General features: G+C 43.5%; 11 protein-coding genes across 34 annotated transcripts; 6 read left to right on the top strand and 5 right to left on the bottom strand.

Annotated features, from left to right (window-relative positions):
* The first annotated feature begins 1,902 nt into the window (after positions 1-1,902).
* Positions 1,903-16,688, top strand: exoc1 (exocyst complex component 1). Of its 4 annotated transcripts, XM_010872250.3 has the most exons (19): positions 1,903-2,084; positions 3,585-3,710; positions 3,890-4,020; positions 4,946-5,105; positions 5,339-5,356; positions 5,634-5,821; positions 6,598-6,825; positions 6,950-7,192; positions 8,589-8,738; positions 12,274-12,385; positions 13,270-13,314; positions 13,927-14,090; positions 14,248-14,349; positions 14,444-14,526; positions 14,794-15,022; positions 15,107-15,290; positions 15,432-15,631; positions 15,765-15,959; positions 16,140-16,688. In XM_010872250.3, the coding sequence occupies exons 2-19, from the start codon at positions 3,587-3,589 to the stop codon at positions 16,290-16,292; spliced, it is 2,709 nt and encodes a 902-aa protein (XP_010870552.1). In that variant the 5' UTR covers positions 1,903-2,084; positions 3,585-3,586; the 3' UTR covers positions 16,293-16,688. The 4 variants fall into 4 exon arrangements, with proteins under 4 accessions (XP_010870552.1, XP_010870554.1, XP_034149715.1 ...); XM_010872252.4 differs by lacking the exon at positions 13,270-13,314; XM_034293824.1 differs by lacking the exons at positions 1,903-2,084; positions 5,339-5,356 and having other exon boundaries at positions 3,587-3,710; positions 16,140-16,292.
* Positions 16,689-17,140: 452 nt separating this feature from the next.
* Positions 17,141-29,136, top strand: cep135 (centrosomal protein 135). 3 transcript variants are annotated; one of them, XM_010872254.3, is made up of 24 exons: positions 17,141-17,272; positions 18,023-18,146; positions 18,256-18,446; positions 19,483-19,650; positions 20,056-20,197; positions 20,318-20,531; positions 20,688-20,903; positions 21,003-21,068; positions 21,210-21,360; positions 21,462-21,703; positions 21,817-21,972; positions 22,752-22,970; positions 23,110-23,261; positions 23,344-23,459; positions 23,553-23,707; positions 23,804-23,859; positions 24,006-24,174; positions 24,311-24,421; positions 25,485-25,670; positions 25,793-26,002; positions 27,836-28,038; positions 28,142-28,246; positions 28,327-28,482; positions 28,637-29,136. In XM_010872254.3, exons 1-24 carry the CDS (start codon positions 17,248-17,250, stop codon positions 28,656-28,658), a joined length of 3,555 nt encoding a protein of 1,184 aa, XP_010870556.2. In that variant the 5' UTR covers positions 17,141-17,247; the 3' UTR covers positions 28,659-29,136. The 3 variants fall into 3 exon arrangements, with proteins under 3 accessions (XP_010870556.2, XP_010870558.2, XP_010870559.2); XM_010872256.3 differs by having other exon boundaries at positions 17,142-17,272; positions 28,327-28,505; XM_010872257.3 differs by lacking the exon at positions 17,141-17,272 and adding an exon at positions 17,290-17,722.
* A 109-nt stretch (positions 29,137-29,245) lies between these two features.
* chst14 (carbohydrate (N-acetylgalactosamine 4-0) sulfotransferase 14) lies at positions 29,246-32,658 on the bottom strand. Its single transcript, XM_010872258.3, has 2 exons — positions 32,095-32,658; positions 29,246-30,422 (listed from the first exon to the last, which is right to left on the bottom strand). The coding sequence occupies exons 1-2, from the start codon at positions 32,386-32,388 to the stop codon at positions 29,595-29,597; spliced, it is 1,122 nt and encodes a 373-aa protein (XP_010870560.1). The 5' UTR covers positions 32,389-32,658; the 3' UTR covers positions 29,246-29,594.
* Positions 32,659-34,285: 1,627 nt separating this feature from the next.
* cracd (capping protein inhibiting regulator of actin dynamics) lies at positions 34,286-58,555 on the top strand. Of its 5 annotated transcripts, none has more exons than XM_020048905.3 (10): positions 34,286-34,399; positions 39,012-39,144; positions 50,419-50,569; positions 51,122-51,257; positions 51,734-51,889; positions 53,122-53,352; positions 53,465-55,790; positions 55,907-56,100; positions 56,434-56,593; positions 56,786-58,555. In XM_020048905.3, exons 2-10 carry the CDS (start codon positions 39,084-39,086, stop codon positions 56,944-56,946), a joined length of 3,576 nt encoding a protein of 1,191 aa, XP_019904464.3. In that variant the 5' UTR covers positions 34,286-34,399; positions 39,012-39,083; the 3' UTR covers positions 56,947-58,555. The 5 variants fall into 5 exon arrangements, with proteins under 5 accessions (XP_019904464.3, XP_019904466.3, XP_034149712.1 ...); XM_020048907.3 differs by having other exon boundaries at positions 51,125-51,257; XM_034293821.1 differs by lacking the exon at positions 39,012-39,144 and having other exon boundaries at positions 51,125-51,257.
* Positions 58,556-58,592: 37 nt separating this feature from the next.
* Positions 58,593-69,516, bottom strand: aasdh (aminoadipate-semialdehyde dehydrogenase). 5 transcript variants are annotated; one of them, XM_020048910.2, is made up of 13 exons: positions 69,135-69,516; positions 68,747-68,867; positions 68,597-68,635; positions 68,036-68,215; positions 67,710-67,951; positions 67,278-67,557; positions 61,667-61,988; positions 61,015-61,133; positions 60,015-60,894; positions 59,755-59,918; positions 59,537-59,662; positions 59,199-59,330; positions 58,593-59,079 (listed from the first exon to the last, which is right to left on the bottom strand). In XM_020048910.2, the coding sequence occupies exons 1-13, from the start codon at positions 69,365-69,367 to the stop codon at positions 58,660-58,662; spliced, it is 3,258 nt and encodes a 1,085-aa protein (XP_019904469.2). In that variant the 5' UTR covers positions 69,368-69,516; the 3' UTR covers positions 58,593-58,659. The 5 variants fall into 5 exon arrangements, with proteins under 5 accessions (XP_019904469.2, XP_019904468.2, XP_010870563.2 ...); XM_020048909.2 differs by having other exon boundaries at positions 61,015-61,127; positions 68,036-68,228; positions 68,343-68,635; XM_010872261.3 differs by having other exon boundaries at positions 68,036-68,228; positions 68,343-68,635.
* On the top strand, positions 62,026-65,386 carry LOC117594802. The gene is made up of 2 exons (XM_034293826.1): positions 62,026-63,504; positions 63,600-65,386. The coding sequence occupies exons 1-2, from the start codon at positions 62,330-62,332 to the stop codon at positions 63,823-63,825; spliced, it is 1,401 nt and encodes a 466-aa protein (XP_034149717.1). The 5' UTR covers positions 62,026-62,329; the 3' UTR covers positions 63,826-65,386.
* Positions 69,517-69,587: 71 nt separating the features above from the next.
* Positions 69,588-73,763, top strand: si:dkeyp-117h8.4 (uncharacterized protein LOC572032 homolog). 2 transcript variants are annotated; one of them, XM_010872263.3, is made up of 10 exons: positions 69,588-69,766; positions 70,547-70,604; positions 70,778-70,836; positions 71,002-71,026; positions 71,113-71,159; positions 71,316-71,418; positions 71,540-73,128; positions 73,234-73,267; positions 73,357-73,402; positions 73,485-73,763. In XM_010872263.3, exons 1-10 carry the CDS (start codon positions 69,692-69,694, stop codon positions 73,513-73,515), a joined length of 2,067 nt encoding a protein of 688 aa, XP_010870565.2. In that variant the 5' UTR covers positions 69,588-69,691; the 3' UTR covers positions 73,516-73,763. The 2 variants fall into 2 exon arrangements, with proteins under 2 accessions (XP_010870565.2, XP_019904472.2); XM_020048913.2 differs by lacking the exon at positions 73,234-73,267.
* A 93-nt stretch (positions 73,764-73,856) lies between these two features.
* Positions 73,857-83,374, bottom strand: ppat (phosphoribosyl pyrophosphate amidotransferase). Its single transcript, XM_010872271.4, has 11 exons — positions 83,225-83,374; positions 78,742-78,808; positions 78,089-78,295; positions 77,868-77,980; positions 77,561-77,706; positions 76,663-76,735; positions 76,414-76,565; positions 75,694-75,821; positions 75,361-75,582; positions 75,056-75,176; positions 73,857-74,912 (listed from the first exon to the last, which is right to left on the bottom strand). Exons 1-11 carry the CDS (start codon positions 83,353-83,355, stop codon positions 74,746-74,748), a joined length of 1,527 nt encoding a protein of 508 aa, XP_010870573.1. The 5' UTR covers positions 83,356-83,374; the 3' UTR covers positions 73,857-74,745.
* paics (phosphoribosylaminoimidazole carboxylase, phosphoribosylaminoimidazole succinocarboxamide synthetase) lies at positions 78,886-88,948 on the top strand. Of its 7 annotated transcripts, none has more exons than XM_010872264.4 (15): positions 78,886-79,706; positions 80,152-80,649; positions 80,754-80,807; positions 81,342-81,917; positions 82,154-82,225; positions 82,667-82,818; positions 83,998-84,034; positions 84,169-84,372; positions 85,032-85,210; positions 85,617-85,796; positions 85,928-86,041; positions 86,189-86,272; positions 87,090-87,270; positions 88,312-88,470; positions 88,604-88,948. In XM_010872264.4, the coding sequence occupies exons 1-15, from the start codon at positions 79,292-79,294 to the stop codon at positions 88,768-88,770; spliced, it is 3,072 nt and encodes a 1,023-aa protein (XP_010870566.1). In that variant the 5' UTR covers positions 78,886-79,291; the 3' UTR covers positions 88,771-88,948. The 7 variants fall into 7 exon arrangements, with proteins under 7 accessions (XP_010870566.1, XP_034149714.1, XP_010870567.1 ...); XM_034293823.1 differs by having other exon boundaries at positions 78,891-79,706; positions 81,411-81,917; XM_010872265.4 differs by having other exon boundaries at positions 78,897-79,706; positions 84,175-84,372.
* A 6,848-nt stretch (positions 88,949-95,796) lies between these two features.
* On the bottom strand, positions 95,797-102,100 carry LOC105011853 (GTP-binding protein REM 2). Of its 2 annotated transcripts, none has more exons than XM_034293828.1 (6): positions 102,082-102,100; positions 101,580-101,633; positions 100,593-100,908; positions 100,328-100,401; positions 98,691-98,868; positions 95,797-96,503 (listed from the first exon to the last, which is right to left on the bottom strand). In XM_034293828.1, exons 2-6 carry the CDS (start codon positions 101,631-101,633, stop codon positions 96,211-96,213), a joined length of 915 nt encoding a protein of 304 aa, XP_034149719.1. In that variant the 5' UTR covers positions 102,082-102,100; the 3' UTR covers positions 95,797-96,210. The 2 variants fall into 2 exon arrangements, with proteins under 2 accessions (XP_034149719.1, XP_010870574.3); XM_010872272.5 differs by lacking the exon at positions 102,082-102,100 and adding an exon at positions 101,751-101,899.
* Positions 102,101-103,694: 1,594 nt separating this feature from the next.
* Positions 103,695-118,338, bottom strand: nrl (neural retina leucine zipper). Of its 3 annotated transcripts, none has more exons than XM_010872274.3 (6): positions 118,320-118,338; positions 110,078-110,160; positions 107,361-108,216; positions 106,800-107,078; positions 105,598-105,816; positions 103,695-105,508 (listed from the first exon to the last, which is right to left on the bottom strand). In XM_010872274.3, exons 3-6 carry the CDS (start codon positions 108,027-108,029, stop codon positions 105,362-105,364), a joined length of 1,314 nt encoding a protein of 437 aa, XP_010870576.1. In that variant the 5' UTR covers positions 108,030-108,216; positions 110,078-110,160; positions 118,320-118,338; the 3' UTR covers positions 103,695-105,361. The 3 variants fall into 3 exon arrangements, with proteins under 3 accessions (XP_010870576.1, XP_010870577.1, XP_034149718.1); XM_010872275.3 differs by lacking the exon at positions 118,320-118,338 and adding an exon at positions 109,889-109,946 and having other exon boundaries at positions 110,078-110,338; XM_034293827.1 differs by lacking the exon at positions 118,320-118,338 and adding an exon at positions 109,796-109,946 and having other exon boundaries at positions 110,078-110,338.
* Positions 118,339-121,050: the final 2,712 nt, after the last annotated feature.

Genomic DNA, 121,050 nt, shown 5'->3' on the forward strand with positions numbered 1-121,050 from the left:
TACCTGTATAAAAGACACCTTTCCACACACTCAATCAAACAGACTCCAACCTCTCCACAATGGCCAAGACCAGAGAGCGGTGTAAGGACATCAGGGATAAAATTGTAGACCTGCACAAGGCTGGGATGGGCTACAGGACAATAGGCAAGCAGCTTGGTGAGAAGGCAACAACTGTTGGTGCAATTATTAGAAAATGGAAGAAGTTCAAGATGACAGTCAATCTCCCTCAGTCTGGGGCACCATGCAAGATCTCACTTTGTGGGGCATCAATGATCATGAGGAAGGTGAGGGATCAGCCCAGAACTACATGGCAGGACCTGGTCAATGACCTGAAGAGATCTGGGAACACAGTCTCAAAGAAAACCATTAGTAACACACTTTTTAATCATGGATTAAAATCCTGCAGCGCACGCAAGGTCTCCCTGCTCAAGCCAGTGCATGTCCAGGCCCGTCTGAAGTTTGCTAATGACCATCTGGATGATCCAGAGGAGGAATGGGAGAAGGTCATGTGGTCTGATGAGACAAAAATAGAGCTTTTTGGTCTAAACTCCACTTGCCGTGTTTGGAGGAAGAAGAAGGATGAGTACAACCCCAAGAACACCATCCCAACCGTGAAGCATGGAGGTGGAAACATCATTCTTTGGGGATGCTTTTCTGCAAAGGGGACAGGATGACTGCACCGTATTGAGGGAAGGATGGATGGGGCCATGTATTGCGAGATCTTGGCCAACAACCTCCTTCCCTCAGTAAGAGCATTAAAGATGGGTTGTGGCTGGGTCTTCCAGCATGACAACGACCCGAAACACACAGCCAAGGCAACTAAGGAGTGGCTCCGTAAGAAGCATCTCAAGGTCCTGGAGTGGCCTAGCCAGTCTCCAGACCTGAACCCAATAGAAAATCTTTGGAAGGAGCTGAAAGTCCATATTGCCCAGCGACAGCCCCGAAATCTGTGCAAACCTGGTCAAGAACTACAGGAAACGTATGATCTCTGTAAACAAAGGTTTCTGTTCCAAATATTAAGTTCTGCTTTCCTGATGTATCAAATACTTGCAATAAAATTCAAATGAATTACTTAGAAATCATACAATGTGATTTTCTGGATTTTTGTTTTAGATTCCGTCAGTCACAGTTGAAGAGTACCTATGATAAAAATGACAGACTTCTGCATGTTTTGTAAGTGGGAAAACCTGCAAAATCAGGAAGTGTATCAAATACTTGTTCTCCCTACAGTACATATATACAAATATTGCAAATATATATATGCTATATTTGTATTTTATAAATGTCATGACATGATAGTAAGAGGCCATGGAGGCTTGAATGTAGAGGGAGAGAGGGAGGGAAAAAAATCTGTTTTTCCTGAGTGACATTGGGGCTAATGATGTTGATTGAAGGATTTGTTCAATGTCCTATCGAAATACCCCAATTCATGTTAACTTCAAAAGATAAACATAGTTTTTAAAAAAAAAAGCTGGTTTTGTCCTAGTCTGCCTCTGAATAGATACATCAGGAAGTGGGGATGGTAGGCCAAAACGGGGCACTCTCATGGTCTAAATATCAAATCCCAATGCTCCAGGGCAGTATAGTGGACATATAGTGCCTTTTGTAAACTGGTGTCTTTCAAATGGAAAAAGGTCCAATCCGACCCTCATATCATCATGGCCACCCTAAATTTATTACAGTAAGTGTAAATCTCATTTAGATTAGGTTTGCCACAGACTGACTCCTCACTTTCATGTACCAGTAAACCAGGCCTAGATGTTGGCCTATGTAACACATAAAATACCGACCAGTCACGGTCGGTCTGGTAGTCCGACCCTGGACTACTAGTCCTGGACAACAAGTATGTAGACGCGTATACACTTGATATGTTTTTTCATGGGAGGAAAAGACCATGTTAGAAACAGCGAGTCACATGATTGGTCCAGCCCATCCCGGATACCGGAAACAGCAGGGCAGGGCCCAGAGAAATTATCGCTTTTTTTATAGCGATTGATAACAGGATCACTTTTAAATGGAAATAAAGCCATTATCGTAATACCATCCCTATTGCATTATATTCTCGAATCCGAATTCAATTTGAGGTAAGTGTGTTATTTTTAAGACACTAGCTTGGGACTTTGCAAGCTAGCCAGCCTAGCAGTTAGCCTAGGAGAATGGCATCTGTATATCTAGCATACACTATATATACATATATATATTTATAGACCGTTGTGTTTAGGAAAAGTGCTAGCCTCACTTTGCAGAATTACATAGCTTGATAACTTGTCGCTTAGTAAACACCAGTCTTAATTACAGGAATCTAAACTACATAAGCAAGTTAGCCTAGCATCTCGCTCACGAAAACCTTACTGCCAGTACTCCGTAGTGCAGTGGTTCCCAACTACGGTCCTCAAGTACCCCCAACAGTACACATATTCATTGTAGCCCCAGCCAAGAACAGCTGAACTTGTCAACTAATTATCAGGCTTTCGTTGAGTTGAATTGGGTGTGCTTGTCCAGGGCTACAACAAAAATGTGTGCTGTTGGGGGTACTCGAGGACCGGAGTTGGGAACCACTGCCGTAGAGTTCCCAATGATTAGATCCATCCTGTTGGACGAGAAGCAATTACAATCCCGAGGCTGTTTTTTAAACATCTTCACTGTGTTTACTTGCAAAACGTTTCGAAATATAATGTCCGCTATCTTTCATCTCAGATAATATGATGTGCATTCGGAAAGTACTGTCCCCTTCACTTTTGTAAAAATGTGTACTTTGCAGACATGTTCTAAAAAGGATTACATTTATTTGTAATGGAAAAGTGATATTTCCGTATTTTTATTTAATTTGCAAAAATAAAAAATAAAATTTTACTTTGTCATTATGGGTTATTGTGTGGAGATTGATAATCAAGTTAATCCATTTTAGAATAAGGCTGTAACATAACAAAATGTGGAACAAGTGTACTGTACAGGTCTGAATACTTTCCGAATGCACTGTAGTCCTTCAAATAAAAATTATAGCAGAGTTGCACCATTCAATACCCTGTTGGTGCCTCCAAATAAGGAATTACATTTAATGGTAACATTCCTTTTTGTCATTGAATTGGTATTATTCAATGTTATCTTCTAATATCTTTTATTGTGAAAGTAATATAAAAGTTTCTGAAAGTAATCGGATTACATAATGTACTGATAAAGTCCAATCATGCTGTTGTCTGAATTGAATTAGAATGTAGAGGATTTCGAAAAATTAAGTAACCCGTGATGTAACATTCCGGTTTGAATAATCCAAATATTACATTAATGATTACAATTTTGGATAGGTAACTAGTAACATTAACAGATAACTTTTATTTAGAAAGTAACCAATTCAAACATAGTCACAAGATAACTAAGGCAGAAAGCATGTTTGTCATTAAAAATAAGATACATAAAACATTTGTACTTGTAAATTATACAAAAGTTGTACTTGTAAATTATAGTTCTAGGCTGTGCCTCAATAAGAGGAATACAATCGTATTTCCTTTAGAAACAAAGGAATTATGTGTTTAGTAGCTTTAACATCAAGGTTATGGTTACATGAAATCTCTCTGTATTTACAGTTATGACAGCCATCAAGCATGCCCTTCAGAGGGACATCTTTACCCCAAACGATGAACGTCTTCTCAGCATTGTCAATGTCTGCAAGGCAGGGAAGAAGAAGAAGAATTGCTTCCTGTGTGCCACAGGTGGGGCATAGTTTCACCAGTGACATAGTGTACACCTTTAGAACATGAAAACTCTCAGAGATTGACCATTAGAATCTCTGGAAAGAAATGTACATTAAAGGCTGTAGCTAGTTATGGATCCACAGATCTCTGTCACTCCCTAGTTAGACCCTAATAAACATTTGATTATTCTACCTCAGTTACAACGGAGAGGCCGGTGCAGGTGAGAGTGGTTAAGGTGAAGAAGTCTGACAAAGGGGATTTCTACAAACGGCAGATGGCCTGGGAACTGAGGGATCTGGCTGAAGTAGATGCAAAAGATGCCAGCAAGGTCAGTGAAAGCGGTTGCCTGACAATTAGAAAATTAGAGATTTTCTAAACATGGCTTCATCTCCAGTTCATGTCTTCAGGCTGCACCATGCCCATCAGTTTCTATGAGAAATCAGAACTGTGTTTACAGTGTAGAAATCATCAGAGGGTCTCAAATCCAGACTCATTGCAGGAAGGAAACATTTGTTCATTTGATGTTTCGTCGGAGCAATGAGTTTGCATAGCCAGGCAAGATGTAACCAGACACAGCCCTCTTTTACTTGATTGAATGTACATCCTGTGACTCACCCACAGACAGACATTTTAAATTCATTTTCACATCAGTTATGTTGATGTCTACTAATTGGATCATTACTCTAAAGTTAACAATATATACTTTTTAAAACATTGCTTTTACAGAAAATGTTATGCTTGATTTGACAGAAAAGTGGTGAAAGATAGGAGAGTTCTTGCTAAAAGATTTGTAGGCTAGATTTGAATCCAGTACATGTGCACCAGAGACAGCTGGACCACCATTGACCACGTCCCTGGAAGTTGGATAATCCATATAGTATATCATGATTAACAATGTGTTTAAAACATTACGCCTGTAAGATTCTTGTTTATGACAGTCCTTCTTCCAAAGAACCATTTTATGAACAAATTTCAGGGAAAGTGCCCCAAATTCTTGTCTTACTTAGTTTTGTATAGAATCCGTCTTCGTCACGCAAACCATCCAAACCAACAACTTTAACAATGTATCTGAGTGATTAGGTTTTTATTGTACCAGTGTCTTTTTGCTTTCAATAAACATTTAAAGACAAATCATGGCTCATGATGTCAACAGTCCTTTGGAGGTGTTGCCATTCAGTAGAACCCGGAGTTGTTGAAACAACCCACCACTTTCTCTCACCATTTTCCGTCCACCACTGCCTCTTGTTATTCAGGAGAACCCAGAGTTTGACCTCCATTTTGAGAAGGTGTACCGATGGGTGGCCAGCAGCACGACTGAGAAGAATTCCTTTATCTCTTGCATCTGGAAGCTGAACCAGCGTTACCTCCGGAAGAAGGTGGAGTTTGTGAATGTCAGTTCCCAGCTTCTGGAAGGTAGGCGGGCTCTGTAGTTATGAGTCGAAAGCATGGGTGTCTTCTAGTGACCCTTGCTTTTCCCTGTATGTTGAATCTTTGAGTGTCTTCTTTCTTGCCTGTTCCCAATCGCCTGAACTCAGCTTGAAGTGTTTTCCAAAGACGTCTACGTAACCTGTGATGATTTGGTGTGGCTTTTGGTGGCTTAACACATCTTTATTCTTACTCTTTTCTCTTAAACTGTCACTGGCCAGAGCTTCCTAAAGCGGAAGGTTGGTAGCACTTAACTACTTTTCACATTTCCTCTCCATTGTGATCTTACTGAGTTAAATCAGCATTCGCATAGTGGACTCACATAACTTTGACTATGGCTGTTGTTTGCCTTCTTCGGCTGTTGAGTGCTAATGTGTGAATAATACAAATGTCTGTTTGTATTTGTACAAATTGAGGTGTGATGTGTGTGTTTGAGTTTGTGTCTGGATGTGCATACTATACTGCATGGCAAGTTCCGTTCCCAACTTTCCACCGTCCTCTGCTTCCCTGGTTAAGAGTCAGTCCCCAGTGGTGAGAGCCAGAGTGTTGCTGGGGGCGACGAGGATGCTCTGGATGACTACCAGGAACTGAACGCCCGTGAGGAGCAAGACATTGAGGGCATGATGGAGGTGTGCGACTACGCTATCTCTAATGCAGAGGCCTTCGCTGAGAAACTTTCCAGGGAGCTCCAGGTTCTGGATGGGGTAGGTATACATGTAAAAGGGTCCTACGGGACAGAGTCATTGCCACACAGAGAGAGAGAGAGACGTGCTGGAATAAACTTCACTTGACCTTGTTAGTTTACGCTGTCAGTTTGTCAACACTTTGCTCTACTGTGGGAAATCTGATCGAGCCAACATAATGTTAGCCACCTTCAATGCAACCTTTGAAGAAAAACTAACTATGAAAGACTTGAGACTAGTATTTTTTGGACAGGGTGCCTCATAGCAGGAGGCCACTCGGTTGACAGACCTGAGTAGTCGCATCTGGAGAGACGGTTGGGTGATTGATTGCCTTCTACATGTACACAAAACATCTCTAGCCATCTTTGAGGAAAGCTTTTCTTTATCACATTAATATGTAGTTGTGCTAATAATAAAGGTATGGAAATAATTTCTTATCGTTTGTGAAATGGTAACTTACATCAAACACCGCAATGCAATATGTTCAGTAACCTTGTTTGAAATGGCTAAATAGGTTAATATTAAGACTTTCATGTTTTTGAAAGTCTACCAGAATCTTTAAACATCACCCATTGGCTTCTTCTGTGGTAGGATGTATGTTTTAACAGCTATTTCCCATTTAAAATGTAATGAGAATTTTTTTTTTTTTATGGTAGGCCACTGTTAAGCCTACATTAAGAAATGTCCACAGTATCTTTGCCCATTGTTAAAACTAACCTAAAGCATAGCCATTGCAGGATTGTGATTGGTCGAACAGCATGGTCAAATAACCACCTACCATACTGCCCTCCCCCCAGGCCAACATCCAGTCCATCATGGCATCAGAGAAGCAGGTGAACATCTTGATGCAGCTGCTGGACGAGGCTCTGTCAGAGGTGGACACCATAGAGGGCAAGCTGAGCAGCTACGAGGAGATGCTGCAGAGCGTCAAGGAGCAGATGGACCAGATCTCCCAGAGCAACCGCCTCATCCAGATCAGCAACACCAACAACGGCAAGCTGCTGGACGAGATTCAGTTCCTGGTGGTGAGAACTGGGGTTGATGGGACGGGGATGCCTCCATAGCACGATTATGTCGATGTGTGTGGTTCTTTGACTGGTCATTTCGGCTTAACGGGATTGCAGTTAATGATGAGCGCCTCTTCCGCAGAACTACATGGACCTGTCGAAGGGACACATACGGGCACTTCAGGACGGTGACCTGTCCTCCCCCAAAGGCATCGAGGCCTGCATCAATGCCTCGGAGGCTCTTCTGCAGTGCATGAACGTGGCCCTCAGACCGGGCCACGACAAGCTGATGGCTGTGAAGCAGCAGCAGCACCTGTTTGCGGAGCTCAGAGATACCTTCGCCCGGCGCCTCACCAACCACCTCAACAACGTGTTCGTCCATCAGGTAACTCGCACACCACAGTGACACCCCGCCGATCGGCCAGTTATGTGGGTCTCAAACGGGGTCCGTATTTATGTTTTATTTGTATTTCACCGAGAACAATGGACTGGATGGATCTGTGGAGTGACATTAGAGGGTGCTATACAAAACAATGTATTATGTAACACCGTGATATAGGGATCTACAGAACTTCACCAATAACATTTTCTATGTAAATTCCTTGTAATGTAAGCTTTAATGGGCTGAATGTGTGTCACTGCAGGAAATCAGCTTGAAAAATGTTCTGTTCACGAACCTAAGTTTAATGGTTTCAAACATGTAGTTAAAGTCAAACACCTTTTTATTTCACTCCAGTTTGATTGTGATTGAGGGGGTCCCTGATGCGTTTGCTATTACAAAGGGGCCCCGTGGCCCAAAAGGTTTCAAGAACCACTATGCTAACTTATCGAAATATGGTATCAAGATATATATTCTAATTTATTTTGAAAACAGACACCTGAGTACCATTTAAAACTAGATTTAAGGCATAACCAAATTCTATTTCTCATACAGTATATAAACATTTCCTGTTTTTGCCAGGCAGCTCTTTCTGCCTTCATTCACGTTCCTTGTTAAACATCTGTCTGCCCTGACCCTGTCTCTTTGCTATTTCCTTCCTGTACTGTAATCCTCAAATTTTTCACCGTCTTCACTCTGAACTGCCTCACTCTGAACCGGCTTGATCTGCTCCTTGTTCCTGTCAGTTCAACCACTTCAGTCACTTCAAAATGACCATCCCCCAGTTCTATAGGTCCTCCTGTATGTCACTTCCAGTGAGTAGTTCCATCACAGCAAACCCCTTTGACCCCTCCACTCTAACCTCTGACCTTTCCTACTTATCTACGCACCTGTTTTTATTCTTGCGGAAACGCATTACTGACCGCATGGGTCTTGCCGCTCATGACTACTTTGTTAACCCCCCTGTTTTTCATCTCAACGTCGCTAAAAGCCTTGTGAACGTCTCGGGCCTTCCTTCACCACCTCAGCGGAAGGCCTGACCGGGCTGTCCTTGGGTGGGTCATCCTTCCTGTGTCAGAGCGGTGCTGTGACTCTGCTGTGCTGGGGTGTCATTGCATAATGTCTACACCTGCCTGCTCTACTTGCATGTTTGTCAGCAGCCCATGTAGCAAATGTTTGGATTGAGGATTGAGAAAGGAAATGTTTTGTACAAATGACAGTGTTTCTCAATGAGGTTACCTGAATGTTAGTTTGATCAGGTTAATTTTGTACTGTTGATCCCACCAGTGGTCCACAAACTCCCAGTGGTCCTCATGAATGCAGAGGATTGGGGCAGAGAGGCTTCAAGAAACTTTTAGTTTTTAAATGAGCTGTGTCAACTGCACGTATTCCCTGTATCCAGGGCCATGACCAGAGCTCGACGCTGTCTCAGCACACTGCGGAGCTGACTCTGCCCAAACACAGCCCCCTGCACCGGGACCTGCTGCGATACGCCAAGCTCATGGAGTGGCTGAAGAACACCCAGAGAGAGAAGTACGAGGGCCTGTCCAGGGTGAGTGGCTTCCTCTTCAACATCATCATTACTGGCCTTGCCATGTCGTTATCCTCACAGCTAATATTACATCTCCATCGTTTTCATCACCGCTAGTAGATCTTCATCGTTATCATCACCGCTAGTAGATCTTCATTGTTATCATCAAGACTGCTTGTAGCACATCTCCATCGTCATCATCCTCACCGCTAGTAGTACATCCCCATTGTCATCATCCTCACCGCTAGTAGCACATCTCCATCGTCATCATCCTCACCGCTAGTAGCACATCTCCATCGTCATCATCCTCACCGCTAGTAGTACATCTCCATCGTCATCATCCTCACCGCTAGTAGTACATCTCCATCGTCATTGTCATCACCGCTAGTAGTACATCTCCATCGTCATCACCGCTAGTAGTACATCTCCATTGTCATCACCGCTAGTAGCACATCTCCATCGTCATCATCCTCACCGCTAGTAGTACATCTCCATCGTCATCATCCTCACTGCTAGTAGTACATCTCCATCGTCATCACCGCTAGTAGTACATCTCCATCGTCATCACCGCTAGTAGTACATCTCCATCGTCATCGTCCTCACCGCTAGTAGCACATCTCCATCGTCATCATCCTCACCGCTAGTAGCACATCTCCATCGTCATCATCCTCACCGCTAGTAGTACATCTCCATCGTCATCATCCTCACCGCTAGTAGTACATCTCCATTGTCATCACCGCTAGTAGCACATCTCCATCGTCATCATCCTCACCGCTAGTAGTACATCTCCATCGTCATCATCCTCACCGCTAGTAGTACATCTCCATCGTCATCATCCTCACTGCTAGTAGTACATCTCCATCGTCATCACCGCTAGTAGTACATCTCCATCGTCATCACCGCTAGTAGTACATCTCCATCGTCATCGTCCTCACCGCTAGTAGCACATCTCCATCGTCATCATCCTCACCGCTAGTAGCACATCTCCATCGTCATCATCCTCACCGCTAGTAGTACATCTCCATCGTCATCATCCTCACCGCTAGTAGTACATCTCCATCGTCATCATCCTCACCGCTAGTAGTACATCTCCATCGTCATCATCCTCACCGCTAGTAGTAAATCTCCATCGTCATCGTCATCACCGCTAGTAGTACATCTCCATCGTCATCACCGCTAGTAGTACATCTCCATTGTCATCACCGCTAGTAGTACATCTCCATTGTCATCACCGCTAGTAGTACATCTCCATCGTCATCACCGCTAGTAGTACATCTCCATCGTCATCACCGCTAGTAGTACATCTCCATCGTCATCACCGCTAGTAGTTCTTTGGTCGTCTGGCATGAACCGCATGTTTGAGATCTCCCCAGAGTGGCTCGATGATGGCCACTCGAGAACCTTCACCTTTTTCTGCTGTAACCACCGGAGGGTCAACTTGGCCTTGTGCTTAGGGTCATTGTCATGCTGGAAAGTCCAGTGGCTTCCCATGCGCAGCTTTCATGCGTAAGAATGCAAATTATCTGCCAGTATTTTCTGATGACATGCTGCATTCATCTTGCCATCAACTTTCACAAGATTCCCTGTGCCTTTAGAGCTCACACACACCCAAAACATCAGTGAGCCACCACCATGCTTCACAGTGGGGATAGTATTCTGTTCACTATAGGCCTTGTTGACCCCTCTCCAAACATAGTGCTTATGGTTGTGACCATAAAGCTCTATTTTGGTCTTGTCACTCTAAATTACAGTGTGCCAGAAGCTGTGAGGCGTGTCAAGGTGTAGTCGGGCATATTGTAACCAGGCTTTTTGGTGGCATTGGCGCAGTAAAGGCTTCTTTCTGGCAACTCGACCATTTTTGTTCAAGTATTGTCGTATTGTGCTCCTTGAAACAATCGCACCACCTTTTTCCAGAGCAGGGGTGTATTTCTCCTGAGGTTACCTTTGGGTTTTTCATTGTATCCCAAACAATTCTTCTGGCAGTTTTGGTTGAAATCTTTCTTGGTCACCTGACCTTGGCTTGGTATCAAGAGATCCCTGAATTTTCCACTTCTTAATAAGTGAGTGAACAGTACTCACTGGCATGTGCAAGGCTTTGGATATCTTTTTATATCCTGTTCCATCTTTATAAAGTTCTATTACCTTGTTACACAGGTCTTTTGACAGTTATTTTCTGCTCCCCATGGCTCAGTATCTACCCTGCTCAGTGCATCCACGGGAAAGCTAACAAACTGATATTGAATATTTATACACAGACACTAATTGCAATTAAAAAAGACACAGATGTGGGGCATTGACCTTTAATTGCCATTTTCACCTGTGTGTGTCGCCTTGTGTGTCTGTAATAAAGCCAAACATTCAAGGGTATGTCAACTTTTGATCAGGGCCATTTGGGTGATTTCTGTTATCATTATGATTTAAAAAGGAGCCAAACAACTATGTGACAATAAATGGCTTCATATGAACACAAACCTTAAATGAAATCTTAATTTTTTGCATGATCAGTCATATTTTCAAAATCAATGCCCAAATTTCACAATTTCTGCCAGGGTATGCAAACTTATGACTTATAACAACTGTACATCTCCATCATTATCATCATCACCTGCTAGTAGTACATCTCCATCGTTATCGTCATCACTGCTAGTGGTACATCGTTATCGTCATCACTGCTAGTAGTACATCGTTATCGTCATCACCGCAAGTAGTACATCTCCATCATTATCGTCATCACTGCTAGTAGTACATCTCCATCCTTATCGTCATCACCGCAAGTAGTACATCCCCATCATTATCGTCTTCACCGCTAGTAGTACATCTCCATCGTTATCGTCATCACCGCTAGTAGTACATCTCCATCGTTATCGTCTTCACCGCTAGTAGTACATCTCCATCCTTATCGTCTTCACCGCTAGTAGTACATCTCCATCCTTATCGTCTTCACCGCTAGTAGTACATCTCCATCCTTATCGTCTTCACCGCTAGTAGTACATCTCTGTGGTTATCGTCATAACTGCTAGTAGTACATCTCTGTGGTTATCGTCATCACCGCTAGTAGTACATCGCCGTGGTTATCGTCATCACTGCTAGTAGTATATCGCCGTGGTTATCGTCATCACTGCTAGTAGTACATCTCCGTGGTTATCGTCATCACCGCTAGTAGTACATCTCCATCGTTATCGTCATCACCGCTAGTAGTACATCTCCATCGTTATCGTCATCACCGCTAGTAGTACATCTCCATCGTTATCGTCTTCATCGCTAGTAGTACATCTCCATCGTTATCGTCTTCACCGCTAGTAGTACATCTCCATCCTTATCGTCATAACCGCTAGTAGTACATCTCCGTGGTTATCGTCATCACTGCTAGTAGTACATCTCCATCCTTATCGTCATTACTGCTAGTAGTACATCTCCGTGGTTATCGTCATCACCGCTAGTAGTACATCGCCGTGGTTATCGTCATCACTGCTAGTAGTACATCTCAATCGTTAGCAGCACCAGGATCATATTTCTCAAAAATGTACTCAACTTAATTGGATTTCTCTGTTTTCAGACCTATGTTGATTACATGACCAGGTTATATGAACGTGAAATTAAAGACTTCTTCGAGGTGGCCAAGATCAAAATGGCAGGCACAACGAAAGAGGGGAAGGGCAATAAGTTTGGTGAGACTTCAGAATGTTTTTCATTGGGGAACGTTTGGGATTGTCTGTCTTTTCTCTGTAGCTGTGTGTTTTGTGTTGGTGTTGTACACCTGTTTTTGTTTTTCATTGAGTGTTTGTTGTATGGTTTGTAGTTGGTTGTGTTTGCTTTTGTGTGTGTAGGTATATTTGATTTGGTTTTTGATGTGTGGCTGTGTAATTCTATTCAGTATTTTTGTTTTTTTGTCCCTCTGTACTTTATGTAACATCACCTGCTTCTTCTGCATGGTTCTCTATGCTGGAGTTTAAGTGTTCATTCCAGCAAACATAATGACATGTTCCCAGAGCTACCTCCTCCGCCATAGCTTTTCATTGCCTATGAAAGGCCTGTGTGATGTCATTCCTCAGTGTTGCTAGCTGGTGTTTTGCTCAGTGTTATTTCCCTGTTGGGCCGCTTACTGTATGAAGCCATCTCATGAACCAGTCAGATTCTGGTATTATCTCTTTCACTCTGACTGCGGAGAATGAGGTCATTAAGTACTTTTAGACTACCTAGGGAGAGTAAACATTAAAAATGGAATGAAAGCATCCTTTTATCTGTATCTGTAGTAAACTGAAATATAATACAGGAAATATTTTATATTTCCACACAGTGAAATCATCCTTTCCGTTTAGTGAGATTGTTTTTGGCAGGGGGATATGTCTCTCCTTTCTTAATTCAGGATTTCTGCGTTAGCTTTCCCCCCAAAATTAGCACAACTTTTTTTCCTAAACGTCAACCACCCGCCTCTGTAGAGCATGTCAGTCTGTTACCTTTGACATATAACCTCAAATGGAACTCCCATGCTGCATGTCATGAGCCTAACATGTCTCTGTCTCTGATGCTTGCCTTTCTAACCGGCCACCAGCCACGCTTCCACGGAAAGAGAGTGCTCTCAAACAAGATACGGAAAGTAAGTATCCCAGCCGGTCACGCAGTCCCACCCCCGTAACCTGCCCCTCCACCCTACTTCTTTGTCTGCACAGCCAGGACCCTTTCCCCCGTTGATTAGAGCCCATCTCCCCTAGACTCACATAGCCCTCCACCTAAACTACCCACAACCTATCACCTGTGGAACATTTTTCTGGCTGCTTGTTAAAGAGCACTACCAGATATATTTGTAAGACACTATGAATTATCACACTAATTCCAAACAGAAAAGGGAACATTTGGTTATTATTTCCAGCATGTTTTTCTGATTATTAATGTCCAACAGCCATAATAATCGTATGGCCTTTTTCACCAAGCACGCCTGTCAATGTTTCATATGCTCTCTTTCAGTTGTCTTCAGCTGTTCGTGTTATGTGTAATTACTGGTCAACTAACTACGCGTATTTGTTCGATTTCTTCAGATGCCCCAAATGTATACATGTCTAATAGACCATTTGATCTGCTTTGAAATCGAGTCCATGTGAATGCAGCGTTGGTCTCGGGGGTTTTAGAATTGGTCAGTGGACCAGAGACTTGTACAGTACATCGCCTTTGGTTAGAAAGTGTTTTTAAGACTGTCCGCTCTGGTGCCCAGGCCTGCATGGCAGCTCTGGGAAGCTGACCGGCTCCACCTCCAGTCTGAATAAGCTGGCAGTGCAAGGCTCCAACAGCAGACGCTCCCAGTCCTCCTCTCTGCTGGACATGGGCAATATGTCCGCTTCAGACTTGGATGTGGCTGACAGGACCAAGTTTGATAAGGTGATGCTCTCGTACAGTCCACTGCCACCACACTTACAAAATCTACTGTTTTCTTTATCAGGTGGATACTACACAGTTTTTGTGGATCTCCTTATTTTTTTCTTTTTGAGTTTTTGTGTATCTGTTAATATTGATTGAGGTGTCTCTCTTTTTGTAGATCTTTGAGCAGGTTCTTAGTGAGCTGGAGCCTCTCTGTCTAGCGGAACAAGATTTTATCAGCAAGTTTTTCAAGTTACAGCAGCACCCAACTCTGCTTCAGGTAACTGGCAGGCTTATCTGACTGGTTGAGTGTTAAAACTGGATAATGAATAACTTTGGGGGGATTTAACACTGGTGGGTTCTTAATATTTTAGGGAGAAGTGGAGGAATCCGATGGAGGAGTAATCTCCAGACAGGCTATACCAGGGGAACACAGACACTCCGTAACTTCAAATGAGTAGCTAGCTTCTTATCTCTTCCAGACGTTTCCAATATGTTATGATGTCCATGAGTAGTGCTAGGGCCACTAATCATCAACAGATGTCATGCATTATCCTTATTTTGCTTTCTTTTTTCTCTCAATATTACTCCACTGATGGAGCAAATGACACATGGATTTCACTACAATGTAATAACCCCTTGATAAATTGTGTGTGTAATATAATTTCATTTTGACTGTATTTTCTGTCTTCCTGTTTATTTTCCCCTGACTGGTCGTCCTCAGAAAGGACATGGTGCGGTTGATGATGAACAAGATCTTCCACAGCATCGAGACGGAACTCAACAGCCTCATTGCGCTTGGAGACAAGATTGACAGCTTCCACTCCCTCTACATGCTAGTGAAGATGAGTCATCACGTGTGGACAGCCCAGAACGTGGATCCCGCCTCCTACCTCAGCACCACACTGGGCAACGTGTTGGTCACCGTCAAAAGGAACTTTGACAAGTGCATTGTGAGTGGGGTTCCGTGTAACCAGTCCATTCAGATTTGTTGGTGCATGTTTCGGGTGTGGTTGAACTGGTCTTGTTTCTCCCAGTCCGGTCAGATGAGACAGATGGAAGAGGTGAAGATCTCTAAAAAGAGCAAAGTGGGCATCCTGCCCTTTGTCACTGGATTCGAGGAGTTTGCAGAGCTGGCTGAGACCATCTTCCGGAATGCAGAGCGCAGAGGGGATCTGGACAAGGCATACGTCAAGCTTATAAAAGCTGTCTTTGTGAATGGTGGGTCTGATGCTTTTTCTGAAAAGGTTCAATGTTGTGATTGAAAGGCTTGGGTGCACATTGATCAATGTGGTTGACGGTTGGTATGTGTGATGTTTGGGGTCAGTGCTCTGATTGGGTTGCCGGGGGGGGTCTGTGCAGTGGAGAAAGTGGCCATTGAGAGTCAGAAGACACCCCGGGACGTGGTGATGATGGAGAACTTCCACCACATCTTCTCCACGCTATCCCACCTGAAGATCTCCTGCCTGGAGACAGAGAGGCGAGAGGCAAAGCACAAGTACACGGACCATCTGCAGTCCTATGTGATCAATTCACTGGGACAGCCCCTGGAGAAGCTCAATGTGAGAGAGGGGGTTTACACTTGGCATTGAATTAAATACATGTTTCTGTGTAACACCTTATCTGACGACTACAACATGTTACAATATGTGATTTCCTACAGTTGTCTAAGTACGGTGTCCCTCTGCTTTGTAGCACTTCTTTGAGGGAGTAGAGGCACGTGTGGCCCAGGGCGTACGTGAAGAGGAGGTGAGCTACCAGCTGGCATTCAACAAACAGGAGCTGCGTAAAGTTATCAAGGAGTACCCCGGCAAGGAGGTGAAGAAGGGCCTGGACAACCTGTACAAGAAGGTGGACAAGCACCTGTGTGAGGAGGAGAGTTTGTTACAAGTGAGTGACAGAATTATTTATTCTAATAAATGTATATTGTAATAAGTGGCAGTAAATTGATGATAGTGGACTATTATACTTCAGATCTGTTTTCTCTTTGGATGCTGGCCGTGCATGTTGGTATGGGTGATCGAAGTCCTTTATGCCACTTCTGAATGCATTTCCATATTTCTCCACTAGGTGGTTTGGCACTCCATGCAGGATGAGTTCATCCGTCAGTACAAACACTTTGAAGGCTTGATTGGCCGTTGCTACCCGGGATCAGGAATCACTATGGAGTTTACCATTGGAGACATGCTGGAGTACTTCTCAAGCATTGCTCAGTCGCATTAATCACACGCAAATATGTGTATACTTTAACCTTGATCTCTGTTGCTTTAGTGCCTCACAGAAGAAACACTACTATTTACTGAAATAAATCTGCTGATGCTGTGTGGCCAATAGTACATTTCTGAAATTGATTTAACTAAACTTTTGTCTGCAATACTTGTCTGGAAAGGGATTAACAGTTGTAAATAGTTTGTGCGCGCTCATGCGTACATGCATGCTAATAATTTGCACAGATGTATTATTAGGTCTATAAGGAAATTGTAATTTAAAAAATGCATTTCGAAAGTGTCGAATTTTGTACAATCGCATGTTGTTCTTCTACTGGAATATTTCTGTTCTATGATTGCAAATCAAAAACAGAATGCCATATTGTTGCAAAATAAAACAAGTACATTTTGTTTTAGAAATCTAGTTTGTGTGGTATACAGTATAGGGAATCCTTTTTATTGACTCGGTGTTTCCCTCTTAATTGCAAAACGACCCATCAGTATGCGCGCGTGTAAAACAGTCCCATCTGCAAGAGAGAAAACATGTAATTAATACAAGACAGAGTCTGGTGCTTTTAAGAAGAGAATATGCCCACATTATCCGGCTGTGGGATGAAATAAATTATATAAATATTTTTTAATCCATCTACATTTAGGTAATATTTGTTTGAGTAACGGTTGCTAGGTAATAACTGCAGGGATTTGTTTGATAATGTAGATTATGTCGGAATGCTAGCTTAACCGTCCAGCTTCTCAAAATATCCCATGTCTTTGCTAAATAGTTTGGCTAACAAGTTGATAGTATCAAAGCTGGCATTTTTCTATATCTAGATATTCATGTAACCATAACCACCATTGCTCCTTTCACGGAGGTTGCCTCATTGGTACCTGAATAAGCAAGTTCGCCTAAATGAGAAGTATAATGACGCCCACAACAGAGACGAGCGAAATGCACTTGTTTTAAGTGAGACATGAGAACTGTTGCACATCTGCAAGGTAACAGCTGTAGCGGTTTCTTACTGCTATCTTATGAATTGTCTATTGTTCCCATGGAGAAGTTAAAACGAAGTGGGATGTACTTCGGCGCCATTTTCAAACGACTTTGCCGCGGACAGAAAGCCAGCTAGCTGGTATAGTTTAGCTTGATCAGGATAAGCCGAATTACAGCTGTGCGTTTATGGAAAATCCATACACTGCCACTGATCAAAAAAAGAACACCACTGCAAACGTTTAACATCACACGTGCCCACAGTGTCGTGAAGGAGTCGAACATTATTTTCAACGTTGTTTATTTCAATAACAAACGTAGCTAATGTTAACAGTCACAGCTGACTAGCTAACTGTTAGCTAGGAAGTTAACAAGCTAGATCTGAGCTACTACTGTCTGACTGTAAAAAGGTTACTTGCTAGCTAACTTATCTAGCTAGTTTTCCGGACCGTGGATTCGTAAGTATCACTTTCCCTTTACATTTACTGCCAATTATATATAGTTGGGTACACTGGCGCTGTAGTACAATAGTTTGTCAGTGAAATCTTTAATGTTTGCCCGGTTGCTTCAACTTTTCCTGAATTACAGTAAACTATGCTAATCTTAATGAACCAGCAGCTATCTAAACAAACACGACCTGTGTTGTAGTGCTGACTATAGTCAATAAATAATCAGCTAAAAAGAAAAATAACCACAGATACAGTACGGCTTTACTGTATCTAGCTAGTTACTAATATTTACTTGGTCCTGCTCTATAGACCTCTGTGCAATGAGCACTAATGCAGAAAGGAAGTTTATCAACCTTCGGAAACGTCTGGATCAGTTGGGATATAGACAACCATTAGGAATCGAGACCCTGCCATTGGTGGAGAAGTTGTTCAGGTAAATCCATATTCACGTCAGAGACCATGAGTGAGTTATCGAGTATGTAGAAAAAACAGTAGCTTCCCCTGCTATCCTTACAGTAACTGTTTTTCTGCCTTTATTACAGTGACCTGGTCCACACCACTGAAAGTCTGCGCAATGCCAAGCTCAATGCAGGGAAGACCGAGAAGGAGAGCCGCAATCTGGATGCCTTCCTGGAGCCATACAAGACCGAGAATGCCCGGCTTGTCCGGGAGAACAACGAGCTGCATCTTGGACTTCTCAAACTTAGGGAAGACAAGGACCGAGTCAGCAGAGGTATCAGTCTACACTCATTCAGTCCATTCTTGTGCCATCAAACTTCTGCAGCCATTTCGGAATGCCTGGTGTTCAACCTTCCCAGGTTCTCCCATTTCATACTGCTCCTCCACACCACTGACTTGCCGTTAAACCTTGCACCCACTACAAAATCATGGTGCTTGCTTTTGGAGCAGCAAGGGGAATTGCCTCTACGTACCTTCAGGCAATGGGCAAACCCTTCATCCCTACTTAAGCACTTTGTTCTGCCCCCTCCAGTCTCTTGGCCATCCCAGTCCTATAGGAAAGCACAACTTCGTCCTAGCAGTCCAGTTCTGGAACCAACTCCTTGAAGCTAGGACGGTAGAGCTTCTGACGATTTTCTGAAAACACAATAGTCCTATTAATAGGTTATTTGGTTGTCCCACCTAGCTATCTTATGACAAATAATGCTTAAGTCACCCTGAATAAGTCTGCTTGATGAGTAATCTAATGGTAATGCTAATATTTGTTTAATATGTGATCATAATACAGAATGTCGCCTTTTATTTGAGCGCATTTTCATATCTGCATATTACCGCGAAGAAGTGAAAAAAATGTACCTAGTCCTTTCAACCAATGTCGTTAGTATATGACAAATTTCACTTACCAAAGTAATAAATAAAAAAATGCTGTTCCATATTCCTTCCAAAAATGACTACATCAGTCTTGTGACTACAAGCCTATTGGATGCATTCACAGTTTTATTTTTATTTTGGTCGTTTTGAAATTAAGTGGTGAATAATATATTGTAATTTGTTAGTAAGAAAAAATTATTATTTTGAACACTTCTATGTGCATGTGAATCCTGACATGATAGTTGTGTTAATTGTTAATTTTAATGATGATGAGTGCATGGTAAGAATATGGAACCAAACACTAAACCTTTGTGTACTTTGGAACACTAAGTGAAAAGGTATCCAAATACTTCATAACTACAAGTACTAGATCTATCAAATGGTTAATTGTCTAAACAGTGAATCAGATATGAATTAAAATGCATCCAATACCCTCTCAGAGCTCAAGGCCTACATCAGAAAGCTGGACCATGACACTTCAGACCTGAAATTCCTAAACAACCAGTATGTCCACAAAGTCCGCTCCCTGGAGAAGGAGAGCAAGGCCAAGACTGAGCGTATTCACCAGCTACAGGAGAAGAACATGCAGGCTGTGGTGCAGACACCAGGTAGGACATATAGAGGGGCAGGGTGGCCGGGCCTACTGGTTATGAGCACACGTCGCATTAACGAAAGGTTGCTGGTTCTAATCTCCAAGCTGGCAATTTGAACAACCCTGTCGATCGCTCCCTGAGTTAAACAAGTAACAGTAATTATGTTGATGTTGTTGTCAATCAGAATGTGTTCTAAGCACAGTTAGCTGGAAAATTACAGTAAAAAGACATGCTCTGGGATTAAGCCCATTACCTACCCACAGGTTTTTTTCATCTAGTACTTAAACCAGTTGTGCTCTTTTCTTCCCCTAACATGTGAACATCCAGTCCGTTCACAACCACACGCCAACATGTTTCACGCCTGTTAATTTCAGTTAGCCAGGATAATGTTTTCATTCATGTTCTGTCCTGATTCAACAGGAGGGAAAAAGCACAGCATTCCGTTCAGACGGCAGCGGATGCAGATTGATGAGCTCATCCCTCCGTCTTCGGGCCGTACTCAACCTGTGGCGCAGCCCGATGACCCGTACATTGCAGATCTTCTTCAGGTGGCGGATGACAGGTGGGATGCTCCTAGCAGCAAAATCAATCCACTAAACACATTTACAATATAACAGGTAATAGTGTCGTAGGTGTGCTAAGGGTCTCTTTGGTCTTTGGTTGCAATGAATTGTTACCCTAGAATCCAGGAGCTGCAGCAGGACATAACCAAGCTGAAATTAGACCTCGAACGAGCTCAGTGCAGTATCAAACACCTGAACGCTCAGGTCGAAGAGCGAGACAGAGAGATTGACCGTCTTAGTCGAGCTCTTGATGGAGGACGTCCTCAAGATGTCATCTCCCTTGAAGCTCAGACCATCAGCAATGAGAAATTGATTGCTCACCTTAATCTGCAGGTAAGAACCAAGCTCTCTCCCCTTCATGCAACAGATATCAACCACACACTGAACTGATCTCCATCCCCTACCCTGGATCTGGTCTGTCAGCAACACCGACCAGCACCACACTTGTCGGGCGCCGATCACACATTGACCTCAGGGTCGTGTTCCTAGATAGAGTACCTGCAGCAGACCAATAGGACCCTGGAGCAGAAGGTTCAGGGACTGCAGCAGAGGAAGCAGGATGCCTCCACCGAGGTGGCTGACCTGAGCGCCAAGAATCAGGAGCTGTGTCAGGAGCTCAGCCAGATCGACCACCTGGCCAGGCAGCTGGAGAAGGACAAGGACCTGGTGCTGGAGACTGCCGACCAGGAGCTACAGGAAGCCAAGGTGAGGAGAGCAGGAGAGGAGGTGTTTGAACAGGAAGGGCAGGAATACTGTGAAAAGAGGATTCAGTATGAGGTATGTTATTTTTGTTTTTCTCCTCAGAAAGAAATACAGAGTCAACAAAGAGCCTTAGAGGACTTGGAAGACGTGATCACAAAGTTAAGAAAGGTATGTTATTCATTTATTTTGGCTTACGATGGTTTGTAGCCTACGTTGTCTTGTTTTTAAAACACTTCCTAGACTGCAGGGATTTACTCACTATTTCATAGCTGTAACTCACGGAATATGACTCCTGAATGGGTGTTGTAGGACCAGGCCGAGGGAGAATATGAGAAGGACCGTTTGAGGGACCAGCTGGGGGAGCTCAGGGACCAGAACGAGAAGATTGAGGGACTCATGCACTTCCTGGAGGAAGAGAAAAAGAGGCTTCAAGCCAAACTAGACAAAATGACTGATGCCGGTGAGTAGCAGTGTTTTGCTTACAACTGGAACTAAGTAGCCTGTCTCTGGTTCAGGAAGTCTGGCTTAAGCGCCCACTCACTTCCTTGCTGGTGTTCCTAGATAAAGATATGGTACTGGAGCTGGAGAGCATGAGGTTTAAACACGGTGTGTGCGGGAAGGATCGCTCGCCATCTCGCCTAGACGCGTTTGTCAGGAGCTTGGAGGAAGAGAGGGATTACCACCGACAAGAGGCTGAACGCTACCGCAGGCTCAGAGGACCCGGGGGCATGGACCTCAGCCCCGCCCGCAGAAGCCCAGGCAGGGGCAGGAGCCCCAGAGGGAGAATGGGTTCGCAGGGCAGGGTGAGAGAACCCAACCATCAACTAATACAGAGAATTCATAGGTGTGTTTCCATGTGCTGTATATTAAAAGTTAAAAATGTATGTGTCTGAAGTATTTCCTGCGTGTTTTTTAGGGGGAGAGTTTGGAATTGGAGCTCTCGCGGACAGCGAAGGAGAGAGATGAGCTTCAGGCTGTGCTGCTGGGCTTTGAGAGACACATGGAGGACATCCAGATCAACGTCAAGGCCCTAACTGCTGAGAGAGACCAGCTCAATTTACAGTGCAAACAGGTGAGAGGCCAATCCTGTATATGAGTTATCAAACAAAAGAGACTTCTCCGGCACTGTAACAGACACAAAGTCTGAACTTTCAGTTTTCAGTTAGGTGTTAAATACTCATCCTACACCTCTCGTCTTAATATGTGAATGTCGCTATTGTTGGGTCTATGACAGGATTACATAAGTATGTTTTGAGAAGGTCCGGTCTCACCAAGGTTAGTTTTCGGTACAGACTCATTTGACCCTAAGCTGTCAAATTTCAGAAACCATGTCCAAATTGAAACAAATTTCAATTTGGTGGAGCAAAATTATTGCTGTTTTAAACAAAGGTCCTGCAATTCTTAAAATGTAAGGATTCCAATCTGGTTCCTGGTTGAGCGAGCAGTGTGATAAGAATTAGAATGGCATATGTGTTTTGGTGGAAACTCAACATCTACTGTCCTGTCTGGGAGTTGCTGTGATGAGGTAGGGGTTTATCACATTTGATGTCATGCTATCAAATCACAAGGGCAGAAAAACCAAAGAGACAATAGACCATGCGTTCTGTATTGAAGCCATTCTAGGTCAGGATATGGACCGGCATGTAAAGTTTGGCTGTCCATTGATATGGTGCGTGTGTGCGTGTGTGCGTGTGTGCGTGTGTGCGTGTGTGCGTGTGTGCGTGTGTGCGTGTGTGCGTGTGTGCGTGTGTGCGTGTGTGCGTGTGTGCGTGTGTGCGTGTGTGCGTGTGTGCGTGTGTGCGTGTGTGCGTGTGTGCGTGTGTGCGTGTGTGCGTGTGTGCGTGTGTGCAGGTTCAGGAAGAGCTGAGGCAGGCCCGTATAGACTCAGAGGTGTCCAATGAGGTGCTGAGGCTGAAGGACGACAGGGAACAGGCTCACGCTGAGCTACAGAGGATCAGCTCCGAGAGAGACACTCTCCGAGAGAGACTGAAAGTGGCACAGACCTGTGCTCTGACGGACCGACAGGAAGAGGAGAGAAGGATCCTGAATCTGGAAGACACCATCAAGACTGTAAGACTCATACACTTCTCCATTATTAAAGCGGCAATGATTCTGTTACAGTTGATTTCATCACTTTTTTTTTGTTGATATAAAGCTGTTCTAGGAGTTCAGTGTGATGTAGGTGTGAACAGTGTGATTTGGTCCCCAGTTGGAGAGGGAGCGACTGGACCTGCGGTCCCAGGTGTCATTGCTGAAGGAGGGCAGGGCAGCTGCAGAGGAGGAGCTAAAGGCTCGGTCCACTGCCCTGGTCCAGACTGCAGAGGAGACGGCCCAGCAGAGAGCTGAATCCAGTGCACTACGGTACTGTCTGTGTCTGGTAAAGGAGGACCTCTTTAATTGTGTGTTAGTGACGTTGTTGGCTATATTCTCCCTGTCTGTGCAGGCTGTTACAGGATCAGATGGAACAGTCCCTATTCGACACGCAGCACAGGCTCTCAGCGAAGACCAATGAGCTCCATGCTGCCCACCTGCAGATCGAGAAACTGGAGGAGAAAATAGGTGATGGTTTGTGGATGGAGAGGTTTAGTTAGACCTAATTGTCCAACTCTTGCTTTCGACTCTAATTCATTGGTAACATTCGACAACAACCAGGTGAGTTGAGTCGCCATGGCTCCGCCCACAGGGACGAGCTGGCCACGCTCCAGAAGACGGTCTGCATCCTGGACCGGGAGAAGGACGCTCTCCAGGACGATGTGGACCGGAAGACTGAGAGCATGGCTGTGCTCCAGGACCAGCTGTCCGCCAAGGTAGGGCACTGGACTCCATGCCGGCCTTCACCTCTTAAGACTGCTGCTGAAGGAGTAGACACGGAGTAAACGTTGTTCTGCCCCCTCGTTCTGCAGGAAGAGACCCTGGAGGAGGTCAGACACACTGTCACAGACATGGAGAATTCGTTGGAGTGAGTGTCCCTTTTTTTCCCTTTTCTTTACTCCATGGGTGTCAGAGGGAGTTGCCCATTGGTGAGCTGTTGTTAAGGGCATGGCTGTAAATGTGTGTGTGTGTGTGGAGAGTGATTGGATTTGTGTTTGCCTGCTGTACCTGAAGTCAGCTGAAAGGGTCACTCAGCAGCCGTGAGAGGGAGATAGCCAGTCTACGCAGACAGCTGGATTCTGCCCAGGAGCAGCTGTCCGGATTGGGGAGAGACCGAGAGATCGCCCTGAGAGAGAACAGGCGACTACAGGATGACCTAGCTACAATGACTAGGGAGAACCAGGTATAGAACACGGATGGATCACAAACCCACTGGTTCTGTTTCTGTCCCCCACAATAAACATTTCCAACTTGGGCAAACTGACCCGACGTAAAATTTGAATTGTACCGTGTTCATGGGTGTCATGTGTTGTGTCCAGGCTGTGCATGCTGAGATGGAAGAGGCCCTGCATGAGAAAGATGAGCTGAAGATGAGAGTTCACTCGTATATCTCCGAAGTGGCCAGGATAGAGAATATGATGACTATCAAGGTAAGTCACTGTCGCTACTGTGTCCCACTATAGAGTATTAAAATGGGATGGTGATGTCGCTACTGTGTCCCTTTATAGAGCATTAAAATGGGATGGTGATGTAGCTACTGTGTCCCTCTATAGAGTATTAAAATGGGATGGTGATGTAGCTACTGTGTCCCGCTATAGAGTATTAAAATGGGATGGTGATGTAGCTACTGTGTCCCGCTATAGAGTATTAAAACGGGATGGTGATGTAGCTACTGTGTCCCGCTATAGAGTATTAAAACGGGATGGTGATGTAACTACTGTGTCCCGCTATAGAGTATTAAAACGGGATGGTGATGTAACTACTGTGTCCCACTATAGAGTATTAAAACGGGATGGTTATGTAGCTACTGTGTCCCACTATAGAGTATTAAAACGGGATTGTGATGTAACTACTGTTTCCCACTATAGAGTATTAAAACGGGATGGTGATGTAACTACTGTGTCCCACTATAGAGTATTAAAACGGGATGGTTATGTAGCTACTGTGTCCCACTATAGCTGTGGTACATTGTTGCAAAATGATGGCAAGTGAAGACCATAACGGTGATGAGATTGGACATGGTTTCTGATTCCGAAAGTCAGTCCACAGCCGGGGGAGAGTTGGGTTAATAGGAGCAACCTTTTATTTTTATACTTGGAGAATAATACTGTGATTTTCACTTGACTATGCAGTAGCAGTTACTTTAATTCATACTTGAATACTACGTTTTATATTGAATACTGCTTTTATTTGAAGTAGCCTACTAAAGAAACAGCACTCTGAACCCTTTAGTTCCTGGAAATGTGTAGTTACCATCCTAGAATTGTGTACTCCTTAATGTTTTTAATTGCAATTAAAGGAAAAAATGAATATATTCTGATGAATATGCTGTGAACGAAAACTGTTACAGTCAAAGTCGAAATATACCCGGATATGATTTTTCAGCCATATCGCCCAGCCCTACTAACGATGCTGTAGTTACCTCAGAGGGGAAAAAATGTGGACGCCTTCCAGTATGTTTGAGCTGATAATTGACAATTTGTTGTTCCCCAGGAGCAGGAGAACAGGGAGATGCTGGAACGGTTCCGGATGGCCCACAGTGAGTCTGAGGACCGGGAGCTGAAGCTGCAACATGCTGAAGACCTCAACAACTCCATCCGCCTGGAGCTTCTCTCCTCAGACACTGAGAGACGCCACCTCCGGGAGACTGTCGGACACCAGGAGAGAGAGATCCAGGAGGTCAGTCTGGTGAATGTTGATACCTGACCAAGAGCCCAATAGGGAGAAGTTGAAGTCCTCGTGGGCCTAGCGCTATTAACGTGGATTGACTTGTGTTGCAATCTCCTGTCCCCATCCCCCAGCACATGAGTGCCCTGCAGGCATATGAGGCCCAGGTGTCATCCCTGGCCCGGGCCATGTCCCGTCTGGAGGAGGAGCTGCAGGAGGTCCGGGGGGAGAAGACTGTCCTGTTGTCTGACCTGGCCTCTGTCAGGGAGCTCTGTGTCAAATTGGACTCCAGCAAAGAGCTCAGCACCCGTCAACTCACCTCCAAGAGCATGGAGCTAGAGAGAGTGAGTCAATCCAAATCCTCCTCTCTTCTCTCTTCCTGTTAGTTTTTCTTATGGAGAATTAAACCTCACTGAGGCTACGCTGACGTTATCACTTCAGCATCAAAAGTCCACACATGCTTTGTAGCAGCATCCCTGCCCCTTTTTCAGAAAAAAATTGAAACCTACCATCTCAAAGATTCCCTAAAAGTACTTTTCATACAGTGAGGGAAATCATTTTGATCCCCTGCTGATTTTGTTTGTTTGCCCACTGACAAAGAAACGATCAGTCTATAATTTTAATGGTAGGTTCATTTGAACAGTGAGAGCCTTGCATTTTAATGAGTGAAAAAAGTATTCGACCCCTCTGCAAAACATGACTTAGTACTTGGTGGCAAAACCCTTGTTGGCAATTACAGAGGTCAGATGTTTGTTGTAGTTGGCCACCAGGTTTGCACACATCTCAGGAGGGATTTTGTCCCACTTCTATTTGCAGCTCTTCTCCAAGTCATTAAGGTTTCGAGGCTGACGTTTGGCAACTCCAATCTTCAGCTCCCTCCAAAGATTTTCTATGGGATTAAGGTCTGGAGACTGGCTAGGCCACTCCAGGACCTTAATGTGCTTCTTCTTGAGACACTCCTTTGTTGCCTTGGCCGTGTGTTTTGGGTCAGTGTCATGCTGGAATACCCCTCCACGACCCATTGTCAATGCCCTGGCTGAGGGAAGGAGGTTCTCACCCAAGATTTGACGGTACATGGCCCCGTCCATCGTCCCTTTGATGTGGTGCAGTTGTCCTGTCCCCTTAGCAGAAAAACACCCCCAAAGCATAATGTTTCCACCTCCATGTTTGACAGTGGGGATGGTGTTCTTGGGGTCATAGGCAGAATTTCAGTCCTTCACGGCGTAGTGTGTTACCAATTGTTTTCTTGGTGACTATAGTGCCAGCTGCCTTGATCATTGACAAGATCCTCCCGTGCAGTTCTGGGCTGATTCCTCACCGTTCTTATGATCATTGCAACTCCACGAGGTGAGATCTTGCATGGAGTCCCAGACCTAGGGAGATTGACAGTTCTTTTGTGTTTCTTCCATTTGTGAATAATCGCACCAACTGTTGTCACCTTCTCACCAAGCTGCTTGACGATGGTCAGCTCTTTGGTCTTGGTCATGGAGAGTTTGGAATCTGATTGATTGATTGCTTCTGTGGACAGGTGTCTTTTATACAGTTAACAAGCTGAGATTAAGAGCATTCAATTTAAGTGTGCTCCTAATCTCAGCTCGTTACCTGTATATATTTTTTTTACATGCCCTTTTCAGGATTCTTTTGTTGTTATTCTGTCTCTCACTGTTCAAATAAACCTACCATTAAAATTATAGACTGATCAATTCTTTGTCAGTGGGCAAACATCCAAAATCAGCAGGGGATCAAATATTTTTTTCCATCACTGTAGGATGTGCCACTTGGTGACGAAGGGACACTGTGTTCTCTGCCTCTGTATAGAGCCTAACATTTGTGTGCAACCCAACTCACAAATTCATATATTTTTTGTTTTTCCGAACAGTGAGTCAGTTACTGGCCCAAAGCTTTACTCACCCAGGCTCTGTCACTCCAGAGACCGGTCTTTCAGATTGCATAAACCCTAGCAGCATGTATTTTGGTAATTCCAAAATGATTTGCCCTGTGTTATCCAGACACTGGTGCATTTATGCACTATAAAGCATGTGGAAAACAAAGGGAGCTGCGTGGGAAGGGAATCCTGGATTGGACATTGAGGTTTTGTGATGTAGCAGAACTTTTAGCCCGTTTACAACAATTGCATTACTTTGTGAAACAAAATGCCCTGCGTCATCCTCTCTCAGGTGACAGGGGAGTTGGAAGACCTGCGCTCTGAGGCGGAGCTCCTGAAGAAGCAGCTGGCCAGTGAGAGGCTGACTGTCCGTAACCTAGAGACTCTCCTGTCCTCCAATCGTCAGAAGGAGTTCCACACCCATCTGAACGCCAGCGAGAGGGAGTCGGAGCTGAAAGTCCTGAGGGACCGACTGGCTCTTGCTGACAGCAGAACGTAAGAGCCAGGGGGTCCTGATGGCCCATCTGGCCAGCCACTGTACTTCTCAGACCCAAACCTGACTGATTTAATATAGAAACATTGTGTATATCGTGTGCAGGGCAGGACATACTCGAGAGGTTTCCCAGCTCCGAGGCAAAGTCTCTCAGCTGCAGACAGAGATGGACGTACTGAAGAGACAGCTGACCACAGAGCGCTTTGAACGGTGAGTTGACTCTTTGCACCTGTGCAAAGGCTGTGGCCCCAGCTTCTCTGTTTTACACCCTCGCTGCCTCTCCTCCTCAGGGAACGGGCCGTGCAGGAGATGCGCAAACAAGGTGTTTCGTTCTCTTCCCTCCGAAGCTCCTCCCCCTTGAGCAGATCTCTGAGTCCCCGCCCCCCGTCCCCGGAACACTCCATCCTGCGAACTCCAGAGCGCTCTGCTGACAGGTCATCAGAGAAGTGAGTCACACTCACAATACTACGTACGTACGCACGCACGCACACAGATTTAATCTGACATCCACTCTTGAATCTATAAAACACAGGAAGACTATAGATCCTACTGATGTTTTTTAAAGCCTATAATGAATGTAACTTCTGTTTGCCTTAACAGAAGTGTGAGTTTTAAGGAGTAGAGGCGGAGAGGAACAAGGAAAGACAGGAGAATTGAGCTGAAGTGAGTGAGAAACCTGCAGTTTCCACACCAACTACATACACAACCTGACATTAGTTTTGGGGTTCCAACAAATCTGAATGATTTCTACAGGTGACACAATTTACATCAGAGGTGAAATCATGCCACCCTCTCAACACAGATAATTCCAATGCCAGTAGTTTTTTAAGCATTCAGTTGTCTTTTTCTCCTGATTGTTTTTACAAATTGAGATTGTGGGAGTATCAGTATTATCAAGAAGTATGATAGGATGGTAGTACTGTACAGCTTTTACTTATGACATGCAGAAATGCTAGCATAAGATACTGTGACCAAGAATATGGGCTTGATTAGACCACTGAAAGGAGAATAGTTGATTTGTTCAGCTTTATGTTCTGTGCTTTTTGTCCATGTATAACTTATAGTAACTTATTCAATTAAAATAAAGTTTTTTTACAAAATCAACTCGCAATCATCTGTACTGTTTATCTATAAACACAATAGTCATTCAGATACCCATAGTAAATGCTCACAAAAGCATAGAGGAAAGTGTATTAACAAAAACATATATACAAATGTAATGTGCTTTATTGACAGTTGGGTCAATGTTTGTTTTAAAGCTCAGTTGGAGTGCAAATAGACAGTAACAGTTAGGTAATTTGTAACAGTGTGTGTAGGTGGAATGCATAGACAATATTGGACTTGATTGTCAGTAACTTTACTGCTTATTTGCTGCTTTACTGTTTTAGTGGTCTTTTGCATAGTACTCAAACATAACTCATATTTCCCAATGTTGTAACATCTAATATTAAAAAGTAGCAAATATCAAAATACTGTTTTGTTCCCTGGGGGAAAAAGGCAAAGGTTTAACAAAATACTGTATAAAAATAATTTCCAAGTATAAAATACCTATGATTATTTAATGTCTGCAGTACTCAGTGGTTGTGTTGGGCAGGGGGTAGGTAAACAGAGAAAAGTCTAAGATGTACTTTGGCAGGAGCTCCCTAAGCAGCTTCTGAGGCAGACTGCACAGGTAATAATGCAGCGTCTCCGTGGTGACAGGCTTGTACCACGTCTGTCTCTCAGGGAAGTGGACGTGGGGAGGGGCACCAATACGCTGTAGTACGTAGTCCGAATCACTCTCTAGATGCTCGTAGGAGCCAATGAAGTCATAGGACACAGCACATGGTTGGCACAGATTGTAAATGGGCATCCAGTGCTCATTCATGCGCTCCACGTCCTCATCCAGTAGATAGCGAACAAACTCTGCAAACGTCACATCGTCCCCTGCCACCGCTCTAGCCTTGGTATGACCCTTTCTGTAGCGTCTAATGATCTCCGCACCATACTTCTCCTGATAGGTCTTGATCTCCCCAAACTTGTTCCTGTAAGCGGAGAGCAGGCGTTCCATAGGTTCCCTCACAAACATGAACTTAAAATAGTGTTTCAGCCTGTAGAGGATCTCCTCAGGCTTCAGAGAGGATAGGAAGAGCAGGTCACTCTTGTGGTCCATCTTAATATTGGCGTCCACGTTCGCCAGAGCACCACTCAGGACTTTCAGGACCCTCTTCCAGTTTGAGCAGGCCACCTTGGGGACATAACAGTAGAGGAAGCGGTGCTCATCGTTCACCAGGATGTGCTGCAGTAGGGTTTTCCTCTGCAGGGGGCTCAGGGACCAGACGTCGTGAGGCATGTTCTTCTGACCGCACATGGTCCTGATGGTGCGGTTACGGATCTCCTGGAGAATCTGAATGAGATTTGGGGACATGAAAAAGACATGAAACAGGTATTATGTAGGGATAAGACAATGATAGTAATATAATTGTGAATACAGTGCCTTCGGAAGGTATTCTGACACCTTCAATGTCTCCACATTGTGTTATATACACTGTTATATTTTCTAATTGATCAAGTTTATTTTTTAACATGGGTACTAAACACACAAATTAATCACCAACATGCACGTACAGCCCCGTTTCCAAAAACAGTTGGAGCACTGCCTAAAATGCATATCTGACATATCAAAACTACAACATTTGGTCTTTTCCGTTCCCAAATGCTTACAGAGTATTGTTGAAAGAAGAGGTGATGCAACATAGTGGTAAACATGACCCTGCCCCAACTTTTTTGAAACATGTTGCTGGAATCAAATTCAAAGTAGGCATGTATTTTTCAAGAAACAACATCAGTTTGAACATATATGTTGTCTTTGTAGTATTTTCAATAGAATTTTATATATCATTGCATTCTATTTTTCTTAACATTTTACAGTGTCCCAAATTTGTTGGAAACAGGGTTGTAGATACAACACCACATACGGTCAAAGGGAGAGGATGAGGAAAAATAATTTGTTCTGATGAGAACAAAATAGAACTCATAAGCCTGAATGCCAATGGCTATATCTGATGAAAACAAGGTACCATTCACCACCTCTAATACTATCCCAACTGTGGAACATGGTGGTAGGAGCATCATGCTATGGGGATGCTTCTCAGCAGCAGGGACTGGGAGACTAGTCAGGAGTGAGGAAAGGGTGCTTGGAGCAATATACAGACCTCAGACTGTGGCGAAGATGAATCTTTTAGTGCGACAATGACCCGAAAGCACACAGCTAAGACAATGCTAGAGTGGCTTCAAGATAAGTCTGTGAATGTCCTTAAGTGGCCCAGCCAAAGCCAGGACTTAGAGCCCATTGTACTAAAAATATTTTGGGAGACCTGAAATTCACAGTTTACTGAAGCTCTCCGTCTAATCTGACAGAGTTTGAGAGGATGTGCAAATAATTGGGAAAATTCCACCACATAAAGCTGGTAGAGACAGAAGACACTTCTACAAAATACTAAATAATGGGTCTGAACGGTTACATAAATGAGATTTCTGAATTCATTTCTAATAAATTGGGACAAATGTAAGTGTTTTTGCTTTTTCATTATCGGGTATTGTGTATACATTGATGAGGGGAAAAAATCATCATGAATAACATCTATTATCCAACATAATGTGAAGAAAGAGAAGGTGTCTGAATACTTGATTAGTTCAGGTGTCAACAGAGTATTTCAAATGTTATGTTTCCCTTAAATAGACAAAAACAATATGTAAACAACGTAGCAAATGCATCCCGTCACATTTTCATGGGCAAATACCAGTTAATGTTAAGTTTTAAATGTCTAACTTTCAGTGAGACTATATTGCAAGTTTTTAATAAGATTTTATATTCATACAGTACATTTGTTTAAACGAAATATGCTGTCCTGGCACAGCAAAACCCTTTATTAAGCCTAAGAAATGCCCAGTATTTATTTGGAAATGAAAACGTTTGTAGACCAACTATGTATTTTAAAGAAAAGTTCTAACCTATCATATCCACCAAAATGAAGGAAACATCTTACAGAACGTGTCTTATAAAATATTCAGTTTACCTGAGATTCTGCGTCTGCACCAGGATCGAGATGTCGAGCTTGTCTTAGATAGTCTGACCTCTGGCTGTTACCTCGAGGCGGCGGTGTCTCCATACTATTCAGCATTCCTTTTTCAATCATGAGCAAAAGGCCACCGGATGCGACGATCACAGCGAACGTCAGCACTGATGGCAAGACAGCCGAGCTGCGGCGCAAAGAACCTGAGTTCACTGTTTGTCTGAAGTTTATCACAGACCCGTTCCTTGCCACTCCGGCCTTTTTGAGTCCAGAATCCTGCTTTCGCGGCGCCATCATTGGCCTCAAATATGTCTCTCGGGCTGATTTGTTGTCTTTTGTATCTATGAGAACTTTCAAAACTACCACGTACCCATAACGTCCAACTGCAGTGGGCTCGTAGCGCTACTGCCAACAACTCTACTCCTGTTTCGGCAAAAAATAAAATAAGCGTCATTCTGGGAGAGGATTGTGGGAGTCGTAGTTCTGTAGAATATTAGTTTGTCCACTTTGGAAGGGAGGAATTAACTTAACAAATGTTATACTCATATACACTGGCTATATTACAAATAACCTGTCCGGTAGGCAACTTAATAATTTGGTTGACAACCGTTTGCAATTAAAACAGACCCGACTGCCACGGAGCGTTTGCATTTAACTGTCGCGTTGTGAAAATCAGCTGAGCGTAATTACGTCACACTAGTTTTTCACCAAAACATAGGCTAGTATGTCGAATAAAAATATTGTGGTTGACTGTTTCTTTTGCCTATGCGTGAATTCATAATTTGAATACACCCTGTCCGAAAAGGCCATCATGAGTATAATTTGCTATTTGCCTTAGGCTTATAATTTTGTAAGGCTATGGTCTTTATGGTAACATGAGAATATCGTGAAACTTTAAATTGCAATGGGAGGTCAAAACAATCGTTATGTTGAAATAGTAGTGTTTTAAAGTTAGGTCCAACATTTTGCTAGCATGCGTAGCCTATGCATAGTCAAATAAATGTGGTCAATGCAAATTAACGGCTCTTTTCGATCGGCTGTTTCAGGTGAAAGGAGTCCCTAGATTCGGCTCACTGATAATACTCGGAATGCCTACTACTATCGGAAACCTACCGACTCCTACAGGAAAACCTGACTTCTTTCAGTTTGACTGTAATATGAATGTCTTTCCAGCGAAAAACATTTTAAAGTGTACTTTCATTCTTTTGACTTGTTTTTGGGTTACCTAAGGATATAGGAGCGTTATGCTTTATTCGTTATTATAAACAATGTGATTCAAGTCATTAATTCTGATTGGTTGAACGTCATGGCATATTTAAGCAATAAGGCACGAGGGGTGACCACGGTGCAATGTACGACCAATCGCGGTATGCCTGGACTCTTAGTGGTGGTATATTGACAATAAATCACAAACGCCTGAGATGTCTTATTTCGCTTGTTAAGTGGTAACCAATTCAGAGCAGTAAAAAACAGCGCTTGACTTGGGATAAAATGAGTGCAGGAACTGACAAATCGCACATTAGACTATGTTCATCAAAATGTATAGCCTACGTAAATAAGGCTTGTTCCATTAAAGTAGACTATCCCCTATCATAGCTGTGCTGTACACAGGCATTGCACGATGCGTTGTTTTGTGATATATTTTACATATACGCAGTCATTATTGCCTTAAGTCCATTTCTTAATTCTTGGAATATTTTCAACATATTTTTATTTTTTTTGCCAGAGATGGCTCAAGATGCACATATCACAAAAGACTCAGTCGTGGAGTCTTGCCCACAGACACGAACAATGAAGTGTTAATTATAAGCTAGCCTATGAAAGCAATATCGAATTGTAGGCGAATATTTGGGATCCACAGCACTGTTACTTAAGATTTTCCTATTTTATATTCAGGCAACTTATTGTATGAATGCAATATCGCCCTATGCTAGGTAAACATTTTCGACAAACTGTGTGGCATATATCGGTTTTAAAATCCTTGTGAGCGTTCTTGCACAAGCTGGGTATACCGTATAACACCAAAGGTTTCAGACAAAAACAGTCCCTAATATCCAATGTCCGATACATTTTTATTAGGCTATTATTATCAGTTGTGTACCTCGGGTGCTTTTCGTGCCAGCCTGGGTGAACCACACCCTCGCGCCTCACGTGCGTGCAGCTGTGCAGTATTGAACGTTATGTGCGTGTCGGTCACGAGCACCCGCAGCATCAGCAACACAAAGAGGGTCGAAGAGCTCTGGATTGGAGATAAGGAGCCGCGGGCAACTTCGAGGCCGATTTGCTGGGAAACAAGATCACTTATAAGGTGGTGGAGCTTTGCCTTTATTTTTGGCATATTTATTTAGTCATAATATGTGTCTTTATTTTCAATATGCTGCTGACCTTGTCACAGCCTCTAATTTTCATTGACGCTGGAATGTCGCTTCATTGAATTATATGCGTAACACTAGGCTGTTTTGAATGACTTATTTCGATATGTGTAGATAATTGGCTATTTGGCATTTTCATTATCGTATTAATTGAAAAGATTGCGTCTTGTGGAACATGTTCACCCAACATCTTTCGTTTGTTTTGTACTGTCCCCAATATACAGTAGCCATATTTGTGATAACATATGCAATAAACGACAAATGCATTGTTCTCCATGTCATATTTACGTGCGCATTCCTAGACAACGCAGCCCTCCTGTTAAAATTCTTATTATTTTGACGACACCCCAATCTCCCTCCTCTGGTACATCCTTGTATCTCTTCGTTTGCCATACCTGTCCCGGCCGTATCTTGTGTCATGGACCCGAGAGATGGCCTGCTTTATTTCACTCACTGAGTTCGATCCGTATCCGTAGATATCAGATGCAATGTCTAAAAGCAGAAATGATTGTCTCACTAACATCACAGCTATCAAACATTGTATTTGTGCCATTTCAGGCGTTTTCTCATGTTCTTGCAAGCACAATTGACCACATATAGAGCCCATATATGTTGCCAGAAATTTAGGTTGTGTGCAGCAAGATGTAGCGAATGTCGGCTAGGTGATTTACGATTTGTTACTTTCGAGTATCTCCTTAGCTTATTCATTCCATAGTGAGCATGAATGAAATCCCATTATGTCCCAGACATGGGTTGGGGATGTACCCTATAAAACAACATTTAAAATGGCTTGCCTTGTTTTTTCTTCTAGACTGGCAGCCTTGTTGACATTTGGTCTCTGAGGGGGTTATCTCATGCATCATACCCTAAATGAGTTTTGAGTGTATTCTATGCCTTAAATGAAACGTAGGTGCATTGGTGAGAATACTATACATGTGTAAGTGTAGCTAGATTAGTGGATGCATGGTTGGGTAGCTGACTTAATAAATTAGCACAAATACTGATGGATGCTGCTTTCCTAAGGTAACTCTGAATTAGAGCCATCAAAATGAGTTGCTGCATTTTGTAGCCCCCAAAGCATCACTCTCACTATTTTGAAAGATAACTTGAAGTACTGCATTGGTAGTCTGGGGTAATCGCCTTGCCAGGGTGCAAGGTCATCTGCTTTAGTGTTAGTGGGTTCTCAGATTGCGGTCAAAAAGTTAAAACATCCTTTGTCAAAACGATACAGTACTTGAATGTTGTATGTTGTCTCCATTTGGCCCATGTTTTCTACAGTGACATAGTTGTTATATGTAGAGGAGTATTGTTGATACACTAAGAATATAGATGTGCGGAAACTGCTTGTAATAGGGAGGACATGACACACTGTAATTAATCTCTTGATGCCTTCACAGGTCTGTCCTAGTTGTAATCCAGACCTCTGGGCTCTGAGTGTAATAATATATTTTCACAGATTTGGTTCAAACTAAAATACTGTAAAAGTCATAAAAAGCACCGTATAAGGCATTTCTGGAATGCATTCTGTTTTAACAGCTTTGCCTTCAAATGATTCTTGGTTTTTGTGTACCTTCAGTCCTCCTGGCATCCTCTTCCATAACTGGACCTGAGCCATTTCTATGAAAGATTTGAATGGAATTATTCTTCTATAGTCTGATTTATGAGCCTCTTATCACAGCATCCAATCACACTATTCAAATGCTGCAAAATTTGTGTAGTACCACAGAGTTCATTTCATCAGGACATGGCATTCTTGAATTATATGTTGTCAGGACATGCCATTCCTGAATTATAGTTGGAATTGGACGTGTTTATCATAAGGCGTCATCTGACAGGCCAGTCGTACGGAAATCATTTAAATCCAATCCAAACTGGTTTCCATTAAATGAAAAGCCACATTTATGGTCCCTGAATGAATGAATGCCAGAAGAATTAAGATACAGGAGCAATGGCTGCTACAGATTCATCACTGCCATCTGTAGATGTTAGCCTGTAAAGCTTCCGGCATGTTCAATGTTAAACGATTTAGACTTATTTCCCCCTTCTCCCCCCTGTGTGTGTTTTGTGGGAGTTTCTATTAATAAAGCCAGTCAGAGAGCAGCGAGTCTTTGAAGTGTTGATGTAATGTGGCCAGCCTCCAGGCTGGTAAAGCCTGGCCGTTAGCCTGTCCCTATGAGACTGCAGTGTGATATACTGCCAGTGTCCTACGAGGGGTTTCACAGAGGCTCCTCCAGGCATGTTGGGCTGTAATGTGACACGGGTCCATTATGCTGCAGGAGGGGAACACTATAACTGGGAAATAATGATGGCTGCTAGTCTGCTCGCTAAATATGTACATTTGATCTGATGAGATTACTGTGAATGATCTCAGGTTACTACAAAACATATTAGTCGAATTAAACTCGTATAGCTTTACCCTATAATGACATTTGGTTTTTAGTCCAATAAATCCTGGTCACTCTACGATCATCCAAGGACATCTCTTTAAACCTGATGAGTTTGACCGTCCCCGATATGAAAGATCCTCTACAAATGGTCTTGTGACGGTTGATCATAATTCCACCAGTTTACTGTGAATGAGCCCACAAAGGCTCAGAACTCCTTCTGACTGCAAAGTGGCTCTGACATTATAGAAGTGCTTCGCTAGCCCGCTATAACATTATACCTTCCATTGTAGCTCACTGACTATTATGGGCACATACAGTAACACACATTAACTGGTCATTCACAATGATGGGCTTTGTTTTCATCACTCAGTTGAGAAGATAAATGCCACTCTGTTCTCCTACTGCACTGGCTGATCTGGCTAAGAAACAAAGTGTCACTTTGTTGTTCCTCAGCCCCAAAGTAACGTACTGCAGAACAGCCGCTGTCTCTCCTATCACAAGGCAACCGACCCCCCCCCCCCCCCACACACACACACATTTCCGTGTCTGTCTACACGTCCTGATCCAGAACATTTTCTATGCATACAGACATACTGCAGATGCCATGTGCCCACAATCACAATACATTTGCTTGACAAACATTTGGACATTTGGGAACAAACACTCTCACACGTAAGGACACACACAAACACAGTCAAGCGCTTAGTGCATGCGCTCTGACACCTGACTCCAGGTATTGCCCTAGTTCCACAGTGACAGTAGGCAAGTGGAGCAGCCACACATACGGACCCACTCCACTCACTGACAAATATCCTTGCAAAGAGACACATTGCAGCAAGGTAAGACTGCATTCTTATACACATAGGCTGGCATTATAGCTTTTTGAAGATCCATTCAAGGTCACAGCTGACGCATGTACAGTATACTTTACCACAAAGATGGAAGTTCTTTAAACTGCTAATAATTACATTAAATCATATTTAAATAGAACAATATTTCTGCATTTGTCATTGTTATTACCTTTAGTAATTCTTTATTCTTTAAGTTTATTGCCAGACGGAAACAAGTGGATAATTTGACAAACGGTTTGTGCATATGATGTATGCAAGTCACATGACTGCCATTGAAAGGAAAAGGGGCCAATGTGTTTCTGTTGTCATTTCATGTTACCTCACCAGCGATCAGTGGGGTGACTGTGACTCTGATCATGAGGGTGCTGCTTTGTGTGTCTCACGCTCTGTCCCACCATCCAATCATTTCTGATACTCTTCACATGTAGAATTCAGCGCTTCATCTTATTTTTATTGCCGTCTATTTTTCTCTTGCCTTTCATTAAAAAAAAATCACTTCCACTCCCACTCTTACTAAAGCGGATGTAGTGGATCATTGTTTTGAAAAATGATATTGTTTTAAAGATGATATACATTATAGTATGATTTATGCCTTGGTCACTGACTGCGAGCAGCAGAGTGGGACAGAAAGCACATCTTATTGTGTTGATGACAATGGCTCAAATATGCTTGCGTAGAAATGTGTTGATGATGACAGCTAAAATACACTACCTGTCATACTGCTGTTCACAGGCAGCTACAAAGGAACATAGTATACTGTACAATTCTATATCATCTGTGTAAGCAAAGGCATGGGGACAGTTGACTATTATTTTGAGTGAGGGGCAACAAGAGCCTTTTTGTGCTGATTGATCCTTTGGTGTCCCCTTCTCTAATAATTTGCTGCCATGGGAACATTAGGTTTTAAAATCAAAAGAGAGAGAGAGAGAGAGCGAATGAGAGAGAGAGAGAGAGAGAGAGAGAGGAATGTGGAAACATTAACCATGTTGTGTAATACATTTTGAAGCATTTTCATTCAAAAACAAATTGTCACTCAACCAGTAACCTTGTTCTGTAACCCAGTCAGGACCTGTGACCTGGCTCTGTGAGGCCTGGTTCCTTCTGGTCTCCCACACCCTGCTTCTTCTGGCTTCCACACCCTCCTCATTCATTATCATTTAGACTTAACCCCTCCATCTCCATTTATATCCTATGAATCCATATACCTTTTTAGACCGCCTTAAGCAACCCAAATTGCTCTTGATGACAAATCCAAAAGCTTTTATTTATCTTTCTGTTTGTATTTTTACTTCCCTTTGTTTCTCCCAAAGCCGCGGAGAGAGGAGACTGCAACGCCACTGGTCTGGCTAAAATTGACAGACATTGTGCAGAAGGGCAGATCGATGTTCCCTAAGGTTTTACTGCAGTGGTGTGCAGCCCTGTCAAGTTGCGCCGCTGAAATAGGTAAAGGAGATTTACCCGGCACCACCTTGTCCGTGCGCTTCGACAACAACGCCGTCAAGCCACGACACCTCAGCCGACCCATCTCAACGTCACAGTACCAAGCTATGTCACTGAGCCATGGCAGTTGTGTGTCGCCGCCCCCCACCGTGTGTATGACCATGGGCTGTGCTGTGAATGGCACAGGGCTGTGTCAAGGCGGGGTGATGTCGAGCCATTGGGCGGCTACGCGGCAGCACCGCAATACAGCAGCATGATGCTAGGCTTTGACCACACTGGGGATGCAGCTTTACCCTTGTCAAAGGCATCTCTCTCTCTGCTTCTGCAGAGCACACAGCCGCTCCTCGTGCTTCTTTCATTCCATCCGCAGCTCTCCAGCCTGGCTACCGCAGCACACAGGCACAGGTGTTCACCTGCGCGCATACGCACACACACAAACAAATGACATGTTGTTTGTCAAGGCTTTGGAAACATCAGGTGTAGACCGCTACTACATTGTATTACATGGATATACACTGGCAGCAAACACACTGTTTGAGTACCACACAGATGCGTGCCAGTATGGTCAGTATGGATACCGCTGTTCTTGTCACATAGATCCAATATACTCAGGCACATACTTCGATATCCACACACAATACACACATACTGTAAACACACAAATGAATCATAAACACACTATACGCAACTACTACCCCGTTTCCACAAAAGTTGGGACACTGGGTAAAATGCAAATAAAAGCAGAATGCAAATGTATCCCATGTATTCAACTGAAAATAGTACACAAACAACATACAAAATGTTGAAACTTATAAATGTTATGGTTTTGGGGTGCCCATTTTGAGTTTGATGTCAGCAACATGTGTCAAAAAGGTTGGGACAGGGGCACCTTTACCACTGCGTTGCATTACATTTTCTTTTATTATTACTCTGTAAGCGTTTGGGAATTGAGGTGACCAATTGCTGTAGTTTTGAAAGTTGTAGGTTTTCCCATTCTTGCTTGATATAGGATTGCAGCTGCTCAACAGTTTACGGTCTCCTTTGCTGTATTTGTCATTTCACGATGTGCCAAATGTATTCAATAGGGGACAGGTCTGGACTTCTGGCAGGCCAGTTTAGCACCTGGACTCTTTTACTACAGAGCCATGCTGTTGTGATCCGTGCAGAATGTGGTTTGGCATTGTCTTGCTGAAATAAGCATTGTCTGGATGGCTCCATATATTGCTCCAAAACCTGTATATATTGTTCACCGTTAATGGAGCCTGCACTGAAGTGCAAGTCACCCATGCCATTAGTGCACCCATCCCACACTATAGTTCAGAATATACACCCCCATACCATCATGGATGCTGGCTTTTGCTCAGAGGACACAGTGTCTGATTCCTGTAAATGATCTAACATTTAGATTTGTCAGACCACAGGACATTTTCCCACTTTGCCTTCATCCGACCTGGGCTGGGCCCAGAGAAGGCACGAGTGTTTCTGGAGGTTGTTCATGTATGGTTTCTTCTTTGCATGGTAGTGTTTTAACTTGAATTTGAGGATGCTGTGACGGACTGTGTTCACAGACAACGGCTTTCAGATGTGTTCCTGAGCCCATGCAGTGATGTCCACTACAGAATCGTGTCTGTTTTTAATGCAGTGCCACCTGAGAGCCAGACCATCACAGCCATCCAGTACTGCTTTTTGCCCTTTGTCCCTTGCGTGCAGAGATTACTCCAGATTCTCTGAATCTTTTAATTATATTGTGTACCGTATATAATGAGATCCCCAAACTCTTTGCATTTATAAGTTGTTATACGTTATTCTTGAATTGTGGCACTGTTTGCCGGCGCAGTCTTTCACAGCGTGGTGAACCCCTCCCCATCCTCAATTCTGACTGGCCCATCCTCTCTGGAATGTTCTTTTAATATCCAATCATGTTACTGATCATGTTCCCTTTTTTTTTGCATTTTACACAGTGTCCCAACTTTTTTGGAAACATGGTTGTACTATAAACACACATACTAATCACAAACTCACTAGACACACAAATATTATACACACATGCTATACTTCCAATCATACAGTCCTTATGTCCACACCATCCATAAACTGACAGTCTCCCTTTCAACCAATACCAGACAGTCTCTCACACCCATCAATACCCACACTATACTCCAGAACATTCCTTGTCTTACATATCCACACATGCTTGCTGGCTTCTTGTTCTGCTAACCAGAGCCAGTCAGGACAAAGAGCCATTCTGGTGTGACCCTGTCAGACCCTGTCACCCTCAGGAGATGCATGGAGCACAGAGAGTACAGCACGTGCTGATAACTCCGAAGACAGAAACACTGTCTATCTCCCCAGCACCTCCTAACTCTCGCTGTCTCTCCTCCCATTTCTCTATATCTATGTAAGTCTCTATCCCTCTCTTAGTTCAATTATTTTACAATACTGGGCCTTTGGAAATTAATCAGACTCCTTCCCTGCCTGGAAACGTTGTTGTGTTATAGACTTCATTTATAATTGATTACGTATTTTTTTGCAATCAATCTACACACAATATCCTATAGTGGCAAAGTGAAGTCAAGTATTCATGCCAATTGATTAAAAAAAAAAAGTATTCAAACCCTTTATTCAGTGCTTTATAGAAGCACCTTTGAGAGCGATTTTAGATTAAGTTGTTCCTGAATGTCTCTACCAGCTTTTGCACACCTGGATTTGGGCAGTTTCCCATTGTTTGTATGTCTTGTCAAGCTCTGTCAGGTTGGATGGGGAGCATCTGTGAACTGGATTCTTCAGATCTCAGTACAGATGTTCACTGGTGTTCAAGTACAGACTTTGGCTGGGCCACTCAGGGAGTTTCACAGACTTGTCCCAAAGCCATTGTTGTTTTGGCTGTGTGCTTTTGGATGTTGTCGTGCTGTAAGATACATCTTTGCCCCAGTCTGAGGTCCTGTGCCAGACATAGTGCTTGGCATTCAGGCCTAATTGTTCGATTTTTGTTTCAGACCGGAGAATCTTTTTCATCATGCTCTCGGAGTCCTTCAGTTGGCATGTCATATGCATTTTACACAGGAGTGTTTCTAGCCACTTTACCATAAAGGTCAGGTTAATTGAATGCTTGTCTTTCTGAAAGGTTCTCCCATCTCTTTACAGAAACTCTAAAGCTCTGTTAGAGTGGCCATTGGGTTCTTGGTCACCTCCCTGACCAATTCACGTTTGCCTGCTTACTTAGTTTGGCTGGACCTCTTGCTCTAGGAAGAAACTTGGTGGTTCCAAACATCTTACATTGCACATTGATCTTGAGGGTTATGGAGAGTTCCTTGGACTTCTTGGTTTGGTTTTTGACATGCTCTGTAAAGTTTGAGACCTTATGGAGACAGGTGTGTGCGTTTCTAAATCAAGTACAATTCATTGACTTGGCCACATGGGGACAATAATCAAAGGACACTGGATGAACCTCAGCTCCATTTGGACAGTGATGGAAAAGTCAGAAAAAAAACTGAAAGGGTCTGAATACTTTCCAAAGACACTGTAGGTGCTTAATTGGCATGAATAGATGGTTGGCATTAGTGCCAAAGCAAATATGTTCAAGCAGGAATAATAATACAGTTTACATCAACATAGAAGTCAATTAAATTGACATGGAAAATTATACACAACGAAGTATCAATTAATTAGATGAAATGTATAGGGCTCATGTGACATGGTGGGAGCTATTGTCTCTTATATAATGACAGACCAGGACATCATCGGCTGCAGGGTCTGCTGTCTCTACTTTCTCCAAGCAAAACGCAGAATTTGTTCCCAACAGATGGTTGAAAAACCTTCCATTTTCAAAATGACAGGGCAGGAGATAAATACTTGTGAATCGAATCTAAAGCAGTGGAGTAGAAAAGGTAGTTTATTTTTCATCTCATCTGACCCAGTGTTTACAGAGTCTTTCTTCTCTGAACATCTGTGTTTTTTGGTTTTTGAGTTAGCATCCGGTGGCAATTATCGTCAGTATGTAAAAATGATTTCATCAGTATACTGCCTGGTGCTAATTTTATGTATCTTTTGAGATTTTGTCAACATTGAAGTTTCAGCATTAGCAGTGTATTTTTAATAAACCTTTCTATTAGTTTGAGTTTTGTTATTGAGGATCTTGTGCAGAGCAACTCAACCCTGTTCCTAGAGATCTAACATCCTCTAGGTTTTCTTTCGAACCCCAGTTGTGACTAGACTGATTTAGCTTTTCATCCAGCTAATTGTTAGAATTAGTTGTGCTAAATTAGGGTTAGAGAGAGAACCTACAGGATGCTAGATCTCCAGTAACAGGGTTAAGGAAGCCCTCGCTCTAGTGGTTAAATGGAGCTGGTGCTTTTGGGGCAATTTCTATGAAGGGAGAGTCTCTCGGTTGCTGTGTTTGCATAAGAATGCCTTGTAATGAGGCACCTCTCTCTGCCCTTTCTGTCTTTCTACCTTTCTCAACCACTCTCCACCCTTTTGTCTCTCTCTTTCTTCCCAGTAGTCAGTGTTGTGCATAACGTGCCAGGCGTCCTGACTGAGTGCTTGAGTTTACACACCATGTGCTTCCTCTGAAATGTGCTGCCTCTGAAATCCTTTGGTTCAACAACATGCTGGGTGGAGACTGCCTAACAAGGTGTTAGATGAGATGTGTGTGAGAGATGGAGACACAGAGCTGTGTGTGAGAGAGAGATGGAGCCACAGAGCTGTGTGTGTGTGAGGTGGAAATTTTGAGGTGATTGTCTGGCAGTCCAAACACACAAGCTAAAAAAAAATAAAACATCTTTCATTTTTCTCAGTTAGAAGTGGTGGTGACTGTGGTTTTTGTGGGTGCACCATGCAGCTTTGTTCTGAAGATTTTATTTGACTTGTGCTTACATACAGAACCTTCAAGCAAGAACAGGTCTTGAGGAACAAAGGGCTTCCCTGCTGGGTTGAAAAGGTGTTCACAGCTGTAGAGACAAGGAGATGGAGAGAGGAGAGAAAATCCTGGGATTGGTTCAGTTATGATTATATTGATTAGAAAAGTTCACCATGTGTAATTCCAAAGATGTTTGGGTCGTGTTTAACATTTTTTTCAATTGCAAAAAAATTCTGAGCTTTGCAAGTAGTGATGTTTGGATGCAAACTGTGAGCAGCTCAAACGGTTTGGCCGTCACACCCCTACCGGAAGGCATCTCCCACTCAGCCCGATCGATACTCTTTTCTGTCTTGGCACCCCAGTGGTGTAGCCAGCTTCCTGTTGATGCAGAGCCCCGGCCTATTTCCCAGAAACTTCTGAAACCCCATTGCTCCAGTTTGGCTTTCATGGACTTATGTTTGCAGTTAGTTTCATCCTAGCATTTACTTTGCTGATAGCTACTTTACTGAGTAAATTGTACTTACTATTACTGGGTTGCAGGGTGGAGCACCTATCTCTCTTAAGATGGATGCACTGTAAGTTGTTCAGGATATGTCAAGTGTAATGTAAATGTACACCTCAGAGGTTTCCCCCATGCCATTAAGAAGCAAGGCTCTCCCAGAGAGGAGCAGAGGGAGTCACTACACATGCCACCTCTTTTTGCATATATGGCTCAAACGAAGTGACACACTCAGGATTTTGTAGAATAGATATTTCAAACATATTCTGGTTATCATCTTTGCTTGTCAAAATGGGTACACAACAGTATCTGGAGAATAATTAGTTTAATATATTAGAAATTGCCTTTAAAAGTCAGTGATATGTGTAGAATTTCATTGTTCAGAATGATGCTGTGTTATTCGGTGCATTTGATACATGAAAGATGTGTACAAAACAGTACAGTCACCTGAAAACTGGACCAGGTCCACAGCTATATTAGAAAGATGGTGAAAGATGGCAGGCAAGGTGTTTCAGTTTCAAGTGCTTTTAGGTAACGGTGATGTTAGATTAATTCCATCTTTGAGCTATAAAGCAATATATAAAATGTACAGTACTGTGCTTATACAGTAAGTGTTTGTTTGAAATATATAAATATATATAAAAGATATATATTTTTACAATAAACTTTTACTACCAAAATAAATGGCTTTATTTTGACTTTCAGGCCCTTTGCGCAGTACTGTACATAGCGATGTTTTTTTGGTCCCAGACTAACCATCAGTACAATGTCCATGACTGTACTGCATTTTGTGGCGTAGCAAAGGCATTTTGGTGCTCTTTCATTCCAGAACCCGACGGTAAACCAGATTTCTCAGCAGAGGTTGAAACATTGATATCCAATGGCCACCATATAGACATAGAAATTGTTTTGCATTCCTGACAGAAACTAGATATTGTTATTTCCTGATATTTAATATCAATATGGGTTAGGATGATAATGGAGAATTTGCTTCCGGACACAGTAGTTGATTTACTATAGCCAGGTAGAGGATGAGAAGGCTAGAGGGAGAGAGAGAAAAGCAGGGGACAGGTTTGCCATTGAACCTGTCCTCTTTGCCTGAACTCACATTTTTCTCCCTTTACTTAATGATAGCGTATTTCTACCATGCATTTTCTCTTTTTCTGAGGGACACTCACCCAGTCGCTCACTCTCACACTAGACAACAACAACCTCCATAGTCACTTCCGTTTTTTTGTTACCACAGAGAAGGCGTGCTGTTACCAAGGCAATGGACGCCAGGGAAACTAAGCGTGATGCTCATTTAGAGGTAACCGTATCTGAAAGCCCAGGTAAATAGGAAAAATAAATGCTTTTAGACAACCCCTTAAAGAGACAGCACCCAAGTTGGAAATAATTAAAACATTGTGAAGTTAAAGAAGGCTTGTAGGCTTATGGTTCTAGATCTTTTTACTGTCTCTTTAAGGAATGCATGGTGTGGTTATTCGTGGTTCAGTAACTGATATCAAAAGCTTATAAAGGTCTGTCTTAAATGTGTGTGTTTGTTTGATGGCCTTTGCGTGACCCTGTGTGTTTTCTCCACTCTTTTCTATATTGAATATCTCCTCTTTCATCACCGATTAATTGTACAACCTATGGAAAATAGATAGTTTGTAGTACCAGGATGAGGGAAAATGCAAACCAAACAACATAAATCAGGAGAGAGCGAACAGTAGTAGATTATTGATTATACTAACTACAGTAAATGGCTGAATCTGGTCAATGTCATTGTTTTAAATTACAAGTTAGTTAGGATGTACAGTACTGGTCAATAGTTAAACTGGTACATAAATCATTACTCTGGCCCCTACCTGTCTGATCCAACCCTACGCTTGAAGCCTTTTTGTTTTTTCATTCACAAACAGAAAAACCGGAAACTATTCTGCAAGCAGAGTATTTGCAGTAATTGGCCTACCATGTAAGACTGAACCTTAGTGCCGGCTGGCAGGAGTAGGCATGTGGAGTGCGGCTGAATGTTGTACTCTACATAAAACATGTCCCTTCCTGTTTCACGCATGAGTGCGGGTGCACGCCAGGGGCTGTAAGTGCAGAATGGGCCGGCTAGCGCAGCAGAACAGCAGTATTGCAGGACAGGGCCTGAATATGGGAGACCAGAGCACGCTGTGGGGAGTGATGCCGTTCAGCACTTCCTCAGAGGGAGTGAGACAGTGTGACAGTCCAGAGGTAAATAGGCCTGAACAGCTCATCGGCTCGCTCAGTGACACACGCCATGACACGCTGTGTAGCAGTCTCGCATGGTGGGCTCAGTCAGCAAGGCTGTCTCAACGACGTGGAACGCGGTTGCACGGTGCATTGTTCGGTTGAGTCCCTGGTCTTTCAAAATTGCAACATTGTCAGTAAATAGTTTGCTACCTCTGGTCCAGGTATAAAATGTATGGCGGCTTGGATGTGAGGACTGTTGATGATTTGGCAGAGGAGATTGGTGTCTGCTGACCGTTTAATAACATTGACATGATCAGGAGTTTAAGTCAATATGCATTGGACTATTCATCGCTGAGGATAGCTGGATACAGATGGAGGTTTTTAACATTTGGGTCCAGGGAATGGAGATGAGTTTACTGCATCATTTCCCCAAATGCCCCTGCACTACACATGGCCGAGTGAAACCCCAGACGGTCCACTACATATATCCCTGAAAGGGACCCGGAGAGACCAGAAAGTGTTTGTCTTCAGTGGTGTACAGTAGCCTGGAAACTTCCCTCACTTCAGTTCATCCACAGGACCTCCCACTTACACTCAGACAAACACACACACACTGTTGTAGTTACGCATGGCTGCTCATTCATACTCCTTCAGAAACAAATGCACTAATTCAGGAAAACACTGACCCCTAACGCCACATGAATGCATACACTCACCTAAAGGATTATTAGGAACACCTGTTCAATTTCTCATTAATGCAATTATCTAATCAACCAATCACATGGCAGTTGCTTCAATGCATTTAGGGGTGTGGTCCTGGTCAAGACAATCTCCTGAACTCCAAACTGAATGTAAGAATGGGAAAGAAAGGTGATTTAAGCAATTTTGAGCGTGGCATGGTTGTTGGTGCCAGACGGGCCGGTCTGAGTATTTCACAATCTGCTCAGTTACTGGGATTTTAACGCACAACCATTTCTAGGGTTTACAAAGAATGGTGTGAAAAGGGAAAAACATCCAGTATGCGGCAGTCCTGTGGGCGAATATGCCTTGTTGATGCTAGAGGTCAGAGGAGAATGGGCCGACTGATTCAAGCTGATAGAGCAACTTTGACTGAAATAACCACTCGTTACAACCGAGGTATGCAGCAAAGCATTTGTGAAGCCACAACACACACAACCTTGAGGCGGATGGGCTACAACAGCAGAAGACCCCACCGGGTACCACTCATCTCCACTACAAATAGAAAAAAAAGAGGCTACAATTTGCACAAGCTCACCAAAATTGGACAGTTGAAGACTGGAAGAATGTTGCCTGGTCTGATGAGTCTCGATTTCTGTTGAGACATTCAGATGGTAGAGTCAGAATTTGGCGTAAACAGAATGAGAACATGGATCCATCATGCCTTGTTACCACTGTGCAGGCTGGTGGTGGTGGTGTAATGGTGTGGGGGATGTTTTCTTGGCACACTTTAGGCCCCTTAATGCCAATTAGGCATTGTTTAAATGCCACGGCCTACCTGACCATGTCCATCCCTTTATGAACACCATGTACCCATCCTCTGATGGCTACTTCCAGCAGGATAATGCACCATGTCACAAAGCTCGAATCATTTCAAATTGGTTTCTTGAACATGACAATGAGTTCACTGTACTGAAATGGCCCCCACAGTCACCAGATCTCAACCCAATAGAGCGTCTTTGGGATGTGGTGGAACGGAAGCTTCGTGCCCTGGATGTGCATCCCACAAATCTCCATCAACTGCAAGATGCTATCCTATCAATATGGGCCAACATTTCTAAAGAATGCTTTCAGCACCTTGTTGAAACAATGCCACATAGAATTAAGGCAGTTCTGAAGGCGAAAGGGGATCAAACACAGAATTAGTATGGTGTTCCTAATAATCCTTTAGATGAGCGTATGTTAAAACACACCTCTCACACTCATAGGAAAAGGTAGATTACCAGTAGACCCTATTTTTAGATAGAATTGTTGGTAAGTCTCCATGTACTATACCATGGCACGTGAATGCAACAGCTTTCAGTCTGGCCATTGTTTGAGGATGGAGAAGGCATTCAGACAGACACTTAACTTCATTCCACTGTCAGAGAAACAGTATTGTGTCTGGATGGCAGAGCCATACTGATTACATTACATCAACAGCATTCAGCTCAGGAGAGCCCTGAAAGGCTTGACGTTTTATTTTAAACAGTGATATTTTTGTCACTTGGCTTGGAGTTAAGGAAACTCTCTAGCAAGAACAACTAATAAGGAAATAATCATGAATCAAAGGTCCTCTCCTTATCTTAAGTCCAATGCTGTCACCATGACTCAGTCATAGCCAACTGAAATCATGCCTTGTTTGTCACCATCAGTCAGTGTAGGCTTTGCATCGGCCAGGTTTTGTAATAGGTAGGTGCTCTCTGATTAATGTTTTTTGCACAGAAATAATTTACCGATAGAAACTGTCCAACGCAGTTTTTCTGCTCTTGTAATGTAATCATTATGTTGTTATAGTAGCATTGTGCAACCACCCTGTAAATAAACTGCAAGCTGCTTTTTACGAGACTCTCTTGTCCATAAGGCTGGATTAGCTGTATGATTTGCACATTACTGTGGTTTAAAACTCCTCTGTGTGGAGGTCCAATTAATTTTTTGAAATTATAAAAGGAACACTTTCTGACATGTCTTTGAACGTACTGCCATAAAAAGTTTCAAAGATAAAAATAATTTCCGGTCTTTGCGTTAAGAGTTTTATTACTCACTGTAATTGCAGAGGATCCATTAGATATCAGCTGAACATCAGATCTGCAATGCTCTGTGGTGATCAAGCGCTTCTGTTCACATTAGGAGCTCACTGTGGTTGACCAAGGGATTCGTTGTTGCTCAGATGAACACGTCTGACAAGGTCACAGACAGGATGAAGAGGCAGTCATGATGAGCAACACTTATTGTTTCTGCATTTGTAATGAACTGCTGGTTCAGCAATAATGTATTACATCTGGAATCTCTGATTTTGTCTTTGGAATTAATCCTTGTTGAATGTTCTATTTCTTAGTTGTTTGAACGACATTGATACAATAACTATGTATCTGGGAGAGATTAATGATAGTTTGGTCACATGTCATGATAGAGGAATAATAATGTGCAAACGCCAATGAGAAACCACAGCTACAGTAGGCAACCACCTGAAATCATAAAGGTCCACACAACACCGTGCTATATAGATAACATGAACAGTGTTGCGGATTTGTCACAAGAGGTTAGGAACTGTCTATAGTTGCATTGGTTAGGAGTGTCTGTATGTTCAAGTGAAATGAATGTTGTGGATTTGATATGTAGACCTGTGAAAAATACTGAGCCTATCGTTGACAGTTCCTAAGACTGAGTGACTCGAAAGTCCAGTCAAGACAGAACAGTTGAGTCAGAAAAGTGATCAGAATGCTGGTTCTTGACCATGTCCTTCTGACTAGTCCCACTTCTCTACATGGGATAAAGCCTGCCTACTTATTAAAGGTATTTGTCGACCAAGTCAATGTCTTGTCTTCATATCATCTGCTGTGGAGCTCTTTTGTATCCACTGAAACACAGAAAATGTACAAACATTCTCTCACACTCCGGGCCTCTTCATTTAGATATAATTACACAGTCCACTGGTGTGATTTTAGAGAGAGAGCAGAATGTGTGTGGCTTTGGTTATAGTTTCTCTGTCTGCCTGCAGAGAGGCGACGACAGGGCAAATTTCAGCCGTTCAGACGCCTGTTCGGGAAGAGGAAGAAGAGGCAGGCTGCAGCGAGGAAGGCAAGCTTCTCCTCGGAGGAAGTGTGCAACAGAGTCCTCTCAGATGATGAAGAGACCAATCAACATCTAAGGTACACAGGACATTCATGCATTCTGTTTGTTGTTATGACAACTATCCGGCAGTCATGGTTGCATTTATACACTGTTAGTAATGTTACTATAAAGTCATACATCTGAGTTGAATTGTACCTACATTGCAGTTTTCTTCCTATTGCTTGAACCGGCCTCCAACGCAAAATGAAACAAACTCTGAACACAGGTCTTATCAATAATTTAGCTTGCATGGCCACATTGCTTTCATCGCATTCAGTATGCCACACTAACCCAGACCACAGAGAAATCCAATAATACTATTCCCGTTCTAACCCAGCATGTATCCCAAATATTTTACTGTGTGGCTTCTCGTTAGGCTATTTTCAGTCGACTAACTCTGCGTCTGCTTGAGAAAGGGGTGCGGTTTAGTTGAAATGTGGCCTGTAAACTGCCTGACTTACATTCAGCTTCTAGTCGAGAGTTTGGAGGGTATGAATTTTTTTCTGTTTGTGCAACTTAGTACTCCGTAGTGCTGCTACTCCCTGTCAGAAAAGGGTGAGAACGTGATTTGACTGTCTGCCATGTCTCAGTAGGGAGCTGCTCCCCATTGGATCCCGTTCCTTCTCCCACGACAGCGTGTTCATCCCAGAGGAACCAGTACATGAGCCCAGCCCAGAACGGACCATGTCGCAGGAAAACGTCTCCGATAAAGTCCGAAACCTGCAGGTGGGCGCACACCCACGCGCACGCACAGTCAGATGTTTACTCCATGACCAGTTTATTAAGTACACCCATTCTAGTATCAGGTCGAATCCCTTTACCTCCAGAGCAGACTAAATAATTCAGGGCATGAATTCTACAAGGTAGAATGCGGATGGTACAGTGGTACGGTCATGGTGTTACAGCCCGTTCCATCTCATCCCAAAGAGCCTCTATTGGGTTGAGGTGTGGGAACTGCACAGACAACACAAGTAACCTGAACCTGGATTCATTGGACCAGGGAATGTTTTTTCCACTACTCAGTTGTCCAGTGTTGTTGATCACATGCTCACGTATGTATCTGGTGTGGTCAACTGTTACAATAGCCCATCTAAGACAGTATCTGAATGGGTCAGTGTATAGAAATTATTTTTAGAATTTTGTTTTTCTGAATTATGATTTGAAAACTAAAATGAAGTATTATGTGTGTGTTGAATGATCAGAGGCAGATAGCGCAGAATATTAAGTTCGGCCAGAGGCCCCCATCTCTGAGGAAGAGTGAGGGAGAGGAAGGCAGCTCAGATGAAGAGGAGGTTGCCAGGAGCCCTCTAAAGGTCCTGGCCCAGGTGGAGGCAGAGCCAGTGGACACAGAACCACAGGTAATGGCAGACAAATCATTGGTTTTTACATACAAATCATTGCTTCACCATTGTTATCCATACTAATCGCTGGTTCACCATTGTTATCCATACTAATCACTGGTTCACCATTGTTATCCATACTAATCGCTGGTTCACCATTGTTATCCTTACTAATCGCTGGTTCACCATTGTTACCCATACTAATCACTGCTTCACCATTGTTATCCATACTAATTGCAGCTTCACCATTGTTATCCAAACTAATCGCTGCTTCACCATTGTTATCCATACTAATCGCTGCTTCACCATTGTTATCCATACTAATCGCTGCTTCACCATTGTTATCCATACTAATCGCAGCTTCAACATTGTTATACATACTAATCGCTGCTTCACCATTGTTATCCATACTAATCGCTGCATCACCATTGTTATCCATACTAATCGCTGGTTCACCATTGTTATCCATACTAATCGCTGCTTCACTATTGTTATCCATACTAATCGCAGCTTCAACATTGTTATCCATACTAATCGCTGCTTCACCATTGTTATCCATACTAATTGCAGCTTCACCATTGTTATCCAAAGTAATCGCTCCTTCACCATTGTTATCCATACTAATCGCTGCTTCACCATTGTTATCCAAAGTAATCTCTCCTTCACCATTGTTATCCATACTAATCGCTGCTTCACCATTGTTATCCATACTAATCGCTGCTTCACCATTGTTATCCATACTAATCTCTGCTTCACCATTGTTATCCATACTAATCGCTGCTTCACTATTGTTATCCATACTAATCGCTGCTTCACCATTGTTATCCATACTAAAAGCTGCTTCACCATTGTTATCAATACTAATTGCTGCTTCACCATTGTTATCCATAGTAATCGCTGGTTCACCATTGATATCCATACTAATCGCTGCTTCACCATTGTTATCCATACTAATCGCTGCTTCACCATTGTTATCCATACTAATCGCTGCTTCACCATTGTTATACATACTAATCGCAGCTTCACCATTGTTATACATACTAATCGCTGCTTCACCATTGTTATCCATACTAATCACTGCTTCACCATTGTTATCCATACTAATCTCTGGTTCACCACTGTTATCCATACTAATTGCAGCTTCACCATTGTTATCCATACTAATCACTGGTTCACCATTGTTATCCAAAATAATTAGTATTGGATGTATATAAAAGAGAATGACAATGTTTTGTTTTCATGACAACCAGGAAGCTAGCCAGGACCAAGGCGCCAGTCTTGGAGCTCCCCAGACTCCTAGCACACCCCTTAGGTCTCCTAGGTCCAAACGAGTTATTCCAGCCACTGGTACCATCGAGTCCATCGATCTGGATGGAGTCCCACAGCCTATTGCTAGACTGGATAACACCGCTGCCAAGCACAAGCTGTCTGTCAAACCCAAAAACCAGAGGATCTCCCGCAAGCACCGCAGGTTCACTCAGGTGAGAAGGGGTCAGGTATTAATATCCTTAGAATATTCCTATAGAATTAAAACAGCAAGACTAAACTCAACAATAGTAATATCTAACAAAATAAATATATTTTTTCCCCCAGGATCTGCAAGAGGTAGATATCCCCGGCATACTGCAGGAACAGACAGAAGCAGCAGAAGAGACAGCCCCAGAGAAAACCAAGAAGCAGAAACTGCAGGAGGAGCAAAGACTGGAGTCCCAAAGGAAGGAAGAGCTGGCAGAACATTCACGCAGAGAGGAGGAGGACCGAAGGAGGAAAGCAGAGGAGTGGAGGCTGCGTGAGCTAGAGGAGGAGAGATGTCGCAAACTGGAGGAGGAACGCATACTCAAAGAGGAGGAGGACAGGGGGTGGAGAGAGGCAGTGGAGAAGAGGAGAAAAGAAGAGGAGGAAAAAAGGATCAAGGATGAGGAAGAGAGTAGAATAAGAGAGGAAGAGGAGAGAAGGCTGAGGGAGGAAGAAGAGAGAAGGCTGAGGGAGGAAGAGGAGAAAAGGCTGAGGGAGGAAGAGGTGAAAAGGCTGAGGGAGGAAGAGGAGAAAAGGCTGAGGGAGGAAGAGGAGAGAAGGATGAGGGAGGAATTGGAGTATATGCAGCGAGAGGAGGAGTATAGGATGCTGGAGGAAGAGCGAAGGAACAAAGAGGAAGAGGAGAGGAAACAGCAGGAGCTAGAGACAGAGCGTATCCATGCAGAGGAGAAGAGGCTGAAAGAGGCAGAGGAAGAGGAGGAAATGAAGAAAAGGCAGCTGGAAGAAAATAGAAAACTGTTTGAAGAGGAAGAGGAAAAAAGGTTGAGTGCAGAAGTGGCTGCAAGCAGTTCAGACTCTGATAAGAAGAGGAGGGCTGAGGAGGTGCGCTGGAGAGAGATGGAGGAGAGACAGAGACCATTCACCTTTAAAGTGTCCTCTGGGGAGAAGCAGATCCTGTTCCAGAAGGTCAACCTGACACCTGTTACACCGGCCTCCAGCCAGCAGGTCGGCGCTGTGGCTGAACACAGACAAGGAGCCAAGACTACGTCCCCTGGAGGGGCTGACTCCCCCACTCTCCCGTCCTCTCAGTACGTCCCACACACAGCCATCCTGGTGACAGGGGCCCAGCTCTGTGGAACTGCTGTCAACCTCGACCATATCAAAGAAACTGCATGCAAGTCACTCCTGGGTCTTGCAGATGAAAAGAAAGCTGCCCTGGGCACCCCACCACCTACAATGACCAAGAGTTCACCAGACCGCAAGTCTGGGAAAACCAAATCCCTCAGCGAGTCTACAGACCAGTCCAGTGCTGCCGTCCTTGCAGAGTGGGCTAGTATCCGCTCAAAGATATTCAAGGGGGCAGAGGAGGGGAAGTATGAGGACTACCCAGACCCACAGAGTCAGACCCGACCCAGTAGTGAGGACCAGAGTCCGTTCCCCCATACAAACCTCAGAAAGACCATGTCTGCCAGCGCCAAGTTTTCCATCACCCCAGCCAGGAAGAAGTTTGCAGACTCCAACAGGAACTCTGAGGTGTTCAGTCCAGAAGAGAAGGAAGGAGGAAGGCCAGCGTCTGTTGTTTCTGACACCTCTGTTCCCCCTGCAGCCTCACCGGGCCCGGGCAGCAAGGCCCAGAGTCGTGGCATTAAGACTGTCAGGATTGCAGATGGAACAGGGGAGTGCATGTTTGCCAAGGACCTTCCCTCCTTTATTGTCCCCAGTTCTTGCCAGGGATCTCCCCGGCCACAGAGCTCTGAGACAGATGCAGGTAGCCCGGGGGGAGAATCGGAGGACTCTGATGGCCGGGAGGAGGGGGAGAAGGGCCAGCCCTCTCCGTTTGGCATCAAACTGAGGAGGACCAACTACTCCCTTCGCTTCCACAGTGATCAATCGGCAGATAAGAGGAAGAAGAGGTACAGTGCCGGCGACAGTTTCGACGGGGTCCCCTCACCTCTGACCCCCATCGACCCTGACTCCGACGCCTCAGTGTTCTCAGATAAGTCCAGCCCAGCATCTCCACTCAGAGAGGGGATTCCTGGGATCAAGCCTGGACATGTGGTTGCATCTCTTCCAGAGCCCCGGTCCAAAGCAGGCAGGTCTCCAACAACTTCCATGCACAGCGAGGGGGAGAAGCTCCCATCCAAAGCCTCACTCTACCAGAGACCCAGCACGTCCCCTAAGCCGGTCACCCCTCCCCCGTCCCCAGTCCCCAAAGTGGGCAGAGGGGGACCCATCGATGCGGTGGTCCAGAGGACGGGGGTGGGGGAAGACCCTGCTGGCTATGAGGAGTCAGGTGAGAGGAGGCATGACACCTCCGCTGTCGCCCAGCTCCACAGGAACAGCCAGGGAGAAGAGGAGCCCAAGGAAAGGAGGTCCTTCTTCCCCTCCATTAGCATCCCCTGGAGGGAGAAGGCTGACAGGAAGACAGAACTCATCAGGAGAGGTCAGTCCGATTTTTTTTGGAAGCGAGCTGTAGCGGTGTCCCCGTTTGAGTTACTAGACTGGCTTTGTGCTCATGGTGGTAAATACAAACCGGTTGTCTGGTGTCGCCTCATACAGATGGGAAGCCGTCGCTCCAGAGCAGGCACTCGTTGGACAGTGCTCGGGTACAGGACAAGGAGACGGGGCCTCTGTGGATCACGCTGGCGCTACAGAAACAGAAGGGCTTCCGGGAGCAGCAGCAGAGCAGAGATGAGCGCCGTAGCCACAGAGAAGCCAAACTGACAGAGAAACTGGCCAAAGATAAAGATGGTGTATGTTACTACGCTTTAACACACACTGCTGCTATTACTGCATACACTTCTCACACACACACACACACACACACAGTACACTGTATGTAGGGGGTATTCAACTCTGGCGGAATCTGCTGGTTTTCTATACTACCTCATCAATAATGTCACCCACCTGGCGTCCCAGGTCTAAATAAGTCCCTGATTAGAGAGTTGCAATGAGAAAAATGGAGTGGCTTCCAGGGACAGAGTGGAATATCCCTGCTTTATGCTTATGTTCTGGAAGACCGGCATGTTCTCAGATGTATTCTGAACAGGAGGAGACCATAGCTGAAAGGTTCCTGTGCTTCACAGGGTGTGTTAGTGTGTCCTTTGGATGGTAAGGGGAGTGGGAACATCAGCCCTCCCAAACCACAAACACCAGAGGAGTCCAAGAGACCAGATACCCTCCTGTGCCGCCTGGAGCGCCGAGACCAGCTGAAGAAAGCAAATACACTGCCCAGCTCTGTCACAGGTACGAGCCTGCATATTCACAATGGTTCGCACATGCCACATTCCCAAGATCAGATCAAACATTTGGGATATCCTCACATATAACATCAAACTCTATTCCACCCTTGCTTATCATCATAGTCACATTTTTATAAAACTTGTATTGCATCCTCTGTGTACCTGTTAACCCTTTCCTTCTGGTCCCGTTTTCCAGTTGAGATTGCAGACTCCACTCCATCGCCCCCTACAGTAAAGGAGGTGACGAAGCGCTTCCCGTCCTCTGACTCTCCACAGGTGTCTACTGAGCCGGCCTGGCTAGCTTTAGCTAAGCGCAAGGCCAAGGCTTGGAGTGACTGCCCTCAGATCATCAAGTAACCTCCTCTCTAACCGCAAATGAACTATGACCCAAACCATCCCTTGACCTCTCCGATTTGCCACTGCACTCTAATTCAGTCCCTCAGACCAAGTCATTTTCCTGTGCTACCACACATCTGTATGATGTCAAGTGTTTCACATTCAATACAATATAAATACAATCACACATTTACAAACATGAAAACTCTGTACAAGCATGCAATTATACCAACACCTGAACCCAACATGTTTTGTAGGATTAACTGGCTGTAATGCTATCAACTATAAAATAAATATCTTCCAAAAAACGACGACAGCCAATCATGGCCACTGCTGGCCATTGCAATAGCCAATCCTAACTAGTACTTCCCTTCAGTAGCCAATCGAAGCACCACAGCTGTAAATATATGCACTAAATATAATACAAAATCAAAAGCTTATGTATTAATCCAAGTTCCACAGCTTTGAATAAGGATACAGATGATTTGTTTAAAGGTACAGTGTTTAAGGGCTACCGGTTGCCAGTAACCCAACACGACAGATTATCACCCTGTTTTGTTTCTGTTACCTTATCCTGTGGAGATTATATCAAGCACTGGTTTTAACAATGTGAATCAATATATTTGTCTGCAATGTACACAAGGAGCGTCTTTTTTTACTTGTATTCAAAGGCAGTACTTAATATAACTATTCTCACTGTGTCCGTGACGACTGTGACAGCTGTCAATGATGCTATAATGTAAAAAAAAATCAAAAAAAAAATCTAATGCCACAACAAACTTGTTTGAACCTAACCGGTTTGTGAAAAAACACTAAATCTGTCCGAATCAGATGTGGAATGCACTGAAACAGCATTAAAGGCCAGTGTCAGACGGTTGTGGATATCATAGTATTTTTACCACTCTAATAATCACTTGGGTTTTGCTTGGCTATGGACAGAGACCCCTTGCCTGCTATGACATTACAGTACCATCACTCTCCTGTCATACCCTTTGTGCTCGAGTCACCGCTTATGTGACGATCCATAATAAGGCCTTTAAATGGTCCTCCAGCATTTGGAAAGTCACATTCTGTGAAGCCCATCGTGGGATAAGCTAAAGCTACATCACCGTCTCTTCATTTTCCTCAGTAGGATTTAAACCAATCAGCATTGATGACACCATATAGATATTTTCCTCTCACTGTTCAATGGAATGGTCTATTCAATGGAATGGTCTATCCAATGGATGGTCTATTCAATGGAATGGTTTATCCAATGGAATGGTCTATTCAATAGAATGGTCTATCCAATGGAATGGTTTATCCAATGGAATGGTTTATCCAATGGAATGGTCTATTCAATGGAATGGTCTATTCAATGGATGGATGTGAGTATGTATTTAAGGTGTTGGTCAGAAAGACACTCGGTCATTTAAGATTTTAGTCCACTAACCCTCAGTCAGTCACTTTGTCATATCTGGTTTTTTTAACTGTGGTCGTGTGCAGCAGTGTAGTGTACAGTGTTGTATGTAACCAAACTGTTTGGTAATACTTGCACTTTTTGTCCCACTTAAAAAGGTATTCCTGAGAACATCTTAAAGTGATGCAGATGTTATGAACTATGTCAATTAAATACTGACGTCTGAACTGAAAGCCTCAAGGGTCATATTAATTCTGCACCAAACGAGTGTCAGTACTTGGATTTGGCACCTCTGTTATCTTTAATTATAGAACACTGTACAGAAATATATCATATCATACACATGTCATTTGAGGAATTAGTTGTTCCCGCTCTTCTGTTGGCTCCACACAATACACAAAGTCATTGCGACATCCCACCACCAGTGAGCGCTCCCACGCCACAGGAGAAGAGAACAGCTCCCCGGGCAGAGAGAGAGAGGCCCTCAAGGTCCCATCCTGTCCATCCAAAACACACAGGGTCCCGTCTGTGGAGGCCAGGGCCACCAATGTTCCCTCCATGCCCCAGGACGACCCCTCAAACACACAGGGGCTGGAGTATACCCTGCTGGGGCTCTGGTAGCTCCAGGCCAGGGACCCATCAGAGCAGTCTAGACAGTACACGCACCCGTCATGTGACCCACACACCACCCTGCGCCGGTCCGGTGTGGTGCAGGGCGACGAGAAGACCGGCCCTTTGGTCTCATACTGCCACCGCTGTGGAGAACACGCAGGGGTAACCAACACCAGAGTGAGTAACATCATCACTGTTTACTTGGTCAGGTTGAATGGAAAGGCAACATGGACACCGTCTTAGCGGCGGTTCTTCCTCTCACCATTTCTCCCGTGTGGCTGAGGCAGCAGATGTTCCCGTCCACAGAGCCGATGACAATGTGACCCGAGGAGCAGCTTGGGGAGGAGAAGAACGGAGTCTTTCTCGAATATGTCCACAGGACTGTACCAGTGTCCTGACAGAAGAAGAGTCGGTCGGTTAAGAGTCTTAAGTGCATCAAATTCTGAAATGATTTTGTGCAGATAAAAACACGACAGACAAAACGGGTTATGTAGTACACGGAAAACAGGAAGCGGTTTTGGCTCATAAACAACTATTCTTGGAAATAATGCTGAAACTCTGGAGTTCATCTTAAACAGGCAGGGAAGCCTTGACACTCACAGGATTGAGACAGAGGATGTTCCCTCCCAGCGTGGCCACATACAGATGCCTGCGGAGGGTGTGGAGGCAGGGTGAGGAGAACAATGCTCCACTCCCACAGCTGTGCTTCCACACACACTGCCGTGCCTAGAATACACCCAAAAACCACACAGTTTATACAGTACTGAGAAGTCGGTAACGGATTTACACTTTAGGGAAAGGTACACTCAGACACACACCTGTGGGTCAAGGGCGTAGATGTGTCCGTCATGTGACCCTACCATCACCAGACCTGTGAGGAGGTCCACCGAGGGACAGCTCTTCACTGTGTCTCCCGTCTCAAACACCCACTGTGTCTCCCCAGAATCCACGCACAGGAAATACACCATGCCATCATAGCACCCTAAGAATAAACAGACCCTCTGTAAAAGCTGTAGAACAGAGAACTCCAAAGTAAAACATCATTTGAAAAAATGCACGCTTATTTGCGGATACCGACCGACCACGACCAGTCTCCCACATCGGGTGATAGCCGAGGAGGACTCGATCCTGTCCCCCAAGACCCTCTCCCACAGCAGTCGCCCAGTAGTCAGGTCCAGGGCCTGCATCCTGTTGGAGTGTGAGCCGATGAACACTGTGGCCCTGGGGCTTCCCGAGGGCCCGTCCGCTCCTTTTTGGACAAGCAGGACCGGAGAGGCGTCCACACACCTGCCCGTGTCTGACTCCCACTTCACCTTCAGCCGCAGACCACCAGCCTCTCTGAGGTGAGCGGGAACAGTTTTAGCACTGAGTTCATTGATTTCCACTGTCTGGGACAGGTTGTGTTCTGTCCTCTTATTGGATCCAAGTGTCTGGGTATGACTGGACTCAATTCTCTCACTGGCAAATTTTTTTGATCTGAGAGTATTTCCTATTCTTATGATTGGCCCCTTTGAGTCAGAGTTTTCCTTCGTCCTCAAAGAGTCTGTCTGACCCATCTCTAAAACGTCCCCTGCTCTCCTGACTACAGTAAATCTTATAGCGTTCTTCACGGAACAAACTACAAGTCCCTGAGGCCTTTGTGCGGCTGCTGTAGAGAAGGTGCCTGTAAGCTGTCTTTTGAGCTGTGATGAGCAAAGAGGGTCTGCTGGACGTTTCTTGGGAACAGGAGGGGCCATCCTGCTGTGTTCAGATGGGAGTGTCCGCATTACTGTGGCAACATGGTGCAAGACATCTGCGAAGGGTCTGTCCAGGATAACCTCCAGAAGTCCTGATGAGCTCACTCCTAAGGCAGTGGTGATTTCATCACAGTAACGCAGGGCCTGTAGTGAGTCCCCTCCACTGAACAGGAAGTTTGAGTCTTCCTGGATGGCTGCATCTTCCGGCTGACCCAAAATCTCCTGAGGTGAACAAATACAGACACAATAGAAACACCTGCATAAATATGAATAGTTCTGATGTGAAGGGGACCCTAATATGTGTGGCAGTATTAAAACAACAACATGTCAACATGATTGTACCCTCCACATGGACTGCAGTCTCTCCCTCAGTGTTTCCATGTCCCCCAGAGCATCATTGGACTCGGAACCCGCTCTCTGTCTCTGGTAGATATTCATAAGTTCCTCCATAGAAACTTTTCCTGAGGAAACACAACCCTTCCTTAACTCCAGAGACCAGGTGGGAAATACAGGCTTTACTTTGGCCAAATCTGTATTACTGATGACCAACATACAGCTCCGGAAAGAATTAAGAGACCACTGCACCTTTTCCTTTCCAAAAAAGTTGAAAAGGAAGGTTTTGAGTGAGGAACAGAAGGGTTAAAATTAAGAGACTACTGCAAATTGAACGCTTCTCAAAATGCACTCAAAACATTCCTTTTCAATTGTTTTGGAAAGGAAACAAAAAGGTGCTGTGGTCTCTTAATATTTTACGGAGCTGTACATGGAAGGTAGCCTAGCACTTAGAGCTTCTGACCAGAAGCCGAAAGATTGCCATCTCAAATCAGATTTTCTGTTATTGAGCAATACAGTACTGTTAGTCGCTCTGGAAAAAATATCTGCTAAATGACAAACCTAAATAAATGGAAAACACTGTTAGGACACTGTTTTAGAAAGCACCATGCACTGTCAGGTCTGGGAGCAATGTTGCACTACAAAGGACAGGCTCACTCACCATGTGGGGATAGTGGCAGAGACGGGACCAGAACTACCGCGTCTGGAACACTGTGTCTGGATAGAATCTGAGACAACCTGTGGAGGACGGCCTTCTGTAGGCCTGCAGCCAATGGGACGGTCTCGTTTTGGCCAGGGGAGTGGACTCTCGGCTGGTCCGTGGAAGTTGAGGTGCTATTGCCCAGCTGGCCCTCTACAGAGGAGGAGTCAGGAGCTGCCATTAGGTCTCCTAATGTAGAGGAGGCCACGACAAAGGCAACCAGCCGGGACTCCTCAGACAGACCCACGGCACAGGCCTCCACTCCGGGTAGACTCATTACAACCTGAGGGGTTATGGAGGATAGAAACAGTCATACACTGAGTCATACACTGACAACAACAGGAAAACGCACCCTTTGGTTTGGGTTTACATGCAGTTAGTCTATCTGACCTTCTAACTGTTCGGACGCTCTTGCTTACTGCTCCGTGCTTTGCTCTATCGCTTTTATATTCTTATACTTTATTTCCTTTTACCACCTAGTTTTAAACTCAGCAAATCAGCACAGTGCTCAAACGCTTGGATTGTGCTCAAACGCTTGGATTACTATTTTTTTTTTTTTTATACAACCAGTCTCCCACAGAAAGCTTACATTCCGGGAAAAGGAACTCTTAAGGATAAGAGAAAATGCCTCTTCTGGAATCGACTTGCTGTACTAACTGCCACAAACTTTTACAAAGGATTGCAGTTCTTGAAACAAAGTTATTTGTGGGATCACCAAGCCAGACGGAACACACAACAGAGCTCCATCGTGGACACCCTCAGCACACAGCCGGTGAGTCCCATGAATCTAATGCTCCTCAACAGACCATACTGAGTGTAGAGAAACAAGCCGATCGACTTACACATCGATGGCATAAACAGGGAGCGAAACCTAAAGGCATTCGAGACATCAGACTGTCACGAGTATCACACATTGCCGCAGTAGCATCCTCTACCCCAAATACGGCTCTGACAAGGATTGCAAACACTGGTCTCCTATCACCGCCTATACATCTTGAGAACAGATTTGATGTATTATTGAATGAGGAATCCCCAAACTTGAAGAATGTGTTTGAACATAGACTGAATCAGCCAGTAGCTAACTCTAAAGCTAACAGGCGCTCAAGGTTGAGCAGACAGCGGCATTCAGCTCAGAGCACAGCTGAGCCCAGGACTCTGATAGTGGGTGACTCCATAATCAAAAACATTAGTAGCAGGGATACAACTACATGCTGCCTTCCACAAGCAACAACTTCTGATGTAAACAGGGAACTTCAGAACATTCTGATGAAACATAAGACTGCAAATAGACTCGTCATTCATGTGGGGAAAAATGACATTCATAAAGAGCAGTCAGAACTCCTAAAGAAGGACTTCAATGAACTTTTTGAAACACTTAAAAGACTGACAGTTCAAACTTTCATCAGTGGACCACTCCCAGCAAGAGGAACAAACAGGTTGCTTGGGCTTAATACATGGCTGCAAAAAACCTGCAATATAAAAGGAGTGAACTTCATTGACAACTTCAATCTTTTCTGGAGTCAGAGGCAACTGTTTAAACAAAATGGTCACCAGCCAAACAAACTGGGGTCAAGAGTGCTTAAGGACAATATCTACTTCTTCCTCCGTCATCCTTCTGCCAATCCACACAACCAGAATGGCACATACACATCTGGACACACTATGAATGACCACAGGACTTCACTTCAGCACCTAAATGGACATGCGGTGAACGGATTATACAAGGACAATGATAACACCACTCAGCCACAACAACCCTTGCTCATGGACACAATCTCAGCTGAGCCCTGCCCACCAAGGTTTGCCAACTTACTAGATGTCACAGACATATCACAGCCTCAGATTACACCTGAGAAAAAGACCCTCTCACCACATACTTTATCTCTTTCTCCAGCATCTCCTCATCTATGCTTCCCAGAGAAAATGGAGAAACTGGTGTGTGCTGGAACCATATTATCCCACTCTTTTGCAAGCCCCCAGATACCGGTCAAAAAACGGCTGGCTCCACAACCACCAAAGCCGGCGGACCCAGCTCCCCCTCCTCCTGTGAGATATCTTCGATCACAACGCCAGGGCCCACACCCTCTTCCTTCTGTTCGAGGTGTACCAAAAACAACTGATACCAGCTCTCAGTGATATGGGTCGGGTCCCCGCTGTGACAACAGCAACTTTATCAAATGTTTACAGAACAAGCGGGAACCCAATGTGCCTGTATCTTTCTCTATTGCTGTTCTATTACATGATAGAAAGTCTAAGGCCTTCAAAAGCCGCACAGCAAACCCATCTAATCTAGTGCCTATTGCACGTCAAACTAAAATTACTGTGGGGACAAAAAGTAAGACTGTTAAGTTAGCACTTTTAAACATCCGCTCACTTAAAAATAAATCACTTCTAGTCAATGAATTAATAACTAGATACAACCTGGATTTTATGTTTCTAAATGAAACTTGGCTAGAAGACAACTGCAGTGCAACAATTCTCAATGAAGCATCCCCTCCTAATTTTAATTTTATGAGTGTCTGCAGATCAATGAGGAGAGGTGGGGGAGTAGCTGCTCTTTTTAAAGATGTCTATCAATGTAAGCAAATATCATTTGGGAACTACCAGTCTTTTGAATATCTGGGTATTGTGTTAAAAGGTGCCCCTCGCATTTTACTTATCACTATTTACCGACCTCCTAAATACTCTCCAGCCTTTGCTGAGGACTTTACAGAACTGTTATCATTAGTTTCCTCAGAGTTTGACTGTTTTGCTATTGCTGGAGATTTTAACATTCACATAGATAATGCAGAAAACAATATGGCAAAAGAAATCAAAACAGTTTTAATAACTTTTGATCTGACTCAGCATGTACATGGACCCACACACTATCATGGACACACTCTAGATTTACTTATCAGCAAGGTTATAAATATTTCATCAATTATTATTAAGGATGTAGCACTGTCTGATCATTTCTGTATTTTCTTTGATATATTGATCTCTCCTGCCATCGAAGTTAGATCTGTGTCTGTCAAGAAGAGATGCTTAAATGAGAACACTAGTATACTATTTATGAAGGCCATATCTTTAACACCAAGCATATCTGCTGACTCTGTTGATTTTCTCCTTGATTCTTTTAACTCAAAGGTTAAAAGTGTAATTGATGATATTGCTCCTGTGAAAGTCAGGAAGAATGGTAGACAAAAAGCACCTTGGAGAAACTCGACAGCAGTGCAAAATATGAAAAGACAATGCAGAAAAGCAGAGCGCATGTGGCGAAAGACAAAACTTGTAGTCCATTACAACATCTACAAAGACACCATCCATGCTTTCAACATGGAATTAGGCAAAGCTAGACAGATTTTTTTCTCAAATATTATAAACAGAAATCTAAATAATACTCGCATTCTTTTCGCTACCGTCGATAGACTAACAAATCCCCCAAGCCAGATTCCCAGTGAAATGCTCTCAGACAGCAAGTGCAGTGAGTTTGCATTCTTTTTCTCTGAGAAAATCAATAATATCAGAAAGGTGATCAGCACATCCTCGAGTAGTGCTGGGGTCAGACAGATCCAACCACAACCTGAGAAAGTGGTTACTATGTCTGATTTCGAAGAAATTGATTGCAAAGTTTTGGAAGAAACTGTTCAACACCTTAAAACATCAACATGTGCCCTTGACGCACTTCCCACATCTTTTTTCAAAAGTGTGTTAAACTGTTTAGAAGTAGATCTCATAAAAGTGGTAAATGCCTCACTTCTCTCTGGAAGTTTCCCAAACTCCCTGAAAACTGGTGTTGTCAAACCCCTCCTGAAAAAGAGCAATCTGGATAAGACCATATTAAACAACTATAGACCGATCTCAAATCTTCCTTTCATAGGCAAGATCATTGAAAAAGTTGTCTTCAATCAGCTGAACAAATTCTTAAGCTCAAACGGATACTTTGACAATTTTCAATCCGGTTTCCGACCGCATCACAGCACAGAGACAGCGCTCATTAAGATAATAAACGATATTCGCTTAAATACTGACTCAGGCAAATTATCAGTGCTGATACTACTTGATCTCAGTGCTGCATTTGACACTGTCGATCACAACATACTTCTAGACAGGCTGGAAAACTGGGTGGGGCTCTCTGGGATAGTCCTAAAATGGTTCAGGTCATACTTAGAAGCAAGAGGGTATTATGTGAGTATAGGAGACCATAGGTCTGAGTGGACGTCCATGACATGCGGAGTTCCTCAAGGCTCAATTCTTGCGCCACTCCTATTCAACCTGTACATGCTCCCAATGAGCCAAATAATGAGAAAGAACCAAATCTCTTATCACAGCTATGCAGATGACACACAGATCTACTTAGCCCTATCGCCAAACGATTACAGCCCAATTGACTCCCTGCTCCAATGCATTGATGAAATAAATAGTTGGATGTGCCAAAACTTTCTTCAGTTAAACAAAGATAAAACTGAAGTTATTGCGTTTGGAAATAAAGATGAAGTTCTCAAGGTGAACGCGTACCTTCACTCTAAAGGTCAAACAACTAAAAATCAAGTCAGGAATCTCGGTGTGTCTCTAGAGTCAGACCTTAACTTCAGTAGTCATGTCAAAGCAATAACTAAATCAGCATACTATCATCTGAAAAATATTGCAAGAATTAGATGCTTTGTTTCTAGTCAAGACTTAGAAAAACTAGTGCATGCTTTCATCACCAGCAGGGTGGATTATTGTAATGGACTCCTCACTGGCCTTCCCAAAAAGACCATAAGACAGTTGCAGCTCGTACAGAACGCCGCGGCCAGGATTCTCAACAGAACCAGAAAATATGATCATATCACACCAGTCCTCAGGTCTTTACACTGGCTGCCAGTTACATATAGGATCGATTTTAAAGTATTACTACTGGTATATAAATCGTTCAAGGGCCTAGGACCTCAATACATTGCAGATATGCTCAATGAATATAAACCCAAACGAACACTCAGATCATTAGGATCACATCAGCTAGAAATACCAAGGGTTCACTCTAAGCAAGGAGAGTCTGCTTTTAGCTATTATGCCAGTCGCAGCTGGAACCAGCTTCCAGAAGAGATCAGATGTGCTCCTACAGTAGTCACATTCAAATCCAGACTCAAAACACATCTATTTTACTTTGCATTTAATGAATGAGCACTGTGCCACTGTCCGTCCGACTGTTTTCACTGTCCTTTATTTTATTATATTTTTTATTCTAAACTGTATTTGACATTATATTCTTAACGGTTTTAATTTTTCTTATTTCTTCACTGTTCTGTATTTGATTTTATATTCTTAATGGTTTTTATTATTTCTTATTTCTGTAACAGTTCCTCTGTCAAATGGATATTTATGTAAAGCACTTTGAATGACCATTGTGTATGAAATGTGCTATATAAATAAAATTGCCTTGCCTTGCCTAGTCAGGTCACCAGTCTCTTTAGATGACACTCCACCTCTGTCATTTTCAAATAATTGGACATTGAGTACAGAGATTGGAATGTATAGAGACTGATGCCTGGGCTGATGTGAAGATATCCTCCTGAGCTACGTTACCTAAGCTCAACCCAGACCTGACCTGCTGTAAGGTGTCCAGATGCAGCCGCTGTCCGTGGCGTTTGACCAGTCGATCCCGCCTCCCCAGGTAGTAGAGCTGCGTGTCTCTAACACGCACCCAGTCTCCGGTACTCCTCATTGTCCCTGGGGCGACAGTCACCTCGTCGTCAAGAAGGCACACTCTGTCCATCCCACCTATGAACACCTGTCCTTCCCCCTGCGTAACGACGCGGCCCTCCTCATCTCTGACTCCCACCGTGGTGTCCATCAGAGGAGAACCAAGCGGCACAGAGGCTTCGGTCCTGTGAGAGAGGCGCAAAAACGACACTGCAAAGGACCAGTGGATACGTTCGCTCAAAGGAAAACCCCTTGTCGGGTAAACAGAACAGAAGGGCTAGTGCTAAAACTACATTAGAGGAAAATAAGTGAAAGGCTATTTTAAAGGGTCACTCACAGGTCAGTGGAATGCAGAAGGCTCTCTGAGAAATGGTAGCAGCAGGCCCAGCAGGACACCTCAGTGATGCCATAGATGTTGTAGATCTGAGTGCAGTTCCCCTGCTGCCTCCAGCTACGGAGCAGGCCTGGGGAGGGACAGGGCTCGCCCCCCAGGGCTAACACACGCAGAGAGGAGCTGGCAGAGAGGACCTGTTCCTGCAGGACGCGCCTGCCAAAACGCCCGAGCAAGGTGGGAGTCACCTGGGGAAGACGATATAGAATGAGTGCATGCAACAATAAACATGGATTGTTGACAGGTGACTCTCATCACAGCGTGACACTTACCTGTAACACGGTAGTATTGTGTTTATTAAAAAGCACATGAGCCAGCCGGTTGGGCATTTTCTTAATCACCGTGGGGACGATGAGAAGACGTGCCCCTGATGACAATGCCAGAAATATCTCCACCACTGACGGGTCGAAAGTCAGGGGAGAGGCCAGGAACACCACATCATCTGGGGTCATCTGAAACAGAGATCTGATGAGATAAGGACAGAATACAGTTAATGGACACCAATTATATTGTCAAATTTCAACCAGTTAACCTGAGACATACCGAAATACATACATTAATCCAACCAAAAAGACAAACCTGAGGTGCTGTATATTGGGCACTATACACTTATGTGGTACTCTCACTGTCTTGGGAAGCCCTGTTGTTCCAGATGTGTGTAATACATATGCCAGTGCCCCCTGGTGGGCACTTTCTGCCACTGCAGCAGGTGCAAATAATTGAACGCTTTGCTCATCTTGCTGGGCTGTTACCCCATCCTGGGCAAGGGCTAAAGGTGAACTGCGCTGTATTAGTACAAGAGTTAGGTTGTGATCGGGCCACACAGCCCTCACCTCTATGAACAGGAGGTTGGAAAACACTTTCTGGAATTGCTAGGGAAAGAGAGAGAGTTGGCAAATCAGAAGGTGAAACCTGTCAGCAAGAAATATAATTTTGTGGGGATTTGTCATTCTTATAATGATCTTTGAAGTCTGCTGTTTTACCTGCAACATGTCACTCTGTAGAACGCAGTACCTCACGGCACAACGCTCCAGGACATAGGCAGACAGAAGTCCCGGGGAGTCTGGATCCAGAGGTACATATGCAGCAGGTACCTGGAGGATGCTAACAAAGGACGACCATTATTTACGAGCTGTGTTCACACTAGTCCAAGCCTATAGCTTACTTGGGTAATAATAAAAACGTCTGAGACGTTATCAACAGGTACACGACACATCCAAAAATAGGAATGAAAAGGTATAGCTTGCTATTAGCTACCTTTGTTCTTATTAATATTGGGTATCATATTTTATAAAGAGAAAATGTCTCTCTAAATACAGTGAAAAGCCTAGCAAAAAATATATTACTTTGATTCCAATAACATAAACATACCCCAGAATGCAAGTTGGCAGGTTGACATCTGGCTGACAGTATAATGCAATTGCACTTGTATTCTGCACACACTGTTTCCGGAGAAGAAGTGTTAATTCATTTCCAAGAGCAACAAGTTCGCTGTAATACAGCAACACAGGACTTCCTTCTGCTGTTCCCCGGTCAAATGTGACAGCTACTTTACTACTATGCAAAGAAGCGGCTGCGAGCACCATTTCTTGAAGAGTTGCCATCTCCGGGTGAACACATCTAAAGTATACTCATGCACAAGCAAGCAGTTGACAAGCAAAATACATACTTCAGTAGAAGTTAAACAATAACAAATTGTATTTTTATTGTATTGTCTTTCTACTGACTAGTGATGGCCCGTGTATGTCGCATAGACGCACGAAGATGACAGTACTAGAACATGTAGCGTCACAGAGCGAAATATCCAATCAAATGTCAATATTTTGTCGCGGTAAATTTGAACTTCTTGTAGACGGAAAGAAAAACCAGGCAATTTAGAAAGCTTAATTTTTATTTATTTATTTTATAGAGTAAAACGTTTAGATGAAATGGACGACTTATTAAAAAAGAGTCAGAAGAATGCCAACATTTATCGTGATACTTTGGAGCGAATAATTCTTAAGGTCTGTAGTAAATCTATTAACGCCGTTAATAACGGGAACGTGGTCAGTTAGCTAGCTGCTCGAAAGATACGTTTTATGAACCTGCAATCACGTTCACTCCTTTTGATCTCTTTCCCCACGTTAGTTAGCCTTCCCCTTGTTGTTTTTCGTCATCTACTTGTATTATGTGTATATTATATTCTAGCTAACGTGGGGAAACTTGATAGCAAACCGTGCTTGGTCGCTACAGTAGAAGCTTACTAGCTAACATGTTATGTACTGCTGTTAGCTAATTGCTTAGTTTTAGGTATCATTGCTGCTATTGTTGTGTACATTACTTTCTAACTGGTAGTTGTCTTTTAGCATTGTCAAGTAGAAACATACAAGTACAATAACATTTACGTTATGTAGTGTCGTGTATTCTTTGCATAAGCCCATTTAATCTTGAAACATCCCCTAACATTGTGTTGTGTAATTGCCGTAGTTTGACGCTTTACCACCTACTGCCTGGTGGAAAATAGTATTCCCTGGATTATGTTTTAATCTGTTATTTGATGTTCCATCATTCTGCTAACTCTTACTGTGTGGAGTTAAATAGATGACCTGATAGGTTTATGTATCCGATGGGCTTTCTGATCAGTATCCAGCTGTCATTTTAGTATGCTCTTATAGTGGACACGAGACAAAACAATGACTCTCACCACCTCAGTTCCATTCCAATTTACAATATGCATGTATCAATCTAGCAGAAAAAATCTCACAATGGACCTGCATTTACTTGTGAAATTACTTCCTCTACAGTTTTCCAGTCTACATGACAATGAAACTGAGGTGAACCTGGAAAACATGACAACTCACGGTAAACACGAAGACATACGACCTTCAACACAATCTGCTTTTTCGCTCCCTGTACTATGGGGTTTTTCAACAGCAATAAGGAGTAGCAATTTTTATCTGTGAATATTTTGGAACTGGACACATTTGACTGTCCTGATCTGTTCTTTTTATGTGTCCTACCATTGTCTGGAGTAGAGGTGAGCAAACACATGGCCAGGTCAGAGTTGGAAATGTTGAAGCTGGAATCATCAAAGGTATGTCATATGTATTGTGATGTTATATCTGTACCTAATTATTGTAGACACACTTGCTATGCTTTCTGTTGATTTGGAACTGTTGATGGATATTTGCAGAGCATTAAGGTATGAGGAATCAAATGTTTCTGGATCATACTAATTTATTTCCTTTAACTCTTCTAGAGTGATGCAGAGCTGTCCCTAGGAGGTAGGGAACCCCAACACATTGATATACCTAATTGAACTTAATTGTTAAATTGATCTGAAATTTGTATTTGTTTATTGTTATTTCAGATATTTCTGAAATAGTAAAGCCACAGGACACCACTGCAGATTTCAGGGTAATGTACTTCAACTTACTCTAAATGTCCTTCCAATATTTATATTGACATACAGATAGAGCACCTACTGTTGGCATAACAGATGTGTTCATTTAAAAACTTGTCCAACCAGCCCACATTTCTCCGGCTTACTGTATTTATCTTATTCTTTGACAGATGGACGTTTCCTACCATCAGGATGATTCCATCAATGATCCTTCAGATGTGGGTTCTGTAGATGGGACTGCTGTCACTGCCCACAGTGAAGAAAATGTCCACTGTAAGCCCATAAATCAAATATAAACCCTAGTGATTCCATTGCACATTTGAAAGTTAATGTAAGATACAATAACTATTGTTCATGATAATTTTAGACATTTCTGTTAAATTGTCTCCACCAGGTGTGAATAGTACCAAGCTAATTGTGGGTAGTAGTCTGTGGTGGACACCAGAGGAGCAGGATGAGGAACTGGAGCGCTCTCTGTGCAGTCAACGTAGCATTCTACCGGAGCTGTATCCCAGAATGCTCAGCCAGATACGAGAGGCCTGGCGGCGCCAACATGTGTCCGATGTGGCTGTAGGGGTGCTCAGGAGGTACAACAAGCTCAGAAGGTTCTCCAGTAAAAAACAAGAGAACCGCACCTTTAACAGAAGCCTGACACCAGCTCTGAGAAAGAGTGTCCTTAACTGTAGCCAACCATCCATCCTCCAAACATCTTGGAACCACACGCTGAATCAAAGTGCAGCAAGCCAAAACGCTTCTCTTCTGCAGACTAAGGTCAAACTCCAGGAGTGCCCAGTTGAGAGGTTGTCCCTTACGAAGAAGAATCATTCAAGGAACAGACAACCGCCCAGACCCGTTCAAGTGATCGACTTCTCTCATTCCCCCTCTGCAGACTCGAGTCCTGCCTCTTCCCCTCTCTCCACTGCCCCCTCCTCCCCACAGGAGAGCCCTAAGGTAGAGGGAGACCACCTGAACCAAACCTTCACAGTGTCCATCCCCTCTTCCCCATCGTCGACCACCCATGTGTTCAGTCCTGTTAGGTCTGAGCGTCCTTCCATGGCAGGAGGGTTTACGAGCCCACCTCAAAGGAAAGGCCTCTCTACAATCTTCCGGCAGAGGGTTTTCCCAGCAGGACGCTCTGGGGAAACTGATGACGTGTTTTCCAGCACGGAGATGTCTGTCTACAAAGCAGCACATAGTCCCCACAGAGCCAGACAGCCAAGCTCAGGCGGCCAATGGGCGGCGTATCCTAACGCTAACATGCCCAGAAGCCCCAAATTGGGCATCGCTAGGTCTCACGAGAGAAACATGTCCACGGTGCCCAGATCGTCCCCATCTTCAATGTGGAAGCCTCATCTGTCACCTAGGAAGCGCTCCCTGAGTTCCCACAGCCCCTCCCAGCTGATACACAACGTATCTCCATCCTCCCTGCAGGAGCGCACACTGCCAGATCCTAAGCGTTGGCTAAGCTATTCCCTGGATTCAGTCTCTCCATCCATTCATCTCAGGCAACACTCAAAGCAGATAGACAAGGACTTCAAGAAGCTCTACCACAAGTTTGTCTGTCAGGCCAAATCCTGCCCCTCCTGTTGCGTGTGTGAAAGGCTATCAGAGAGCAGCAGAAGCTCATCCTTTCTGTCGCTGTCGGCCCTGGCCCTGTCCCCTCACCACTCGGCTATGAGAAAGCGTCGCAGGGAAGTGAACTGGGTACAGTCCCCCGAGTCCAAACGCTTCAGGGAGAGTGACTGTGTGTACTCGCCGGGGTCCCAGCGCCAGCGAAGAGAAATGCTCAGGGCCCACAATCACTTCGACCACCGTTGGTCATCCACTGTTCTATCCTCCATCCAGAGGAACGTCTCTCACTCCAGTATGCCCACCCTGATTCAATCAGACTACAGCCCCCAACACCGGTCATCAGGTTCCATGGTCAGGAAAGCCACAGGCTGTACATCCGGCTTGAATATTGACCAACACTCTCCAGCTTGGGTAAGGATCTTCCACAAAAATACTGTCTAACCAGCTCCTTATGTTGTTTCAATTCATCTTACCAGCTTCAATTTTCTATCATTGCCCTTTTTGTCTCCTACCTAGAGAGAGAAATACAACCGATTTGTTGGAATTCAAGGTTTGTTTATGCTTTGTCATCAGGCAAAATGAATTTGACCACTTAGTCATCAGAAGTGAATACTAACTTACTGCTGTCTCCCTTCTTAGGAAAGTCACCTGTTAAAACAGAGTGCCAAAGTGGCTGTTCACCCAGGTAACCATGAAAACAAAATTACATTTAGTAGTGAAGTCTTTTATACAAGATGTATATCATCATCATCTCTCCCCCCCCCCAGGTTTTCTAGGAGACAGCTGATGTATAAATGATGTCAACCCAGAGAAACCGGTTCTGTACCTCTGGTGGTTCAAGTGCCATTTACACAATTGTTTTGAAGTATGTTGCCAATGCCTTAATGTTTTAAAAAATTTATTTTTCTGTACCCATTGTTATTTTTATACTGTCTAAGTGTCAAACTGAATACTGTCAATGTAATAAACTAGTAGCATATTTCTTCCAAAAACAAATTTCACCTAAAATCTTTTAAGAGGAAACATTCCTCTTGTTTTTTACATAATGAACTGTGCTTAGGGTGAAAGTTTACTAAAAGATGACATGGTCACTTAATATTGATGATACATTTAGATGCTAAGAAATGAAGAAAAACAAATTCACATAACATTTTTGGTTTAATAGCTTGTGCGTCTCATAGCTAAAGACAATGTATAACAAATCCCCAGAGTGAAAGGCCAGGGTTGGGAAAACTCAATGAATGCAATTTGTTGGATGTCGTGTATGTAATTTTAAAACACTTGTGAAACATGACCTGTTGACCATTTGTGATTAATAAAAGAAAATGTAAACAATGGAATTAACTATTATATGGATGGAAAAGGCTTGGTTATACTGAACATCAAATGGCTGTTGCCAGAATGAATTTACACCAAAGCAGACAAGCAGCAATAGTATTCAGGAGCTATTCAGTATATAGCAATCCTTCCAGTTTGTGGAAGTAGTCTCAGTTGTGCCATTACAAGAAGTAAGACCACACACCCCATACTTAGAATTGATAAGCACCCCCACTGACCAATCATCAGATTAACTGTTTTTATTTTTTTGCTGGTGAGACATTTCATCCTGGGATTAATTAGCAGACCCGTGGGACCACCAGATGAGTACAATAACGGGGATATCACCAAGTGGGAAATCTGTTACTGTAATGTTTCTACTAAGACGAGGCATGCTCCAAGAAACACCTCAGTAAGATAAAAGGTTCGATTTAATCTGCATGTCTCAATCCTCGCACGTCAGCTGTAATTTCCAGTTATGCTGTCAAATGCAGACTTGAAATTTAAATCACACTTATGCTGACCTTCTGCAGCACAGACTGAATAGGGTCTATGTTTAGTACCATTAACCACAGTGTGGTCAGTGGAAGGGAGAGTTGTGTTCATCTGGGGCTGGCATCACTGTAGTATCTTCAGTATCACTTGTATTTGTTGACCCATTAGGGAGGGGTCACTAGTGGTCAGGTTACAGTTGGCAGTTTGGGTCAGCGGTCACCATTCCAGTTCCACAGGGTATTTGCCTGTGAGGCAAGCGGTGCAGTGGCCCACTCTCCTGCTGGGCTTGGTGCTGATCCTCTCCCCCTTCTGGATGGAGGGAATCCCGCCTTGTACCGCTGACACCAGGCCCTCCACCGACAGGTACTGCACACTGGTGGCTCCTGCAGAACATCACCATTTTACAGTGTGGAACATCCACATGGGGAGCCGGCGGTTTTGTCCACCACGTCCCTCACTCAGTTTCAGATTAAAACACACAGGGAGTGGACACTCCTCAAAATCTCAAATGGACAATAACTCTCACCAATGTAGCCAGCAATGTCTTTAAACTCCGGCCTGTTGGCGATGAGCTCCTCCTTGGTGGGAATGTTGATGCCCATGTAGCATGGGAACCGGATAGGTGGGGATGCGACACGAATGTGGACCTGTTAGAAGAGAGGTAAGAAACTAAGCTCACAGGGACCAGACTTGCCAGCTGTATTACTGAGAATCATGCAAAAGACAAAAAGGGTTTTGAAACACTGGGATGAATTTGAACCCATGTTGAGGTGTAACTTGTGTTTTAGAGCAGCAGTTCAGACTGATAATGATCCACACTAGTCCACTTACCTCTGTTGCTCCAGCTTCTTTCAACAGCTTTATAATGGGAGATATGGTGTTGCCCCGAACGATGGAATCATCAACCAGCACCACTCGCTTGCCTGCAAAGTTGTCTGTCAGTGCGCCAAACTTCTTGGCCACTCCCAACTGCCTGAGACGTGTGTTTGGTTGAATAAACGTTCTGCCAACGTAGCGATTTTTACACAAAACCTCCACGTATGGCAGTCCAGACTGTGGAGATGAAACAGAAGAGGACAAACTGAAGCCTAGTGTATTGTATGAAAAAGCACCAGTCAGGATGTCACCAAATGTGATAAACATGAAATCGGAGTGGTGACTTGCCTGCTGTGCGTATCCCAGGGCAGCAGGAGTAGCAGACTCCGGCACAGTGCTGACCACGTCTGCTTCCGTCGGGGCCTCAATAGCCAGTTGACGTCCACATTGCTGCCTCACCGTGTACACCATCTGACCTACAACATCAAACACAAATAACACTGAAGAACCTGCGCTGACCTCGTGTTCAAAGCAAACAATGTTCCGTTTCCTACTCAACTGTCTCTACAGTTGCCATGGTGCTGTGAGGCAGCCTAGGCAGAGAGTACCTGTACAGTAAATATTCTCTTTTGTTGAATCGTTTTGATTTCATGAGTATAGATTAAGTCTGGGTCACTTTATCATTTCTGCCTACCAATCTGATGGCAAATAAGCTAAAACAAATGCAGGCGAGTTTAAGCAAATTATTAGTGTTGATTTGAAGATCCTAGATGCACCACCTTATTCATTTAGTTGTTTACCCTACAGGTGGATGGTCACCTAACAGCAGTCTAATGAAATCATCATTCAGACTGAGGATTGCTCATCATTGAGTGGGAACTTAACATCTCATATGACACATCTAGTTGAACATTGTTGCACAGTAGTCCATACCTACTCGTGAATAGTAATTAGCTACTATTTTCTTGGTTGTATAAAAGCGCTTTGTAATGAAAAGTGCTATAGAAACTGAATAAATTACTCTACTCAGTAACTCAGTTCTACCTAGGACAATTCCATGATGCCTACCTTCAAATATAGAGTCTGGTCTGGCGAAGTAAACATATTCAAAAATGCAGAACGCAGGGAGGTCTCCCTCAGGGCGAGGGACGATGCTCAGGGACTTGATACCGTGTTTGGAGATCTGGACTATCTCTCCAGGCATCACCTCTCTGTAGTACCTGAGGACCAGACACAGAAGACAGACAGAGGCTTGTGAGCCACAGAACCCTATGTTAACTTGAGTGTGGTGTCGTCAGTCGGGTATTGGGAGCTTACTTGGCACCGATGGACTGGAAGCTACAGGACTCTGATGAAACCACCCAGCCTTCAGTGTCTCCCTCGCCAGCCACTGACAGAAGAGAATGCAGCCTGTCAATCATCCATCCTCAATTACCTCTTTAATTGCAGTCAAATATCTTAACACAGTGGCACAATTCATTTCTAAAGTACACTAAAATTGACAAAAAATGTAAATGAATCAAAACTGCAAAAGATACAAAATCTTTCAAAAATGCAAAATCTTCATTTTCTTCCGCTTATCCGGGGCCGGGTCGCGGGGGCAGCAGTCTAAGCAGGGATGCCCAGACTTCCCTCTCCCTAGACACTTGCTCCAGCTCTTCCGGGGGGACACCGAGGCGTTCCCAGGCCAGCCGGGAGACATAGTCCCTCCAGCGAGTCCTAGGTCTTCCCCGGGGTCACCTCCCGGTGGGACGGGCCAAGAACACCTTTCCAGGAAGGCGTTCAGGAGGCATCCGGAACAGATGCCCAAGCCACCTCAGCTGACCCCTCTCGATGTGGAGGAGCAGCGGCTCTACTCTGAGCTCCTCCCGGGTGACCGAGCTTCTCACCCTCTCTCTAAGGGATCGCCCAGCCACCCTGCGGAGAAAGCTCATTTCGGCCGCCTGTATCCGGGATCTTGTCCTTTCGGTCATGACCCAAAGCTCAAAATTGCTAAAAGTTTCTTTTAATTACAGGCGCACCAAAATACCTTGAAGTTTATATTCTAGAAAAAGGAAACGGACAAGGGAACCTTTTAACTACTTTGCTACTCAGCTGTGTTGAGCACTGGTGCCAATCTGTTCCACAACTATCAGCGTTACCTTTGCTTAGTTAAATGAAAATCACAAGTCAAAGACATACAAACACCGCGCAGCACTAAGGGCCAGAAACCCACCAGCGGTGTGAAGCTTAGAAACGGGGACAAGGCGGCCGATGCTGAGTGGCCTGTTTCCGTATGGGTCCCGGACAGCATAGATCACATCTGTGTACATCACCAGCAGGGAGTAGGATGTTGGCGTCTCGTGCATCAGGTTTTTTATCCTGCAATGGACATACCAAACAACATGAACCTCAACAAGAGCCGTACTCTCTGGTGCAGAGGGAGAAGGTGACAGGGAGGGAGGCACCAGGGGAGACAACAAGGAGGAGGGAGGATGAGAGAGGAGAAGGACAACGGGGAAACGGAACGTCACCAAACTGACCTGGCCACCCAGTCCGGGGCATCCACTTCCTCCATGGGTGGAGTCAAAGCCAGCAGCTGGGTGATGAGCTCACTGTCAGAGCTGGTTGACAGGCCCACGCCGTGACGCATCACCTGTCACACACACACACACACACACACACACACACACACACACGTTCAAAAATCCCCAGTAATCACACAGTCAGGCATGGTTCAAGGGACATGGCGGCAGGGGCCCACCTTCCTCCTCAGTGCTGCGGCGTTGACCAGCTCCCCGTTGTGCGCCACAGCGATCTTGCCGTGCAGCGTGTCCACCACGAAGGGCTGGCAGTTCTGCAGCTCGGAGATGCCCGTGGTGGAGTAGCGTGTGTGCCCGATGCCCAGGTTACAGGAGCGCATCTTCAGGAGGTCCTCAGGTGGGAAGGCATTGTTCACCAAGCCCATCCCCTGGGAAGAGACAGCCCAAATCAGAGCACTGCCCCCAGGGTGGGGGGGTGGAGCATGGTGGGGATAACCACAGACTGAACCCCTTAAAAATACTCTGGCAATAAAGGAACTCTCAAACATATTTCAAACGTGATAAATAATACTTCAGTGTGACGATATCGCATGCCCTGTTTGATTACTCTCCAGCTTGTTCTCTCCCTGTCCTTCAGACACGGTGGGCAATGTGTTCATTATTTTAGGTTGACATCGTGCCAGCCATTACATGGCCCTTGGTGATATCGCACGTCTTTGGGGAGTGTAATGTTAGCATAGGGACTTGCACCTTGTCTAGTGGTGATGTGCTCAGTTTGAGGACTGGTTGGGTAATCGTGTTGTGAAACTATTGTGGTTTTAGCTACCCTGTTCCATGTTTCCATACTTAATAATTGCCCAAGTTCCAGTTGTACCTTCAGGGTGTTGTATGTTGGCGGGTTGACTCCATTACTTGTGACGATTCCGGCACTTTCCTGACCTCTGAACGAAAAACAAACAAAGTGGAAACAATGAATTGAACAACAGGGACTCCGGGAGGTAAAACCCACACACACAACACACAGGTCCTTTGAACTGCTGAAACCAACTTGACTTGAGCCCATTTGCTTGATGCAACATGTTTGAGGCCAGCTTGTCTGCACGTGTGCCGCCTCCAGGCAGACTAAACCGGTTCGGTGGAGGAGGGGTTCTGTAGACGGAGGGAAAATGATGGGTTGTGTGTATCTGCAGTGGAGTTGCCTTATATGGAATGGCCTTGCGCTGCAGCCTCAGCCGATTTGCCAAGCTGCTTCTCAGATTACAGTCTGTCCCTCCCCCGCACCACACAGCTTAAGCCAGTAGTGAGGCAGCTTTGATTCGATGGGCGTTCCTCTCAGGCTTAACCGCCTGGTTGCCTTGGGAACTGGGTAGCAGAGGGAGGGGGGCTGAGAGAGAAAAGAAAAGCGTTTCCAGGTCAGCTCAAACATGGAGCGTGGAGCAGGGAGACAAAGAGGAGGTGAAGAGGAGGAGCTGATAGAGGTGAAGGAGACCGGGGCTGCAGGGCAGTGGGGTGAGGCAGAGGTGCTGGCTCTCCTGTCTGTGTGGGGGGAGCTGGGAGCAGCTCAGCGTTCAGGTGTGAGCAGCAGAGACACGTTTGACTTCATTTCCGAGCAGCTGAGAGGGCTCAGCGTCCTGCGGGACTGGAGGGAGTGTCAGGCCCAGTGCAGGAGGCTGGGATTGCAGGGCAGGAAGGCTGAACAGCCGGGCACATCCAGCAACTACCGCCAGGGGGCAGCAGCCACAACGGACACCCAAATGACACCCAGTGACTGGGAGGAGGAGGAAGATGATCTGACCAGTGACAAAGAAGCCCACTTTTCCTCAGTCACATTGCAGGAAGGTAATTGGGAGGTATAAACACATGTTGCAGGCAGAGACAGATATTATACTGCTAAGAAAATATGTGTAAGGACACTTTTAAAGTGAACTGTTCTAATAATAATAATAATAATTAAATAACATTTGAGAGAGAGCACTTTTCAAGGACCCAAAGTCACTTGTTTTAAATAATCTGCAACATCCCAAAACAGATTCACTGTTGCGAGTAATAACAACCAAAAACATCCGAACACTTGAGCATTGAAAAACACTCACTGTACAATCAAATCTGAAGTTTATTATTTGCAGCAGTAGTCCAATTAATGTGATCTGAGTTCTCTCTCCTTAGAGGTCTCAGAGCTTGCTTTGTGACTAAAAGGATTATCCAGAATAAATATAAGATTAATGTGAATTTCCTTGAGACCATCTGAAAAGTGCATATCTACATCTTTGTTTTTATTTTTAAGGAGGCCAATGTCCCCCTGTCCGTGGGCCCGTCCCCTATGCCCAGTATGTGGGCCCTGAGGGGGGCCGCCACTGGACAGACGAAGAGGTGCGAGCTCTGCTGTGTGTCTGGTCGGACCGCGAAGTGCGCCAGCGCCTCAAAGGAACACTTCGAAACAAAGCCATATTCCAGGAGATGGCCCGGCGCATGCAGAGAGGCTTCGGAGTGGTGCGCAACTGGAAACAGTGCCGCACAAAATACAAGAACCTAAAATACGAGTACAAGACAGCCAAGAGTGCCCAGGCTACCGCAGGAGGCAGTGGCCCGGGAAGGTACATGAAGTTCTTTGACGAGGTGGAGGCCATCTTGCTGGACAGTGGATTTGACAGGGAGAACGGGGACAAGGAGACAACGAAGAGCAGACCTGAACTGGACCGAGGAGCAGAGAGGCTGGGACCTGTTGGAGGTCAGACACAGGCTAGGGTGCCTGAAGGAGACCTGGTCATTGAGATTGATGATGGTGAGATGAAAAATGTAATATTCAGGAAATCAACTGAAGTTATCCTGAGTTAACACACTGCCTAGTTGTAGTGTTACTCATTTCTAGAACAATGTCTCTTTCAGATGACAATAGTGAGGATTATGAGCTGGAAACAGAGCAAAACCACAGGGAATCAGGTATGTGTTTTTCTATAACCAATAGTAGGAAGGCCTTCTATAAGCCGTTCTCCCTGCCCCCCCCGCCTACTTCACCCGCCGTTCTCCCCCCCCCTCCCCCTGCCTACTTCACCCGCCATTCTCCCCCCCCCCCTCCCCCTGCCTACTTCACCCGCCGTTCTCTCCCCCTGCCTACTTCACCCGCCGTTCTCTCCCCCCTCCCCTAGCCTACTACACCCGCCGTTCTCCCCCCTGCCTACTTCACCCGCCATTCTCCCTCCCCCCCCCCCTCCCCCTGCCTACTTCACCCGCCGTTCTCTCCCCCTGCCTACTTCACCCGCCGTTCTCTCCCCCCTCCCCTAGCCTACTACACCCGCCGTTCTCCCCCCTGCCTACTTCAGCCGCCATTCTCTCCCCCCTCCCCTAGCCTACTACACCCGCCGTTCTCTCCCCCCTCCCCCTGCCTACTTCACCCGCCGTTCTCTCCCCCTACCTACTTCAGCCGCCATTCTCTCCCCCCTCCCCCTGCCTACTTCACCCGCCGTTCTCTCCCAGCCTCTCATGCATCCCCACTGGACCAGTCTGGCTCGGAGCAGTTCAACGTGGTCACGGTGTCTGACACAGGCCGGAACTGGAGTGACCAGGAGGTGCGTGCGCTGATCCAGGTGTGGTCGGAGGAAAGCGTGTGCAGGCAGCTGGAAAGCTCCACCAGGAAGCGAGACATCTTTGTGCAGATCTCTCGTCGGCTTCTGCAGCAGGGGGTGGATCGGGACTGGAAGCAGTGTCACACCAAATACAAGAACCTCAAGTACCTGTACCGCTCATTACAGAGGGGCAGGGCTGACGGCACAGACCCACGGCGCCTCATGAGGTTTTACGACGAGGTGGACGCCATTTTAAACAGGGTAGATAGTGGACCTGCCATTAGATATGAGGAACAAGCAGAGGCGGGCGCCATCTTGGCTGGGGGCACCGTGATGGGGTATGAAGATGACACAGAGGCCACGTTCGTGATGTCAGACAGGGCAACTGCGAGAATGGGACATGCGGAGGGGACTTGTCCAGTGAATGCTCACACAACTCCAAGCTATGACGTTATCCCCAGGAATGAGGACAAACCGACATACACAGGTAACAGATAAACCTACAGTGGTGACTGTTTAAAATATACAGCTTATGGTCTGATGCAAGCCATTACATTTTCAGCTCTCTCAAATCTCCATATTGGTGCCTAAAGCAAGCCAATGTGTAAGATTATTATTTTTAAATCAGCACTTGGTAGTTGGAGCCTGTATAACCTGGTGGAGGAAAATGGTTGGAATGTACTGCATTAACTGTGATTTGTATTTTGCCACTGGGCCTAACAGGCACTGCTGAGACTGATAACAGAGAGGATCTGACGACAAAAAGAGGGCTGAAAAGGAAGATTTCGGACCAAGGTTTGAAACTGTGCATGATCGTCACATGAATGTCCAGGGTCTACACTTTAACATCCACACGCGACCAAAGGCACAGAAACTGACTAATGATAGACAGTGTGACTGTGTGAGTCTGTCCTGTGACTTGCTAATCTAATCATGGGAGACTTGAGTGCAAATCAGGAAATTGCTGAGAAAGAACAGAGATTTGGCCTTTATTTTGTGTACCCATGTGTTTAAAATTTACTCTGTATGGAAATACAATTTCTTCAGAAAGATAACATTTTGTATACATTATGAAATTTGTTTGATAGGACTTGTAAGTCATTCTTGGAGGAAACAATTCTCTGTCCAGAATGGCCTTCTTCACATGTCAGATTTCTGCAGTTAGATCAAATGTGGGTGAACTAATGCTTTTCCCTCAACAAAATCGTTGATATATTGATTCCTTGTTTTCTTTAGACCCCTGTAGATCTATGAAGAGACAAGATACTGGGGGCAGCTGTGCAGAGAGTATTGACATCAATTTCAAAGAGGAGGATCAATACATTCCTATCATAGAGATAAACTCAATCTGCTCCATGGCAGCCTCTGTTTCATTCCGCCAAAAACAGGTAGGTCTCTTGAGTCTAATCACGTTTAAATGTGAAACGAACGTTCTTCATCAATATAACCAGTTGTGTTACAATGAGACTGAAATCCAACATTGAGTTAAGCATGCACTGGAGACATTTGTCAACCTTGATTCCAAGGACCTCCAGAGATCTACGTTCATGGGACACAAATGTGACACTTCAATGTACATTGTAGTAAAACCGTGGGTTTTACGTCATACCGCCAAACATTACCCACTTCCTAATATCACTTTCTGAATGAAAGATGTAGCGTGTCATCTTATTTTAAGTACGTACATAGCGAATTAATTCTAGAGAGAGGCTAAACTTGTGGTTTTAAGAAGAAGAAAAAAACAAAGACGTTATATAATTGCTAACTAGCATTGTAAATACCAACTGAACTTACCGATGTTGCAGGGCTACAAGTCCCAACGTTAACACTTGGGCAACTTCTAGTTGCGTTGGCCATTCTCCTGCTGCAACACAGCCGAAAACTCCACACTCTTCACCAATACCAGATTCTTCAAACTCGCTCATTCTTTAATCACACCGCTTCCGTGCTAGTCAACTTCACAGCGCGTACCCACGCCGAAACTGTAACCACGTGTTGACAACAGGGCTAACAGAAGTAGCACATACGCAGACGGGCTCAACCTAGAGGGCTACAAAATGGGGACTATTGTTTTTAAGAATTTTTATTGACTCGCTAGTTGTACTGTTTGACAACCAGCAAATATTTCGTGACAAATTGCAAAATAAGTAATTTTGTAAGAAAAAACAATCAATGTAAGACTGACTGATAATTCCAGCAGTCCAATTTATGTCATCGCAGTTTGTGATAAAGCTGAAATGCGATTTCTTTGAAATTTCAAGAGGTAGCAATGACAGAAAACTTTTGGTCAAACGCTTCAGTCTAACACCAGCCGCAGGAGAATACCTTTCCCCACGTGGTAAGGCTTACGTTACACTGATTGGTTGTTCTTGAATCGATATTGGATTTTAATTGGCTTCTTTAGATACAGAAAGTTAGTCTTCTCTCCCGTACACTCTTTCTTTACTGACTTCTCCTCGAGTGACAGGTATCAGTATGAGAATAATGGATGAAACTACATTTCGCGTGTTTTTTTACGACACTGTTGGTTTCATCTAACTTCACTTGCTTTGATTGTTTTTTTGCAGGGTTGCACATCATCATCCAACATGGCTTCTAAATCTGGTATGTTTTACTACTAAAGTAACTATATTGTACTTTTAGGCTAAACTTTTACTTGCAAATCGGCGCCCGAACTTATTGGTAGTTGAATTCACGGTATATTTACTGGTTACTCTCTGTTCGTCTGCATCGTGTTGTCGAAGAGCTGAAACTGGGACAGAAACTAAATGAGGGAAAGACCAAGCAGATCATCGAGCTCGCAGATGAGTCGGGCCATGTTCTGGTCCAGTCCAAGGATCAAATAACAGCAGGGAATGCGGCGAGGAAGGACCAGATGGAGGGAAAGGCCGCGATAGCAAACAGAACCACTAGCTGTGTTTTCAAGCTGTTGCAGGAAGCAGGTCAGTCTTCGCCTCTGTTTTTCATAATTGCATTTATTACAGTGCCCTCCAGAATTATTGGCACCCAAGGTAAATATGAACAAAAAAGGCTATGAAAATCTGGTTTATAAGCGTGCTCTTACACAAAATATGCATCTTACATGAGTGAAAATATTTAAAAGAAAATGAGAATACTCATCAAGAAATTGTTATTCAAAACATATATGCCACAATTATTGGCCCCCTTGCCGTTAGTACTTAATGTATACACCATCCCTTCATCAGCATGCTAGAATACAAATAGTGTTCTCTGTCCTTAGTGAGCAGCTGTCATGAGTGTACAGGTTATGTTGAATTCCCTTATTTGACCTTGAAATCACAGTGGTCCAATATTAAACACACTATGCTCTGAATTTACTTTCCATGTTGGAGTTACTTAAAAGTAAATCGGGCAAATGCAGCCAAGGCGTCCCACATGATGTAATTCAAACTGTGAAAATCCATTCCTTGTGACTCTGACATGCTTCTTTCAATCAAAGAAAATCTGACCCTCACCAGCACCCTTCCCTTCATCCCAGGCAGTGGAATCTGCCAGTTTTATGGCTTCCTTTCCAGTAATTGGTGTAGTGCATCTGATCCATTGCTGAGTTAGACCTTGTGGTGTTCTCCCTATCCCTCAGGCATTAAGACCGCTTTCGTGAGGCAGCAGTCAGAGACGGCGTTTGTGGCGGCTCGCTGTGAGATGATCCCAATTGAGTGGGTCTGTCGGAGGCTGGCCACTGGGTCCTTCCTCAAGAGGAACCCAGGGGTCAAGGAAGGCTACAGGTTCTCCCCTCTGAAAATGGAGATGTTCTTCAAGGTGTGTTTTTGTTTTTATTTCATCAATCTTCCCCAGTAAAAAAATAAAATAATCAATCCTCTCTACCATAATCCAATCCCAGTGAGAAAAATTATTTCAAAGATGTACTATCAAAAACAACTTATTTTCCATGTCCTTTTGCCGTATGTTCACCGGGATCAAACCTATTTATTCGAAAACATGTATTGTCTTACCGGGAAGAATATCAAACGCCAGGTGCTTCATCCCACATCGCTTTGTTTTACAGTTTACATTAGTGTTTGACTTCTTCTTTGTGTCTTGGGCGGAAGCCTAGGGGTCAAGAGTCTTGGGCCAGTTATCAAAATGTCACTGGTTCTAATTCCTGAGTAGGTGGAAAAGCCTTGTTGTTTTCCACTTGACAAAAAAACGAACTTGTTTTTCTCAGGATGATGCCAACAATGACCCCCAGTGGTCAGAGGAGCAGCTGCTTGAGAAGAAGTTCTGCCTGGCTGGGCTCACCATTGGTCGCTGTGAGGTGGACATCATGAACCGAACCACTGTGGCCATCTTTGAGATCCTGGAGAGGGCCTGGGCCACCCAGAACTGCACCTTGGTAGACATGAAGGTATGTGACTCTGCTGGTCAGGGGGGAGTCATCACGGTGGATCATTGTCCATGTGTGGCTCCTAGGTAAATGTTAGGTCGGGCGTCTCTTTTGTATGACTTGATTTTGAAGGCTTATCGTGTTGTTGACAGATTGAGTTTGGCGTGAATGTGAGCTCTAAAGAGATTGTGCTTGCTGATGTGATTGACAACGACTCCTGGAGGCTGTGGCCAGCCGGAGATCGGGGCCAGCAGAAAGACAAACAGGTGAAGGCATCTCCGGCATCTCATGCTGCTATCCTGCCACCCCCTTCATAGAGAAACATTAATGCCAGTGTTGCCTTTATTTAACCACCTGAGGTTTTGCGTTACATCAGTTAGCTGTAGTGTAAACCTGTGTTTGTTCATCCGTAGGTGTACCGGGACCTGAAGGAGGTAACTCCCGAGGCCATGCAGATGGTGAAGAAGAACTTTGAGTGGGTCTCTGAGAGAGTGAAGGTAAGCCAGCCTTTTGTATCCCACGACTAGTGTTGCACAGCATACCCACCCGTCTGTACTTCTTCCGTACCCAAACGCCCAAAACTGATTAATTGTTATAATTTCTCTGAATAGGCTCAATGTAAACTATGCGATTCACTTGTTCAAAATATTTCACAGCAATTGTGCAAAGGGTCTCTTCATTTCACGTGTCCCAGTCTTTGTCTTCCATGGGTGTTTTCATTTCAGTTTCAGTAGGCCATGCCCTGCCAATAGTGAGGCACCCCAAGCCGCCACAGCGCTATGCTCTTCCCCGTTTAACAAACTGTTACTCATCTTCACTCTTAAATTTCCATTTTAAATTGCATTTCATTTTGTTGTACTCTTGAGTTTATAGATCAACAGTATTCTGATGCACAATATTGCCATCAGAAAAGCGGTCATGCTCTCGTTTCTATTGAGTCAGCAGGCAACGACAGAGATCACTATTCTAAATTGAAATAAATATTTCAACACAGAGGCAGAAAAGTTTGTAGAATATTTACACATATTTTTACTGTAGAGCTCTGGAGGACAGGCCCTAGTCTTAAATCAACATAGCGCTACACCGATCAGTTGAACATTAACTGGTTGTCTGTTGACTGTGGTTCATTCCTGAGAGATTCTTAGGTGAATCCCTGCACAGTTGCTCAACCTACTGGGACCTCGGCTTTTGATCACCGTGAACCCTAGCAACAATCTCATGACACACTCGGTCATTGCAAGTATAGCCAATAGAGAAATAGGTTATGCTGGACATTCCGTAGAGGATAATGGCCAGTGTGTGATGTGTCCTCAGCTTCTGCTAGAGCCCCAGGCCAGTGGCAGAGTGGTGGTTCTGATGGGCTCCATCTCGGACCTGGCCCACTGTGAGAAGATCCGGAAGGCCTGCGGCTCCTACGGAATCCCCTGTGTTCTCAGAGTCACCTCGGCACACAAAGGACCAGATGAGACTCTCCGCATCAAAGCCGAATACGAAGGTTGGCTGAGCTCTGCCTTTTAGCCTCAGTCACACCTACAGCGTCAATCCACAAATGTTTTTGCATGTGTCATCTGGGTATGTGTGCCACAGATGATACACCTAACGCATGCACCACAGAATGCTCTGCAATGGCCTCTGTTAGGCAATGGTACTAGGCAAGCACAGCGTTAAACTGGAAGTAAATGAACTCCCGGTGTATCAAAGAGCACTGACACTGTAGGTGTCATCAATGTATAAGGCTTCTAGGCCTGGCCCATTATGCATCTAAGTCATCGCCACTGGGATGCCCTCCCTCCAATGCCTTTCGGGGGAAGAGTCACTGGCTTGTCGTTGACTCTCTGTTGCGCACTTGTGCAATTGGGCTGTACGCTACTGGCAATACTCGGCCCTCATTCAGGGGGGTTGCGGTTGGTGGGTGTCCCTTTGGTTGATGTCTGGCAATGTGGGTGGATTGATTTCCTATCTGTTGGGCCCTGTCCGGGGCCTCCCCCGGGTAGTGCCACAGTGTCGCCGGACCCCCCCGTCTCAGTTCCAAGGTGTTACGCTGCTATATTATTGTGCTGGGGGATATGAGGAATGCACTTTCTAACTTTTCTCAGTCTCCTCCTGTTTTAAATTTTAGGAGGAGATGAGGTCCTGGTCCACACATGCGAGTACCTGGTTTGGGGGGCCCGTTGCTGTCCTTGTCCACCTGGTCATACTTTTGACCTAGTCTAGAATCAAATAGACTCTGGATTTAGCCCAGAGAAATGTATTTATTATTCCAATTGGACTCTTAATATCTCACCCGGCACAGCCGAAGAGGACTGGTCACCCCTCTGAGCCTGGGTCCTCTCTAGGTTTCCTCCTAAAATTAGGCCTTCTTAGGGAGTTTTTCCTAGCCACTGAAATCCAACTCTACTGTTGTTTGCTCCTTGGGGTTTAAGGCCGGGTGTCTCTGTAAAGCACTTTGTGACAACTGCTGTTGTAAAAAGGGCTTTATAAATACATTTGATTGATTGATCTGTGTAAATTGGTTAATGTGTAGTATATTTCCCAGGTGATGGGGTAGCGACTGTGTTTGTGGCTGTGGCGGGCAGAAGCAATGGCCTCGGTCCAGTCATGTCTGGAAACACCGCCTACCCGGTCATCAACTGCCCACCCATCACCCCCGACTGGGGGGCACAGGATGTGTGGTCTTCCCTTCGAATGCCAAGTGGTCCGTACATTCCTGCGTTCTGTTTTGTTTTAATGTGTGTGTGTGTGTGTGTGTGTGTGTGTGTGTAGTATTATGCTTTCATTTCAAAGGGTTGTGTGTTTATTCTAACCCTGTGTGCTCCTCTCTCCCGCAGGCCTTGGTTGTTCCACAGTCCTCTCCCCTGACGCTGCAGCCCAGTTTGCTGCTCAGATCTTTGGGCTCAGTGACCACCTGCTCTGGGCCAAACTGCGGGCCTCCATGCTCAACACCTGGGTCTCTCTGAAGCAGGCTGACCAGAAGCTGCAGGCCTGCAGCCTGTGAGAAGCCCCCTCTACTGCACTGTATTATTCCTGTCCCTGACAGACCTTCACCAACATGTGTTGTGATGGTCTACTGCCTGCCCTGAGGTCTAGTAATAAGTTGAAAATGGTAGTTTACTAACTGTAACAAGAGCACTACATGATCATTCCCTTAATAAAGAAATTCATATGAATAAACACTGTTTTGTAGGACTTATTTTTTTTTCTTTCTACTTACAAGATAATGTATCTATATCTTGAAAATGTATTAATTACACACTGTTAAACATACATTGTTATTAATAAAAGATTAATTGAATTGCTGTGACCCAATAAAAATATTTTTTTCAGAATGTATTTACCTTATTGCTTTAACGTCAAATTTAGTCTCACGTTTTGTGTACTTTTTTTCAGGACATCCAGAGGCAAAAATATTTTACTATCCCCCATAATTGTAACATTGCTTTTGAATGTCAATACTGCAGGTCCCCTGGGCTAGTCTGCAAAGCAGGATTTAAACCCTCGTCTCGCAATGACACTGCAGTGATTTTTACCCTGTTGTACAATCTATTACAGAATAACTCTGCCTTCTAAATACTCTAGTGTGGCCTGTGAGCATTTTCCACCAAAACATTGCAATACAGAGAATTATGTAAACTGTCATTTTAAAAATACACCCAACTGAGTGTGTGGCAGTACCTTAAACATTTTATGCATAAAATCCTGTAATTATTAATTTAAGCAGTTATATATGGTAATGTGCAAAAAGACAGATAATTAAACACAGGAAGCATTTGTTTGCAGTAATTACATCCAAAGGATGGCTAACTACAGTACAGTTCAGTAGTTTGAAAGAGAAGCATACTTTCTGTCCATTAAAATAACCTGAAATTGATCAGAAATACATTACCATGTAAACTGATTTATATGGTAATGTAAATGACCATTGTAGCTGCAAACAGCTGCTTTTTAATGTAATTTCTACATACACGTACAGAGGCCCATTATCAGCAACCATCAGTCCTGTATTTCAAAGGCACATTGTGTTTGCTAATCCAAGTTTCTCATTTTAGAAGACTAATTGATCATTAGAAAACCCTTTCGCAATTATGTTAACACAGGAGGCCTGGGTGAACAACTTAGCAAATACAAATACATTAGTGTCTAGTTTGAGAAATAAAACTTGCAGCGTCATTAAATAGTACCAGCAAAACACCAGTCTCAACGACAACAGTGAAGGGGCTGTTGGATCACAAAGTGTTTGGATCACAAAGAACAATTGTCTGATGCGGGCCAAATGAAAAGATCCTAGAGGAGTGCTTGACGCCATGTGTTAAGCATGGTGGAGACAATGTGATGGTCTGGGGGTGTTCTACATTTAGAACAAGAACATTTCTAAGTGATCCCAAACTTTTGAACGGTAGTGTAGTTATTCGGTGTGAGAGGGTGAATACTTTTTCACAATGTGTTGCATTACTTTAGTAATTAAATATTTTATTAAACTCATTATTTGTTTATGTGGACTGGTCCATTTGAGTACATAATTAGGAATCGTAGTTTATCATACAGTATGTGCTATTTTATTACAAATGCTTACTGTTTTTCCTCTGTGTCTTACAGCAATGTAGGCTGGAACTAACTAACCACAAGGGTAAAGCACTGGTACCTGGCCCTTCTTCAGGAACTCCCACCTTGTCTTCCACCATGTCTCTTATCACGTTCAGTTGAAGCAGCTTTTTAAATGATTAATAGGATAGGCAGTTTCTCAAAATCTCACATCCATGCACAAATATAAAAAACAATTTTTTTTATAAGAACGTAAAGTCGTCTCTAGCCAACAAGAATGCATGACATCCTCAGATTCTGTTCTAAAATTATAATTTCTTGCCAGGTACATCTGACTATTTTGATTTTGCCCGTGAAAGGCATGCATGTACAACCCCATTTCCAAAATGTTGGGACGCTGCATAAAACGCAAATAAAAACAGTATGCAATAATGTGCACATAATTTAATCCATTTATTTATTGAAAATTGTGGAAGCCCTGAAGCCCAAGACAATAAAATATTCTTTGGGCCCAGTGACTCGTTTGAACTACATAATATTTCGTTTGAACTACTTGGTATGTCTTTTGAATGACTTAGTATCTCACTTTAAACTCTCGTTTGAACATAATGATTTTTATTTTGTATGTTTTTTTTTTTTACTACTAATTGTTTTTTGCTAAGTCGTTCAAACGAGATAGTCATTAGTATGTCTAATTAGGCCAAATTAATTTGCCCAAGTTCATTATGCAGCAGCAGATACGTTTTATCATTTGAGCAAAATGTCATGGCACACTTGATGCGCCCTCACCTCACGCCAATTGCTCACTGTTCTGACTTAATGCTTTGGACTTCAAAAGTAACCTTGCTGTAGGTGTCATGCACTGATTCCTTCCTCCTGTGCTGAACATCTGCCGTTCCCCGACCACCCCTTGCCTCTCCCCTCTAATAAACAGTGTTGGACCTTCATACCTGTGTCAGCGTTTGGGTCTATCCCTCGAGCCGTGTCAGTAGGGTTTCAAAGAACTATTACTGAACAATAATAGGCCAATCAATGGACAGAATCAAACAATGATGTGCTGTAACAACCATTAAATGGCCCTGTAATGCTGCTGCATAATGAATTTGGCCTAATTAGACATACTAATAATTATCTTGTTTGAACGGATTAGTATCTTGTTTCAACAACTTAGCAAAAAAACTATTAGTAATTAAAAAAACTAAAACATTCTTCTTTTTTTTACTAAGTCGTTCAAACGAAATACTAAATTGTTCAAATTAGATACTAAGTCGTTCTAACGAGATAAACTCCCCACATTTTTTTTACTATATTGGGCTTCAGGGCTTCCATTGAAAATAGTTCAAAGACAACATATCAAATGTTGAACCAGATAAATGTTATTGTTTTTGGAAAAATACATGCCAGTTTTGAATTTGATGCCAGCAACACCTTTCAAAATATTTGGGACAGGGGCATGTTTATTACAGTGTTGCATCTCCTCTTCTTTTAACAATACTATGTGAGGAGACCAATTGCTGTAGTTTTGAAAGTGAAACGTCCCATTTTTGTTTTATATAGGATTTCAGCTGCTCAACAGTTCGGGGTCTCCTTTGCTGTATTTGTCATTTCATAATGCGCCAAATGTTTTCAATAGGGGACAGGTCTGGACTGCAGGCAGGCCAGTTTAGCACCCAGACTCTTTTTCTACAGATCCATGCTGTTGTGCTATGTGCAGAATGTGGTTTGGCATTGTCTTGCTGAAATAAGCAAGGCCTTCCCTGAAAAATACATTGTCTGGATGGCATGTTGCTCCAAACCTGTATATATTGTTCAGCATTTATGGTGGCTTCACAGATGAGCAAATCACTCATGCCATGTGCACTAATGCACCCCCATACCATCACAGATGATGGCTTTTGCACTGTTTTCTGGCAACAAGCCGGATGGTCCCTCTCCTCTTTAGCTCGGAAGACACATCATCCATAATTATCCCCGAAAATAATCTCAAATTTTGATTAGTCAGAACACAGATTTTCCACATAGCCTCAGTCCATCTAAAATGAGCTTGTGCCCAGCGAAGGCGATGGCGTTTCTGGATGTTGTTTATGTATTATGTACCATAGATGATGAGATCCCGAAACTCTTTGCAATTTTACGTTGAGAAACAGTATTCATAATGTGTCCAAGCGGTCTTTCACAGATTTGTGATCCCCTTCCCACCCTCACTTCTGACAGACCCATCCTCTCTGGAATGATCTTTTAATACCCAATCATGTTACTGACCTGTTGCCAAGTAACCTAATTAGTTGTACGATATTCCACCAGGTTTAGTTTTTTAGCATTACACAACTTTTCCAGTCTTTTGTAGCCTCTGTCTTTTTTAAACATGTTGCTGGCATCAAATTCAAAGTGGGCATATTTTTTTCCTGAAACAATAAAATGACCTCAGTTTCAACATTTGATATGTTGTCTTGATACAATTTTCTATAGAATATAGGGTTTAAATGATTTGCACATCATTGCATTCTGTTTTTCTTTACATTTAACACAGCGTCCCAACATTTTTGGAAACGGGGTAAGCATATTATGAATTTGTCCAGGGTCAACAGCAAAAAATGTACATTAGATATCCTAGTGGCTGGGGCTAATAATTTGCTAAAATACATGCATTCAACTTTTAGTACTGTCTAGGATGCTAAGACATTTGTGATTTTGCCATACGACACCCACAAACTTTAAGTAACATGCAGACTTGCAACCACAAAAGTAACATGCAGGCTTGCAGTAAAGTCCCATTTCTCTTTTATTTGCACTGGCTTTTTTGGAATCTACCCACAGTTTGGCACCTACCCACAACACCGAAAGTATTTGGACTGAGAGTTTGGGTTTTTGTCTCTGAATTTTGACACATTCAATTTTTAAATTATACCATGACTTCGAGGTTGAAGTGCAGATTGTCAGCTTTAGGCAATTTTCATCCCTAATGGATGAACATACAGAACATTTCAGATATAAAAGAATGTATTTGAATACAAAATGATGAACAATAAATTAGTCATGTTTAGTACATGGTTGCACATCATTTGTATGCAATGATTGCCGAAAGCACAGGTTTCAAACCGATTCCTTGGAGCGCTGAGTGTTTGCAGGTTTTCACTCTCACCTTGTACTTGATTGATTAATTAGCTCAGTAATTGGTTAGTTTCTAGGTCAGTAATTGGTTCTTTAGGTCTGAACTGGGAACCAATTTAAAGGAAAAACCAGAAAGTTGCACACACTTGGCACTCCGTGGAACCAGTTTGACACCCCTGGCCCAAAGTCTATGACTCATAGACATCCTCAGACATGAAGTATCCCTCATGATGCTCTGCCAGGCCTGCAGCCATCTTCTGTTTCTCAGCACAACAAGCTGTTTCTGTACAGTTAAGAAATCATCCTGCTGCTTCCTTCAGTGGTCACATCATTAATAACCACTGAGCCAGTTCCAGGGCAGCCATACAGGCCCAAGCCATATCGCTACCTCCTCCATATTTCACACACTAGGAGGTAGATTTTTGATCATGGGCAGTTCCTTTTATTTTCTCAAACTTTACTCTTTCCATCTATCTGGTACAGGTAATCATAATATCTGTCCATAAAACGTTGTTCCAGAAAACTGATTTAAATACTTGTAATCAAAATGTAACCTTGCTGTTCAGTTCTTGAGGCATCCTAGTGGTTTTTATCTTGTGCCCTCTGATGTTCTACTGGTTGGCTCTTACATATTGTACGTCTTGTACCCTATGACACAACTATGCCTACCTTCCTGAACTCAAACTCTAATATGGATTAAAATGCCCTCAAATAAAAGCTAACAGTCTGCACTTTACCACCAGTCAATGTGGAACTTAAAATCCAAAGAGCTAGAATACAGAGCAAAACAAAAATGTGTCTCAGTGTGTATTCTAGCCACACATATCTACAGTATTCAGTCAGATATGTAAATGCCTATATATTAGACTATCAGCACAGTATATCAAACATCATAGACCACTATACTCTACTGCAAATACAATTAATTAATCTTTACTTTTTTCATGTTAACAATGGCTCTACATAACACTGTGCATTGCCTTGAACTTAAGACCTGGGGACTATGACTGCTTTGCTGCATATAACCATGTAGTAGTCAATGTGTGAGAAAATTAACGCCAGAAGGCCTTTAATGTTAAATGTGCTGTAAAAAATGTGGATAACATCTTCTCCTTATATTAATGACAACAGTAATTATTCAATTTAGTGATACATGTTTTGATCACAATTGAGTATATTTTTAATTAGCACCAGGAAGTTCTTCTGTACATAATTTATAACCACCTGACTTAGGGTAAAATAAGTGATTTTGACAAAAAACAATGCTTTTGGTGTTCAAGACCATTTTATTACCACCTATCCATTTTAAATCTAACTGGAACTCTTTCTTAAGGCTTGCAGTAAGTTCACCAGCTGTGGGTGCTGAAAAGTACAGTGTTAAATTAAGTGTGAACATTTAGACCTATGGATAGTTGTTGATCATCAGTAAAAACAGGGAAGATTAATGGCCCAAGGCAACTGCCCTGTGGGGCACTGAACAAATCATATTTGAGGTTAGAAAATCTTCTATTACAGAAGTCTCTGGAATCTATTCAGCCATATCATGGCTGCATATTATAGATCTGGTGCAGAAAATGTACCACATTAAGCCAAAACAGTATGCTTATTGTGTGAGTAATCTGACCACAGGGGGGAGCCTGTTGCTTATGTTCCAGGTATTCAGGATCAATGATCCACCCCCCACTGTTCCCAGCCAGGGGCTTGGAGCCAAGGGAATGAGTCACAGAAGATGATTTCTTGCCACCGTTTAAAGGGGGAGGATTTGTCCAACTATGCTACTTCCTGATTTGACCAGTGTTCTTCCATTCTCTTTTATGAAGTCCTTAAAAATGATGATGACCTGCGGTACTCTGTTCCTGGTTGCTGTTCTGCAGTGTGGGTGTGAGTGGGAGTGAAGGGAGAGTGGGGCTGGTAGTGTTGTAGTGATGCTGTGTGATACACATTTTAGAGTGCTGTCTGCCACTACTCTTCCCAATGACAAAAAAACACATATTGTAAAATCCCATTCACTCTGCAAGTGTACCCCAATTTTGTACAAACAAATATTGAACACAAATGCATATGGCAGACAGATTCTAGGTCTCCTTGACAACAGTAGCCTGGCAACGATCACTCTCTATACATAAAATCCTGGCTCAATTCTCCATCCCCTCCCTCCTCTTGTTTGCCCTCACTAAGTTCAATCTCTCTCTCTCTCTCTGGACCTTTCTCTACACTCTGTGTCCCCATGGATACACAATTGTATATGCTGAAAAAAGGCAGTAAAGTGCTCACCAAAATCCTGTGTAATCCGCACAACATTAGGGCAGCCACTCTACAGAGTCTTTCAATTATAACACAACACACAAACAAATTCACAGATAAAACAAAATTCAGCTTCCTTTTTAATGAGTTCTAAAAGTATTTTACTTGGTCCTCAACAAAATCACACAGGAATGGAGGTGGTGAAGTTCCATCACTACAGCATCGTTCTGTTGTATGTACAGTGGTTGAACAGCTAATGAATGCTTCTCTATCGATTATCTATGGTTTTATGGTACAAAATGTCTACGTCTATCAACTCGGATGGGTATTTTAAGTCATCTTTGTTGCCGTTCTCTCTTCCTGCTCTCCTCTGCTTCAGTCAGCTGTCTCCTCACGTCATCACAAACATTCACACTCACTTCCCTCATCACCATTATTCACCACTTTGGATCCCTCTCAGTTTTCCAATTTCTTACATGCCATAATGTTGTTGCTCTCTTTCTAGCCCCCCTCTCTTTTTGTACCTCTCCATCCTCCCTGCTCACAGAGCCCCTAGGTCATGGCAGGAGCGGGACTTCTGTCTGAAGAACTTGCCCCCATCACGTTCCTTCTCACGGGGGAGGCGTGGGACCAGGCTGGTGAGGAAGCGCTTGGCGCGGTGGGTCATGGTCTCCCGGCCACCAGCCATGTCGTGGCCACAGGCCCCCGGGGGCACCGGGCTGAGGCCCCTGGCCAACCTCACTGCATACTCCAGGAGCTCCGCAGTGCGGTGGTCCAGAGAGGCTGACATCTCCACGTACAGACAGTCAAACAGAGAAGCACTGGTGAAAGCCTCTGAGAGAGAGAGATGGAGAGAGACAGAGAAAGAGATAAGAAACCGAAAGGGAAAAAGAAAGGAAAAGAGAAAAAGATAGGAAAAGACAAAAGAAGGGAAAAAAGAACAAGAAATAACGAGCAAGAGAAAGAGAAAAATTAAGAGAAATATATAGAGGGATGTGGGGAAAATCGAGACATATGAATCAGTGCAGTCGTCAGTGCTAAACCCATATTCCATTTCAGGGGAGATTGGGTCCATAGTGATGTTCTGTTCATATTACATGATGAAACACCACTACCATTATCCTGTGACTGTGCCACACTCCTCTGCTTTACCTTAGAAATGCTACAATATCAATACCCCTGCTTTCTTGGATTTACTCTGTCATTACAGACCAGTCTCACCAGGACATGCCCACAAATGAAAGTGTCTATTCAAAAACAGAACAAGCATTGTATCAAAGAGACACAGAGTGCAACCCAGATCACAGAGAATGAGAAGCCAGACAACGAAAGATGGAAAGAAACAATGATTGTAGTAGGTCCAAATGAAAACCATATTTGTTAATTAGACATTACGCCTGGCAGCAGAGGAAGAGAACACCCGCATGGTTAATGTTTTATTACTTCTGAGCTCATTACGCTATACAGAGAAGGAAGTGTGTTTTTACATACAATGCCTGTGAACATAATTAAGCACAATGTGTGACGCTGCTCTCTGCCACAGACCTAATAAGACAAAGGCCAAATGGCTCTGAGATAATAAACATTAACCCAGAACAGCTAGACCTGCAGTCTGACATGACCAGGAGGCAGGCAGATGGGGGTGAGAGAAAGACAGGTGAGGTGAGAGGAAGACAGGTGAGGTGAGAGGAAGACAGGTGAGGTGAGAGGAAGACAGGTGAGGTGAGAGAAAGACAGGTGAGGTGAGAGGAAGACAGGTGAGGTGAGAGGAAGACAGGTGAGGTGAGAGGAAGACGTGTGGTGAGAAGGAGAGTTCTGAGTACATGTATGTAATAGGTTGGGGATCCATACAGCCATGTTCAGGTAGGTCTTTCTCAACACACCAGAGCAATGTCATCAGCAGACGTCCTGTGCATCCCCTTCCATTGTAGGCAGGGACAAATCAATGACAGGACAAGGCACCCACAGAAAATATAAGGAAGGGTACCAAGTACTAGGACAGGGGTTCTTATACGTTCCTGTCAATTAACCGGGTGCCCCCTCAACATCAGAATGCATCTCGCCTGTGAATAAAACAGCTACAATTGAGTTTTACTATGACACCTGCAGTGCAAGGTTGGGTGAACTTAGTCTTGACCATGTGAAAGAAAATGTTACAAATCCATCTCTTGGCATCTGAGAGCAATTCCACAAATTGGGCTATTGGCTGAGAGAAAACACCAGTTTTAAATATAATATCGGATTTATATAATTATATTTTATACTATGTTCAAAGCAAAATTTGGGGAATACAAGAGTTGAAAATGTTATAATTGGTGGAGTTCTGTAAATTCCAATAATCAATAGGCCTGAGGCCCCACGCTGGTGCATTGGTAAAAAAACACAAGATACTGTACATGCTTAATATTATATGAGGTTGTATATAAACCGGTTAAACTTGTGGCACAATCCATTTACCACAATTAGTTCAAACTGCTGTTGTCAGCAATATTACAATGAACACTTTGTTCTGTGTTCGGTGATCGCTGAAAGTACTTCAGACCCCAGTTTGGGAAATCCTGAGGTCAGAGATGATCAATTACAAACAATTACAAACACTAAATGAAATACTGATAACAGCAACAACATTTTCACAATTTTTTATTTAGTGGAATTTTTGACTTGCTGTGAATGTGATCTGAGGTTGTTAATCTACTTGAATTGCTCTGGACACTAAATAACCAAAATATACATATAATAATGCATAAATTAACACATTTATTTCACCTACAACTGTTGCCTGTTAAGTACCTTGTTACAAAAATGAATTGGTATGTGGTTCAAGCCAATTAAACATGAATGACAAAATATTATAGAAAGTGCTGCAGTTTGAATGCATATTTCAAATAAATGTAACAGAAATACTGTCTTTTTGTGTTAGGATACTGGCTGCATGCTATACAAAACATTGGAAGGTCGCAGTGCCAGAAAGTCACATCACTACCACTGCCCTGTAGGAAAGACGTGGTCGGGCAGTCTTACCTTGAGCGCTGACCTCACGTGAACGGACCAGGTCACTCTTGTTGCCGACAAGGATGATAGGGGTTTGTGGCTGTGTCTCCCTCAGAAGTAGGCGGAGCTGGGCGGTACGGTGAAAACTACGCCTGTCCGTCACAGAGAACACCAGGACACAAACCTCACACTGCAGAGCAGATAGGTCCTAGGGGAGGGGGGGGGGTTGGAGATCACCACAGCCATACCATTACTTTCAATTTAAACAAATGAATATCACTGAGAGCACGCTCCACTGGCAGGGAGGCGGTTGCTCTTCCAAGGCTGTGTTTGGCTGCATACAGAAACAACACATCTGTCCTCTGATTCACAAAGGGGTAAACACTGATGCCAGGTTTTGATAAGAAACCTATTTTTCTGCGTCTGAATGACTTGAGTGTCCTCGCCTTCACAGTGTTGTGCCTTCTGCATCGCAAAGGAAGGTCTGCAGATACATTTAATTAGAACTGATGAGGGCTCTGTGACAGACCAATGAGTCATATATGAGTGTGCATGTGCTTTTTTTTTAGCATTCCAAACACATTATTCCATATTGTTCTTGTCGTATATGTGGGGAAAGCATGCTGCCTGCAGCACTCAGAAGTGAGAGTTCAGCCCTGTGCTCTTTTATTGTAAGATTCCCCGCTGCCTAGAAACTGATTACCATACTTCACAAACTGGGAACCACGTCAGTTACTGATGACACAGAATAAAATGACACACACAAAAACACACTGGATGTCCTTTGATTGAGCGCCTTATAAGCTACTGAAAATGCTACAGGGACATTGCAAGCAAAAGCTACATTTGATTTCTGAAATCTGAATATATGTGAGATTTCCCTTTACACCAACTCAATAAGCTACTCAGTCTCCTGACGTGAAGTGACAGAGCTGTACATGCATTACAGAATCTCCTACTACAGAGAAGAATGGCAGTTACCCTGACCAAAGCACTCACTCCTGATTGGCCAAGGGTTGCTGTCGATAATGTCTGATCCCTGTACATAACCAAACTCTCAGGGGGTTTCCCAGGAGGAGTGGTGATATGCAAAAAAACATATTTCTCTTTTATGCCAAACAGGTTAAGTTCCCCCATTTTGACCTTGGGAGAAAAAATAAATTTACATTTCAGCCTATACACTCATACAGGTTATAAGTACAGACATTATAAGTGATTATAAGTGCCCCCTATTTAACCACAAAGGGAAAAAACAAAGCTGATAAAGAAAAAAAAACGACTAAATATTGTGTTTTGCAATACCCAAACTCCAACTGAGTCAGACACAGCAGAAGGACAAAATGGCCTGGGAACATCTGCTCAGTGAGCTGTTACCTCACACATCCATGAACACATATGCTTGAAGACTACCTAAGGGAACAGAGATAGGCCTGTGGTGAAAAATAACCTGATAATAGGTTGACTCTTACCCAGCCAATCACAGACTCCCAAAAGAGAATGCCATATAACACAGTTTGAACACAGACAGGGAGGGCAGGCAACACTACATAACCAAACATTACAGGACCACATGACAAATAATAAAAAACATTAAGCACTGTCCAGTGATGAGTTATTAGAAGTAAAGGGACTGGGGAGAGAAGCTACAGAGGTGTCTTTCGGCTTACCTGCCTCCAGTTGTCATAGATAAGGATGGTGCAATCCTCGTCGTCCACGGTGACAGTGCGCACGTAGCCCTCTCCTGAGGAAGACACATAGCAGGCCAGTCTCAGGTGGGAGATGGGGGCGGAGGGGGGCAGAGCTTATTTACAACACATACACTATTGCTTGGTGGTTCTATACGACACATGATTCCCCATGTTAGAAATGTAAGACAATGTTTTGTTCTTTTACATCCAAAATACATTCTCTCACACAGTCACAACAGTTTACCCTCAGAATCCACAGAGGAAGTTCTATCCAAATCGCCAGCCAAGGCAATAGCGAGGCAAGACTTGCCCACCCCATTCTGCCCCAGCAGAGCAATCCGAAAAGGCCCTTCAGAGGCGGGTGCTCCTTCCACAGCCAAGGTGACGGCCTCATCTTTCGCTGGGCTGAAACTGATTGGAGGAGGAGAAGGTCCAGCCAACCCTGATGTCCAATCACAATCATCATGGACTGCTTCCTCCCGTCTGAGCTGGTGTTTGATTGGCACAGGGGTACTTCCTCTGCGTAAAGGCTGGGCACTGGACAGAGTCATACTGTCGCTCTAAAAGACAAAAAAATACACAGCATATTAACATGACATAGACAAACCAAACTCTAACTCGACATAACCATAAAAATGATTTTCAAAAAGAAAGACTCCTTTCATTGTGCAACTGCAATGGGTTGGATTGAATTGAATCCTTAATTCACATACTGTAAGTACCTTCACTTTGTGTCTCCCATCCTCATTATTAACACCTACACAGTCCGATATGCTTCTCTCTTCCCCTATCCACCAAATGGGTACAGTTCAATGTAGTTTTAATTTACATTTGGTTGAACTGCTTAAGTTAGCCTACTTGAATTCAACAAAATCTATTTAAAATGTCACCTCGACATTTGATTTAGGTAAAAAGTTAGGTCTAATGTCAAGAAGAAGTCCTTTATGTTGATTACTTTTTTCCACATCAACAGTTCACTCTCTCACACGCACACACAGATCCATAAAAAGATCAGAATCACTCAATAACTAATTGGCCTCCTGCCATTATAAAACTGATGTCAGTGGCATTCATTTGTCACCAGCACCTCCCACGTCTTGTCATTCTGCAAGCAGGTGATAGACGCTATTCACAGTTATAAGGCTATGTTAGGTATGCTACTACCTATGACATTTGATGTAAACTGTTAAAATGACCGCACAGCACATTATCATTAAACATCACCGCCTACCTTCGCCACTGTTTCCTCGATATTGATACTTTCTTTGAGCGCATCTGTCGGCATCTGCAATTTAAAATACACCGGTCAGAAATCGACTTTTAAGGAATCCCGTGTGTTTTCCCGCCCTCCCACTCTCCTTACTCCCGCACGCTCTACCTCAAAGCCACAAGATGATCTCACCTGGCACACGACACACAGCCCCAACCGAGTAACTGTTCTCTCTCTCCACCCTTCCCGGAATCTTTCTCATGCGCGCTCACAATCAAACACACGCACAACTCTCAGGCTAGCCTACATAGGCAACACGCTTTTTTCTCTCTCCCCACGCTCTCCTACAGTAATGATGTCTGCCTGCATTGTCCATTTTCACTCTCCTGCATGTAGAATATGACTCACTTCCGTTTTCTTTTCCTTAGATAATTTTTTGGCTAATTATACCTAAGACAAAGAATGTCATTTTGACTCAAACTCAACTGAAAATTTTAATATCTCTGCAATTAAAACCATTCACCTCCGTGTGCGTTACTTTCCTAAATATGTCTAATTGCAAATTTTGAAGTAGCGAGCTGTCCACGGTCTTGGCATGAGCTTTCACCGTGCGGCTGTCTGACGTGTTCCTGGGAGCTCCATGGTGCTATGCATATTGACCAAGCATCGCCCTCAATGGGGGGTGTCATCTCCAGCAGGGATTTCCTTGACTCCCCGAGGGGTGTCGGGCACATGCACAAAGCTGAGGTTATCACATGCACTGATCTAACGGATTTCCTGGTTGGATGTGTGGAAAGAAGCACAATTGCTTTTCCCCTGTTAGGTGCGGATGCCTAGGAAAAGACAGCATGACCTAAAAAAAACTTTAAATCCTGCTAGTTACAGGCAGGCTGCTAGTTATTAAAAATCACTAAATTGGAGAGTGGAGATAAAAGTTTTGTGAACATAATTTGTATTATAGAATATTAGGAGGATGTATATTTTTTCCATTGGGCCAGGAATATTTTTAGATGTCTTCAGTTTAAATACCTATCAGAAATAGAAGATCCTGAGGTTTGTAATTGGCTCAACTTGATCTGTTGTTGCATTTTTCCAGTAGAAAAAAAGCAATGTGGACTCTTAACATGTTTGAATGGAGGAGCTACAAAGGACAGAAAAGGAATGAATGATCCGCTGATAAGAAGCTAAGGTCACTCAGCTCTGTTGACCTTTTGGATGCTGCAGAATATTGTAGCAGGGCTACATTTCGCCACTAGATTGCAGCAGAGTACAGTTATTTCCCCCAACACCTTTACCATTCTCTCTCTCTCTCTCTCTCTCTCTCTCTCTCTCTCTGTGTGTTTGTGTGTGTTAATGTCTTTGAGCATACAGTCTTCTGTACAAGTGTTTATTCTTGTATATGTTTCTGCAGACACTTTTTCACTTGGGCACTGAGGCCTAAACCTCTAATATATTATGTCTCTGTTTCCCTCTGCCTATCTCTTCCGTTCTATGTCTCTGTAGCTCTTTGTCTGTCTGACTCTCTCCTCTCATGTCAGTTACAATATCTAGTAGCCATTTCTAACAGGCAATTTGTAACAGGGAAAAAAATAACACATTAACCCTTTTTGTGGGCTGAGATAGTATGAATTTAAATGAATTCCCGCATCACTGTAAAGTGTGTGTGTGTGTGTGTGTGTATTTCAACATATGTGGTGTGCCTGCCTGAATGTGAGTGCGAGTGGCCGTATGGAACAGCACGAGTGGGGTGAGTGTCCATGTAACTCTGTGTACGTCCTCTACACACAATGCTACAATGGACTCCGGCAGTGAGCAGTCAGGACGCTATTATAGCCCTAATCCTGCCCCTATTATACAGACCAGAGAGAGAGCGAGAGAAACAGGGAGGGAGGCGGGGCCCAGGGTGAGGTCATCCCAAACAGTGCTCAGCCAGGGTCACTGCCTCTCTATAGAGGGACACAGTGTGACAGATAGAGGGAGAGAGAGAGAGATGGAAGAAGGGATGAGGAAAAGAACAGGCCTACAGGAGATTGAAAATGTGGGAGGGACACCGAAGAGAGGTGGATGACTAGGTGTTTAAAGCATGGAAAACCAAGACAAAGAGAAACGCTGTAGGAAAAAAGCATAGCTGCCACGGATGGTAAAAATATTGTCTTTATTTCATAGGAAACCACACTACAATTGGAGCAAAAATCGTGATGGCAATAATGACTGTAATCGTACTATTGAAAATATTCAAAAATATAATTAAAATATTGATTTCTCCTGCTTGAAAATAAAAGTACACACTAAGCTTGTAGATGAAATTGTCAACCAGTAAAATGAAAAGTATAAGAAATGGTACATGAATAAACAATCAATAAATACTGTGAATAAATATGTGAATAAATAAAACAGATAAGTCAATTAATTAACCTACAACTAGCCAAAATAAATAGCTTTAAAGCTACCCTGGTAACATGTCATGAGATATCTTTTTGAATGACTGAATTTTTTGCATTTCGCCCCAGTCTTTCAGAATCCACAGTGACCAGCTCTGTGGAGCTTGTTGCGTTATGGTTTATAGCTCTCTTACAAAGGTGTTTTCAGCATACCTCAGTTTATAATATTAAAGCTTAAAGACAATACACATTCACATAGATCATTTTGCATTCCATTGCCTTTTTTCAAAAAAATGTTAAACCCGATTTGTCCACGACGTCTACAGTCAACCACAGCCACCAGTCTATTGCTTCAAATCTTAACTGGTAAACTGATTGATTGTGGAGCTCCTACAGTACAGGTTGACAGCAGAGCTTTCTTTGAGGTCTGTTGATCCTCTTTTCAATAAACAAAACACCAATCACAAGTGTCACACTTCAATTATTCTTCATTGTATTGTATTCTTTGTATACCAAAAAGGGATGTTATTCTCAACAAGCAAAGTATGAATTCATTTGCATTTCCCCCCCAAAATGCATCTACTCCATACCCAAGTGTTTATACCAATTATTCATTAAGCACAACCACAGGAATAACCTCGTACATTCATTCTCTATGCTTAATCATCTTTAAAATAAAAAGACGAATAGTGAGTAACAAGTTCTGGTGAGCAAAAACATCTCGGTAGGCAACTGTGGAATATCAGCCGGAGATTACAACTGCATGCCATTGACACTTGAAGATCACCCTACACCACACAACCAGCACCACTGCACTCCTCAGACCATCGGCTTCCCAAGGATCCCAGCCAACCTGTACTATCCCAGTGTGCATATCAGGGCACGGATTGAACTCAGCCTTTGTCCGGACTTCAGTTAATCTTTTCATTTGTTCTGCTTGAAAGAAATGTGCATAGATAGGTTGATTGTATAAATGGCAATGAATTATACAATGGACTTATTTATGGAGGACAAGCCCTTGGTTTCACGTTGTTCTCTTTGGGAGGATGACCTCGAACGCATGGATGTCACTGGTGCAGGATGCGGGCTCTTTGAGCCACTATGAACGTCACAGTGATATCAAGACTGAATTATTCCGCCATTTGTTCGTGAAGCACTCTAGGGCCCGGTTCTATCCCTAAATGAACAGTCAAGTGGCCCCTGATTGCAGGCTAAATTCACAGTGACTTAGGGCTGAGTCATAAGCCAGCTACCTGCCAGCCTTCACACACGCACACCCCCAAACCCTCCCTCCCATCCTTCCCAGGTCTGATTACTGACACAGCCTCATTTAGGCTGACCTCCTCTTTCACTGGTCTCTCATCTCATGCTTTCTCTTTTGGACTGCCCCCCTCCCACCCCCCCCCAATCCGGGGTACGTCCTCAGAGGAAGTAATCAGGAGGTGGTGAGGCTGGGTTGCTGCCACGACTAGATGGAGCCTCGTTTGTACTGACAAGCTTTTCGTAACGGGCCTTGTAAGCGTCCCTCTCTCTCAGGACGCGTGAGAGCTCACACTGGAGCTGTTCTAACTGAGGAGACAAACAGAGACGGGAGACAGTTGTTACAGCTTCGTCTTGCAGTTGATGGTAACCGCGTTTTACTGATGTGCGAAACCCACCTGTTGCGTGAGGACGTGCTTCTCGGACTCCAGTGCGTGGCGGTGCTGCAAGCGCTTGTAGCGGCAGGACTGTGCGTAGCCTCGATTCTTTAGCGTGCGCCGTTTCTGCTTGAGACGCACCACCTCGTCCTTACTGACGCCCCGCAGGTGTCTGTTGAGCTCCCGCACCGACAGGCTCACCAGCTGCTCGTCTGAGAAGCGCTCATCCACCCCCCCGCACTGCACACACACACACACACACACACACACACACACACACAGAGGAACCGAGAGACAAATTGTTACTTTAAATGCTTGCGTGATCTAGAGTTGCAAAGAAGAATTGACAGGATTTCAAAACGGTTTGTCCGATGTACAATCGATGGAGCTACCTAGAACCAGGTTTACCTTACTGATGTGGGATCACGTGTGGTTTTGTGCACGATGTAAGATTGTGCCTAACAGTGTGTGTCAGGGGGCATTATGGCAGGGCATGTCCATAATCTGTCAGGTAATCTGACTGAGTGTTAGTGGCAGAGATCCGGCTTATGCACGGCAATAATAGCAGATATTATCACAAGCTTACACTGTGCTCCACATACTGCAGAGAGATTCTCTCAGACACCTGCATGGGGAACCCAGATACAGAGGAGCAGTGAACACTTTCCATATACTATGGCACTAGCAGCCAGACACACAGCTCCTTCAACTCTAACAGCCTGAGGACTAGCCTAACCTAAGTTGTTTATATGGCATAGTAAAGCTCGCTTTAATAAAGCACATTTATTAATGTCGACGTCAGACAGGTTCATGAATCTTTTAAATGCAGAACCGTTACTCCATTTATTACATTTACTCCAATATTCTACACTTGCCTGAGGGACAACAATGCATTTTTAAAGTAAGTCCACACAGTGTCGTTTCCGAGTCTCTGCATTTTTCCTATACTTAGAGCAAGTACACGGCAGGCACACATAATCATGTTCTAATGTTTATAATCCCAATCCTTTACAGCATGATCCCTCCATCACCTCTCCCTCCCATCTCCAATAATCTGATACTCCACTGTTGTTGCTCCTGGTGCACCGTTATTGTTAGCATTCTTGCCTGCTCCTCAACTGTTAAATGTATTATTTTTGTAGCCTCCCCGGTTACATTTATTTTGAGTAATTCCACCGTGTTAACTTCCTATTTGATTTCCCCTGAACCCATTCATTCATTACTTGGAGGTGATGATGATGGTGATGTTGATGGCCATGCATGGGATGATGTGGGTGGTGATGATGATGATGGGGATGATGATGAAGCCGACCAGAGGGGCTCTGGGGTTGTGGGTAGGCTGCCGAGGAGGAATTCGGGTTAGGGAGCGATTGAGGTGCAGAGGAGAGGTAGAGGAGTGGACGATGGCACATATCTGTCCCTTTGGTGCAGGACATATCACCCCCGCTGTCACTTCCTGAATCCCCCAGGTTGCTGCTGGAATTCTGGGAAATCCCTGGAAACTGCAGGGGAGAGGGAGAGGGAAAGGAACACTCTTTATAGCCTATGTCATCACAATCAATAGCGTTTATCAGACCTAATTTGATCCATTTTGCCACAGCAAGCAAATAATCCTGCCATTTCAGACAAATCCAGAAGTCCAGACGTTCCAGAAGCCTTTTTATACACCCCAAAAAACATCACATTGTATAATTACCTATATTGTAGTAACATTCTCCCTCAACAGGGAGATCAAATGGATTTCTGGTGTCTGTAACAGACAGAAGACAGCCGATGGAACGTACCTGGGAACTGACAGCGGCTGCAGCTGAGTTCAGCAGTGCCTCCACCGCATCCTCACAGCCCAGGAAGTTTCCCACTGGACCCCTCTCTCTGTCTCCCCGTTCTGACCCGCCCCCCAAGGCGCCCAGCAGGGACGCCGGGCCCACCGCCTCCCCTCCAAACTGCTGCTGTAGCGCCGCCAGCCAGATCAGGTCCTCCAAAGAGGCAGGGTTGGGGCCCTGAGCGCCCACATGGGAGGGGCTACCCTCCACGTTCCCCTGAGAGCCAGAACTGATGCCAGAGGTGTAGCTGTTGGACATGGACAATGGGAAGGAGATAGAGGAGGAGGAGGAGGAGAGGGAGGAGGAGGCAGAGGGAGGAGGGTGTGCATCGCTCAGCGTTGGAGACGGGGGCAGGGAGTTGTATGGGCTGGAGTTGAGGCTAGAGTCCTGGGGAGGGTGGCTGGTGTAAGGGCCAGGGGAACTGGAGGGGTCCTGGGGAGGGTGGCTGGTGTAAGGGCCGGGGGAACTGGAGGGATCATTCGGGAGGCTAGATTTGGGGAACGTACAGGAGGGAGGGAGAGGAGGAGTGTCTGGCTTCACCTCAAACTTGAGGAGGTCAAAGTCATTGAGGTACTCCATGGCCAGCGGACTGGGGGGGAGAGGGGGCATGGGGAGGGAGGGAGACGACATGGCCACTGCTTTGGGAACAGACCGAGTTTGTCTGTCTGTGGGTCAGGGTTGTGAGTTAATCCACCTCTCTGTCTTTATGCAGTCCGCACACAGCAACAGACTCCCAGAGGGCCCTGGGAATCCAGTAATGGGCTGACTGGTGACTGTTGCCTGTGGAAAAAGAGTCTCTGTATGTTTCTTCTTGATCCTGTGAAATAGAGAAAAATAGTAAAGATCATTGTTCTCTCAGAGTTGTTCATGAAACCAACAAGCGTTAGGTAGACAGGAACTGAGGACAAGATAACATCTCTGAAGAGGACAGAAAAGAGGACAGGATGTGGGAAACAACACAAGATCGACAGACTGGCCAGAGCTAGACGAACAGAAAGGAACACTTTTCATACTGCCAGTGGCTTAAAATGTGTCTGAGCACGTAGAGAAATATAGACTTTCTCCCAATGTTGCCAAATAAGTAAATTTACCGATATCCATGAGATAGTTTTATTCTCCAGTGGGAGGTCTGATTGCATGTTGCAGTATGAAGTGATTAATCCTAAACAGAACACCTTTGCCCCCCCACAGACACACACAAATACACACACACCTATGTAGGGTTTATTATCATGGTGAGGACCTGCAATTTATTACCATCAACTATTTTACCTAAACCTAACCTTTTCCCAACCGTAACAATAACCTCAATAATCCAACCTTTATGCTAACCCCAACCTTAATTCCAACCCTAACCCTAAACATTACTCTAAGTAAAAAAACAACAACTTATTATTACACTGAGGACCATCCAAATGGCCTTACCTTGCATCACTTTCCTTAATTAAACAGCAACAAACACACAGAAACACACGCAGACACACAGCAAAAACCCACTGGTAGAAATTGCATTTTTCAAGTAATGTTATCTACCTAACAGAACTAAAATCCATATCATTCATGTAAATACATATTCTGTTAAGCAACAAAGACTATAATATCTAACAGATGCTCGATCAAACTGATTTTATTAACCCAAAACTTTGGAAAGCAAACTTGACACATGTGAAACCACATGAATGGAATGCTGAGATGTTCATGTCTTATTGTCAGTCAAACATATCTGAATGACTAATCAGTGGAAAATGTATTTTGTAATTTACCAATCTATGGTTTCAGGATGTTCTTCATGGGGAGATCACATTTAACATTCTGGACACCAAATTTCCAAGCTCATGAGGTTAACTTAGATTCAATTTCAAAAAGATTCAAAGCTCGTCATTGAATGAAGACCTGTAACTATCTCTGATGATGTATTTGTTAAATTATCAAATTATATTTGATACATATATATATATATATATATATATATATATATATGTATATATATATATATAAATATATAACAAAATAATCTGACAGGTAATCAGATTACCTGTCTGATTATTTAGTTTTTACATTTTCAGGAGACAGCAAAGGCTTTCTGTAACATTCACTGAACAATTTTATACAGACATGCTCGATCCTTCTAGATTAATTTTTTATTTTAGACCAGTTTAGACCAACCTTATTACCACACAAACAAAATAAATATATCTGATCATGTACTAGTGCCTATTTCTAAATTAAGCCCTCTACTTTTTCATGAATATCTAACATCTGTAACAAGAACAAAAGAACAACAACATACACAAAATGTATAGTCCAACATCACCCAACATTTCTACATAAACTGCAAATAGGTAAGCACTGATTATTCAGATGACAAACATCATGATTAACATCAAATGAATAACCTGTCAGATTGATGTTTCCACTGGTTCCCTTCCAGCACTCAACACATTAATTTTACCCCCTCATGCCCCCAATGGACTGTGACAGAGACAGACCTGTGATGGGGAGCACAGAGGCCTCAACCTGGCTTCAGCCCAGAGGAGAGGGAGAGAACTGACAGAGAGATGAGGAGAGCGAAAGAAAAACAGTCAAACGACATTACAGAGAGATAAATGATTGAAAGAGAAAGAGGGTAAGAGAACAGGAGGAATGGAGATGAAGAAGTTTGAGAAAACTGTTCTTACCGTATGTCATGGATGGGATGATTGGTTTGGAGATCCTCTCACCATTTCCCCCACAAAAGTGACTAAAGTGACGAACTGACACGCTTACACAGAAAGAGACAAATACAGAGAGAGGGGGAGAGAGAGAGAGATGTGCATATGTGAGTGTGTATGGTTCTCTGTCACTGAGTGTCACTGCCCCCTCTCTTTCTCTCCTCTCGGTTGCAAATCCCTCTCACCCTCTCTTGGTCACGCTCCCCTCTTCTCTCTCACCCCTATATCCCTCTCTAAAGCCATGGCTCCCAGCAACCATGGTCCAAATCTCTCTCTCTCTCTCTGCCCCCTCTGTACCCCCCCCCGCCCCAAATCCACCAGCCCCCACAGTTCAAACATTTGTGTTGGAAATGTCACAATTGAGTTAAAAAATGTTTTAATATGAACATGCACACTTACGCATTTGCATACTTCCCCAACCAAACTCTTTCTACACACACACCCACACAACAATGTACCAACGTAAGTACGTATGCATTCACGCTCACACGTGCACACACACACACACAAATACATTTTCTGAATCCATCAGGTTGTCACATGCTCGATCATATTTTAAGCATGCTAATCGTGTTCTAGTAGCATCATAAGGAGTGTGCACAGCCAGGCACTATGTTCTGATGTCAGTTCATGACCTATGCCTCCTTCCCATTTGATGGTAGAGAGAAGTCGTACTGTTACAGACATATTAATGACGTTGGATGTTTGTAGCAGCAAGACAAAAAATACATCTTAATGCTTTTACAAAGGTAGTACTCGAACTTCACTGGAGAGTTAGTTGGCTCTCTACCGCCACACTGTGGACATTTACAACCACTGCAACCCAATCATGGCCTGACGGCAATGTACTGTGGAACAGCCTTGTAATGACAGAAATCAAGGTGAAAAGGGGCCTGATATTGTTCAAATGTAGTTTTATTTACTAAAATGTAACTGACTTATTTATTAATTTACTGACTGTAACTTCCTTATTTAGCATTTTGTATCTGATACCTGGAAAATGGAATCTAAGTATATGTTGTGCAATGAGCTGTGTATGGTTAGAAGTGGAATTCCTTCGGTAGTTTTGTTTTTTTGCGGTTTTAATTACACTGTATGTATTTATGTTCCCATCATACATTTACTTTTTCATTATAATTTACTAAGGATTAATCCTGCATGCTTTATGTGATTTTTCTTTTGCAGTTGATTCGTTTACTTGTAGCACTTAATTTGCCTTTGTCTTTCTGCCATTGAATGACAGTCAGTAAGCTCCTGGTCTTCCGACCTCCACTGATTCACTGAATCAATTGTCTGCCACAGTTACTTATTGTTTAGATGTTACAAAGAAAGTGCAATAGGTATGTCCTATACCTTTTGCAGTTTGATCATTTAGGGTTTGATAGGTAGGTTTATACAAGGACAAGTAACCCAACTCTTTGTCAAAACTAATAAATGCATGTTTTGTTGGGTGTTTATGAATTTAATGTTATTTGACAATAGAAAGATTAGACTTTCTAATAGAAACAATCTAATATTGCCCCAAACCAAATACAAAGTTTATAGTAAAACGTATTGAGGACCACTTAAAAACATGCATTTCTCATCTACTCTGATCAGGTGCTAATGTTACTCTTTGTGTAAAATTTAAGTCCTCATTGGCTATGGAAAATTAAATGTAGGTTACAGCATCATCAGCATTAAACTGTGTGTGTGTGCTTGTGTGTGTGTGTCTGCCTCAGGATGTTGTTGGATTTGTTTACCCTCCAGATCAGATTTGGGCAGACAATATTAACTCACTGATTCCTTAACGAGACGTTATTAAGACACAGAGAGACTCCGGATTAACGAGTTTAGCTTTTGAGGATAAAAAAAGTGCTTGTTATGCGCTTCACTGCTTGGTGAATTTCAGTGGGTTAAAACACATGTTTCTGAGGCTGACTCCCAGAGACAAGGGGATGTGAGGGGACATGGGAGCGTGTTTTGGGAACTTGGGTTTTTGGGAGCTGTGTTCTCTGGGACAGGCAAGAACAAATAGGTTTTTATAGGTTACATTTTTTAACTATGAGGTTGTACTTGATGTAGAAAGTAAAGTAAGAATTTTAAATTAATTTGTGTTATATAACCTGCTCCACCAAACCATATTTCAATATACGCCAATGTCTTTAACCATAATCCTTACCTTAACCCTAACAGTAATTTAACATTTAAACCTTGTGTAACCTAATTTGAATGCCTAAACCTAACATTAACTATAACTATGAAATTAACTCTTACCCCACAGCGAAAACCTAATCCATTAGCATTTAATGAAGTCAGGACTTGAAAAAAGGGCTGACATTTCACCATGTATTAACATAGTATAAGGAAATATTGGTGAATTAAGGCACAAAAAAATAAATAATCAAGTATATAGACAAACATATGCCCTTTAATCTATGTAGTAAACTGTATATATTTTACAGTATGTTCTTTACTGTATGAACATTACTGTATACCATTTACTGTATTTCCAAAAAATGTTGGACGCTGCATAAAATGTAAATAAAAACAGAATGCAATGACGTGCAAATAATTTAAACAATTCAATACAATTCAATAGAAAATAGTACAAAAACAACATATCAAATGTTGAAACTGAAACTGAGACATTTTATTGTTTCTTGAAAAGTATATCCTCACTTTGAATTTGATGCCAGTAACATGTTTCAAAACAGTTGGGACAGAGGCCATAAAAGACTGGAAATGTTGCAAAATGCATAAAAACTAAACTTAGTGGAATATCATACAACTAATTAGGTTAATTGGCAACAGGTCATTTAAATGATTGGATATTAAAAGATCATTCCAGAGAGCATGGGCCTGTCAAAATTGAGAAAGAAAGACTGCACGGGCAAATAGGGTTTATTTAAGAATGACGTTCCTGAATGTAAAATTGCAAAGAGCTTGGGGATCTCATAATCTACGGTACATAATATCATTTAGATATTCAAAGAATCAAGACAAATCTCTGTACGCAATGGAAAAGGCTGATAACCAATATCGGATGGCCATGATCTTCAGGCAGCACTGCATTAATCACATACATGATTCTGTAGTGGACATCACCTCATGGACTTAGGAACACTTCTGAAAACCATTGTCTTTGAACACAGTACGTCACTGCATCCACAAATGCAAGTTACAACTCTACCATGCAAAGAAGAAACCATATATAAACAAGATCCAGAAACGCTGCCACCTTCTCTGGGCCTGAGCTCATTTAAAATGGACTGAGGTGAAGTGGTAAACTGTCCTGTAGTCTGACTAATCCAAATGTTAAATATTATTTTTGAGAATCATGGATGCCGCATCCTCCAGGCTAAAGAGGAGAGGATAGTTCAAAAGCCAGCATCCTTGATGGTATGGGGGTGCATTAGTGCACATGGCAAGGGTAACTTGGCATGGGCACCATTAATTCTGAACAATATATGCAGCTTTTGGAGCAACAAATGCTGCCATCCAGACAACGTTTATTTCAACTTATTCCAGCAAGACAATGCCAAACCAATCACATTCTGCACGTCTTACATTTGGCACATTATGAAACAAAAAATACGACAAAGGAGACCCTGAACTGTTGAGCAGCTGATATTCTATATCAAGCAAGAATGGGAAAACATTTCAGTTTCAAAACTACAGCGATTGTTCTCCTCAGTTCCCAAACGCTTACAGAGTAATGTTAAAAGAAGAGGTGATGCAACACAGTGGTAAACATGCCCCTGTCACAACCTATTTGAAACATGTTGCTGGCATCAAATTCATATTGGGCATGTATTATTCCAAAAACAGTAACATTTCTCAGTTTCAACATTTGAGATGTTGTCTTTGTACAATTTTCAATTAAATAATGGGAGTAGCATAAGAATGCATAATAATGATTTGCACATCAGTGCATTCTATTTTATTTGTATTTTACACAGTGCCCTTTTTGGAAATGGGGTGGTACTTTTACATTTTAATGTTGCCTATCAAGTGTTTTTGCCATGTTTACCATGAATAAAAGCTGGTTGTACTACAAAAATGATTGGGGATCTGAATAAACCAATACACACACACACACACACACACAAACAAACAAAAACTGAATTCAGTTGAAGCTATGCTACAGTCTTTAACTATCTATCACAAACCATTCAATTCATCAGTCTGTCATTTGGCCTTGGAGTAAGAGAACAATTCAGCCAAGACAGACAGAGCCCCAGCCACCAGAGACAATCCTACCATTGCAAAAACAAGAACTAATTGACCTCCCCCATCCACTTCCTCTGCCTCACAATCTCCCGTCATCTATGTTTCCGGGGGGAAAGCTTAGCAGTTAAACCAACAGGGCCTCCCATGAGTCTGAGGGACAAAGAGAGAGAGAGAGACACAGAGGAACTTACCTCATACTTCATGCCAAATACATCACCACCACTACCGAACACACAACAGCTCCAACGTGCTTCCACGCCTCACCACTCATTATTCAGGAGTCACATCTCAGGAGCTGCGCAGTGTCATGACGTGATCAGCCTCGTTAACACACCCAAACCTGACCTCACATAGTGCACTGTATGCGGCCAAAATTCTCAGGTCTCACTCTGTACTGGGAGTTAATATCCAACCTATATTCAATGTATGTAGGACTGTTGCTTCATCTGAGCGCTTGTTCCTGAATGGCAATGCCATGTGATAATAATGCCTTAAACCCACATTCATCCCAACACTAACTCAGCACTGCTCGAATAAAGTGACGCTATCAATTTTCTCTATCCCCTAATCTGATTCCAAAGTTGCTGCCATTCAAATGCTCAGATACCACAGCAGTGGTTAGATACAATTTTAGAATCATTAAGTCAGTCCGCTATTCGGATATTACCCCATATTTCAGGGTTCAGAAAGATATTGAAATACTCAGTCAGAAAGAAATGCTCCAGAAGGTTTCTCTAAGGAGGGAGACAAAACGTTTGCATGGGGTTGTGTCTGAGGATACTTCACGTCAATGCCAACTGAGAGACGGACTGTGAGAAAGTTTAGATGGGAAATATCTCAGGCACTTGGAACAATTTTGTAGATATAAAAAATCTAAACATCAACTTAAAACATTTACTGCAGATGTCTTCTGGTAATATTTGCATGTATATATGCTAGTAGTACAGTAAAAACCTTACAAATGGACCCTTTAACATCACAACAACCTTATTTTGTAGAAGACAAACTCCTTTGATGATCCTTTGGAAGAGAAGAAGGATTATTGGGGAGTCAAGAAAAGTTATATTTATGATATTTCAGATTTTCTAGCATGCTCTATTGCAGGGAGATTTTCAGAATTGTTTTAATATCTTCTTTTTGCATGTACTGTGAATTGATTGGCTAATTAATTATGCGATTCCAAGACAAATAACAAATACAATATCTGTTAGTAGTTGGATTTATTGAACCTGTTACTGAGGTGATTGTTCCAGTTCAGATGTTTGAGGCAGCGTTATCATTCTGAATGCTGGTTGCGGATGGCCTGTGGTTAAAGCAATGACTGTTTCATAGCACCTTTTGTCACGTGCTTAAGCACAGGGCCTCACTTTGGCTTAGGGCAACGATTAGCCACACGAGCCAGTTGCTCTTCCTGCCACAGAGCCAGTGAAGCTCCCCAACGCATCAGCACAGCTCTGACCCCTGTCACCCTGGTTTGTTTAGCCTAACACGACAGAACAACTCCCGTCACCCGGGTCAACAGGAGAGCAGAGAAAGAGGTGGACTGAGGAAATGGACCTAAGTGAGTAGAGGGGTGACCTGGACTGTTTTTGAGCAGGGCTCCCACTGACAGGGACAGATGGTGTGAGCTTGTGGTCTGGTGGGTCCCTCTAACTCCCCCAGATCTCACAGATATGTGTCCTAATCGGAGACTAACTGTGTTACAAGCAGCATGCTTACATGTCTTACCCCGTAAGGGGGTCTTCCCTCCATTACCGGATCTGTCTCCTTCACTCTCTATCTCACCCCTCGTGCACTCGGTATGGCCTGCCATGCCCCAATTCCTCTTCTTTTTTAAGACTTGAAAATTCACATTTTCAGCATGACTCCAGAGGTGGAGGGTGCATATTCCTTGAATTCTAAGTAAATCACCAAAAGTGTCAAGAGCAAAGCATCCCCATGCCATCACACATCCTCCATTCTTCATAGTGGGAACCACACACTTAAAGCCAATGATGATTGCACTCATCAGACTAAAGGGCCGATTTTCACCAGTCTATTTTTTGTCTTGGTACGAGCAAATCTCTACTTCTCATTGGTGATATTCAACAGTGGTTTCATTGCAGCATTTCCCCTATATAGGCTAGATGCATGCACCTCTGAACAGTTGAAATAACGATATGTCTTAATGTCTTAAAGTAATGATGGACTGTCATTTGTCTTCGCTTATTTGAGCAATTCTTGTCATAATATGGACTACTACAGTACAGGCATAATGAGTGTCTTCTGTATACCAACCCTACTTTGTTACAACACAACTGATTGGCTCAAACACATCAAGGAAAGATATTCCACAACTTCACTTTTAACAAAGCACACCTGCTAATTAAAATGCATTACAGCTAGTTGAGAGAATGAAAATAGTGCGAAAAGATGTGGCAAAGGGTGGCACAGACCTGATAGATCTGTATTTAAATCAATGCCAAAAAGTAGTTACATTTAAAGTTCTACATTAAAGTCTCAACTTTCCAGTAACAGTTTATAGTCCTCAAATAACAATTTCTACAAACCATTTTTAAAACCTCAATTATCCCAGCTGTGTTAAACAGATAATTTTTTCCTAGAAATTATCAACGGTTTAATGTTTTTGTCGTTTGTTAACCTTGGAATTCTTTATTTTCTAAAATGTCTGCCCCCTATTCACTGATACAGCCGTTGTTTTCTGTCCAGCGCTCTCCCTCTCCCCTCCCTGTGTGTCTGCATCTAATCTCAGTATTATTGTTAAACGGATCTAATCCATCACTTCAACTGTTAAGCCCCAATGTAAAAAAGTGGAAGTTTCAATGAACAATTGACCAGCTGCTGTTGTGTTGTCAACAAAATAGTATTAAACCTGACTGATAAAATTCAACTTTAGAATGATTCTACCATATTTGCCTTTTTCTCAGTTTATAATAAAACTCTTCGTGGCACTGCGTTATCTACAGGAAGCTCAAAAACAGACATTAGTCATTGACATTCAAGTGTAGAATTAACATCCCATTAACTATCATGCTTAGCTAAAGAGGAGTTTGAAAGAGGGGTCATGTTTAGAGCAGGTTTTGCAGGTGCTTTATTGAGACTTATCAACTGGCTTCTAGCTTTTATGAGATGCCTTCAAAGTCTCAATTAACCCAATTAAACACTTATGGGATATTCTCTAGGTTTTTTACCACAATCTAAAAAACACAAAATTGTTTAATTTTCTGAGGAAGAATTATGTTGCATCCCTCCAATTTTGTGTTCCAGAGTAGGATTAAGCACATTTAAACTGTCCTGTCTTTGAGGACCTTAATGCAGTGTTTTGAAATGTATAATCAACAAAGTACATGAAGCCCACTGTAAATTGTGGCTGGCTTTTGGAATCTCACCAGTATGAAGATATCAAACAAATGCAAATTAGAATAACCTGCAACCTGCATTATGAATTACTGTCAGTCATGGGATATGAATTATTAAGATTACCTACATTTAAACTGGAACAATCTTCTCAGTAACTAGTGCAAGACGTCCAAATAGTAACAGATTGGACTCTTTCTGAAAATGTTACATTTGTGTAGCACATGTTATCCCTTTAATATACAAGTAAAAACACAGATAGATGTCTAAACAACGGGACAAACAAACCTAACAGCAAGTCTACTTAAGGAATTTGATGATGATGGGCATGTTTTTGACCAATCATACAATTGGAATTTCATTCCACAAGCATATATTTATCTCATTTGGAAAATACTTTATAAAACATCTAAACAAACGCCTAAACTAAGCTCACGAAAAACCACTGATTAGACAATTTGGTTGCATTCGTTTTTGTATGTTATTTTTCCCATTTAAGACCTCCAACATGCCCTGACCCCTCCCCTTTTTCTTTCACACACACCGAGATACATTTTGCCAACGTCTCTCCAAACGATAAATGGTGACATTAATGGTACCCGTGAAACAACAACATTACAGCATTATTATTTTTAGATACCAAGTATGATTCACCGAGGTCACCCAGCACCTTGACCGTGAAGGCAACCAGCGCTGCGATCCACCCCAAGAGTACCATGTCTCAGCTGTCTGGCACCCATACAGTAGATACGTTGTTTGGCAGCGAGTCCCTGGTGTTACGGGTGTGTGCTCACTGCTGTTTTCCACACGTGGGGTCTCGTTGTGGGTGGGATTATCAGGCTAGTCAAGGGATTAGAGAGCTGGTTCTGCTTCTTTAACTGGTGTCAGATTAACAGATACCCGCGCTTTAATAAACCGTCTGTAATGTAGACATAAGATGTCATTAGCCCCTGCACCACACCCCTCCCACGGCCCCAGCCCCACAAGAGGAGCCCGGTACGTTGTTCAGAGTCATTTTCCACGGTCCCTTGTTATTCACCATCGAGACACTTTGTTTTTTAACATTCCTTTACATTTGATTGGTAGTCTCCTGATTTTCCTGGACTCAATCCTAAAAGAATCCTTCTATTATCTCTATCTGCACCATGACATACTGTGCCCTCTCTGCCCTCTGTGCCCTCTGTGCCCACTGTGCCCACTGTGGTATTCAGACTGGGCTGCACTGGGCGGCAGCTTAACTTTGCCACTTTTCACCATGGCAACCATTCTTCATTTTAATTTGCATACTTGCAGACAACAGCAATTACTTTAGCTGTAGAACAAAATTAGTTCAGCATGAATAGGCTGAATGACCCTAGACGACCATCTTCTCTCATGAGAATTCCATGCGCCAGAAGATAGACAACAGCTCTGGACAGCTTAATAACAACAAGGATTCACCAGTGTACAGAAGGCTGCCGATCTGGAACTGAAGAGCCACAAAATCATAGGCCTTAACAAGACTAATCTGAATAGACCAAAACACAGACGCATGCCTAAAAGACAAGGGAGATGACCAGGTAGACAGACAGGAGGACAGACAGGAGGACAGACAGAAGGACAGACAGGGAGGACAGACAGGAGGACAGACAGGAGGACAGACAGGAGGACAGACAGGAGGACAGACAGGGAGGACAGACAGGGAGGAGACAGAGACAGAGGTAAGGAGGGATCAGGATGAAGAGAGGGATGAAAGGATTACGGTGGTCGATACTTTGGCTCCACTCCCAGACTGAGAGATGACACTAAATCTGTTAATTCTCCCAGTCCTCTTCCCTCCTCCCTCCCACCTCTCCTGTCTTCCCTCCTCCCTCTCACCTCTCCTGTCTTCCCTCCTCCCTCCCACCTCTCCTGTCTTCCCTCCTCCCTCCCACCTCTCCTGTCTTCCCTCCTCCCTCCCACCTCTCCTGTCTTCCCTCCTCCCTCCCACCTCTCCTGTCTTCCCTCCAATGATCCCTCCCATCACCAGGCCCTCCCCTTTTTCTGGGGATTACGGATTATATTCATGCTACTCTATAGAGCCTTTTAACACTCAATGCCTAATTCGATACACACATTACAGTGTTGTAAAGCAATTCTAGAGAGATTCATTTGGCACAGCGATTTCCATTTTTATTTTAACTTTTACACATTAACACAATAACGTCGTAAAATTTTAATTTTTTAAAGTAACTAACCCCAACTAATCTTCACTGGCACTCCACTGTGGGTTGGTAAAGCTGTCTTTACAGAGAGCAACAGGAAGTCAATAGTAATTGCAGAGAATTGTTATAGTGGTATTCAAAGCCTAATAATGGTTGTAATTACTGGTGGTCTTAACAACCAAGTGGGAGTCAGCTCCGAGGGCTGAGTCAACACGTGAGACCAGTCATATTCGTGAGACCAGGGTCTGCAATGCGCTCTACGACCATGAGGTATCGAAAATGCGTTTTTCAAATGACATTACTCAATGTAAAAGTAGCGCTAAATACTAATCACACACATTAGTCAGTGGCTGCTGTTTCATTTCAGTACCGTGCTGTACGTTCCTGGTCAAGTAACAACAGAATGGAAGTTGCAGAGAACCACGGAGCCGAGAGCTGAACGAGGCTCTTGTCTCGGCTCTAAGGGTGACACGAAGGCGGTCACACCAGCCATGGTACCGGTCCCCATGACTACGGGCTGAACAGCTCCTTCCTGACCTTTAAGTTATTCATTAGATTAAATGAAATTGCTTCATTTTATTGCCCCAGCTTTCACAAATCGTTACCCTGGGGACTAACTTCAACCTTTTATGTACAAGACTATTTATATAGATTTTTACGGAATTGACACACATGTTCTTAAGCGGAACAGTTTTTTCTTTTTGTTCAAGCCAGAAGCTTGCAAAATGCCAATGAGGGTGCAAGTAAAAAATTTAATAAATGAAGCGTTTGTTTTAAGGACACTGTACCAACTATGGGTTTTCTTTAGATTAGAAATTCCATTCCAGCTTTCTAAGGGCTGTCGGTTTCTCATGAAAATCCCCAAAATACCTTTAGCTGGATCACTGTGACTATGAACTGGCTGTGTGACAGTGGCTTCCAAATGTCCTGTTTCAGATTTTAAAATAGCTGTGTATTGCACTGAGAGAGTGTGGACTTTCAGAAAGCCACAGCTACCACCACACCTGATTTGAAGCTATGCTATTCTGGAACATTCTTGCCCTACGTAGTCTCTGTCTGTCTACAGCTGTGTATGAGCACAATAAAAAGGCATTCTGCATGCACCGATATATATATGCATCTCATATGTGTTTTTCATTAACGTTGTGTAATGTACTGTAAGTTAACCTACACATTGTGCTAATGACT

This window comes from Esox lucius, chromosome 8 (genome assembly GCF_011004845.1).
Source record: "Esox lucius isolate fEsoLuc1 chromosome 8, fEsoLuc1.pri, whole genome shotgun sequence".
NCBI classification, from domain to species: domain Eukaryota; kingdom Metazoa; phylum Chordata; class Actinopteri; order Esociformes; family Esocidae; genus Esox; species Esox lucius.

Excerpts from the sequence above, each read along its gene's own strand:
- LOC105011853 (XM_034293828.1), bottom strand. The coding sequence starts at position 101,633 with ATGCCGACAGATGCGCTCAAAGAAAGTATCAATATCGAGGAAACAGTG. Across the intron at positions 100,909-101,579 it reads TCGAGGAAACAGTGGCGAAG|AGCGACAGTATGACTCTGTC; the intron begins GTAGGCGGTGAT and ends TTTGTCTTTTAG. Across the intron at positions 96,504-98,690 it reads ACGTGAGGTCAGCGCTCAAG|AGGCTTTCACCAGTGCTTCT; the intron begins GTAAGACTGCCC and ends TCTCTCTCTCAG.
- ppat (XM_010872271.4), bottom strand. The coding sequence starts at position 83,355 with ATGAGCGAGTTTGAAGAATCTGGTATTGGTGAAGAGTGTGGAGTTTTC. Across the intron at positions 76,736-77,560 it reads TTCTAAGCTTCACACCGCTG|TGGCTGGCGAGGGAGACACT; the intron begins GTGGGTTTCTGG and ends CTCTTCTGTCAG. Across the intron at positions 76,566-76,662 it reads TTCCAGTCCATCGGTGCCAA|GTACTACAGAGAGGTGATGC; the intron begins GTAAGCTCCCAA and ends TCTGGTCCTCAG.
- exoc1 (XM_010872250.3), top strand. The coding sequence starts at position 3,587 with ATGACAGCCATCAAGCATGCCCTTCAGAGGGACATCTTTACCCCAAAC. Across the intron at positions 8,739-12,273 it reads AGTACGAGGGCCTGTCCAGG|ACCTATGTTGATTACATGAC; the intron begins GTGAGTGGCTTC and ends CTCTGTTTTCAG. Across the intron at positions 15,291-15,431 it reads AAAAGCTGTCTTTGTGAATG|TGGAGAAAGTGGCCATTGAG; the intron begins GTGGGTCTGATG and ends GGGTCTGTGCAG.
- cep135 (XM_010872254.3), top strand. The coding sequence starts at position 17,248 with ATGAGAACTGTTGCACATCTGCAAG. Across the intron at positions 23,460-23,552 it reads GAAACTGGAGGAGAAAATAG|GTGAGTTGAGTCGCCATGGC; the intron begins GTGATGGTTTGT and ends GACAACAACCAG. Across the intron at positions 23,708-23,803 it reads AGGACCAGCTGTCCGCCAAG|GAAGAGACCCTGGAGGAGGT; the intron begins GTAGGGCACTGG and ends CTCGTTCTGCAG.
- cracd (XM_020048905.3), top strand. The coding sequence starts at position 39,084 with ATGTTCCCTAAGGTTTTACTGCAGTGGTGTGCAGCCCTGTCAAGTTGC. Across the intron at positions 53,353-53,464 it reads AGCACCGCAGGTTCACTCAG|GATCTGCAAGAGGTAGATAT; the intron begins GTGAGAAGGGGT and ends TTTTTCCCCCAG. Across the intron at positions 55,791-55,906 it reads GACAGAACTCATCAGGAGAG|ATGGGAAGCCGTCGCTCCAG; the intron begins GTCAGTCCGATT and ends CGCCTCATACAG.
- LOC117594802 (XM_034293826.1), top strand. The coding sequence starts at position 62,330 with ATGCCTCTTCTGGAATCGACTTGCTGTACTAACTGCCACAAACTTTTA. Across the intron at positions 63,505-63,599 it reads GCTGAGCCCTGCCCACCAAG|CATCTCCTCATCTATGCTTC; the intron begins GTTTGCCAACTT and ends CTCTTTCTCCAG.
- si:dkeyp-117h8.4 (XM_010872263.3), top strand. The coding sequence starts at position 69,692 with ATGGACGACTTATTAAAAAAGAGTCAGAAGAATGCCAACATTTATCGT. Across the intron at positions 71,027-71,112 it reads TGCAGAGCTGTCCCTAGGAG|ATATTTCTGAAATAGTAAAG; the intron begins GTAGGGAACCCC and ends TTGTTATTTCAG. Across the intron at positions 73,129-73,233 it reads ACCAACACTCTCCAGCTTGG|AGAGAGAAATACAACCGATT; the intron begins GTAAGGATCTTC and ends TCTCCTACCTAG.
- paics (XM_010872264.4), top strand. The coding sequence starts at position 79,292 with ATGGAGCGTGGAGCAGGGAGACAAAGAGGAGGTGAAGAGGAGGAGCTG. Across the intron at positions 82,819-83,997 it reads TTTCATTCCGCCAAAAACAG|GGTTGCACATCATCATCCAA; the intron begins GTAGGTCTCTTG and ends GTTTTTTTGCAG. Across the intron at positions 85,797-85,927 it reads GCACCTTGGTAGACATGAAG|ATTGAGTTTGGCGTGAATGT; the intron begins GTATGTGACTCT and ends TGTTGTTGACAG.
- chst14 (XM_010872258.3), bottom strand. The coding sequence starts at position 32,388 with ATGATGGCGCCGCGAAAGCAGGATTCTGGACTCAAAAAGGCCGGAGTG. Across the intron at positions 30,423-32,094 it reads GTGCAGACGCAGAATCTCAG|ATTCTCCAGGAGATCCGTAA; the intron begins GTAAACTGAATA and ends AATCTCATTCAG.
- aasdh (XM_010872261.3), bottom strand. The coding sequence starts at position 69,367 with ATGGCAACTCTTCAAGAAATGGTGCTCGCAGCCGCTTCTTTGCATAGT. Across the intron at positions 68,868-69,134 it reads CTGCCAACTTGCATTCTGGG|CATCCTCCAGGTACCTGCTG; the intron begins GTATGTTTATGT and ends GTCCTTTGTTAG. Across the intron at positions 68,229-68,342 it reads CCCAATATACAGCACCTCAG|ATCTCTGTTTCAGATGACCC; the intron begins GTTTGTCTTTTT and ends TTATCTCATCAG.
- nrl (XM_010872274.3), bottom strand. The coding sequence starts at position 108,029 with ATGTCGTCTCCCTCCCTCCCCATGCCCCCTCTCCCCCCCAGTCCGCTG. Across the intron at positions 107,079-107,360 it reads CAGCCGCTGTCAGTTCCCAG|TTTCCAGGGATTTCCCAGAA; the intron begins GTACGTTCCATC and ends TCTCCCCTGCAG. Across the intron at positions 105,817-106,799 it reads ACCATCATCATCACCTCCAA|TGCGGGGGGGTGGATGAGCG; the intron begins GTAATGAATGAA and ends GTGTGTGTGCAG.